This window comes from Corapipo altera, unplaced genomic scaffold (assembly GCF_003945725.1).
Source record: "Corapipo altera isolate COAL_440 unplaced genomic scaffold, ASM394572v1 44, whole genome shotgun sequence".
In the NCBI taxonomy this organism is placed as follows: domain Eukaryota; kingdom Metazoa; phylum Chordata; class Aves; order Passeriformes; family Pipridae; genus Corapipo; species Corapipo altera.
In genome coordinates this window covers 14,410,772-14,554,950 of record NW_020884880.1, presented here as the reverse complement: position 1 = coordinate 14,554,950, position 144,179 = coordinate 14,410,772, and the positions used below count along the sequence as shown (strand labels likewise).

The window sequence follows — 144,179 nt, the reverse complement described above, 5'->3', positions numbered from 1 at the left end:
TAAAACCCAGTTCTAATATAGTATTATTCTTAGTTATGCTATTACTTTACTTAGGAGCACTTTTGCTATAGAACTGTTGCTTTCCCAAAACATAGAATAGTATGTGCTAGGTACCTTAATGGAAATGTGTAGAAACTTGGCATCAGACCTGAAGCAGCAAAGACAAGCCAGATTTAATGTCATCCTTTTACAAAATATGCTTGACTGGGTATTCTGAGTAGGAAAAGGTACTGTTTCTTATGAGGCTGTGATTAGAGAAGTAGGGAATGAATATCAGAAAGATTAAAAGGATCATCTTGGTAGTAAGTTTGTTCTCCCTTAAGGAATCCTAGTTTCTTCATTTTCATCCAGCAATAGCCTGAGGTGTGTTCAAGGCAGAGGTTTGTGTAGTTGTTCCTCAGTGCTTACAGGAGGCTGTGTGACAAACTCCTTGAGAATGGGAAACTATACAACAGAGCCTTATTTCCCTTTGTCTCCTTTTTTTTCCCCTTGAGAGTCCCCAGTTCACCTCTTTCCCTCTTTATATTTGTCTACTTTTACTTCCACTGGCATGAATTATTTTTGATTTTACTGAGACTACCACAGTTAAAACAGTAGGTGCAAGGGAAATAACAGTATTTCATAGTGTAGACCTGAGCCAATTGAACTAAAACTAGCTTGAGTATGATAACTTACCAGGGAAGGTTGCAAAGTGAAATGAAATGTTCATAATTAAAAGCACTTTATGTCTCATTGCTATTATCTTCTATAGACTCTGTTTACATATATTCCTATACAATTTCCATATTTCTAGTGAAGAAAACATAATGGTGCAGCAGCGTTAACCAACAGAAAGTTTATAATAAACTCTATAACTTGTTCTTCTATGGAAAAGTGTATTTCTTTCCCATCAAGTAGCTAGTGCATTTAATAAGAGCTTTTTCAAGTAGATAAGGGGGTTTTTTGTGCTCTCTGATCCCTTTAACCTCTGCTGGAATTCAGAAAATTAAACCAGTGGTGAGTGGATCCCCCCTCTTGCAGGGTCCACACAGAGCTAACTTGAGGAAGGAATGCTAGTATATCACTCTATAACAGCAGCAAAAAGAAAGTATTATTTGCTTTGAAGATGCAGATACATTATACTGTGCAACAACTTCATAATTGCATGACGAAGCTTGTGTTTATTTGAAGGTAAGAAATGGTAGTTATTTGCTGCTTAGTCTGTTACTATAGATGGAGTGAAGTACCATATTCCAAAGATGAGGTGACGTGTGATTTGCTGGTCTTAGATTTTACAAGGTCTGTGTCAGAGGCTGAATTGAAGAGTTAATTGTCATGTAATTACATAGTAGTTGCCATGTCCTTACATGTTCAAAAGCTGTCATGTAGTTCTTTGGAGATTATTTGTGCCTTGTAAAATGTTAAAATACTAGAATGTTATGAGCAGGCATAGCATCATACCTCTCTGCAACAGAGTGATGCAAAGAGTCAGATGACTATTTAGATGAAAGATCTTAAATGCGTAACATTTACAAAAGGTGTTTATTTTGGTTTAATTTTAAGCTTCATAGAAAATCACTATGGAATTCAGTATGCATGCCTGTCTTCAGGTTTATTTTATTTCCCTGAGTTTGCATGAATGCCAGGGGATTAGGTGGCTGTTGATTTATTTAGGTCTTTCAAGCTCTTCTAGCCTTAACCCATTAAGCAAGGCTTGTGCCACACCACCAAAAATGGGAATCTGTTCAAAAGCTACTTGTGGAAAGAGGAAGAAAATATTCTGGGGACAGAGAGAAAAATTTTATATTCTGTGATACATAAACCTTCAAAGATTCCAGTACTTTGGCGGGAGAAAATGTTTTTACTTCTTTTTTATTTTTTTAAGCATCAGTCTTTTGATTTCTATTCTAGTTGGTTGTTTCAGGGATCACATTGCTATTTTCTTGAACGGTCTCATTGCCAATGGAAGAGTGTGATTTGTACAGGTTTTTTATTTTTGTAAGTTAGTTGTATCTTTAATATTGTATATTTTAAAACAGCAGTAAAAGTCTGTAAAGATTTTGGGAGTTTCCAAGAAATTTTCTCTGATCAGTGAATACTGATGAGATGAATACGTATCATGCCATGGGACGTGATAAAAATCTTCAAAAGCAGAGAGATGATTATACGAATAAGAACAGAGCAAATTCCAGTAAATGAATCTGCTTTGGCTGTACCATGTCCTTCCACATCTCAAATATGTTGTCTCTGATACTTGATCGTAGTGCAGAGATAGTTAGAATTTTAGTATATTCATCAAGTTAGAAACTTGTAAGTTAGATAAAATGTCAAATCATTGTCCTGTCTTGTGTTTTGTTAAGAATATACTGAGAGAGAAATTGTCATTTAAAACATGAGATTATTCTTTTTCTCCAAAAATTACCTGTTCATAATGCTCATGGATAACAATAATCAGATAGAAAAATTATATGCATTGCAAATTACCGATGAAAACTAATAAGGCATTAAGATATGTATCTGAGACTGTTGTACTCTATCTCATATCTGTAATTTATTACTTTAAAGTCCCTTGCATGTTATGTCAGTTGTATGTACTGCAGAACTGCAGTATCATATTTTGACTGGGTATTGATTTAGTCGTGGAGCTTTGCATCTTTACTCTGGAAGAACATCTCGCCCGCTTTATTAAAGAAAAAATTAACAAAGTTTCTGGGCTGCGCTTGTGCTGTTTTCTCAAAAAAGAGGGAAAGCTTTTTGGCTAGAGTACTGGAAGTATTATTTCTGAGAGCTAGGGTGATTAAAAACTTCGGAACTATCGATATAAGCACAAAGTTTATTAATACTTTAATCTGATTTTATATATGTGATCCAGGGAATAAAACTACTTGTCATTTATCTCAACTGAACAGTATGGAATATTTCCTATTTTACCATGTTTCTTGTATCTGAAAATAACAAACCAGAATTTAACATGGTGTAACTTTTCTGCAATTTCATAAAACTCGGTATAGTTTCATCGTTGTTTCTCAGTCACAGTACCTGTTTCTGTACAGTACTTATCTGAATCACAATACTTTATTTCACCTTCTTAACTGTTTCCTGTGATTCTCCAGTATGTTCTCATTAGGTGGCACTGAGGCAACTATTTAAAAGATTACATTTCAGATTTAAAGTGTACTTGTGCCTGGCAGTTACAATGTCATCTGTTCAAATACAGCAATCCTAACATGAACAGATTTCCAAATTCTGAGTGTCAGCCCTTAAATAGTACTTCTGATTTTGTGCTGCATGTGTTGGTCTTGAATGAATGATTCTAATGTTTTATTAGACTTGAAAAGGTGCAATTTCATAAAATAAACTTCATTTGGCTACGGAATAGTGATTACACTGTCTCGTAATCTGTGCTGTTCTTTTGAGAGTGATTGTATACAGTCTCTGCATTAGTGTTTCCTGTGTCACCGAGTCTGCTAGGCTCCAGCTTTAGCAGTTAGCTAAATTTAGAGATGAAAGAGCATAAAAGAAGGTCATCAGAGAAACAGCAACTTCAAATGTGCACACAGGCAACTTTTTTGCCTGCTTCTGACAACGTATTTAACCACTACAATGGTAAGGGAGGTTTTAGGTATGTGGGAGGATCCTGCAAGAGGCAAAATGCATAACCCTGGAAATAGACAATGAGCTAGAAGGGCTGCAGCTTGAGACTGTTAAACTGTGGGTTCTTTAGGGCAGGAACCATCTTTTTCTCTGTTTGTACAGACCTTCTAGCATAGTTTGCCATGATCACAAACACTGTCAAGATGATGATGATAATAATAATGTACTCATTATTTCACCAGGTTTTGCTCTTTCAAACAGCGAGCTAGATTTAATTCAATAACAGTAACTCAGCTGATAGCAGTAGTGTAGTAGCAGAGAAGTTTGGTCCCACACTGCTAAAATAAGTGCAACTGAGGAGCAGTCACTTAAATAAATAAATTAAAACCAAAGAAACCCCGCACCAGAAACAGGACAAAATTATTGCCAAATACAAAAAGCTGTATTTCTTTCCAGACATATACAAAGTATAAGAACTGTTTTCTAAATTGTGCTTCAGGTAGCCCTTGGGTACCTCGTTTGACTACATCAGGTAGGTTTGTGCAAACCTATCTTTTTTTTAGCTTTCAAAAGCCTAGTGGTGCAAGGATGTGGGAAGCATTAAAATATGTCAGCTGCAGAGGGAAGACATTGCGGTTCCATTTTCTGTGAATGGTAAGAATTTGATCTTTCAAATCCCACTGATTTAACACTTTCACTGTCCTCCATGGTGACAACATGAAAAACCCTGTAATCATTTCCAGAGATCTGATGGGAACTCTGCTGCTTAAATCATCACACGCGGTTGTAGAGCTCTGAGATGAGAAAGTTTTCACAGCTTTGCCTTTGACTGTGAGCTTCAGGGACTCACTAACTCATACAAAGAAGCATTCAAAGATACTACAAATTATCATGTCAGTATTTGAGACCTTTTGGAATATAAATGGCTACATAATTTTGAGATGTAAGAATAGTTGTCACAATATCTTTACTTCCCACCTGCTGTGTTAGTTGAATTCAGCGGATGGGGAATATAGTAGCATTTTCAGAGTATCATTAAATTGCCCTTTAAAATAAGAGAGAAAATAAAGCAAACATATTAAAAGGCAGATTGTCAGAGGTGTCATATAGCTTACTGGATAATATATGCCTCTGTGCAATACTCAGGAACATTTATAATTTATATCCATAAATGGGGGGACTTGCAACATGCTGGAACACATGACAGAAAAAGTAAATGAACACGAGCCTGTTCTTAAAACCATTTTTAAAACTCCAAGGATAAAAATACAGCAAAAATATTTTTAAAAAATGTTTAAATACACACAAAACTTATTTAGGCTTGCAAAAATTGTCAGGTCTCAATAAAGTTTCATCTAGTTTAGAAAAGTTAGATGGAACTCCGGCCTCCAAGTAATAGCACAGTGTGACTTACTGAAGCACCTAAAGGTAAGAGTTTGGGACCACAATCAACTTCTACTTCAGACCAGTAACTTTCAAAATCTGGAGAAAATTAATTTCAGTGCATAAGCAATGAATTGCACATGTCTTCTAAGTTGTAAAGAAGTTGTGATGGGAGAGCCCCTCAGCAGACCCTCTTTCCAAACTTCTTTTGTTCTCATTTCCCACAGCCAAGCCCATCTGGCAGTTTTGTGATACCAGGCATAACCCGTAAAAACTTCAGCTGTTTAATCTTCTTGAATAACTGAATTCTCAGTCACTGTGATCAAAGTTAGCCATTCATCCTCTGAGGATTCCAATACCCTATGCCTGCAGCCTGGCCACCAGCCCAACCAGTGTGCTTCTTGTTCTCGTGTAAAATCTGAAATCTTATGAAAATCTCACAATAACTTATACAGCAGGTGGTATCCATATTCAGTCCTCATGACTTCCCTGTGGTAAGCTTTATTGTAAGTTTTATTGCCTAATATTTTCTCTATCCATACTTCTGTTGTAATCTTTACAATCAAGAAAAAATAGAAGAATCTTGGCTTGGCTCAAAAATGCTTTGCTTTTTCTTTCCTCCCTCTCCTGGTAAAGTATCTTTGCTAAGGATTTTTGGTTCTTTTACTTGAAAAACAGCCTATGTGTATTTAAACTGCTTGTGAGGTGGAGTTCTGATATGTTTTGTCTTAAAAATGCTGAAACAAGACATTGATTTCTCCAAACCTTTTCCCGTACTAAGTGGGCCTTGAGTTAAACATCAGCTTTAAAAATGAATGGGAATAGTGTGTATTTTCAATCTCTAAAAAACAGCACATTTTGGTAAATGCACTGGACCACATATGGGTAAATAATACGCTACAAAACTATGCCCTTTTCTTTAAAAAGAAATTTAAAATTCACTACTCCCCCTAGTCAGACCACAGAAATGGCCTCAGGCCCAGGAGGTCTGTGTAGTGTGGTACTAGAACTTGTGTGTGTCCTCAGGAGGGGCCACAACTCTGGGGCAGGGTGCTCATGGACACAGGGGAAGGTGGCCCATTGTTGTGCTTGGGGAAAACGTGGGACACCCAAGGCCACACCACGCTGGTGTGTTCCCCTGTGTGTGGATCATGGGAGGGCTCATCCTTGGGCAAGGGCCGTGGGCTGCAGTGTTGATGGAAAGATGGATCAAAAGATGAAAATTAGTATTTGTTACCTTTCATGGATCTTTAAGCTTCAGAGTAAATAAAAATGGGAAAGCAATTGCTAAGCATCATTAACCATACTGGCATTGCAGTCACTGCAATGTGCTTTCCTCAGTATTTTCTTTCTATGGGATGCAAGTTTTGCATCGTAGAGTGGCTTATAAGCAGAAAAGAAAAATCTCCTTTTTCATGTTTTGACACTTTTGCTGTATGTGAATATTACGTTTTTTTAAGAAATGTTTTTATTGTTGTACATCCACAGAAAGATTGCAACAACTTCTCCATGTATCAGACATTTTGAAGTAAGCAAAAGAAAAGAGAGAGAAATAGCATCTTTAAAATTCTTGTGATGTAAGTGTTGAGTTTTTTACTTGATGGGATTAGTATGTTTGGTAGCTTGCACCAAGTAGAAAACCAACGTCTATTAAGACATGTTGGAAAGAGAAAAAATGTCTACAGTTTTTCATCTGTCTGAGCGCAGGACTCTGTTTGGCTAGTGCTTATTAAGGAGCATTTGGCCTTATTGAATAAAGGTATATGATGAATATGGCTTCTGCAGATTTTTTTTTTTAATAAAGAAAACCAGTACATGCTTTTGCATATAAAGTTTCCTATTGTTTTCTAAAATCTTTCATTCTCCGTAAATACATTTTTGGGCTGCTTCTATAAGATATGTCAAGACTTTATTTTCCCTTCTCATCATCCCCTGTCTTCATCTCTGTGCCCTGGCATGTGTATAACCTGCAGAACCATCTCATCTCCCCACCTCTGCCTACCCCAGGGTGGGGTTTATGAGAGGTCAAGTTGCAACTCATTTGGGGAAAACCACACCAAAGGATGTGAGGGTACAACAAAAATCACAGCCTGACCCAAATTAGCAAGTCACACCTTGCCAGAAAACATTCGTTTGTTCCCTGACCTTGCAAAGCCACAAACATACCAAAAGTCACAGGCTGTTGAGGAGTCAGGCCTTTTTTGAAGGGTAAGCATTCATAGGAAGCAGTCTGCATGATAGAGCGATGTACTGTTATTTGAGAATAACTTTACCTTCACAATCAGAAAAGATGAGTATAACTTTCAGCAAGTTTATGAAATGCACAGCAAAGACCTCATAACTACAGAGAAGCAGCACAAAATTCTGTCATTTCATAAGCCTTTGTCATCAGTGCACACTGTGGATGCTGACATGATCAAGATAAATACAGGCACTGGGCGCTGGTGATAAAAATACAAACTCCAATGTCTGCTGAAAAAAGGCTGATGAGGCCAAATAGAAGCATAAGGTAGGAGACAGGTGAGTTCAATAAACTGTGAAATACCACCCCTTCAGAAAGAATTATAAAAGTTTCAAGTATACTGTTTTTATATTCTCTGAGATAAAGTCACCACCTGGTTCAAAATTATTTCATTTGGAAATTTTATGTAATGCTTTACAGAAAATACAAAATGTGAAATATATACAAAACATATACAAGTAATTATTTCAGTTCATGACATTTTAAAATTCCTTCATCAAATCAGTGATTTTTGGATGGAGGGGAGCTTACCTTTAGTAAGAAATAAAATCTACATCAGACAGATTGGCCTGTGCTGCAGGATGCTCCTTGAGAACAGAGCCAGGCTTGGGAGCTTACACTCACAGCCAGGCCTCGCATTTTATGGTGCTGGCTGCTGGATGTAGAAGGATTCTGACCTGAAAACCTCAGTCCTCTAGGTGAGCAACACAGTCAGGGATAGTTCATACACTGAGGCAAACGAAGCTGGCTTTGTACATGCCCGGCCATCTGTCTGTTTGGCAGACTGGGATGCTGTATCAATATCGAAACCATTATCTGGGTGATTGGCATTCACCATATTTTGGGTGAAAGAACATTAAGTTAACCCAAGGTTATAGCAGTGTGCTGGGGAATGTCCTCCCTAACCTTACCATGCATGCAGAGCCACCGTGGGGAGAGGTAAATCCCCATTTTCAGAGCCTGCAGTTCAGAATTGTCTCTTCAATGCAGACACCCAGCCTGCTTGGATCAGACCATCCTGAATGTAAATCAGCGCACTTCTACTGATGCCTACAGCCACAGCAGCTTATTCAGATCAAGGTATGTTTCTTTTTTCCTCCAACATCTGCTGGCCTAGATAACCATGGGCATCAAAGGTTCACTGCCGGGCTTGGGGTGGCACTGCAAGCCAGCAAGTCAAGGTAATGAGAGTGGTCTCCAGAAACAAAGGCTCCAAGGGAAAACTTTTATTTTTTTCTGATAAGAGAATCTGTTAAAATTTGAGAGTTTTAGAGAGAATGACTGAGGATTAAGTCTCTTGAGAGCATTTTGCTTATCAGCTACATTGCTGTACGAGTGACTTGGGAAACCTGGATGCTGGGGAGAGCTTTCTCTCCCCTCCTGCTCCATCAGAATAGCTCCATGCTAGCAGCACTTGTTCATCTCTGCTGATGGCAAGTATGTCCTTCTGATTTAGGACACCCATAAGAAGTGACAGGTCCTTGTCCTATCCAGGTTCACTGTAAATGCTCATTGCAGACAAAGCCCCTAAGTACCCCTTGGTCTTCAAAGATACCAGGCACTGATAACACTTTGACTCACAAATCTGGTTGGTTCTGCATAAAACATCTGTGTTAAAAGCATTTTTACACCTCTGCTGTGAGCAGTTTACCACAGATCCTCCCTTTCAGCTCCTGTCTCAGCTGCTAATGGCACGAAATAACGTAGCAAAATCCAGGGAGGGCAGCAGCAGCTGGTGCTTCTTGGAAGTCATCGCCTTATTTCAGGGTAGGTCTAGAAGAGGAATCACAGGCCACCAGGTGCCTCCGCACTGGGCCAAGGACGGGACACTCGCCAGCAACCCAGTACTGAGCACTCACAGCATACGGACAGCACACACCTGGCCCTTGCCCACTTTTTCAGTCGCTGCATTGATTTGGGGGGATCCACGATCTGCTTGGCACCCATCAAGTGGCGCGCTCCCTGCCAGACATCCTCCCCATGCTCTGCTCCCCAAGCCCTCAGCATCATCTATCACTGTTCTGGGGCTATGGTGGAGGTCATGGCAAGTTTGCAAAGGCTGTTGGTGTGAATGGGCACTAAGCCTCATACGGGCTGGTGTAGTCTAGTTTTCATGTATCCACGTGTCCTCCAGTTTGGCCGCATCAGGGGAGAAAGGTTTCCCTTTTGGTTGTAATTGGATTATTGCTGAAAATGTTCATCACAGAGCTTTTCTTGGGACTTGAACTCAGCGGTGGGGTGTGGGGGGTGAGGGGGTTGGCTTTCTTCAGTCTCTCAGAGTCAGGAATGTATCAGGGCTGATTTTCTTCCTTTTAAATGTGCAGAGACCCTCCTTCTGAGGATGGGCACACTGCCTCTTCGGTGCTGCTCTGTGGCATTGGGTCACCAAATTGCCACCAAGCTGTGCTCCAGAGGGGGCAAGTGGTACCACCGGTGATGGTGGGAGAAGTCTGCATCTGAGCAGGTAGAACCAGCCCATGCACACCCTGAAACCCAACCTTTGCCGCAGCCTGTGTTACCAGCAAGCTGGGGAGCACAGCCTCCAAGTTTCTCCATGAACTGGGCTCTTCAATAAGCAGAGCATGAAGAACCCCATTGCCAAAGGTCCTCTACAGTGCAATGCATGGATCAGGCACTGCCCTGTGGACTGCAAGTGCCCTGTGGACTGCAAGTGCCCCACGGCAGAATGAATCTGCACTGACCTGAATCAGCATTAAAAATAGATCCCAAGATACAAGACTAGGGAGAGGGGAAAGGCACAGCATTAGCTCATTGCCACTGCTGACTTTTGCATTTGAATAGATTTTCTTAAACAAGTAAACAAGAACCTAACATCTGGTTAGACTTTTTAGCACCATAATTACTGTTGCATTCAGAGTTTTCCTGAATTCCCTTATTTTACATTTCACATAGTTTAATGAAAGTGGCTAAGAGATTTTGCTGAAAATGCTTGTGTAATATTGATTAGGAGGATAATTTTAGGAAGATTTGGCAACTAGAACACATTTTCTGTTTCATAAAAAATACTCCTTTTTCCAAAAAATGTTTTTTATATATATATATATATATAGTGTCTTGTGATTTTGAGACCTACCTTCTCAGCTAAAGATTGAAGATCAGTTTTTCAGACCAAAGGTGTAGGAGGCTAAAAGAAACTATCTGCACTGTGATAATAACAAGAGGAGAGTGTGAGTGCAATATGAAGGCTGTTGACTCTAGTTGCATCAAAACAAATTTACAAACAGCTCAAAGAATAAATTGAAGTACACATGAATAATAAGGGCCTTAGTCGCATTAGGGCTTAATGAATGGTTTATGAAATAGCAGCCTTGTAGTGCTGTCCTTCAGAAGTAATTCACTAGGATGGGTGTGATAGCACCTGAATTTAATTTGTCCAGTGTATAAGGCACTTAGGAAGGGAGACAGGGATATGTTACCAAACATTGCTTCAGGATTACCAATCAATTGCAGAAAGTTAGAAATTGTCCTGGAGCATCTGTGCTTTGGCATATGCAGCTTGATGTGCAGCAAATTCAGACAACATTAAAATCAAGAGCCTACACTGAGCTCAGACTTTCACGCAACTCTTGGTAGGAACAGTGCAAGAAATGGGGACTGAAAGAGAGATTCAGTTCATAACAAATGGAGGTTGCCAAGCACTTATCATTTAATTGCCTCAATGCAAGGCAAAGCACTGCCTTTTCTGCCCCAATTGGACATTTGCCCATGCTGGGGTTTTTTGGTTGATGATCTGTAACTAAGGAGCCTGAGATTCTCCAAGAACAAATACTACCATCTCTGCTGTAGTCTCTAAGGTCATTATAGAAACAGGGAACTCCCTGTGCTCCCATCCCAGCTGCATTAAGGTCCATCAGTTACCCAAGTGTCATACAGAGAATAGAGCAGACAAATAATTCTGCCTTGCTGTTGGAGAAGACTGATGTTACAACTCATCAGCAAGCTAGAATTGTGAATGCACAGCCAGTGGGCAGAGCTGCACCAAGTGGGAACAGGAGCTGGTTGCTCTTTGGTTTGGTTGTAACCTGAGGTAATCTGCAAGGGTAGAGTGGGCTCATGGGTAGGATGCTGATGTGGGGCCAGACAGGGTTGACATCTGAATGGATTAGCTGCCTAAATACCACTGAAGTGGATATTTGGATTTAATAGCTCAAGTGCTTTGCCACTTCTGAAAATACCGCCAGCAGCTTTGAAAGTCTTGTCTGAGCTGTTCTGTATGCCATTTTCCAAGCTCTGGAGAGTATAATTATAGCTCTGTCCTAATATTGCATAACGAACATATGAAAAATTATATCCTCTGCTGCTGAGGTAATGGGGAGACCCTGCTTTACTTTAGATTGATAGTTGGAGCTTGTTTATTGAATACAGCATTTCTGAGGACTATAAATTTGGAAAAGAAAGAAAAGAGTTGGCTGCAGAGGTAAGTTTAAAGGTACTGTAGATATATAATCAATATCACATACTTGTTTGTATAAATGCTGCAAAGAAAAAGCTGCAGTGGCCTGGATGCTAAGAGCATGCTGGCTACTCTCTGCTTTGATTTTCTACAGAATTTAGATTAAGGCCATGTTTGAAGCATGGCCTGGATCAAATAAGTACGTGCAATGGGAGTAATTGGATCAGACGTTGTTTGATACATTTAAATAAAGTTGCTGCTCTGACAAATCATTCTGTGACAACAGTAACTCTCAGGGCATGGAAATATTGACTGATAGATGCATGACTTCTCCTGACTTATCACTTCCCTATGTGTACTAATGCTGAAAATACAGACAGTGCCTACTCTTTGCCAATGACTGGAAAAATAATTCATGCTCTAGGTTACCTTTGTGGTTTTCAACAATAAAGGCTGGACCAGCTTTATGCTTTCATTAAGGAATAAATGCAGCACAGACAAAAAAGGGTGTTGGGTAAGTCAGCCTCTGCACTGTTACGTGCCAATTTAGCCAATATCATGTAGTGCAATCTCTCTGCAGCATGAGATAATGAAAGAATTTAGAGCAGGTTCTTTTGCTCAGAGTACATTTCAGAAAGCACATTTCCAGATCTTTGCAATTCAACCTATTCTGCAAGGAGGAAGAAGTAATTCTGTGTGCACGTGTGTTTTTTTATTTCAGGGTGTTTATTACTTTTACATAAAATTGCTGAACTTTATTTGAATTCATTAGTTCATTTGCTTTGTGGGAGAGGAAGTTTCCTGGGGGGAAAAAAAAAAAAAGAGTTTTAGAAATCTGTGCAGAACAAATATGGTATGCTTTGATGTTTGAGTCTGGAAACCAAGACTTCTCCTTTTAGAAAGTCTAAGAAAGAATACCAATGAACTCCTACATACGGGATGACTTTAAATAATCTTCTTTAGGCTGGGAAATTCTAACATTAACAGAGGACCTAGTATTTTGGGGGAGCATAAGCAAGCCTTTATGCAAGGATGAAGGGGTTTTGGACAAGGATGACCTACCCAAGATCAAAAACCAACATGTTTGCAATTGGTTTAAAACATTTTGGCAGTTGCTATATTTTAACTTGTTCCCTTTGTATATAGTGAAAACCATAATTAAAACAACAAGTAATTAGCTTGCTATGTTTATCTGGCCTTAAAGAAGATATTAGCATGGTGGTATTTGACAATCATCATAATCACAGAGAGGACTGTTCCCTCAGCTATTAACTTGCTTTATAAAGCAAATTGCTCAGCGTGCCTTTGATACAGTAAGTTTTTAGGATAGAAAGAACTTACTGCCAGATGGCTGACGCTGCCAAACTGGTCTTTTACAATGATCCTCACCTTCCAGTTGCTATGTAAAACCAGCTGCCCTTTCCTTCATGTCTGAATATCTTAGTGAGATTCCCAATGGACCTCCCAACATCCATCTTTTCTGTCTTCTAATGGTAAAAGACAAAGCACAGGGCACAAATATTACTCTGTTGGGACTGATTTAAAATTCTTTTGGGGAGTGGGGGGGATGGGGGCCTCCTCATAGTGGAGAGGAATCTTATCAGCATTGCTAAAGTTGTTCTTAGGGAAGAGAGCTATGTCCAAGAGCATCACTGGAAAGCATTCCCTAAAGATCAGAACTGGAGTTTACCTCACCTCAGATATCTCTTTTGGAGCTATAAACTAAAAATGGAATGGAAGTTAACATGCTATTTTCCCCAATTCTATCCTAATACTTTTTCATTGTTGTTATTATTGTGTTTCTTAGAAAATACCCAGTGTGATTACTAAGGCTATGAAGCCCTTGCCTTTCAGATCATAAGATAAATAACCTAGATCAGGGTAATTTTAGTGGAGAAAAAAATCACCTGCTAACAGTGTTCTTGATGACATACTGAGAAGTATGCCCTTCAGGAAGTGGGGAGATGTCATTCTTGCATGTTATCTTACTGTATTTCCTGTAAGGCTCAGCATGTTGGTTGGAGTAAACAAGGGTGCACCCAGATGGGTGCTGCAGGTTATTATGAGCTGAAATAGCAGGTAGTTCACGTTATTTGTGTACAAAGTTTCAGTTCCTTAATAACATACCAAATCTTGAAACTAGGCTTATACACTTCTGTTGTACTTGGGAAGAATGTACGTTTCTCTAGGAAGGATTTCTTAAGCAAATACAGATCTTCATGCTTTTGATTATAAATTCTGTACAGTGAATAGTTTATGTTAACCAGGATTCTCAAATAGAACCAGCAAAAATGCAAATAATGCTTCTTCCTTTTCATGAGAAAGCATCTAAGAGCATATAAATATTTTGTTAGAAGCTCCATTTCAGCTAGCAGACCTCCAGATATTAGGGCATTGAGCTGTAAATTTCACATCCTGGTTTTTCCTTAATACCATCTGAGGAAAATAATGGAATCTAGGCTTTAGTGTCTTCCCACAGATCATACACAAGACGATGGTGCCAGCAAAAAGGCTATCTCTTGCTTTGTTGTGCTGAGACTGTCACCAATTATGTGAAGCCTAAACTTCGTATTAATCTCTGAACCACGATGGCTTTATTTTCAAAGCAGCAAGCTTCATTTAAAGGCTGTATATGGCTTGAGGTTCTGGCTGCCTGAGGCTGCTGTGGTCTATAGGTCTTCTTACAGTGGCCATATCTCTGACTCCTGAATAAAATATACTACACTCACTCACTGCCCTGGCAGGAGAAACCGAGATGGAACTTTGCTTCTTCCCAACCATTGCAGCGACATCAATATTATTTTAGATATTTTTTGTAAATGCTGTGTGCTATGTTGACAAATAAGGATATTTCATTAAGACTGTCCTCAGATTACTAACTCACACAAGCCAAGGAACTGCATGTCTCACATCCTCTGCAATACACTCATTGTGGCATTGAAGAGGAGACCTGTTAAGGCTCTTTTCACCACAAAGGATTCAGATGTTGCACAGAGGAAACTGCAAACCTGTCAGTATTGTTACCTAATTCTCCATTCTTCAAATAGGAAAAAAACTTCTGAGTCTTTTCAGAAATGCAGCAATGGGACAATTCATGATTTCTATCTTCGTCTCCATTTTCAGAAGAAACCTCCCAAGTGGTTACTGCTAAGAACTTGAGTCTTCTTTTTCACTTTTAATGTGACAGAAATAATATTAATGGGTTTGAGTGTTTGTTTGCTCATTAAGCAGTCAGCAGGAGCTCACTTAATGGAGCACAAACTCGCAGTTATTACATTATCACTTAATTATTCAGCCCTGACATCACTGCATCTTCACAGCAGGCACCCGCACAACTTGGGAAAGCCTTGTACATCTTGGTGAAAATAGAGTAACAGGAGTGACTGGAGGCAGCACTGTGGCAAACTCATCCTGCCTTACTGCATATAGCCTTTTATGCAAACCAAGATTTCGGCATAGAGCATAAGCCATGGGAAGTTATTCTGAAATAGGGCTGCTACAGGGAAGAGTGATCAGTGCAAAGGAGCTGACAGTAAAAATGTCACATTGCTGTACAGTTGTACTTGCCGAGATATTTTTAGGTTGTTTAATAGGTAGAAAGGAAGAGAGAGATGGATGTTTTTGAAGTGGTAAAAAAAGTGTTCACCTAAATTTCCTGAAGTCTCAATTCTTGTGTTTGTCCACAGGTAAAACAAATTTAACACCATGAATCTGCTGTTTCTCTGTGAGTTAATTTCTAGAGTAGCCTTCCATGTAGTCCTTGGGGAGTTAACTGTTTCTGGAGTCTTTCCTAAACAAAATCTAGTCGAATGTCCAGGCAATACAAGCCAAATTGTCCCACCTCTCCACAAAGCTGTGCTACAGGGGAATGCTGTAGAGTTTTTGTTCTCATAGTGGAATTTCAATCATTATTCTTTCAAACATGCAGCATAACAAAGGCCAGGTGCCATGCAGTGTAAGAACTCAACAGAGTCTCTTTGTACAACAGATACATTGCCAAAGTCAGTCATTGTTCAGGTGGTAAAATTGGGGTGAGTCAACAGTGATCAGCTTTGCAAGGCCATGCTCCAGCTCACTATAGAAAATGTGCAAAAGCAGCAAGGAAAACAGGCAGGAATACTCCGCTCAAGGGTTTGTGGGTTTTTTCATTGTTCTGTGCAGAAGAATATGTTCTTTTAGCGCTTTCTCACAGGAAAAGAAAAATCTCTTTGGGCAGAATTTTCTTTTACAGAAATGATTGGCAGATTCACTCAGCAGCACATACCTGCAGATAAGTGATTGCTTCTAATATACAGGACCAACTTTTGCAGGAAGTCCTGGAAGCACAACTTTTGAATATCTTCAGTGTTAAGAATACAACATGACATGGGAATTTGTATTCACCACAATAAGATGAAGAGCTGTGAAATTTAGGGTGATGACCTTACAGATAATATTTGTTGGTGTGTCAGTCTGAGATTTAAAGGTGATTTTAAAGGATGATGTGTAAAGGCAGAAATGTTTTTGTTCCATTGATATTATCAAGATGCCTACCTTTGTGTTGAGCCAATGGATCAGGATTTAGGAATTTACAGTCACAGAGGGATCTCTTCAGCCCCTTCCCTTCTTTATTTACCTTTCTGTCTGTCATTTTATTGTTGTAGTTAGCAAGACAACACAACAGTCATTACAGCTGGTAAAATTCATAAAACCTTGTTTAGCAGAAATTACTAATTTTCTGTTGCCGGAAAATTGTCTGAGAAGAGGAAGCCAAGAATTAAAGGGCGAAATACAGACAAACACATGAGGCTCGAGAAAATGGCTCTGATGACTTGTGGAATGTTGAATATCACAGAAGAGCGATCCCATATCTGTAGATATGGTTTGAACTCTACCTACTTAAGAAGTTACTGCCTGGTATGATTTACTGAGTTTTTTTTATCTTTTGGCTGGTTTGAATAGACTTTAGAAATCTTTTGAGTGTCTTATACAGGCAGGAATGTATTGGAGGTACATCAGATCTCTGATATATTACTGTATAGTCTGCATATTACTTCTATGCATTCTGTACTAAGACTCATGGAATTTTCATGAGAGGAATGTCCTCTGTATGCAACACAGGAGAGGCAGCAGTTCTGGAAGAAGCTGAGCAGCAGGAGCCCTAGAGTCTGGTGCATGCAGATGGTGGGGTTATGAACTTCACACTAGTTTTCTTCTCAGAGATGCCTTCATTGCCTATTTAACCTAGATGATTGCCATTTGGGGGTAAGTACCCCCAAATAGCCAAATATAGCTAAATTCAAGTGTAAGAAACTGCAATGACAAATTAAAATCCAAGCTGGTATCATATTTATTCTTTTTGGTCCTAGGGCGTTCTACAGCCACAAAATCTTCTTAATATTGAAAGAATGACTCAAAGTCATCCTGCGATTTCTTTTCCTGTACCAACAATGTTGCAGGAAGAGTTTATAAAATTGTCCAGCCACATAGGAAAGCATGACCTTAATTCAATTATTTATTCAATAAACAATTTCTGACTTTCTGTCTATAGCTTTGTTCCAGTGGAAAATAGCTATAAACAGACAAGGATGGTGACAACTTGTACTAGTATCTGGCATCAAGACAAATCTATTTTTGAGAAAAGGAGGAGGTGCCTAATAAACCCAGGACATACTTGGGCAGTTCCTGTGGCCAGCCACACATTACCTTGAGAAGTCTGAGTAGCTGCAGCAGTAGATGGGCTTTGCCAGCTGCATACTTCTGCTCCAAGGAGGCCAGCTTTCTCAAACAGCAGGTGTTAGCTGTGCCACAGCAAGACACACAGAGGTCATGCCTGCTTGCAGGAGAACAGGAAATACTGGGCTGTCTATCTTCCCAGTGCTAGTGGTGACCAAGTCAGTTCTTAAGTAGCACCTGTGTAAATTTGCTGTGCAGCTGTCCCTGTGGCTAGTCCATGTGTGGTGAGGATTGCTGAGGTCTACATAAAGGGGTAATAGATATTGCAAACTCTACAGTCATCGGGGTGACCCAGCCAAAAGTCTTCCACAACACCTCTAAGTGTATCTACTTACCCCACAGAGAAAGTATTATTCACACATCATGGCAGCCTTCACTGGAAGAAGTTGGGAATCTGGAGTATGCCAGAAAAGGGGCCAAAGCATACCAGAGATGCAGTGCTGGGATTTTAAGTTCTTCTCCTGTTTTTTAACTGCTGCTGATGCTATTCAGAAGTTTGTATGTGTAACCAGTAGAAGGGAAAACAACTATGTGGAGAACAGTGATTAATAATGAAAGTGCAGAAGTGACACCAGGACTGGTATTTTTCTGACTTTCAAGTCTCTCACAATAAGCAGAATCACTTTGTTTTATGCTTTATTTTTGTAATGTCACTCTGCCTCCCACCTAAAAAATGAACTTTTTATTCTCCCTTAGTTTGATTTGCTCACCTCTCAATCAGAATTGTGACTTGTGACCTTTTTGAGCTGCGACCAGTTTCCTGACTATGCATTAGCCCAAGCTATTTTATGCATTATTTGAGAACATTAAGATGAAACAAATAACAGTAAGTTGATTGCAAACATAACTCTTGCAAACTCTGCCTTGCAAGTACTCTACCTTGAGAATTCATCTGCTGCTTTAACTTGATACAGAGAAAGTCCTGTCTTCATTGCTTATCCGTGTGCAAAGAGATTGCTAATTGAGCTCTTGTCATCTTTGTTGTAAATGAGACCTGCATTCTGGAGCTGTAGTCTCAAGAGGGCTATTAATCATCTTAAAGTGTCCTTTTTACTGCAAGCCAAGAGTAATGTAGATTGATTAAGAAGCAGGGGGAGAGATGTGTGAAAACAATCCATCTGACAGATGTGCCTATGGCCACTGGATTAAAAAGGAAGGAAAACTTACTTTCTCTGGATTCATATTTAGCGTTATTAAATGCTTAAAGAAAATTAATGTAGCTATCCAAGTGTTCAAATAGTAATAGTTCTCAAAAGGATGAAGTTGCCTCTAAAATACCCCTGTGAATTGAAGCAAGGACCTCCAAGAAGGTGGCATCCCCCTCCTGCAGCATGAAGAGGTGCACCCCACTCTGATTTCTCACAGCTCCTCCTTACTTTGTCACTCTAATCCGGAGAGTCTGAGGCTAACAAGGGAGTGATAATTATGTGCTGACTGCCCTTGTTAACCTTCAGTGACCTACTCCTGTCGCTGCGCCTGCAGGAATCCCCCTCCCCACAATACAGGGAAGTGACAGAGGTGCTGCTGGTGCCCCAGTGGGTGGCTGCAGTCTCACACGTGAGTGCAGCCATCTGTGCTCCCTGTTGATCTAACATACGTAAAACACAAAATTAACATGAGGAAGGCAGTCAGGGGCAGGTTAGTATAAAGCTGGAGACAGACTTTTTCTTCTCCTGATCTTTTACTCTACTGTTGTTTTACTATGATCCTTTAAAGGCTTTTTATCTGCTGCGTGTTGATGCTTCTGAACAGTGCTACTGCTGCTCTTACAGAAAACTGTAAGATGTGCCTCTTCAGGGTATTTAATTTTGATGCAGGAATCTCATATATGGCAAGTTACAGAGGTAATACTAACAGGAGTTACTGCACTGTGGTTCTCATTATCTGCACTTCTAGAGAGTCTGGGATGAATCCCACAGGAAATTTAGAAGCTGCTTTTTGAATAGTCATGGCTAGAACAGAGAAGCAAGGAGCTGCCAGCATGGCTGGTACTTCCCCTTTCAGCAGAGAGTGGACAGGATAATGTCAACCTCTTCTTTCCCATCTCTCCACCAAAGTTTGCCCTTCTGAATCCACCAGCAAAAGGCTGATATTGTTCTTTGCCCTGAGGAGGAAGAACACAGTTCAGATGACGTGCTAGGCAGAAGAGGTAAGTGCTGCAGTCTGTTCCCAGCCCTTTGTGGCATCTGTGGGGAAAGCAAAGATATTGTGTCCCTCTCCTTCATTCACCTCCAAAAATTGTTGTCATGAGCAGCTAGATCACTTTTTTTTTTAAATGCCTTTTGTGCTTTGCACAGAAACATCAAACTGAGAGGGATTATTCATTATAAGCTCATGGCTGCTTTAGCTTTCATTTCCCTTTTGCCCTGCCTGAGTTGACTGTTCATAAAAGATAGTTTTATTTCTTTAGCTTCCACTCAAGCTGGGGGGTATGGTGTATATGGACAACACGGCACAGTGCAGAGACCTTCCAGCCTTGCACCAAACAGGTGATGTCCATGGCTGGAAGCAGAGGTCTGACGTTAACGTGGTGTTGCACCACGGCTGGCTTCTCCTCTCTCAAAAGAATATCCTTGAGATTGCCAGCTGAGCAACAGCAAGCAGTCACGTTCACACTCCTTGCACAATGCAGATGTGCGGTAACTTGGGATAATTCAAACTCTTTGCTGTTCAGGTCCTGCACGGTAATGAAGTAAGCAATGTGGCAGCTTACCTTAGAGGTGTCTGAGCTAGCTGGAGAGCTGGCCTGCTCTCTGGCTCTGGTGAAAGTAAACCTGGTGGTCTTTAGAAAATGTTACATGATGCACCAATCATTTTTCATAAGCCTCTCTACTCTCTGACAGCCAATATTGTTAACACTTAACTATGCAGATCTCTTGATCAGCCTTATATAGCATAAACAAGTATGCAGGTTTGAAAGTTATTAGACATATGAGAATGGCTAATGCTGGGTTGTCTTCAGATTGCCTGAGAATGTCCTTAATTTCATCCTTCTATGACAGTCCTTTATTACAACCGTCTATAGCCTCCATCCTGCTCTCTCAGAAGAATCTGAATCATGTCTGTGTGAAGGATTGCTCTCAGTTGAAAGTTAAGATCCTACTAAACACTTTTGTGATCAGACTTTGCAAGCTATTCCCATGCTGAATTTCTTAGGTTCATGAGACTTCAGGGTTTTGAAATAAAAATCCAGATGGATCCACAGATGCACTACCTGCCACCGGTGCAGGTGGGAGGAGTTTGTAATGGTTTTTGTATAAGGATTTATCCAGCCTACTCATCTGTTTGAATTTCTTTTCAGGTTTTTATGGATTCTTTTTATTCCCTAACTATCTCTCCAATCTTTCAAAAATGTAATTAGTAAAGTTTAGCAAGTTTGCTTGCAATCTACGAGAAAGCAAATTTGAAACAAGTGACTAGTGCTTCCCTTGCTGGCTGGAATGACATGCTATATATGCATAATATTCTGCCTCTGCTGAACGTTATAGAAAAGTACTTGCATTCTACTCATGAGTTATCTTTGGAGGCATAAAACGGTTTCATTTGAGTTATATTCTTACATGGTTGGCTAAATTAACCCTAATTCACCAATCTTGTCCATACCAGCACATCTTTACTTGCTCCAAAGCAGCACCTGAATAATCTGAGCAAACTCTAAGTATCTCAGCAAGGGATGCAAAGTTACATTTCTATATTGTCACAGAAAAAGAACAGTTTTACCTTCAAACAGGGCCTCACTTCCAGGAGGATTAGTGAACGAGTCATGAGAATTAATTATGACTCTTTGTTTCTTCCCTTCATTCTAATATTCACATTTCTGTTTTTGTTAAGTGCAGGAATGCACATAGTCAACCTGGCTGTTTCTGAAAAGGAATAAAAAAGGATACGTAGAAGTGCCATCTGAAGCTGCTTTCATAACATAGCCTCTCCCACTTCACCCCAAAACCACAAATCTCTGATTTCACTCAGCCACAAGGCACAGAGAAAAGAAGAAAGATTAAAAAAATTTTGGCAGGGAATTTGAAGCAAACAGGGACCATAAAATGAATGAATAACTCAGTTAACTCTTATTTAAGCAACATTGGTAGAAGTCCTTTGAGTGACCTCCACGAAGCTTTGCTGAGGCATCCTTTTACACTCTTCTAAAAGATTAAAGTTAACTTTCATAGCTTTAAATCTCCTCTTTCATAGATGCCATATGCTATCATTCTTGATACGTATAAAAGAGAGCTGATTAGAGAGCCACCTTGAAGACCTGACTTTACTGACTCATATAGTTTTGGAGACACACAAAATTGTTGCTGGTTTCTGGGCATTTTTCCTGAAAGGGTGAATGAACTGATTAAGCTTAAACTGTCATTGGCTTTTTATTGCCCACAGAACCAGCCATTGCCTCTAGTGAGAAGACAGAGAGACAATGCTGCAGGCAGCTATTTCAGCAGTACTTTACCAAACAGATTATGCACGATCTGTCTGGCATTGAATCACTGACTTGTGTAAACACCAGATGCAAGTGAAATGCAATGTCTTAACTAAAATGCTGCGTTTTGGCCCATGAAAGCAATATATTATTAAAGTTAATGCTACTGTTACCTATATTTGGGTTATGTACCGGTATTATCCTCTCTGTTTCTCCTGGCTGTGCCAGGGGCTGCTCTCATACCCTGGTGCTGCTGGTCTACTGCCATGAAAGGGTGCTGCTGAGACCCCTGTGTGTGCCTTGCTCTTGGGGTAGGCTCAGAGGGAATGTTTCTTGATGTCTCCAGAAATCAGGTCTTGCTGTTTGATGCCCTGAAGATGGGCCTGGTCAGCAGCAACCTTCCTCTTCTCTCTCTAGTGCCTTCACATCTGTCCTTAGGGGTGTACTGACTTTAAGATCCTCAGGGAGCGGCAGACATGGGGCCTTATTCTGGCCAGAGGGAAGCTGTGGCCATGGCCTGCTGGAATGTGTAGAGGAAGAGGGGCATCCTGCAAGCATTTAAACTGTAGAGACACAGCCTGTGTGATCAGTGCCTGACACTCTGTCCTCCAATGGCTGCCAAGAAAATCTGCAAGGAGATGCAGAGAAAGGGCAGAAAGCTGTTGTCACAGCACTCTTGCCTTCCCAACTCAGTCTCCTCTACACCCCTGCTATCCCCGGGTTCAGGAGGGCCAGAATTTGTGTGTCCAGGTGAGTGCAGGACATGGGTCCATGCAGGAGAGGTCTTGCTGGGTGGTCAAAGGAGCTGGAGGTAGGTGTCCCTCCTGAAGCTGTTGCTCTGGGGCACCTTCCCGAAGCCCTCCACAAGCATGCATCTTATCAAGAAGCACACATGCAGACTGCAGACATAGTCATTCAAGGTGCTGAACTCTGAATCAGCAAAGTATTTAAGTGCTGGCTGATGAATGCGGAGTCAACAGGTCTTTGTAGGTGTTTATGGTAAACACAGTCCTGGGGATGGAGATTATATGTGTGTGTGTGTGTGTGTGTGTGTGTGTGTGTGTGTGTGTACATATATACACACAGTCTACACCCCATGAAACTTTCCATAGTCTCACAGCAATCACGTGCCTGAACCTAGAACCGCACCCGCTCTTGAAAGACCTTGCCTTGGATTTTGTTCCTGGAAGGGCAACAAAAAATTTGATTTCCTTCCTTTCCACTCTTGGAAGAACTGAGTTATGAAAATACTCCCCAGAAATCTGCAGAAGAGAATGGGAAAAGCTGTATGCAAAAGGGCAACTGGTGACAGTGGTATACTGCAGGTCTCCTGTGAGAAGGGGATTCAAGACTGTCAAGAAGAGTTGCTGGTGTGTCAGAATGGTGTGGCCAACTGGCCAACAGCATAATAAATTACTACAGTTTGCTTGACAAAAAAACGATTATATAAATATGTAGGTATATTCGAGTATGAAGGCTGGTACTACAATCATTAGGTGGTGCAGAGACTGAACTGGGAATTAGTGATAAATGATAGTCTTATGGATTTAATCACGGTCACAAAGAGACTTCTGGAAATTGAGCTAGTTCAGCATCTTATGTACTGCCTAGCCAGGGTGGAGTATCTCGTCCTGTCCAGCCTGGCTGCTTTTTCTGCTCTGTAACTATCAAAGCCAGCGATGCAGTGGGGGGCTGCTTAGTCTCCCCTTCCAGCAACCAGATGTGGCTCCTCAACCAGCAGGAAAGGAGGAAGAGTAATGCTTCATGCTCAGAGTGATGCCTGCTTCATCAACAAAGTAGTACAGCAATTGAGGACAAGGTCTGAGGTTTTCCAGTACTGTTCCACTATGAGAAAAATAATTCAATTATCTGACAAAAAAAAAATATAACTTAGAGGTATGTGGTGCTAAAATGCGTTCCTTCTCAGTAAAAACACATAGTTATGGGAAGTCATTAATCTTGCTGCAGAAGAGCTGTATTTTGATGCTTTATTAATCCAATGACAGAATGTGAGGTACCTGTTTTAAGTTCTCAGCTTTACTTAAGCCATCTGGGATCTGCACAAACCATCTGAAAAGAGGTTTGCACCACTGGTCTGTTAAATGAACTTCATTAACCTCCACTCCATAACAGTGCGTAGCTTCATGTAGCTTTCTCTTTCTATCATGCAGTTCATTGGATTACCAAATATCCAAGAAAACCAGTGTTCTCTGAGGCTGGAAATGGCCAGAAAGCATAGTTTTGGTAACAGTGTTCTTGAGTCTGCACCTTTTAAATTAATTACATGTTCCTTCTGGCCTCTTTAAGAGGGAAAGGTTTTTAACTTTCTCTTTTTATTACTGTGGCACCACGTAGTGAGGGATGAACTAGCTTTTCCATTACAAAGCACTTTTTCATTTCTCAGCATGCTGAAGCCTGGCACACAATGCTAACCCAAGATGCAGGAAGGTTTTTTAGCAGCTTAAAGCGAATTAAGCTTTCTTTGAGTTTTGAGAGCAAACAGAGTTGTTTGTTTCTGAGGGAGAAAACTGGATGGTTTTAGCCAGAGCCTGGCAAAAGCGTGTATATATAGAGCCAGGAAAGCCAGGTTGTTTTGCTGGCCCTAGATATACTCTTTCCCCTTACTCTGAAAAAGACTTTATTTTTAAAAACAGACAAGATTCCAGCAATCTTAGTTCTTTCTTTGAATAAGTTCCCTCTTCCGTTCCTGCACTGCATTTGCCTTTTTTTGTTTTCCTTATTTTCTTTGCCAGTTCAACACTGAATAGAGCCATCCCCTGGCCTAGATTTATCTGCACAGGAAATCAATCCTTTTTCCACTGCAAGCAGCTTCTTCAGGTCGCCCTTAGCACAACACTGAGAACAAGGTGATCGCAAACAACAAACATCTAATCCCTGTATGATTTCAAGGGAATATAGAGAAGGCTCGTGTTGGTCTTGCAGTAACTTTACCAAAACACAGTCCTGTCCTGAGAAACAGTGTCAATTTAATGAAGATGCAGGGCAATTATTTATGTGTTCACTTTCCTTCTTAGCTCTCCCCGAGATGTAGTTTTCATTCCCCAATGAGAGTGGGCTTTTGTCTCCTCCATCGCTGTTGATGAGAAAATGTTAATAACACTACTGGTAATATCACGTGCTTTATGGACAGTTTCCTCTGTTTTATTTGTAAAGTATTCTGAGATGCCTGAATGAGTCCAAAATACCCTCCAGCCATAAGCCGTGCTTGAGGAAAATTGACTGAGTAAACTGAAGTCATTAGAGGAAGTAAACAGTGTTAAGCAAGATATATGAATGTATAAATCTACACTGCTGCTTTGTCCATTTGGAGATCATGATGTAAGATAGATCTATGATCTCTAGTTTAATTTTGACTTAAATTGGTTGCTGACTGTGTATCAAATGCTATTTTCTGACTAAAAAAAACCAGTCCTATGTAATACATAATTTTAAATTAATGTCCATCTAGTTCCCCTTGAATCACATACAGCATCAGCAGAAGCAGGGGTTATTTTTGCTTTTATAGCACCAATACAACAGCAGAAATGTCCAGTGTGCGCTGCCATTTATATGCTGCCTCCTCCTAAAGGCAAAATCGTCTGTGCGCCTATGTGCAATGAGCATAATGAACATCCTATTAATTTAGATCCACCCTCAAAAATTAGACTAAGACAAAATCCAAATGGAAAATCATTAAAAATAAATGTCCCTTCTCTCTAAAATCAGAACATGGAAAAAGCTACCCTTCTATAAAGTTAACCCTTTTGTGTTCTTTTGAGCATGTAGCTCTCAAAATAGTCTGCCAGGGGAGTTTTCATCAGTATGTGCTTCATCCTCATTTAACAGTGGGAGGAAGCTGATATCACCCATCTGTTTCACTTTTGAGGTATAGAGCTTAGGAAGTTGATTTGCTGTGCGTAATTTGACGTGCTGAATGACAACGTCAGGAAGAGAGCTCAGGTCTTGTGTGTGCACTGCTCTGCTCTTGCTGGCAAAGATCAAAGCAGCCCCTTTCCCTTGGTGCATCTGTCACAGAGAAGTAGCTACATAAATAGCCTTGCAGCAGCACTTGTGCTCTGACTAGCACATGATTCAATCCCTCTGAAGAAAGTAATGCTGAGCACAGTTACAGTTATAGTTAGTGTAAGTGTCCCATAAGGAGAAATAATGTCCAATGCACAACTTGCAATCCTATTTTTCAGTCTCAAAGATTTTAGGCTTCAGTATCATTCTTTTGGCTCACAGTACTACATTTACTACATGAAGAACCTTTTGCAACATCACTTCTGAGTCCTGTCAGTAGTTCTTGTACCACTAAAACCATGCTGAACACACAACAGCAGCAGAAAAGTAAGTGGTGGGATTTTTTTTCCCCCTAATTTTTATGAGCGGACTTTCCTTTTGATCAAACAGAAAGACCTCAGTCGTGGCCATAGCATAGAAGTCACATTGTGCAACTGTCTCTCTTGATGGCACAGTCAGCTTTGCTTGGACACTCTCTGCTGTGTGCATCTCTAGGAGAAATTTAGCTGAATACTGCGTAGATGGTGAAAATAAGGACTTGAATAAAACCTTTGAAACCCCTATAAAGCCAGTTTCTCATTTTAATAAAAGCTGTAATTATCTTATTTTATTGCACAAAGTAACTTTCTAGCTCTACGAGCCAAGGACAGAAACTCAGTGAAGTAAAAAACACTGTAATTGTATGATACAGAGAATGAAATATATTTAGTGTCCGTATCAGTGTCAAATTCCCATTTAACAAATGAACAAGAAATGGTGGTATGTTTTTGTAGCTTTATTACCTATTGTAGTGTTAAAAATTGCAGACAGAGCAAAAAAAAAGGCCAATTTTTTGAGTCAAGGCAACTACTAGAAATTAGTTCAATAGATCAAGGCAGGAGGATTCAAATTAAAACATTTCTGAATTCATACTGAAAATTCTCCAAATTCATTTTGTCCAAATATTCTCTGCCCAATGGGATCCCTGACCACCAGTTCACTACTGACCTGGACTTTTATTTAACTTTCCTTTTTCAGTATTGGTGGCCTGTCTTTAGAGACCTTTTGCAGAGCATGGTGCACCACCCATCATATTGATGGAGCTTTTAATGAGCAGTATTAAGTGGAGATGATGGATAACTGCCTCAAACAAGCTGAGGACGATCCCCAACATCATACAAAAGCTTAAAATGCACCAAAACCAAAGGCTGACATGATAGTTCCAGCTTATTTCTTGTTGAAGCCAAGGGTTCGTTGATACTTATTGCCTCATGTGAGTTTTGTTTCCTATGTACTTCCCCAAACTGGCCAGATCCTTGTGCAACAGAGCTGGCACCTGTCCACTGAGAAGAATGGGCTCTGCAGCAAACACAGCTCTGGTGCCTGCCAGCCTGCGAACTGCTTTGGTTAAAGGATCAGGGCTGAGAAATAAAAGGACAGAAAGTAGCCATATTTGCTACAAGCAAAGAGATATTTCACACAAAACCAGTAGCTTAAGAAGACCAGCTTTTTACCAGAGAGGTCAGGCTGTGCAGGGAGGGAGACAGAGGTGTCTCTGTGGCTCCGTCCTCAGGATGCTGTGAGCCAGCAGAGGGAAGGAGCTGAGCCAAAGAAAAGAGGTTGAGACCCAGCCACAGTGAACTGCCACACCCCCTTTTCTCAGAGAAGGTAACCAGGCATCTTAACCAAGATTAAGTGCTAGAAAATCTCTCACTGGCTGCTGCAGAAACCTCCATTTACAGACACCCCCCCCAAGCCACCCAAAGGACACATGTGGGTTTGGCTGCTCCGTGGGCACAGTTCTGTCCTGGGTGCATGCAGTTGCACTGAACTTGCCCTGAGCCTGCTTAGACCAGGGACATCAGCATCTGGTCACCAAAGAGGACTGAGGGACTTCCCAGGCTGATTTGCAGGCAAAATAATGGCATTTGGGAATAGTGTTAAAAGAAAAAAAAAAAAAGAAGAAAAACCCCCACAAACCTCTCCTCCCCAAAAGAGACAAACACAAAACCCCCCCAAAACCAAACAAACACATAAAACCACAACAACAAAAATATCCCAACAAATTTTGCTTATTAAAGCTTTAAGGCTGGCAAAAATCATGATGATGAGCTTTCTCCACCTCTTCATCCAGTTACATTTATCTTTTTGTCAGGCCTTCTTGTATCCAAACAATAACAAATACACCAGCAGTTTAAAGCTCATTTCCCTAGCCTGCCTAGGAACCACTCCAAGTTCTGACATTTACCCGACCCAGAAACTGTTTTATTTTGCCAAGGTTTCTCCAGACCCCACATAACACCTTCAAAACCCCTACTTCTCAACCTGCACCATAGCTAGACAGTAGCTGCTATTCTCAAATGCAAGCTTGTCAAAGCTGAGCACAGCAGGTATTGATAAACAGCTGCTGCTCTTCTTCTCGAGCAAAGCAATGAGAAGCCGCTGAAAATTTGTTTACATGATTCTTAAAAAGCAAAGTTCTTTCTCCCCAGAAGCGTTATTGATTTAATTGAAGAACTCCCCTGGGGGGCGGGGGGTTGCCTGCAGAAAGGTTACAGCCTGTTAAGAAAAAATTATCTCCATCAATTGTCAGCTCTTTAACCTAATGATGACAATCTTGAATAGCTTTCTCTACTCTGCAAAATTACATAAAGCATTTAATTAGATTAATTAGCAAAACAGAGTTATCATAAAGAGTCTGGCTCTATATTTCAGTGCCAGAAAGGAAGGGGGGAAAATAAAAAAGGGGAAAAAAGTGTGTACATTAGTCTGAATGAAACCTGCCACTCATTAAATAGTAGCTAGTAACTGCTGTGCTTTGATGGTTGAAAATTCGTTTTGGTTGAAAATTCGTTTTCTTGTCTATCCCGAAATCTGCAAAAAAAAGCTTAAAAAGTTTCTCTTTTTTTTTTTTTTTGATGGATACTTGCAATGAATGCAACTTAGAATTGCTTGCTGCTATTTTTCCAAGAGGTAGTGTTTCAGTACAGTGAATCTATCCTTAAACTAGTAAAGAGGTGCTGTAAAGGGAGGTAGGCGAGGCAGGAGGTAGGAGGTAGGGATGGCTGTGTCAGGTTTCTCAGCATAATAGTCCTCTGCAAGCACAAGCTTTACCAATTTCTTCAGAAAAAAAGATACTTTAAAAAAAAAGAAAGAAGCACATAAATTGATAGTCTTGCCAAGCCTGAGACGTGTGAGACTCAAAGAATAATGTTTTGTGGGTTTGAAGTAGACACCAGAGTCAATGTTATGTTTCATATTTCCTGCTCAAGGAGCATCAACACTCACATGATGTTCAGCAGCAAAACCCAAGCCCTGGTCTGTGCTTTGTTTATTGAGCATAAACTCCTGTTACACACTGAAGAAGCCATCTGCTCTTACTGTGTCAATCAGATGTTTCAAAGTTGTACAACATTACTTCAACCAAATGTTTATCGTTAAAGGAGTGGTAGCCACTAAGTAAAAAGGATGGATTTGGATCCCTATTTTCATGTAGACATATTAAAAAATTGTTCAGAAACTTTCTGAACCTTTGACTTTGTTCCTAACTAAGTGTGGTAAGCTGAGAAAGTTCCCAGAACAGAAAAGTCAGAAGACGTGTAGTACTCCAAAGGAGTAAAGACAGAAACTGCACTAGCTGTGCAATCCTGAAAAAAAAGGCATAATACACTATTTATACCAGTTAATTGGGCCAGAGGGGTGTGGGGGGAGGGGGAAACAAAGGATGAGAACTTACTGAATTTCAATTAAAATTATTTTACTAAGCAAAATGTCAAGTAAGCTTAACTTCTTATTTGATGTAATTGTAACTTGATAATTTTGTACAGAAATGCTCCATGTCATGACTGATATTTTGATTTTTAACTAATTTAAACTGTATAAGATTAGTTTAATGGTATTACTATGTAGTTAATTTGACTGGAAAGACACCACCCAGAAGAAGCATTTCTAGCTGAGTACCATGTAGTGCCTGATGGTTACTTTCTTTATACTGATCTGAAAAACAATATAATTAAAGATTCCATTTACAGAGGACACATAACTAGAGTGTAACTAAAAGTGAGGTGAAAACATTTGTACAGATGGATTTGCATCATTTGACTATATGACTGCATTAAAGGGAAATTTCCTACATTTAGGAAAGAAAAAACCTGTGACTAGCAATGGGATCTCATGTGATGTATCACTAGCAGGGACTGTGTCTCTGTCATTCCTGAATATGTTTTCGTAGTGTCAACTTCAGAATTTATGCTGAGAGATCAAAAAGGATTAATAAGGAAGTCAAAAGACTGACTTGAACCACTGACAATGTACTTCAGTAAGATACTTCGATCTGATACATAATATATGTTTCATCATGATTGCACCACAGGAAAGATTTCTGATTATAATGGGATCTGTTATCTGGTGAATGAGTGAAAGCTCAAGGTAGACAAACTCAAACTAGAAATAAAGTGGAAGTTCTACCATGAGAAAATATAGCCTTTGAAAAGCATAACCTACAAAAATTATTTAATTTTTAATTTTCATAATTTCAGAGCTCTTAGGAAGGGAGTGGATTTAAAGAACTGGTGCAGGTTAAGAATCCAGATAGGAGACACTAGGTGAACTGGTGCTTATAATGTGGTGTTAGGCAGACTAAATTATCTGAAGTGGTTCAACCTAAATTACTGAATACCTCTTTTTCTCATGTATTTGCCATAAATTTTCAGCAAAATGGATCTGAAATCAATTTAAGCCTGCACAGTGGCATCCCCTCATGCTGAGGAGATGGAGCTGTGATTTTTTTCTTTCATTTTTTTGCAGAAGTACAGAGTAAGCAGTGGCTGGTGAGATTATAAATTTAGCCTTGTGGTAACTTTCAGGAAAGGAGGCAAGAGTGTTATGAATAGGGGCAGGCAAACCAACTGAGATAAATTTAGAAACAACCCCAGCCTGGACCACACAGTAATATTTACACAAAATACGTGGAGAAATTAGAATATAAATAGCTGTCAGTGGTTAAAGTCAGGATGCTTTATATGAGTAAAGTACCCCAGGGAAGACATACGATGATTATTTGCATCACAACTGACAATTTCAAAGATGGGGCCCCAGAGGTGTAGCCCAACAAAACCTTGATTTTTACTGGTGATGCTCTACTTCGAGAATTTTGGTCTACATATAGCCATTCCCAACAGCAGTGATGACACCCATCTGGCCCAGCTCTTGCTCACCTGGAGCTGAGTCCCTTATAAATAGCACATGAGATCTCTCAGCATGGAAGTGGTTTAGTTTTGTTGGAGTATCCTCAGGGAGAAAATCCATAGCTCTGCCACAGGGTAGCCATAAATAAATTGTGGTGTACCCCAGGTAACATGTTACACATAAACCACACAGAGCCTTCCTGCCAGATCCCAGGATGCCAGCACACCTGGCAGTCTCACGGACACTTAGTCATGTGTTCAGCTGGGCTCAAGACCACAGTATGGTTTGAGGTCTACAAAAACATATTCTCTCTCAAAATATTCCAGGCCAGGCCAGTCTAAGCTTAGTCTCTAAACACCCCTGAGACCTCATTTCTCCTCTCTATTCCAGGCACTAAACAACTCTTTCTCTATGTGTGATTTTCTTCCTCAGGGAAGCAATTTGGAAGTTGAGCTCAGCAAGCACAAACTTTATGCTACTTGGAAAAAGATGAAATTATACTTCTTAGAAGGGTCTTGGCCACTCTTTTCAAGACATTGCCCTTTGATTTCAGAGTTTTCCTGGGTCAGTAACAGAACAAGTAGTAAAGCCATCCCCAATGTGAGCATTTGATATGGGTCTCTGGAGACACACAGCTCTGCAATGAGCTGACTTAGACACTGAAACTAGGAAGAGGCCATACTGGATTTCACCTCAAAATGCCTCTGATGCATGTGATATGTGCCAAACCCATCACAAGGTCTGCTCATACCTGTGTGATGCTGTTATGTCTTTTGATTTATATATTAGAAGCTCCTTTAGTTAGGGCAGCCCTCTCTATCTAATGCTCCAGCAAGACTCAAAATCCTCTTCCTTCATCAGTGCTGTGCATCAACATCCTGCTTGGCAGAGCAAGCCCAAGGTAAGTACATAAGTAACAAAGACAGCCATTGCTGCAACTCTTTCAGATTCACTGCCCTTTCTATTAACAGCTCCTTGTTTGCTGAGTCCTCGCTGTCTGGCTATGTGGTCAAGGTGCAGTGCAGGATGGATGCAGTCATGGTTGATCACATTCTTACCTGAGAGCGTACAAGGCCCAGTGGAACACAGGGCACACACATGTGGTGGGCTGTTGACAACATTAAGCCTAAAACTGTTGTGTTGGTGGGGAGTGCATTTGCACCTAACATGGAGCATGTGAGAAAATAACAACTTGCAAAGTGCCTGATCCCCACCTTACTGAGTTACCAAAGGGGAAGGACCAGACCACTGTCCTGCCCTGCTCTCTGCTTGGTCACTCCGTGTGTGTGTTGGATGCAAAGGCAGCTGCTGTGCTGAGGGGGGTGAGAGGTTGGGCTGATTGCCTGCCTGCCCATTGCTGTGACATTAGATTTTGAAGCACTGCAGGGGAAATAGTTAATAAAATAAGCACACTACATTTCTCAGTCTGTTTTCACTTGTGTCAGGTTTCATCTTACAAACCCCTCATGTTGCGTCTGAAACCAGCTGGCAGTTTGAAGCTTTTGAGAACTGTTTCATAGTTGATCATCCAGTACGTGGTAATTCATCTTTGACTAGGGTTTTATATTTTTTCCCTTTAGGCCTTCCAGCTGAATTTGAATCTTAACTTTGTTTTCAGCATAAGCATCCTTCCAACTCCATATCACCTCAGCACGCTTCAAACCACTGGAAAAGTCCAAACTTTCAGCTTGTGTTTGTAGTTCAACTGACTACAACAATTTACTTGAGAAATAGCTGGCGATCTATCCTATTTTGTCATCTTCCCTGCTTCATTTGCAATGTTAGAACTCTTTCATTCTTAGAAGAGTTGTGTGTATGAGGAGAAGAACAAAGTCCTACTGATGAGACATTTAAATGCCATAAAATGTCACAACATCAGATAAGCTTCAAGATCTTAAAAAAGGATTAAATGTGCAGAGACTTTATTGGATGCTGACATGCAGTTAATAGCACTTTTGCATGCAATGACTTCACACACTGTTACTGTGCAGTTTTAAATGTCATGTAAGTGTATAAATTCCATTCAAACATAACCTTTATTATGAGGGCATCAATAACAGAGAAATCTAATTAAAGAACAAGAGGCATGGTGGAAACATAACCTTTTTCATATTGAATTGGTAAAGAATTAATAGAATTCAATGAAGGATATTGTTTCAGAGGACAACTGACAAGCACAGGGAAAACCCTACCTTTCACCGCATGGTTTAGTGGAAGTGTCTCCTCTCTCTTCAGCATCCTATCCTCTCCCTCTGTATCCTGTAGCTGCATCAAAATACAGGAAAACAGCGGCAGGAACTTTGAAATCCCCCTGTTTCTTTCAGCTCAGTTCATCTACACTGGGACACTTGCCACTTTGCCACAGTCTATTACACCCAAGCCTGTGGCTGATGAATTACAGCTCTGTCAATCCTCCTGTCTAGCAAATTGCCACTGTATGAGAAGGAACCCATTATCACTATCAGCATTACAGAACACCATGGACAATGTAATAGCAGACTATGTTTCTCTCATTCAGTGCTTACCCCAGAAAACTAGGCCATGGTGTCCTTCAAACCATAATGAGAATTACTATGGAGAGGACTGTCAATCTACATAAGAGAAGAAATGAGGCTTGACAGTTCAGAAAATTGGGGATAAGTACAGTAGCAGCACCAATTACTGCAAAAGGATTCATTTTTTTCTCCATACTCAGTCTGAAACAGCTAGAAATGACCCAGGCCATAGCTGTTGCCTAATTTTGGCAACATATTCTTATCTGTTTCCAGCTGTTGATTTTGGCTGGGAAGACTTGGAATGCGATAAAGTTCCATTTAGGCTCTGTCTCTCCCTAAACCATAGTTAAGTCTAAGCTATGAACATGCCACATCACACCGCAGATGGATGATTAGGATAGCTCTCATCCTTTTCTGTTTCTTTTACTATATTCCTATAGAATCACTATAAATATAAATATCACTATGTATAAAAATAAGAATATTTTTTATCTTGTTCTTTGCATTTCCAAACATCACTTGTTTTTATTCTGCATCGATTACTCAGGAATTATTACTCTCCCTTCCAGACTACTGGAAGATAGTACAAGCCACTTGATACGTACTGTTGACTGACAGTGAGAAGAAAGGTTCAGAAGGGACTTTTCTATTATAGGTAGCCCGTGGCAAACAGCAGAAATGTCACAGGTCTAAGCAAGAAAAATGGATTCAGAGATTCACACTGAGCTGACAAATACAATGAGGAGTTTGAAAGCAGACCTGGATGCCCCCAACTGAGTGTCTTTCACTGCTGTTGTCCCCTGCCTCTCAAATTGGCTCTCCAGCTTTATGTAGCAGCCATGCTAAGCTAAACCTCTCTTGATGTCAGGTATTTCATGGATCTTCTGCTACACAATTGGGAAATTCTTTTGGATACACAACCTGGTTTCTGAATCCCAGTACGGACTCAGTGCTACCATGTGGTTCTGAACAGGTCTGAAATCTGTGTCTTGTCCTTCCTACTGTCACTAATGCTGGAGGGGGGAGCCTTGTTTTTAACATGTTTATGGTACAATAATGCTCCTCATAAGTTGTGCATAAATGGATAAATATTGTGCATAAATACATAAGTTGTGCATAAATACATAAACCAGAAATATCTATGGAAAACAGAAGATCTTGTTTCAGTAGATAAAGTTCTCTCAAATTTTTGATGAAATAGAGATTATTTAGGGCCCTCATGCATGACATCTAATCATTCTTCATTTAGTGCAACACATTAGAACTCTGTGATTCTGTATTAATTTTAAGGCATTCTTCTTGAGCTTGCAAAGTTGGCCTCAATGGAACCTGTGGCTTTGACTACTAGCCACTATAAAGAGAAATCCTGGATGGATTTCAGTATTTTGCAGCCTTTTATTTCATTAATGTGTTTCACCATTTACCTACTTTATCTGTATTTGAAACAGTAACATTTTAATATCAAATATAGCCATTCTTATAGTGTTATAGGTACTATTACTTGCAGCACAGATCATAAGATAATTTTAATCTGGCTCTTCTAATGAATAGTCTATGAACAGAATCTGAAATGTGAGGGTCTGATTTTCAGAGAGATTTAGCACTTTGGGGAATTGCATTGACATCATTTGCATGTTATATACTTAGGCAGTTTGAAAAAGCTGCAATTCCAGCATTGCTTATTACAGTGCTATTTATTAACTATCTTTCCAGTTTGTTTCTGTACAAGAAAGTAAGTACATGACAAATACAGCACTGCTTGGAAACTGGATCAAGGTTGTCTTTTTCTATGTGGATTAGGAAAAATGTGGAGGTGATTGATTTTAGAGTGTATAGTGCTCCCATCAGTTCTCTGCATCTCTGCATCAGTACAGGTGCACGTCATCTTTTCAGGGCCCTACTCCTAGTCTCACTCTTGGTAATGTGGCTATGGTAAGGCATATCACTGATTAGCTTCAAACACTCTGTTCATATTTAATTATTGTTCTTGTAGTTTTCCTCTGGGCTTTGAGCTGTGGCAGATATTTAACGTAGGTAGAAAATACCATTTTTCTTTTGCTAGAATTCTTCTGGGGAGATGCTGTCAGAGTGCTCCATCACATCTGACGGATCATCACTTACAGAGAATTATCTCTAATACAAAATTGAGTTTTTATCTTGAACTGTCATGTCTGAGAAGTCTTGGTTGTGACACAGGGGAGTGGAAGGACCTAGATTTAGTAGCTGATTGCTCTTCCAGGATTGATTCTATCCTATCTCTTATAACCAGTTCTGTCCTTAATCTTGTAACAGCTGCCACTTCCCCCTCCTGAGCTAACACTATAGTGACCAAATTTTCAGTCCAGAATCACATGTTGTCACAGTGCTGACATCACTGGTGCTCTTCACACATTCTAGCTCTTACTGTTTGTGAGCTATTAACTGCTAAAATCATGTTGGAAAGAGTGGTGGAAAAATACTTAGCAAATCAATGCAACAATCTCCAAGCAAATAAACTTCGAATACTGATTGTGAATCAAGGTTTAAAAAAAAAAAACAAAAGGTGGTGAAGAGTAAAGTGTGTAAAGAGTATAGTTCTGTAAAACTGTGTGCCAATAAATGTAAGCACAAAATACTGTACCCTGGAGAATGATGTTCAGGAAATGCTGTTTCCAGTCCTGCTTGCTGTCTGCTCCCTGACACACACATGGGACTCTCTGAAACACAGTGACAACTATTACTCCTCTGGGAAGCTCCCCACCCATCTCCACAATTACAGATGCCTGGTCTAAGACATGATCCTTATTTCTCCATCCAAAGAAATTGTCTTTTCCCAGTAATCCTGGGAATGTATCAGAACCAGTAAAATATATAAAAAGATATTTGAAGATTTTGTTACATATTCATACTTGAAAAATTTAATTATTATTTGGCTAAGGACATATCAAAATCACAGTAGTTATCATCAGTTCTGGAATTCAGAACAGGGACAGTTGAATCCTAAGGCTTTTTCTAAGATTTCTGTGAGGGATTTTTTTGATCCATAAAATAATGTCTGAGAATAAAAGTGCTTCATGCTGTGAGCCACAGCATAAAGTCTATAGAGTATAACAAATTTTTCTTTTACTCTCTTAATAGACAGTAAAAATATTGAAACTCCCCAGGACCTGGGACCCCACACAGACATGATTAGTTTGTAATCAACTGATAGGATTTGTATTTTGTAGTTTAAAATCAACTGATAGGATTGCTATTTCAATACCCTCTTCACCAATCAGTAGCACATTTAAGAATGCCTGCTAAGTACATGCCATTGAAAAACTATGTAGGCAACAGTGCACTTTGTAAAGCAATATCTAGTGAAACCTAATGTACATGGCATTCACAGAGTGCTGCCTTCTCACGAAGCACTATTTATTTATATGTCAGTTTATTCACTCCTAGCCACCTTCTGCAGGGGTTATTTTTTTTCTGCCATTACACAGTATGTTTCTTCTGCTACTTCAAAAAGTGGTAGGTGTCACTTCCTCCCATTTATTGATGGAGGAAGCTGAGGGCCAGAGAACAAAGCCCAGGCCTTTGAGTTCCTGCGCTCTGTTTCCTGGCCCTGCTGCTTTCTTCTCCCAGACAGTCACCAATGCACAGGCCAGCGCTGCATCCAGCCGAGAAAACTCTCTGCTCCTCCACATTCATCTCCATGGAAAACAGATTACTAATAAAACATCCAAGCTCATTCAGAAAGCTCTTCTACAGACTGCAGGTGGCTTAGTGAGGCTGAATTGCTCTTGACAAACAGGAGAGGTTCATGACAGATGAATCACTATTTGGTTGTGCTACGCCCACTCCAGCTCAAGCTGCCTCCTTTCATATCACCCTCCAACACTGCCTCTCAAATGCTCTCCTCCTGATCACACATACACCCCCTCCTTCCTCTCAACTCTGGTGTGCCAAAGTGGCACTAAGGGGGAAAGTCCTAGGAGTTCAAGTGGCAAAGGTATGAAGGCCAAAGCAGCATATGCAGCTGGGCCCAAAAAGAGAAATTAAGAGTTCAGCATTTGTACGTGACCACTCTCCCAGCATCACTGTTCTCTTTGCCACGCCAGATGATATTGTAGAGGAAAGAGACGTTATCTTTTGTTCCAAAGTACCAGTAACCAATGGGAAGCATTAGGGATCCAGTAGGATGGCACTGGGACCACACCATCCTCTGGTTACCTATACTCCTGGGCTAATTTTTTTTTTTACATCCAATTTTGCTTGTCTTTCTCCTTCTCACTGCTGCATTTCAGTCCTTAAGTGCCTTTCCAACTTGGTTGACTACAATGCATGTTCCCCAAAGCCTGTGACGACTTGTTGTTGCTCTTGTATACGAAGTCCTGTTTCTAATCTTTCTGCTGAGCTTTATGCTGTCCTGTCTTTCCACAGCCACTCAGAGAACAGAGGTGATGAGTCAGGAAGGGAAGTTTAATAGCATCCAGAAACAAAAACAACTAGAAAACCTCAAGAGTTTTACTGCCTTTTTGTTACTGAGAACAAATAAGTTGCAATGAATAAAGAACATCACATGAGTTAGTTTCAAAAATTATCAGACTGATCTGTCCCACAGTTGCTTTCATAACGGAGAGCAAAAGGAATTAGGGAGTGCTAAGAACTGTGGAGGGTTTGATTTAAGTGTTTACTGGAATTCAAAAGACTGAAGGTCATTATAGGATACATGCAAATCTATTAATCTTTAAACCGAGTTGTTAAATACTCCATTTAGAAAGCTTGGTCACAGTGAGTAGGTGCGAATAGAAAAAGACAAAATTGTGGTGAAGTCCTACACCCATTACAGTCAAAAAAAGCTAGCTAGTGATTGTCACCACTTTCAGAATTTTGTTCATAGTATCAAAACCCCATGGGCTAGTCATCCTGTGGCAGCAGCACTCTGACTGTTAGCTATATAGGGATAAAATGACTTCACAGTGAAGAACATGCCATTGCAAGAGCATACTATGCCATGAATATGGCTGTATGATCCCGTCTTGCAAATAACACTCTATATTAATTTTTAACCTTCAATTAACAGAAGTGCAAACCTAGGTAGGCCAAGCCTTAATGCAAGATTATTACACTGTGCACAGGAGTTTCCTTGATATGTGCAAAAAACACTGCATATAGCAAGAAGAAATCAGCATTACTTAAAACATCCATGCAATGGAAAACTAGGAAATCAAACAAATGGAAGGGATACTCAAGTACTGCAAGAGTGAAGGATTGGTTCCTTTCAGCATATTTTATTTGATTAGCAGACCAGTGTTAAAATTTTTGGAACTCACTTCCATTTTTCATGCTGGCAACTCTGAATCATCTCTCTCTGATGCTTCAACTTCAAAACAGGAAAAAGTGAATACAGTAACCAGCCACGGAACCTTGTAAAAATATTCCTATGTTGTACAAAGTAGATGAAAAAAAGGTTGACTCATGTAGCATCTTTCACCATGCCTACTTGTGAAACTGTGCAGGGCACCATTCTAGAAGTCTTTGTAGCATCAATGTAAGAGTGTGAAGAGAAGGTAAAGAAAAAAGGACCTGAGATAAAGGGGAAATTTTGCAACACTGCACTTCAATCTCAATCCTACTGACTTGAGTGAAGACTACCATTGACAGCACAAAGTTTCATCAGTAGAGCTTTGCCCCCAGTAGAGAATGATCCCCAGCTCTGCTTTGAAGGCTTTTGCTGTTTTGGTGGCATCAACAGACTCAGAAGTGCCCCTCAGTAACTGCTGCTGGAGGAATTCCTAGAGAACAGAGTTGTCCTCTATAGTTGGTGGGTGTGTTCAGAGGATGGAAGGCACGGTCCTGGGCTCTGTGAGTAAATATCCAATGGTTGCTGTGTACCACACCACGCAAAACCAATGAGGAGCGAAGTTTAGGCAGGAAGAACACAGATGACGTTTTAGAGATGCTCCTTTTTTAAACAGGCAGTGTTCCTCCTTTTCCTCATGTTTAAAAAAAGAATTGTCTACATGGTTAATCTGTATGTGAACTTTTCCTTTCCCAAACAGCATTTTCTTTTAAATTAAGCAATATGCTGACTTAGGTCTCTACGCATACCCATACTCACTCACTGTTTATTGGAGCCAAACGAAAGCAAAAAAGGCATTCAGATAAATAGTCACTTGTATTTTGCCTCCATCCTCCATAGTTAAAAACTACGTAAACAGTTAAACTGTATTACAGTTTATTTAAAAAAATAAAGGCCTTGAAAAACTGTAAAGTCAACCTGTGAATAATGTTATTTGGAATACTTCACCGGATATTGCGTGCTTCTTTCTACATAACCTAAAATAAACATTGTAAAAAAAATGGACTGATAATATGGATGCGAAGAATGCTTTAAGAAAATACAACTGAGAAAAATATACTAATACATCTGGGTTTGAAATTATCATCACTAGGTTAACAATAGAGCCAGATACTTTGCTTGCAGGTGTTTACCCTGAACTCTTTTACATGCAACATGTAAACTCCCTGAAGGATTTTTAGCCGCACATCACCACCTTTCAGACTATCTGCTTGACTCAGCTCATTTTAAGACTTTATGGTACACACAGATTTTGACTGAGCATCAATAATGCATGAAATTGACCTCCATTTTAAGGAATCAGCACTACACTCAAATCCCAACATATTTAAATGGTCACTTAGCTAAATGGATGAATTTTAATTTTTTTAAAGCAAAACTATGTATCAATTGTTATTCTAACAAGATAGAATGGGATCAGAGTAAGCAGAGTTACATATATTGTAGAGTTGAACACACAAAATATCTCAGACCTAGTGTATGTGATACTCATTTTTCACTTAATTATTTTTTCCCTTAAAACCAAGAAAAAAAGCACCAAACTGTGTCGAATGCTTTCAGTGTTCCCTCACCTCTTTTCAGGTTGTAGTGTGCTAAAGAGAAATACATAAATGCTAAGAATACCCAAGCATTGTTTCTGATAACCTGGTTGGAGGAAGAGACTCTACAGAAATGGTTAATTTGTGATATAAATTATTTCATTCCTTAAATGCCATGCAAACAGTGGTAGGGCAGGCCTGCAAATGGAACCTTACTGGCTTTTAGGCCTCTTTGAAGCATAATGCTAATTGTGATGACATTTTTCCACAGTCTCCATCTTTCAATTAGAACTAAAAGTCAGAACTAAAATTCCAACAGCCTAGGTTTTGGGCTTTCTGATGAACTGAAACTGACTGTATATTTATGGCAAGGATGAACCTTGATGTAACACAGTTATTTTTCTGTAGATAAATCAGATTTAGCTGTGATAGATTTGGCTCCAGAAGACTAATTTCACATCAGCTCAGAATACAGTTAGCAATCGTGAGTTTCATGTTGCTTCCCATCAACTTCAGGTTCAATCAGAAGACTTCCAGCAGCAAACACAGAGAAGGACTGCCTAAAAAGCAATACCTGCAGGTGTTTACCACAGGCTAAATGTTTCATTTTGTACAACACAGAATAGAACTTGCTCCTGGCAAGATCATAATGTTAAGGCACACAATCTGTAACTAGACACTGAAAGAGCTTAGCACCTTCTAAAACTGCTCCTAACCCATACAGTTTGACATTTAAAAGTGCAGGCTCAAGATGTGACATTTACTGCGCAAACTGTTTTCATCCCATCCTGTCCCTGCTTTAATTTTATAATAACTAGAAAATAAATTAAGTCTCTAAGAATTCAGATGAAGTGCAAGTATAGCAATGTTCTTGTTCAGAGCTCTATTGACTTTTACAGGATGTTATACATATGTATATGTTCATTACAGTCTCAATGCAGAAAGAGCATCTTGAACTGGTTAAAAAAAGAAAAAAAATCCATGTAGAATGCATGTCTTGAAGACCTCTAATTAAAAAAATGCTTTTAAATAGACATCACCATCTTCCCCTTTTTTCCCCCATAACTGAACAAAAACTGCATTTTCATCTCTGTAAGATTTTGCTTGTTTTTCTTCAAATTTATTAGCTTCTGTAATTATATAGTCCATTTTATTGTTAAATCAGAAACAGGAAGAGAACACTCTAAGTTGGTATAGTCATTTTACAATGAGCATATCAGCTACAATATCTTTATCTAATGTTTTCAGAAAACCAAAACAGAACCAGCAATTGATTTATTTTTTTGACAAACCTGCTTATAGAGATATCATCTATTCTGTAAGGAAGAAAATACTCAAAAAATAAAAAAGTTAAAATTTAGTTAAAAGCTTTACTTGTTTGAGAGCAATCTCATAAAACTCTTTTTAATATGAGCACTTCACTTCACAAAATGAAAAACTATTTACATCATTTTACTTGCAATTTGGTCACATTATCTACACACATTTGCAGAAGATCTTAGGCAAAATAGGTATGTATCTTCTTCTGACATAGGCTATCAGATTGATTGCACATTTTCCTTTTACATAATGGCTCTCCAATAGTGCACTGAAGTCAGTGATCACTGTCTAATTACATTCTCATTTTCATTTATGGCTCAACAATAAAATCAATATCACCTCAAACCCAAATATCTGAGCGGCTGAATCACATATAGTGTGAAACGTGGATTCCACTTTCTTGGACCTGATTTTCAAAAGAATAGTACATCTCAATAGCACAATTAACAAATTGTGCAAAGAAAGAAACTACCTGTGCATCGAATTAGTTTGAAAATCAAGGCATCTTGTCAAATTCTGTCAACTGATTTCCTGCTAATTACATCTCATTTTAAAAATGTTCATTTCCCAATGGCACTACAATGAACTTTTCAGCACACAATTACTGAATTACAGTATCTTTTACATATATTTGTTATATTTAGGCCAATAATGTAATTTCCATGTTACATAATGTCATTGCCTTCACAAGCAGAGTTGCTACATACATTCACAGTTTCAACAGATTGTAATTAGCTTCTCCAGTTGTGCTTTAAAAATCCCAAATATTTTCCAACAGTAAGTGCAAAGCAAATGTCCTATGCAGCTACAATTGGTCACAGAGTTATAAACTCCAAAATTACGAGAAGAGCCTTCTCTCATTCTCCATTTTCATCACCTGCTTTTTCAGGTATGACCTCCAGACTTCGACGAGGCTTTGAGATTTCTGCATTTTCAGTGCCTCGCTTATTGAGTCCACACGAAAGAGTGGCATAATGGATTTGTTTCAGATTCTCCAGTGCTTCATTTTTAGCATATTTGAGAAGATCAGCTTGTCCCTGTAAGAAACAAAATGGAGTTGGAATACACAGTCGATACTAGGATTTCCTTCTTTTTGACCCTTCTGTTTGTTTTACGTTAAAATTATAGTTGCCCTTCTCAAAAAACAAACAAACAAACAAACAACAAACCAATCAACCAAAAAAAAAAACAAAATAAAGAAAAAAACCTACACAAACCAAACAGAACCCCCTCAAAATTAGAGTATTTGATGTTAGTAAGAATCAAGCTCTTTGCTTTCTCTGAAGCCCACCAGTAGCATCAACAGCACGACGGGGGTAATTTCTGCCTAACAGTTTTCAAGAAAGTAATTTATGCCATACTTTTAATCCGTGGTCACTATAAATGTTTCTGCATAAAGAAAATAAAGGTTGACCTTATACTTCAGGGAGCCATTTAAAGCTTTTCTGTTTTTTTCATTCTTAGAGATTTTTTTTTTCCTAGCAATCTGATTCATTCTGTGGTAGGATGGTAAAGGACCAATGCTTGTCAATGAATGAAATATGAAAATACAGGTTGTGAGCAACACACAAAAAGGACAGTGATGACAAAATCTTCACAGAGTTGTCTGCAGTTCAGTTGCCTGCAGTCTCCTATCACTATCCCTCTTTAGAATCATAGAATCATTTAGGTTGGAAAAGATCTTTAAGAACATCGATTCCAACCATTAACATAACACTGCCAAGTCCGCCGCTAAACCACATCCTTAAGCGCCACATCACTCTTCCTCCTTATATCAATTAAATTATAAGTAAAGTTGTAAGAGAAATTGCCCCACACTGAGGTGATTTGGCTCTGTTCTACAGTACTGCACCTCTTCGTATCCATTACAGCCCTCTGACAGCAACAGCACCGCTGGATCTGCCTACCCTGCCCATAGGCAGGGAATGAGCACGGCTGTAGCACATGGTGAGCTTACTGTGGGGCACAGGAAAGTTCAAAAATGTGCAGAAAGTCTGCATGGGCCAAAATGATTGTGCTCTGTCTGTGCTCCCAAAGGAGAACTCCACTCTTGTAAGCTCCACAGCCTACAAGAAAGTCAACAATGCTTCAAAAATACCTGAAGGGGAGAAACACACACACACAAACAAACGAACAAACAAAAATACTGGGGATTGTAGTTCCTTGAGACTGCCAGTACCTCTAATGTCCAATAAGGTATGAACACTGACTGCACCTTCTCCTGTAATTGGGATACTCTTGCCTGTCTGTCCTGTGTAAATTCTGGCTCCTGACAGATACTTCTCTTGAAGAGATGCTAATGTCTCTTCTAGAGATATGTTGGCCCTCCTTCTCTGCCAAATAAGTTTGAAATGCATCTTTACATCTTGATTTTAAAAATAAAGGAGGAGAGATAGAACGGCAGTCAAAAACATGTGTGTATTCATGGTGTGATACTTCTGATGCTTCTTTAGCAACTCAGAACATAAATACTATCCTATGAAGTACATAGAACTATGCATCTGAGGCACACAAATTGAAAACAAATAGTGCTTCCTTCAAAGAAATAATGCCCCCCCTTCCCTTACCCAAGACTATAATAGCCAAAGTCTTCTCTTCTTATCACTAGAGAGGAAAAAAATCTAGGAGTTCATCAATCCCAGCACATGCTTCAGTAATATTTTCTTCTAAAAAAAAACCAAGGCACTTTTTAAAAAAAATAACTTTTTTCCAAACTGACAAACGACTAAAAGCTAATTTAAAACACTCCAGCACTCTAAATGAGTCATATCTGGCGTGCATCTGTTTCTAGCCCAAGTTCTATTTTACATGGATTAGTAGAATATAGTTCTGGAACTTTAATCAAGTTGTTTATTATAGGCAGAGCTGCTAGCAAACAGTCTATTAATAAGGCTGCCCAAAACTTCTCAATTTAAACCCCCCTGCTTTCAGTTACTTATATGCTTGCCAAATTTGAACTACTTAAGCTGATACTTTCTATCCAGGATTCTTGCCATTAGCAGTTTTTATTATTATTTCTGTTTAGTGTTATTCTTTAACCTCATCCATATGGTTCATTCAGCTCCAAGAATAAAGACAGAAAAATGCCATCAGAACTTTTTTAACAATCTTCTGTACTTCCTTCCCTACTCTCACTTGGGGTAGGGACTTGTAATTCAAATGACTTCAAGGACACATAGTAGTGGATCCAAGTTATGAACTTTTAATGAACAAAAATCAGATTTTGAATGTGGTTAGTACAATCACTTAGGTTTCCATTTTTGATGATCCTTCATCTCTTGACACAGCACACACAGAACAATGTGGCAAGACAATACGTATTCCATTCCCACAGAATAATGAATGTGCACTAGGAAAAAAGTTGGTTTTTTCCTGGATGGCTTCTTCAAGCCACCAACACTGGGTTGCCAGCGCAGGCAGTCCAAAAGCCAGACTAGAGGAGGGGAAGGAAGAGCCTGAGACTCTGGAGAGAAGGTGGATGGAGAGAAGGAGGGGGCAAGAGTGATCTCTGGGACTGACCTGGCAAGAAGCCTAGGACTGCAGAAAGGAAAGTTGGACTGCAGTATACAAAGTAGGTACCAGATCTTGCTGAAAGAAGAGACTGTGAAACACATAGTGCAACAGCACTGAATTTGGATCTCACAGGTGTGCAGAGAAAGACTGAGACAACATTTGGGGTTAGAATACAGAAAGAAAACAGATTGACAAAATCCATCATGTTGAAAGAAGCCTAAAAATTATAGATAAGCTGAAGGACTAACAACTCAAAAAAAGTGAGAGAGCTTGGTAATGAGAATAAAAGCTGGTGACAAAGAAAAACAAACAAAAACATAGAGCAGGGAGAAGACTGCAGAATATAATCAAGTAAGGTGATGAGAAAATGAAAAGTAACGCTTATCAAGAAGGATCTCTAGCGGTGGTGAGGAGAGAGCAATATGAACTGGAAAGCAATGGGGAAAACTGACAGAAGAGAGAATTAGGCACCAACTGGGAACAGAATAGAGGAGGGAGGCGAGAAGAGGAGGAATTCAAGAGTTAGAAGGAGTGGCTGGATTTTCAGCAGGGAACTGTGAGTGCCCAGACAATACTGACCAGGGAACAAGAACTTTGTAGACAAAAGAGAATTTGGGATAAAGGGCTGTATTACTGCAGAAGAAGTGATCAGACTAAACACATTCAGCCAAGTGATATCAAGTTTAGACCAGGTGTTTGTGAAACAAACCAACTGTGTTGTCATTATCTGCTGGTATGTCTTGATCTCAAGATAAAACAAGAGCCAACCACTGCTACCAAATATGCCACAAGCTCAAGTGAGAGAGGTCTGTGCAATTGTTACGAAGTGCCTAGTTCTGTTGATATACCATCATGAAGCCATATGCTGGGGAAAGAAAACAGCATGCATCTTAAAAATTCAAGTTGTACTCGCAGTGAACACTGTAAAAAGTAATACAATACTTCTGAAAGGCAGAAAAGTTAAAAAGTCATCCAAATCTGAAAAATTTGCCTCTATGCACTTGAATGAACTCAAAGACCTTTCTTCTAGTTATGTATCAAATGTCTCTTGTCCAAGGGCTGTCAAGATCCAGTTTCAATTCTTTATATTCTATGCATCCTGATTTTCACAGTAGGTGCCATTGAGTCAAAAGGTAAGTTAATAGCAATGTCAGTTGACTACAAACTGGAACACAGCAACCTCTCAGACCTATGGACTACTCAGAGTAGTCGACTACTCACCTCAGAGTAGTAGACTACTCACCTTCTTATCAGTCCCAAGTGACTGTAGCAACTTGCTGTGATAAAATGCATATTGTAAAGTCAATAAAGAAACTTACCAACAGCTCAGACTTTATCTTAAGGGAGTACCAAAAAACCCACATTCAAAGAAACAAAGCTAGTTCGTGCAGAGAATTCAATGCTGGAATCTGGAGCAGCTGCAGAACCAAACCCATATGTTTCTCACTATGTGGTAGAGTTGTCTTTGTCAGGCTTTCATCTCAGATTAAGTCAAAAGGTAAATTAATTTAGCCCTTGTGTTGTCTGGCAAACACCCCTCAAAACTTGAATTTACTCCCAGCACTGTGGTTAACAGGTAGTTTGTGGTAATTCCCACCCGGGAGTGGGACCGACCTAGGCCTTGCACATCACAAGTACAGAGCACTCTCCTCACTGCAGCAAACGACAATCACTGCTCCCTTTCCTTCACCGTGGTTAAAATTCACTAACACAACTGAGCACTACATCACTTCAACACCATCTACTTCATGTATTGATGTTTGCAAGCTTCAGAAGGAAGAATCAAGCAGCAAGTTGGTTTTTAGGCAGACATGAAAAAGACCTTAAAAAAGATCAAAGAACAAAACTGATATTCAGTTAAAACCTTTTTATAAGCAAGAACAATAAAGGATATGGATTACTGTGAAAATCCAATTCAATATCCTTCATACCACTCTGTCCCAATATGCCTGTGTCAACTAGTCTGGTTTGATTTTTTTTAAAATCATTATTAAAAACATTTTGTTTTGGAACTTTTGGGTAAGAGGTAGTGTTTTTATATCATAGCTCCTTAAAGGTAACTAAAAACAAAACCAAAATCATTCCTATTAGTTCTCATACCTATGAAATGAGGTATGACTTCAGAGTCAATTGGATATAAGGATCGACTGGAATGTCTCAGTACAGCTATCTTTATAAGCTGTTATGTATTCACTCATGATTTTTGCTTAACTGGTTCTTCACTGGGTGTGGGAACATGAAAGTAAAACTGTAGAGACGACATTTGAAATAACTGCATGAACACCCTTTCCCCCAAAAAATCCCAAGAAACTCTATCATTAACAACTGGGCTTTAGCTCAGGTTCTGGAACCCCAAAGCTCTTATCAGGAAATCTAAGAAGCCCATACACCTTTCTCCAAGTGTTCCTCTGAGCAGTGGCTGCTTGGTACAATGGGACATTTCTTTGAGCAACCTGGTCTAGCGGAAGGTGTTCCTGCCCAGGGCAGAGGGGTTGGAACTAGATAGATGAACTTTAAAGTCCCTTCCAATCCAAGTCATTCTATGATTCTATGTTTCTATGATATACTACAGTGTTCCATGTCCAACTGACATGCTCTGAGTGCAGTTTTGAAATGAGGACATAAAGGAATTAAAACTGCCTAACTTTTAAATAAAGCTTTAGTTAGGAGTCAAAATCCCATCAGTCCAGCAACTTCAAGAGACTAGTAGCTTCAGATATTTAAATAGAACTGGGTTGTGGGAAATCCTCCAAGGACCTACAGGACTAGGCAGCAGCTATCAGAGGCTTTATGAGTGCTTCGTGGCTGCCTGAATCCACTTGGAGATTTGGTTGAAAAAATTCAGATGATTTAAAAAAAATGTAAGAAGTTGCAGTCCTGTAAGTTCCTTGAATGTTCCATTTATAAATACGTTTTTAAAAATAGTGTGTGTGCAGAACCAATGTCATTACAGAGATAACAGATGTCATGAACTGCATGCCTTGGGATTTCTTTCAAGAGAAAGTAATTTATGTTGTCTAATGTGACTTGTCTAAAAACTCATAGCCAAAAAAGAACATCTAACAAATGCCCAACTTAGGAGTCCCACTTTCATTCTGAGTACTTCCATTGAACTCTCTCTTTGTGTTTAGAACAGCACTTTTTTGCAAAGACTGATTTACAGATGCTGTTATGTTCTTCCTATGGGCATCTCAAATTCTGAGCCTATAGAGGGTTTTTCCTCAAAGTTTTGCTATGCCACACAAGTCCATAAATTTTTACAATAGGTTATTTGTAGGACTCTGCTGCAACAGCAGTTGGAGTAATTTTCTTTCTTTAACTGCGTACTTTCTGGCAGAAAATGTGATTATCTATGTTTAGAAAATATGAATGCTATCAGTCTCAGTAATAACAATAAATTACTACCAAATGATCTTGCAAACTGCATATTTGAAAGAGATGAATATTCTAACACTGTACAATCTCTAAACCTCTCAGGCAACAAAGTTCAGTAAAGCAGACTATATTTACTCTAAGTGATGTTTTGAAGTTAAACAAATCTCTATGTACATATATGGAGTGAATAAGAATGGGCATGTGTGCATATGCACATATACAAATTGGATGGAGATATTTCAGCTGAACTCAAACATACTCTACTAATAATAAACTTGGCCACATGGTTTCAAATTAAGAAAAATTAAAACCTTTAAAACAGTAACTGTAATGCATGTGCGTGCAAACACACAGATATTTAATAGCTATGTCAGGTGTTCTAAAGAATGAGTTCCCCTAGAATTAAGCTGTCAATTTTGTTATTTTATCAAACTTTCCATTGCATCAACTGTAGTCAAAATGTCCCAATTGAAAAAAAAAGATCAATAAGTATCTTGAGGGTAAAATGCAGCTTAATTGGTTTGGAAAATACATTAGCCACACCATGTGAGCATTCCATGATTCCTCTGTGAGGGAGCTGAGAATGGTGCTCATGCAGAATTATTTAGTAATGCTGTTCAGAGCCACACAGCAACTCCTGAACCATAGCCAAGAATCCATGCAAAATACTTTTCCTAACTACAAGAAGAAAAAAAAGTCCACCTAAGCACTGCACTGCCTTCAGTGTGTTGTTTGCTCAACTGTCTTGCTTGTTGGACAGCAAAATTTGGAGCCACTGAATAGAAAGGCTTTTATTTTTGTGCTATTTGAGAAGGAATTTAATCTGAAGCAAGTAGGGAATTCAACAGATAAAAGAAATTCTTCTTAAAGTGACTCAGATTGTCAGCCTCAATTTCTACTCCAAAAAATGTGGATATTCACTTTCCATACCTGTTCTTTCATAGTTTTCAGAGAACTGGAAACATGGAAGGAGTAAAACATAGATTAAAATTATGATTGCAGGTCTTTTCTCCAGAGAGAAAGAATAGTGTCTTGGAAACTGATCAACTTCTACTTAGTTATATGATACAAGAGAAGTTATGCTTGCAGCTCATAGTTAAGAGTTTGGAGTGAAAAACCTCTATGTGTCACTTCAGACACATCAGCCTCTAACTTTTTGTACATCTAAATGTGAGCAACAGCACTTAGCAGATGCCCATCTGAACTGTAATAGCTGTAAATAACTTTTAAGATGTAACAACATACCAGAAGTTTCTGTAACGCCTCCTGCTAAGTTTCAACAAGAGGCTGATTAAACATCTCACCGATTTTTTAAAACAAAATATTCATTATGGGACAGATTGTACCTTCCTATAGAAAGGATCTTAATCTCTGAGTAGAAAAAACCCCCAAGTCAATGTTAAACAGATTTTCTCAATAATCTCTTCAAAAGGAAGGCCTTCTAACTTCATAATTACGTTAATCCTAAGGACATGCACATAAGCCTTTCAGTGCTCTGAAGAGCCAGATCTACCATGTGGCTTCTCCAATTCCTGGCTAACACAGAAATCACGACTTCACATTTCAGTCGCTCACCAACTGCAAACCTCCCCTCCACCATCCCGTATGTTCTGAATGGAAAGCAGAGATGAAGCAAAGGTACTGCTGTTTCAGGGAGTATTAAAATAGATTTGCCTATCCAAGCTGGTATCTGACACCTTTGACAGAAAGGACGGGATAAGAACTTATTTTTTTGACATTAGCCCAAACCCACTGTACTGACTCCTCTCTATCTCCTCAGAAGCACAGGACTGGTACGTGACACATCCCATAATATGTCTTCAGGAAACTCCATTCTAATAAAGAAAATGTGATAGTCTGGTCCTTTACCTATAAGAAGAACCTGTATTCATATTTTCAGAATGTATTAATATCCATGCTGTAGCAAGTTTCTCCCCCTTCTCTCCTCAGCATTGGATTTGTGTACTATAACACAAGGGGGACAGAGTAACATCACGAAAAGCTTAACAATTGACACCAGTACAGAAAGATGCATAAATACATGTGTATTACTGCGCTTTTCTGAAGTAGTTCACTGTAAGAAGCGGTGATAGGGAATTGTATTTTTAAGAAGAACTAAAAATAAAAAATAATTTTCTTTATAATTAAAACAGACTTTATAGTTTAATGTAGTGATGAAATATTTGATTGAGTGGGAGAGAAGAACTCATTAGTGGATGTAAACACAAAACTTGAGTAATTGGGCTAGAAGAATAGTGTCAAGGGAATAAATTAAGGGAGGCAGTTTTGCTATCTCTATAAATTTTGTTTTACTCTGCTGAGATGAAAGACCAGCAACAAGAAACCTGAACTGTTCCACATTCTAGTTTCCTGAGGGTCTCGGGCTGAAAGCTTTTTTTTATACTTCATCATTTACTCTTTTGTCAAAATGTAAACAAATGTGCTCAACCAAATGTAAAGAGAATCTCCAGCTCATATACACTCAACTTATTCCAGACTGGATTATGAATATAATTTGTTTCTACCATTAATCACTATTCATCACTGACTGCAGTAGTAACAGCGTCCCTTTTGTTTTTCAGTAACTGCATTAACCTTAACACTCTTACTCCCTTTCAAATCACAAAACAGGTTTCTTTCCAGTCTGAGTCACTTTGCAGAAATCAATACTCATTGTTTCACTCAGGTATTCAAGATTACCAAGGATCCTGTTGGTGTTAAAAGGTTGCAAGAAGAAAATGTCAAACAAATTAAATGAAATAAACTTCCACAACAACAGAAGAGAAGAAAAATTCACATTGAGAGTCTGGTGTGTTTCAGGTTATAATAACTTAAATGACTATGGTTATAGAAGTGAATGAATCCAGCTGAACTGTGACACAGAGTAATGATCAGTAACAATATTAGAATATCAGTATTAGAATATTTTCTGTTTTGAACAGAAAAATACAGTAACTAACCAAAGGAAGACACATTACCTTTAAAATTGTAATGTTCCATGTAAAACTTTCAACTGATTTTTGCAGTTTTCTTTCTTTTAAGCCTTCTCTTGCTCCTATATTGTGCAGGTTTTCATGAAATTCCATTGCTGTGGAGAATAAAAGAGGCAAGAATATAGTATCCATTTTAATGCATTTTTGTCACAGCAATAGCAATTTGAAACTATTATGGCAAAAAGACAGTGAAAAAGCTTCAGAAATTTTACTCTTCAAGCACAAATCTATCTGATCTAGTAATGTGTAATGTTATACAACATGCCAATACACAAAAATCCCTCTAAGCCCAAAGCCACTGAAGCACCTGTTGGGTCATTGCTATACAAAGATGAAGCCCAGCAAGTATTTCCTACACGAAAACAATCTCTAAGCACAACTGAGTTTGTTGTACCATATGTAAAAACCTTTCTGTGAGTTGCTATAGGATGGAAACAGTAATTTCATTAACTACTCTATCGCAACAAATTTATTTTGTGCCCTGCTCTTTTAGGCACTAAATTTGCATCACAGTTGTCCAGTTAACAGCTTATGTGCTGAGGCCAGCCCAGAAAATAACCACCTCACGTTATACCTGAGGAGAAAAGAAATAACTGCGAAGGAGGAATGCCAAGTGAATTGTCAAGGACATTTTACGACACCGTGTAAACTACTGTGTTCAGAAAATTTGTCCCCAACAAGCTCCAAATCAAAAATTTTTGGCAAAATTCAGAGTAGCTTGATCTAAACATTGAGCAGACCAGTCAAAGCTTTAGATTTTACCCAGCACACTGCATAGATAGAAGAAAAATAATTTCTTTTCATGCTGCAGTTACAAGTCATATAAAAAATAAACTTTAAACAGTTTCCTTCATAGAGGGGTATACACAGCAACCCAACATGGACTACATCAACCCTCCTATGAAAGTCATACTTTTAATTGTGCTCTCAGGATATCTCTATCTGTAGTAACACAAAGGGTATTTCAAGGTCAAAAGTTGGCAAGTGGTTCTGACTCACAACTATGAAAGTAAAACCAAGTTATAGTTAAAGTAAGAATTGTAATTTTAACTATGTTGGTTGAGATCTACTTGCCCAGTGAGTGCATGTGCTTCAAAATGTGCTTCAATCCATGAGAAGACTGAGATTTATGGACATTAGAATTACCTCTTCTTTATAATCTCTCTAACCCACACTCATATTTCATTAAGAGATATGATTGAATGTTTTCATTGTACATTCCCTTACCTTACTCTCACATATATATATATATACACACACATTTAAAAAATATGCATAGATTCATCTGAAAGGTAAGATTGTTCTTTTTATGTTTTCTTACTATTTTGACTTTTGCTACAAGGAAAATAAATGGCAAATATTTTCCCCAAATTAAACTACTGTATCATTTTTATTTCAGTCACTTCTCTATAGCTCTGACTCTGCCTTTAAAGTCTCAAATAATGTTCCTATTATATTTCCCCAAAACAGATTTCTAAACATTCTAAACATTTCTAAAGTTCATTAATCCATCACTGTTTCCAAGTATCCATTTCCTTTTCACATCAACAATAAAAAAAACCCTCCCAATATGACCATGGAAAGATTACATTCAGATCCGTATTTACAACACTACCTTTCTAGAGCCATCATGACAATACAAATCGTCTGATTTGTACCATGAATTCTAAGACAAACTGGTAAACGTCTGGACTTCTGTACCTCATTTCCACCTTTATAATTTTTGCTTTTTAAGTCAATGGACACTAGTGATCAATAACAACCTTGACCTAAAGCCACTCAGAGAGATATTAAGAATAATGCTGAGGGGTCTCATGATCAATGTGAAATTGGTGCTTTGTAGATCTCATATTATTTTAATGTATATGAAATCCCTGGTATCATGGACATGGACACAAAGTGACCACATATTCTGTCAGCCAGAAGAGCTCCTTTTGTTCAACAAATACCTTCTGTGGTGATGCTCTCCCTTCTTTACACTCATGCTATGATACATTTCTGTTCTGCCAAAGCCATTCCACTCCAGCTAAGTATACTTGGCAGTTAGCAGGAACATCTCATCACACTTCTTCAGAAAACGAAACAAAGTCAGATCATCCTATCAGGGCACACACATGTAAACCCTCAGCAAACAGGTGTCTCCTGCTTAAATAGCACTAATCACCTCCCTATCCTCAACATCTCTTACAGACTGGCCAATTCCTCATCATCATGCTACGCTAAACCTGTCCTACTCTAAGCCCAAACATACAAGCAGGGACAAGTAGATTTGAATTTTATTTCCATTTTTATTATTAGCTCTTGCCTGATAAACTGAAATTAATTATGTCTCAGTTCTTCCATCTGTTGGAAGGAATTAATTATATTTGCTACACAATATATGGACAACTAAATTTTAGAGTATGAAAGCAGCACAGCATTTAATTGTTGACTATGTCTGTTTTGGTATTTCCCTTACTTGTTCCTGCTTGGTTTTCTCACATTTTGCCTTGGAATTATCTCAAGCAATAACTATGGCAAAGTAAAAACACAAGCATTAAGTTCCAAAATTAAGCTGCTTTCTAGAAGATAACAGAAAACAGAAAAAAAAAGGAAAGACCTTATCATTTACAGCTAAATTAATAAAATAAACTACATGTCCATATAAACTCATGTAAACATGCCTTTAAGATATGCTGGCAAAGAAAACTGAAAACTAAATGACTCTTTTTCATAAGTACACAGAATTTTCTGTCTCTTTTCAAGTAAAAATTCAGGTCTTACTCTCATTAAGACATAGTAAACAAATCACTAGCCCTCATTACTTCTAGAATTTTTAGTCCATTAGTAATTTCAAACTGCCTGAGAGCTCTTGAACGATAACAGGCATACTACTAACCTGATGTATCACCCAATACATTTCTGTACATACCATCTGCTTAATCAAAAAGCACAAATTACTCATGTTTTTCATTTAAAGTGGCAGATGTTAAGAAGGATATCATTCACAACTTTCTAAGTGATCACGAAGATTATGGGTGTTTAGATGGTATTTCCTGTGTTTTAATTTTTGCCCATTGCACAAACATATTTATCTATAATGAAGTTATTACTGATTGTTATCTTGAGCCAGAAAGCTCAATTCTAAACAGCTCTTTTGATCAGTCAACTTTACTAAAATCCTTATTTACAAAGAATCACTGAGGTAGGAAAGCACCTCTGGACATTGTTTAGTCCAACACCCCTGATCAAAAGCAGGACCACACAGAACAGGTTGCCCAGGACTGTGTTGAGTTGGCTGTTGAATATCATCAAGGATGGAGACTCCACAACTTCTCTGTGTGACCTCTTCCAGAGTTTGACCACATCAGGCCCTCACCGAGCCTTTTCTGCTCCAGGGTGAATAGTTCCAACCCTCTCAGCCTCTTCTCACAGGAACCATCTTTGTGGCCCTTGCTGGACTCTCAATTCTGTCTGTGTCTCTCATGTACAGGGAAGTGCAGATCTGTATGCAGCACTGCAGATGTAACCTCACCAGGCCCGACTAGAGGGGAAGGATCACCTTCTTCAGTCTTCTGGTCATGCACTTCCTTAGGTATATTTGACTTCTTATCCATCAGAGCACCCAGATCCTCTTCTCCGAAGCTACATTCCAGCCAGCCTCCAGCTTGTACTGGTGCATGCACAGGGTCATTCCTCTCCAGGTGCAGTACTTGGCACTTCTCTTTACTGAATCCTTTTTATGGGGTTCCTATTACTCACATAAGCAAAGTCCCTCAGAGCAGCAGCACAACCAGCTGTTGTATCGACCCTCCACAGACTTTGGTATCTTCTGTCACCTTGCTGAGGATGCATTTGACCCCATCATCCAGGTAATAAATGACTAGTTACTGCCCTTCAGATGGACTTCGTGCTCCTGATCACCATGCTTTGAGCCTGGCTGCCCAGCTAGTTTTTAGCCTCTACATATAGTCTGTCCAAGAGAATTTTACAAGAGACAGTGTTGAAAGCTTCAGTGAAGTCAAAATAAAAATCATCCACTGCTCTTCCCTTTTCCACCAAGCCAGTCACATCATTATAGAATGTTGTCAAGCTGGTTAGGTCTCATTTGCCCTTTGTAAATCCATGCTGACTCTTCCCAACCATCTTCCTGTTCTGCATGTGTTAGGAAATGGTTTCCAAGAGAATTTATTCCAGCACCTTTTCTGGACTTGAAGTGAGCCTTCTTGAATTGGTTTGACTGTGGTAACTCTACTGCTTGTGACAGTGTGATGAGGTTTCAAACATCATCATTTGATTGCCTTCCGAGTTGGAGGCACTAAGTTGGCATAAGCTGCATTCAGAAGTCTGGTCACTGCTACTCCACCATAAGTAAAGGGAAGGTAGAATGGAAGCCACACAATTTGCAAAATAAAGACTGATTCAAGTCTTCCACATTAAAAAGACCAGCTCTTCAGTGACACATTCGCCCCGACTATTAAGTCATGTAAATACACTGTAATATAGGCAACAAAACAGCAACAGCATGATTCAACAGTAGGGTTTTGAACTGAAAAAAATATTGCCAACAAATTTTCCTAACTGTAACCAGATATTTCACAGCTATCTTTCTCCCTTGCAGTACACTTATAAAGCATACTCATAAGCAATCCTCCAGTATTTCCAAATATTATTTTCCCCTTTAGTGCTGAATCTCTTTCTGATTCCCAGTGAATACTGGTTAGTCTGAATTTCATGACTGTCTCAGCTTCTCCCTCTCCCCCAATTCTGGAATGCATTAGATGGGTTTAACACTTCTTCATCCCCCCGGGAATACCTTACCATTCAAGATGCTCTTCTGAAATTTTACGAACTATTCTTTTCTCCCATTTTCAATAACTTCAAACAGCATGAGGAAAAGAAAAGTACCATAAAGCTATTCAATGCATAGCAACCCTATATCACGTGAGGAGACTAATAGAAATTTGCTTGGCTAGTCTAGCAAAAAGAAAACCAGAAGAGGAGCAATAGCTCTCTAAATACACATCAGTCAGGTAAGACCTTGGACATGAAAGGATTGTTTCAGCTAAAGGAAAATATTAGGATGAATGCCCCTCAGGAAAATTGGAATATATGTATAATTTATAACCATTATAGATGTGGTTCTGTAAGCAGCCTAGCAAAGGAGAAAATTACTCAAATCAAAAACTCATATTCATTTTAAGATACACCTTGACATGATCAATTTCCAAAAACTGTACTGGGAAGCAGACTTCAGGACTTTCCAGTCCTGCATATCCTCAGACAGCTGCATGACGACATCTTTAAATAGTATTACATGGCAGATTCTCAAACCTGCATTAATTTATGCTTAAAATATTCTGATAGAACATTTATGTCTATAAACTAAACAAGGACTACATGACAGTACAGAAAGTAAGGTGTCTTATTGCTATGACATACTTTAATAACAAAAATTTATTTCCTAAATAAAACATACAAGCCAATACCATAGTCTTGACAGGCTGACAGCAATTCTGAGCAATCACTTGTCAAAATAACTTCCAGATTATAACTTCAGCTTTGTTTAATGTCCTGGATTCTTAATATCTTATTTGTCACAAATATGTTCAGCAGATAACAAAATCTTTCATAATTTACAGCATGCATATAAGCCTATAATATGTGTGTTATTGTTTTGCCAATGCTTGAAATGCTGGAATAAAGAAGATGCATTTCTGTTGCTGCCCTGCCTATTGTTGTAGTGCCAATACTGTATCTTCATAAAAAAAAGTATTACTTCGTGATGTATCTCAAAACCAACATTGCAGATACTACTAAAAGTTACTCATCTTCAACTGTATTTAGCTTGAAAAAAACCAGCTTTTTGACTTCCTTAAAATGAAATTACTTCATAGGAAATTCACTATCCTTAATTACTAACTAGAAATGACATCTGTTGAAAGCTGGTTAGCAATTCCTCCCATTACTGGGATTTCACTATAGCTCCGAAGTCCTACACTTAAGATATTGATTAAAATGTGACATATACAGCAACATAAGTGATTCTGGTATTTTTAAAGTAATTAAGAAAGATATATTAAAAAGGAAAGTGGCCTTAAGGCACTGAGTTGTATGTATTTATGTTTTTGCCTTTTTGCTATACAATCTTTGTTGGAACACTCTGATGATAATTACACGTTTATTAAAATCAAGATGTGAAAAGAAACTGAAATATGGAAAACTGGAGTGCACGTGTGTACTGTAGGAGTTCAGGCTGTTGGAACTCTGAGATTTGTTTGCTTTTGCAAGAGTTACTCTCACAAAACCCTGGCATACAATCTCAGTTTATAAGAAAAAAATTCACGCCTTTTCTTTAACTGAGAATCGAGATAGTAGTTTTTCAAGGAAAACTAATTTTTCTTAGCAAAACAGCCAGCACAACACTTGCTAGACCATATTTTTAAAGCCAAATCTCTACTTGACATGCTCATTTATTTTCTTTGATGAAAGCTTTCTTGCCAAGAGCATGATTTACAACCTAGCTGAGACATGACTACACAGCAGGTGGGCTCCTCCTGGTATAGGATTTTTCTCTTAATAAAGAACTTTATCAATGAAATAGCACCACAGTAAAACTTTGGCAACAAATGTATTTACTGAGTAGGCCTAATATGAAATGAGTAGCAAACAAAATTTGACTATCTATATGAGATACACACTGGTAATACTCCAAGTATGAAGCACTTAACTGCGGTCAAGACAAATATATTTTATTTCACTCTTGGTAGAGCACCTTAATTTAAAAGCAAATTAAATACTTATTTATTACTCTTTTGAAAAGTAATAAAAATTAAATAAATATTAAATATTTTTAAATGAAAGGAAAATACCATACAGCTCTTGATCAGGTTACCCCATCTTGCAGGTCAATTACTATGTAGACTCACCTCAAATACTTATAAAGATTCTGTGAATAATGTGCATACACAGATTGTTCTTTACAAGAAAAAACATCCAAGTGCTTCACACATTAAAATATTTTTTTCTACACTGTGTAAGTTAAATGGTAATATAGGACAAGAAAATTCTAGAAAAGAATTTAAGCTGTATTATTTTCCACATATAAATATTAATATTTATATGTGAAGTACTTAAACATATATAAATATGTAATTTGTTTAGACAACTGCTACTCTTGGTCCCATCCTTGAAAGCTAAGGCTTAATTTTTAAATATATTTTTCTAATATTTTTGGTTCAGCTTATATTCCTTAAACACTCAGGTATTTCAGCCTCATAAACAACTTCCTTTTACAACAAAGTTTATCAGAAAAAGTGATTGGGAAAGAAGTCTGGCTACTAGATCACATGACCAAAAAATCAAATAAATCATGTTAGAGAAGCAACCAAGCTCAGTATACTTAGAAATTCTCCCACAAAGAATTAGCATGAATCTTAATAAATTAATGTTTAGAGTACCTCTGTATTATCTAAGAATCACTACTAACTGCAAAAACTGAATCTTAACAGTAACAAGGATTAGATCTTTAAATACTTCCAAGCACCTACTTTCCACCGAAGTCCCTCAAAATATTTTATGTCATAACTGGAGAACTGTAATTTCTTTGTGGATTTTAAGTGTGTTGTTCTTCAGCTTCAAGAAGGTCAAGGTATGAACTATTTGCATTCAACATATTTAGATTAATACTTGACAAAAGAATATATTAACTTAATTAGTTGTTTGGTATTTTTTAATTATTTCAACTTCTTAGGCAATGTGCACTATCTTTGTAGTAAGTGGAAATGTTCCCCAGACACAGACATCTATGTACTGCCCCTACTTAGGTGGTTAAAAAATGTTTTGGTGCCTGATACCCTGTTATTCTTTATAAGGGGCAAAGACAAATTGTATATTTGAGATAAACTTCTTATCCCAACATCCCAATTGACAATGGCATCACAGCCTGCTGAACACCATCCTCTCTGCAAGGACAAAATTAGTATTTAGTCTTTCAAGCCAGACTCATCCAGTCACATTCAATCACAATAATTCAGTTTTCAATATAAGACACTTTCTTTAATGTTGGAGAACCACTTAGGACATAAGATGTTCACCAACTTCTTTATGAACCACTGTCAGAAGAGATTCAAAGTAGTTGTAGCACCAAGTTTATTTATTCTGGTATGAAGATAAAAAGAGGACACCTGTAATATCTGGTCTTTATTTAATTACAACTTTGTTACTTCCAAGAGTTAAGTAACCAGCTCCACTTCCTCGAACACTTTCAAGACAATCCTATATAATATTAACCCTCTCAAAAACAAAGTAAACAAAAATAGCATCAACTGACAAAACACATAAACCCCACACTAACATTCTGTACTTCCAAAACAGCAACACAGAAAACCAGATCTTCACATATTAAAACAGCTGTTCTGGAAAACTGACACACAGTATTCCACCCCCAATGTACAGAAAATTTTATTCCACAAGGACATTTTTCTGTGAAGGCAGATTGTATTTCTAAATGTGGGTGAAGTTAAGCCATCACATTTATTAGAATGAACTAAGACTGTCAATAACGGGTATAAACACAGAGGTACAAGGGAGAGGATTTTTTCCTACAGACTGCTGTTTCCATCTTTTATTTATCAGCCTTGATCCTCAAGAGAGACCAGTGAAATTTTATGGAAACGTTTCTGATTTTATTTCATGTTAGAAAGCAGACTTAATCAAGACATTGATTTATGGCACATTATAATTTCTCCAGTGTTCAGATCTGGCTGAGTCCATGTTGTTTCACTGACAATAGTAATGAATCTCTTTCATTTCCACAGGAATCTAACTTCTTTCTTTACTAGTACCTTCCGCACCTGAGAAATTTGGCACCCTTTTCTTTCAAGTTGCCTGATTAACACAATTAATTTAAACCCAGAGCCATTTCCCCAACCTGTATTTAACTTGGTATTTGTTGTTATTGCTTAAAATATAAAGAGGAGGAATGTCTATCTGAAAACCCGGCTACTTTTCAGCCCTTCAGCTGTTACGAAATTTGTCTTTCAACCATGTTGATTGTAACACTTTACTACTTCTGCTTTTTCATAATTCCCATCTATGGATAGGTTGGAACTGTTGGTTGGTCTCAGCAGCTGTTGTACTAGTTTGTTCTCAGATATTGATACAGAAGACCCATGGGGGAGTAAATGGGCTCCTCATACTTTCCTCTCATTTTGGATTAGATAGTAGTTAGGATAACCATGTAGATTTTGAGCAGATCTTGGTACATAAAATGCGTGCTGTATTTGTGCACTGTAGTATACCTCTTTACATCTTAAGAGATAAAATTAATCTTGTCTCCTTAATCATTTTTGCAGGTACAAGGCAATTGCTAAAAAATATAAGCTAATATAACAGATCAATTTTGTAAATATTTCTGTACTGGGAATGGCTATTTAAAATCAAGAATTCTACTTTAGCCTCCTACAACGTTAATCTGATTTTGAGTACATAACCACAATTTCCAATAATTTTTGCTCACTGAAGTTACTGAAAGTTGAACGTGCAAATCTAGATAGCCATCCTTAATATGATCTGATCTTTTCCTGGGTTAGAATTACAGTAACAGTAGGGGAGAAAAAGACATATGAAGGAGCAAAATCAAGAGAGTAATGCAAAAGTGTTAGTAAGTTATTTGCCCTAGTAGCAGTGAGTGAGATCATTAAGAAGTATGGCAGATGTCTCCTAGGAATCATCCACCCATGTGCAATATATATCAGGTTCCCCAAAACAACAATACCATCCAAGGTATTACAGTGAGCTATGTATGAGGAGCAATACAAGAAAAACATGGTGTATGTCTGGTGTGAATAACCACAGTGAAAAAGATCTGAGCATAAAGAAAAATGACTGATCATCTATTCACTAACACTACCGAAGTTGATCTAAGTGCAATTCTTCATGCCCTCCCTACCCAGCAGAATGTGCCTTCAAGTATATTCAAGGCACAGGAGAGGAACAGAGGATTACAGAGCCAGAGAGATTATATGTGTGTGTGTGTGTGTGTGTGCGCATATCTGTATATATATCTCAGTATAATCTATGCTGTGGAGCTGTACCTGAAGGGGCTTAGTGGAGTTGTTTGAGGAGGAAAGACAAACAGAAAGAAAAAATACAGAAAAAATGGAGCAGACAGAGTAAAAAGGAAAGAAAAAAATGATGACTGAATACAGAAAGAAAGTTAAGAGATATAAATGAAGGACTGCCTTGAACATGCCCTTTATTTCCTTAGCTATCACAGAAAGCCTATTGTGTTAATAAACATTGAAAATGATGTTATGACAAATATGGAAAAAGGAGCTAAGACAACTTGATAACTGGCTTAGAAAAAATGGAGACATGGAGAAAACGAGGAAGAGCAGGTATTTCAGAAGCATGCAGGCTGGCTGAGAAAGGCCTCAAAGTGCTGTTTTAGTTATAGCAGGTGATGTTGGAGTTTACGTGATGGTGGTAAATATTGTAGATGTCTTACTTTTGACAGTGAACCTCATGAAAAATATAGTAATGGATCCAATTCTAAGATGTAACTTGATGATCAGCACATCCTACTGATGCAGTCAAACAAATTAAAAATTCTCAGTCATGAAGTCCAACGATAACGGATAAAGCATCATTCCTTCACTTCCTATTAATGAAATGATAGTTTAAATGCAGTGGTTTCTAATCAAAAGCCAAGACTTGCTGATGAGAGGTAAGACGTGGATTAACAAGTTCTGCTGAATTTGTGTAAACTCCACAGTACTCAGACCATAAACACTGCAAATTCTCTTTCGAGCTAGGTATAACTGCAGAAATACTGGGAACCTAGTCATTGCCTTTCACAGTTTAAATAAAAACTCAATTGCATGTCTATATACCCAGTCAAAAGTGCTCCTCAATATTTAATTATATCGATTTCTTTTGAGGGATTACGTAATCTGTTATAACACAGACTTTTACTTTTTCTTACATACTTTGTTTTGATGGACCTTGAGTCAAAACCCAATTTAGAAAGCAAGTAACAGGAACAAATAGTAAAAGAAACAGCTCAAGAGCTCCATAAGTGTCATTTTGCTGCAAAGCTTAAGCAGTAATGGTGGGGAAATAAAGAGTTACAGTTACTTGAATAAAATTGATTTTATTCCTTTAATTTTCAACTACCAGAAGTATCTGCAGTATTTTGGTATGGTCATCATGCTAATATTTTTCTGCATGCAGCCCAGATGTAACTTTTCCCAACAAATAATGTGTACTGTGTTTATCTTCAACAGCATCCAGAATGGCTAAATATTTCCCTTCTTGAAACTGTATCCTGTTTCTGACACTGCTGAAGGACTGCTTTGAGTACATATTAGAAAATGTACTCATTTTAGGTCTTTCACTACTTGCATCATTAAAGTCAGTCACTGTACAGATGGGATAAATAAGACAGTCCCTGCTCCAATAACTCAGAATCAAAGTACGAAGAAGAAAGGGAACAGATGGATAAAGAAAGAGTAGGGAGTACACGGCAGCAATGAAAACTATTTTGGTTAAGGTGGTAGGAGGACATGTGTCAATCTAGCTATATTTGTGGGATAATTTTAAAAACAAATTCAAAGGAAGTAGCCTGGTGGATGTTTACAGTGAGCCCGTGGGACAACATGATAGAAAGCATGACGATGGCTGACAATCTATCAGGCAGTGGAAACTCTTGCTACCAAATGAGCAAACACGAGAGAAGCAAAAGCAGCTCAGTCTTGACGCACAATGAGAAAAAAATATCAAAATTCATCTAGGGACAGACATTATCAAAACAACAGCCAGGAAAATGACGTGCATAAAGCAAAACTGTAATGGTCAAATGTCGAAAAAGGATACTGTAGCCAAGATCCCAGAAAATAAGAATCTGAACAAGAGTTCTGGTAGCACAGATGACTAGGGATGGTTATGCCTCTAAAACCACATGGAAAAAAATATGTATGTTTTTAATGAATCTGAATTACCAGCCCACATATGCTGAAATGCATATTTATGCATCACTTTAGCCATAAATTGACATTGCTAGAACTGGATACAATAACTTCATTTTCTGAATTAAAACAGAAAACTCAGAGACCATTCCCTGCAGGTATTGTCAACGCAACTTTTTCCCCTAACTCATTAATTTACCCTTACTGATGTTATATTCCACAAGATTATAGAATCATAGAATGGCTTGGGGTTGGAAGGATCATCCATATCCAAACCCTCTGCCATGGGCAGGAACACCTTCCAATAGACCAGGTTGCTCAAAGATCTTCCTGTACTGTTTCACAGTCATATCTACATTTGATTACATTCAATAATTGCCACCAGCAAACTGTGTTTGCTCATTATTTGCCTCCCATCATTTAATGAGTACTTGGAATATCACATATCCTTTCGAGCTTCCACTGCTAAACATGAAAATTGATTCCTAAGCTGTGGTTCTCTTTTAACCAGTGATGAGCACAGGCAGTATTTGAATTATAAAGTAAAAGACTGCAATGGAAGATTCAAAAGAGGAGTTGAAGATTGATGTGAGTTGGGTACAAAAGAGGCTGGGGGTAAGGTGACCCAGACATTCCAATTCTTTACTCTAGCAAAGATACAGGAGCATTTTTGGGTTTTAAGAGATTAAGGGAATGAACTGGATTATCTTCAAACTCCCTTTAGCACCTAGGTTATATTTTCCTGCAGGATCTTTAACTGGTTTAATAGCAACAAAATAAATGGCACTGCAGTCATCTTAAAGTTATGTGAATTTTTTTCTTAGTTCTGTGAAGAAGAAAAGTACAGTGGGAACCAAACCACTATTATGCTATTATTTATTTTTTCATTATTTATGTATCTAAAATGCTTTCAATAACTAATTAAGAACTTAATGTGCTGAGTTGAAATTAATGTGCTGATATGAAGAAAATAGGTAATTTTTTTATATGGTTTAAAGAATCAAAATAAGGAGAAATGTTTACAGTTAATGCTCTTAAGAGAACATTAATTCTGAATTAATTCTGAAAATAACCATCTCAATAATTGTATTTTTGCTCATTCAACAGGCCATCAACCTAACTAAAAAATAATAGTGCATTTATTTTAAAATTAGTTCTGAATTTTATAAGGCCAAAAGTCTTATTATTAAACTTAACGTCAGAAAACAGTTTAATAGAGTGAGTCTACTTTGCCTATTCAACAAACTCTCATATAAGCCTATCCATGACAACAAAAATTTACTGCTTATTGGCAGCTTCTGTATTTCTTCTTATTTTAGCAACTTTTTGGCTCTTTGAGCCATAGAACGAAAAAGCCCAAACAAGGGCATGATTTTGCTTTTTCCTTATCAAGAAACTACACAGGAAAATGTATAATCTTTTATTTGTAATTAAATAGAGCAGCATCTACTGAAATCATGAGATCAATCAGTCATAAGACACCCTTCAAAAACCATTGATATTAAAAGGTAATCTAGTTCAGCTCATTCATCTTAAAAAATGCCTTGACCCTGCAGGGCTAAAGCTGCCCTAAATAGCAGGATCTATTACATAATCCATACTTAGGCTTATGTACCATGCTGGAAGGTTCTCATTTAAATGAGATCAAAATCTCCACTATTTAGCACGGGCTTTACGACTTTAGTATTCATAAACAAAGGATTCTTGGACCCAGCTGTCCTTCATGTAAAATAACGTGGTAAGACGCAAGAAAATCAGACACATGGAATTTTACTGGAATCCATACAAGCTAGGAGAAAGCAATCTTTTCTGAAGAGCAGCAATTCTAAAATATGAAAAATGGGCAATTACCTTTTGGCTTACCTCTAACCAAGGATCTAAACTGCTTGAGATACTGGTGACGCTAAAAAAATACGGCACACCATCACCACATAAATGGGAGATGATTCAAGAAGCACACAAGTCTACCAGACAACACTTTTATGACAGCATCACATATTTTGTGTTTGGTATTGTTGCGGTTTAACCTCAGTCAGCAACTAAGTGCCACACGCTTACTCCCACTGGGTAGGATGGGGGAGAGAATTGGAAGAGTCAAAGTGAGAAAACTCATGACTTGAGATAAAGACAGTTTAACCGGTAAAGCAAAGCTACACATGCAAGCAAAGCAAAACAAGGAATTCATTCTTTGTAAGCACTGCTCAGCAATAACAAAAACATCTCAATATTATCAGCCCTGTTTTAAGCACAAATCCAAAACTAAGCCCCATACCAGGTACTAGGTACAAAAATTAACTCTATCTCAGCCAAAACCACCACAGTGTTTTAGATAAATAACTCCCATTAGATAGATCGCTCTCTTTCCTGTAATCCCCACATTTGCAGTTGTGGAAATGACTATATTGACAAGCTACTGTCCATATATGAAATGCTCATGATTTCCAAAGTCGAGCTGTAATTCTATTGATCCTTGATTTCTATGGTTTGAAATGTCCTTTTCACTCTTACTGTATTATGCATAAATTACAACAATCTCTTTTTTTTGAGTGCTTTTTGTTGTTGTTTGATTGTTGAGTTTTGGTGGGTTTGGGGGTTTTTTTGCTACAGTTGAATAAATAAACTCAATTAAAAGTTTTGGGAAATAAAGAAAAATGCAGTAAGTTCTGAATATTTTTAAAAAGCAGCTTGTACTTACCCGCTTTCTGACACTGTACTATCCTCTCATATAAGCTATCTGTATTTTCAACTAGAGTTCTGATGGTGTGAATCATCTGCAGAGAAAATAAATTAAAATATACAGGAACATCAGTAAAATTAAATTTTTACTGAAAATTTTTAATCTGTAAAAGATGCTTAAAATTAAACTCAAATCAATAGTATATTTACCATTAACATAATGAATACACTCATTTTCGTGGTCATGACAAGGTAGAGAAGTGTCCTAAATGTAGCATGAAGACATAAAACATATGATGATTTTGGGCTGGGATCTGTGAACACTGAAGCAAAACATCTACCCCATAATTCATTGTCTATCAAAGCAAGTGGAAATGATACAACCAGGTAATTCACTTTTGGTGGCTTGGGTGAGATAACTCGGATGCAAGTTTCCTCTTCTTCACTCCAACATTCAGGATGATGACCACTCACCACCCACTACTTGCTTTTTCCTAGGGATCATTCCACTGCTTTTCCAGATTTTCCAGATTTTCCCTTTTTGTGGCTTGACCTGTACATATGTATGGGACAACACTCTATGGAGGAAAACAAATCATCTGAGGCTGGTACTGGACGATAAGAAAAATAAATTATTCCTTTACTTGATCTTTCTAAACAAAAATCCTATCAGGGAAGTTCAGCTGAAGGCACAGTAATTAGGATGGAACTGTGCAGTATATATGGGAATGCAACAACTTTGCTGCACCTTACCCACTGACACCCCTGGTATCTACTCAAGCAGACAATTTTCTCACCACTAAAACAACAACTAAAATTTGACATGTTACTTATGTGGGTGTTCATGTGGAACTTACTTTTCTTAGGAGACCACAATTTGCTGTTATGAGCAGGAACATTCCATGTTATAGGGAAAAAAAAAAACCAACCAAAGTTCTCTAACACTCTTCCTCAGAGAAAAATTGCTGTAAGGGGCGTGACTATTATGGCAGTCCTTCCTCACACATATTAGAAGGACCTTTCTCCAGCTGAATGACATTGAGGCTGTTTGTCTGAACATTCCTCTAAGTGAGGCATAAATCAATTCTGAGAAGCAGGCAAGTAAGCCTCAGATTTTTGATCATGACAAGTGTGCCAGCAAGTGAGGAGGAAAAACACCTGCACAGACAAACTACTCTACAGACTTCTATAATTGTCGGCTACACAAAAATCTGGTTTTAACAAATGACAAAGCATTTAAAAATAATTCTAGTTCTGTTTCTATTATTTCAGTTTAAACCAATAAAGAAAATTATGCAAACCCTGAAATTTTTGTTTATTCTAAATATAAAAAGCATGTAAATAAGCAACTTTGGAGTATGTGGAGGTCATCACACTGGATAATTTAATTTCATCTTCACATCCTGATTAATTTGTATTTAAATTCAAAGTATCTATTTAGCCTGATTTATAGTTTGTCAGTTGATGGAGTTTGGGGTTTTTTTAAATAAATGTAAATTATAATAAATGAAGTAGAATAATTTGATCAGGTTGCTAAGCTACAAGTGAAAAACTTTATCTTACCCATTTTTAACTGGATTTTTCTTTTAATATAAATATCAATGTTCACTCAAGTAAAAACTACCTATAAATAAAATTATGCTGATTACTATTTAAGTGTAACAAATTGAAGACAACTTAAATAAGAGAATACTATATTTCACCCACATAGGGAGCACTGCAACTGACTATTTCTGATTGGTCAAGGAGAAAGCCCTATTTCACTGTGTTTCATTACCATTCCGTCTTTAAAACAGTATTCAGAAACTGAAATAAGGTCACTATAAATTTGCTTGAAAGGCAAGGATTTTACCTGTTTCAATATGTATGTCATGTACCACGTCTGCTTCTGCAATGAACTTAAATCAAGAGAACTAAAACACAGCTGATGTCAATCACAAATATACTTCCAGTAACTGACATTATTTTGCTAACTAGCTGAAAGGAAGTTGTAAAGCAATTTTTTGCTGCATTGAAAATCCCCTTGAAAAATGAAATGCAGAGCACATATGGCTCTTGGTTTTCTCAGGATGCTAATAATAAGGACTAGAGTCCTTTAACCCAAGCACCCTTTTGACTGGAGTTCATAAAAAAGAGAGACCAATAGTGCTGCCTGTTCAAGTATTTGTTCTGTAGGAACTGTAAGAAATATTGCAACATCCCTGTTTTTTCCTGACCCCATATATATTTTTCCTGACCCCATATGTATAATAACGTAATTTCTAAGTCATCTCAGTTAGGTGCTATTCCAGACACAGAACACATCTATATGCTCTGTTTCCGTCATACAATACACTCTACATGTACATCAGGTAATTCAGAAGCAGTGGAGAACAAGTTTCAGCTGATTAGAAAACTTACTCTGAGACACTGCCCTGATTTTCAGAAATAAGAGAATTCTAAAATGAATAAAAATGCTTACATTACTGCTTTTTGTTTACTTTCTGTATTGACAAAGCAAGAAAGTTGCACTAGTTCTGCAGATGAAAGGAAATGAAACTAATCGCTGTATTAGTGCTCTTTCATCACAGCAAGGCTAACATTGAAGAATGATTTATAGTAACATGCCCATTTCATATTTCACAGTTTCTGTACGGAAAGCTGCTAAATACTCTCAGATCAAAAGCAATGCCCGCTTTTCAACTTTGGAAGAAAAATGTCACTGCATTTATGTGACAAATTATTCTAATATCCATTTTTATATTACCAGGATCAGTAACAGTTACTTTCTTTATCTCAGGTCTCTAAAATACATACAAAGTTGTATTTAAGATTAGCAGCACTGCAGAGCAAAGTTGACTGAGCTAGCAATCAATTCAGGGGCTGCCTGCCACTACCATTTGATCAATATTATGGAACACCTCAATTTTCTTATGTCCTTCACTAAGAAAATAATGGAACAATATGCTGTGTGCATGAACAGATGGACCTTCTAGTCGTGCTTGATTAATAAAGTAATAGTATTAGTTCATTATAATTTTATTCTTACATTGCTCTTCACCAGGCAGTCACCTTTTAGTATGTATTCAGCTATTTGTTAAATTATTCTTATGGAATATTTGAACATACGAATGCTTTCTGGTGTTCAGGCCAAAATTATGACATCACGAAAACACTCTTGTACATATTAAGAGAGACTGAAAGACTTTCGTGAGACGCAGCATATGGAACAACTGAGTATAAATGGCTATATTTAAACAGAAAATTAGCCTAATCCAAAAGATACTGGTAGGTATGTGTATGCTTGATATAAAAGCGAAATAGAAAATGATGAGTAAGCGGCAGCTTCAGTGTGCAAAACAGTATGTCTGCAGCAGACTAAGACATGGAATTCTCAAGGCAAATGAGTTGTGGAAATTGAGGGGAAAGACAAGGTAGAACCTGCTATATACTACACTAGTCTATATTGAACAAGCCAGTCAATAACCAGGTATTTGCTAAACACAGCCAACTTTAAGAATATTATCAGTGACAAAACCATAAAGAGAAATGCAAACAAACGTAATAGGGAACAAGCAGTTACCAACTGACCATTAAAAATGTATTGCAAATTACCCATGCCTGTTCTAAGAAAAGAACAGATATTATATGAAGTTTAGTAAGCTATACTTTCTAGCAAGTCTTTCGCAATACTAATTTCCATTTCTAACCTACATTGTTTTTTTCTGGAAGTAAAGATTCCAAATATCCAAAAATATATTTGAAATACAGAATTTGTAACACCTTCTGGAATTGCTTCAATTCTCCCTTCAATTCCCACCCCACCACCACACTCCGATCTTGGTATGATCACAGAACTTGCCTGGTACCCATTTTGTACCAGACTATGTCTTTTTTTTTCCTGGTCAATGGAAAATGGGAAATGCAGAATGGTCTGTTTTATGAGACTTGAAGTCATCACATTTTTTCAGAGGCCAGGCTGACAGATTGATCTGTTCTTCAAACTCTATTTGTTAAATCATGCAAGCATTTTACCTAGTTATCAGAAAAACTGCCATAAGTTCTAACAAAAAGACAAATGTCAAGAAAGATGTAAAAAACAAATAAATTATTATTAAGAGGTTTTAGAAATAAACACTAAATGATTAGTCCAGAGCTCTCAGTGAGGACTGGAGATCTGTATTAGTATATATTGTTCCTGTCTTAAAAAGATGATGGTTAGAAATCACAATTTTTGCTTCAGACTGTACTGTACTGTTACCAGTACCATTCACCACTTACATAACACTGTCTTCAAAAACCAAATTAAAAAGTAATATACTGAAAAAAAATGTATCCCCCTTCTCAGCAAAATAGAACTCTGTCATTAAGACAGTTACAGAAAATTAAAAATAGTTACATGTCTAGACTACCCTTAGAATAATTTTTTTATGTTTCAAAGTTTAAGTCTGTTTTATAAAAGAGATAAATGCTATGAACTAATACTGTGTAGATCTATGCATGTATGTAAGCACTCACACATATGTATACATCCATATATTTGAGACCATTCATTCAATTTGAGCTAAATTTGAACAATGAAGATCAATTTCTACTAGGCTCACAAAGACAAGTCTTCTGGTAGAATATAAACCATCCTGTTTATGCCTTCAACTCAGGGAAAATATGTAGACTGAACTTAACACTAAATATTTTGAATACTATATTTAACAAAGACTACAGAGCTTGAGAAAGAAATCTTCCAAAACTCCCAGGATATATTCATTCCTCTACATGTGGAACTAGTTGATAGCACACCAACAGAGACATCAGCTGCATTTTAAAATGGAAAAACCAGTCAATGATAAACTGTGTCTGGCTGATGAAACTCAGAGAGAGAAAATACCTTCAACTGACAGAATTGCAACATCAAGGATGAATGTTATTTTTAGCAAGTAAAGCACACCACACATTTACGTCTCGAAATCTGTGAATATGTGTTGCCAATACCGTTAGGCCCACATTCCAAGAGCAAAACTGAAACTATACTTACAGTAGGTATAAACCAAATCTTCATTAAAATGGTGCTCACGTTCTACTTTCACCCAAATCTCTGCATATTAGATTTCTGAAACCACAAACTACAACATTTCTGAAAACAGTTTAGTATTCAGAGGCCAAAATGGAGCTCTTAAAAGTAGTAAGAAAAAATGTAATTTGCATTGTCCAGACATTTCATTAAGTCCAGGATAATACAAACGGTACCAACAGCAAATAGCACTTCTCAAAAAAAGGAAATCAAACATAGGCCATCCCAAACTGCTAATACATAAGCTGCTAATAGTATCTGCACCACTTCAAACCTATGTGTGGCACAGAGTTGTCTACTATTGCCCCAAGTAATAACAGTAAGGAAAGGAATTCTGGTGGGGACAGCATATAAACACTTTGACCTGAAGAACCATTATAAGTACTGGAAACTCAAACAAAATATGGTCAGTTCAATCCAATTGTATATACAATTGAATATATGTATAAACTGTTTCCAACCAGTTCAGTATTCAATGTCATTGCACCAGAAGGCATCTTTGTTGTGGCACTGGAACAAGCCAAAGAACTATTCTTAGTCCTTTCAGTGACAACTGCCGTGGTCAGCTTGCTCTGCAGCTGCATAAAGAGTTGTTTTAAACTACATGTGCTGCCTTTTATTTTCCGCTGGAGAAGAATGGTGTTATAGCAAATAAGAAACTACTGTAAAATCAGATTGTAAACTCATATTAAACCTCATAACTCCAATTGTTCCAACAGTGTGGACAGCACACAGAAAGCATTCTGAAACATCCAACTTTTAAACAGGACCACCATAAACAAGAGAAGTGGACTTCTAATAAGTAAAAAACATTCACTGCTTTCCTCTCCTCCGCCAAACCAGCCACCTCATTGAAGAATGCCAGCGGTTAGCTAAGCCTGAATTCCCCTTTGTAAACCCATGCTGACTTCTCCCAGTCTCCCTCTTGTGAGGCCACATCTGGAACCATTCATTCCAATCTGTGGCTTTCCAGTACAATAAAGATACGGACTTACTGTCCAGCACAATGCCACAAAAAGAGTTAAAGAACTGGAGCATTTATATGAGGAGAAGTTGAGAGGGCTGGACTGTTCAGCCTGGAGCAGAGAAGGCTCAGGAGGAATTCTGGGTGGTGAAACACTGGAAGAAGCTTCCCAGACAGACTGTGGAGTCTCCGTCCTCAGTGATATTCAAAAGCCAACTCAACATGGTCTTGGGCAACCTGGTCTATCAGATCCTTCTCTGAGCAAGGGGGTTGAATTAGATGATCTCCAGAGGTGCCTTCCAACCTCAATTATTCTGTGTAAATAAGGATTTTAGTTGACATATAATAAGTTGACATAAATAAGGATTTTAGTTGACATATAATTCAAATAAAGATTTAGTTGACAATAGTTAAGTTGACATCACCAGTCAAAAGGACTGAGCTTTCTGGCTCAAGAAAACAATCAATAATAACTTCATTATAGATAAAAATCAGCTATAGATTTGCACAAAAAATTAAAAGCTGCTCTATAAACAACTGATCTTTCCACTATCCAAGTACAGTCCAAAGCGCCAAGGTAAGAAATTACTACTTCTTCTGTACACACAGAGTACTCTTCACATCAAACTAAATTTCCTTCAAAGCAGTAAGGTTTTTAGTAAATATATTGTCTAAATCAGAAATTATTTCTTCAACTAAGCAAGGAAATAAATTTAGCAAAGAAACAGAGTAACTGAGGTTAGAAGAGACTTCAAGAGGTAATCTGGTCCAAACCCCCCATCTCATACAGGGCAACCTAGCATGGCTGGCTGCTCAGGACCATGTCCAAAAGGCTCTTGAGTATCTCCACAACCTCTCTGGGCAACTTGTTCCCATGCTCAGCCACTCTTACAGTCAAAAAGTGTTTCCTGATGTTCTCACAGAGCGTGCTGTTTTTAACTTCATGCCTCTTCTCCTGTCACTGGGCACCACTGAAAATAGCCTGTCTCTGCCCTCTCAGCAACCCCTCTTCAGGCATTTATACGCACTGATGAGATCCACCTCAGCCTTCTCTTCTCCAGATTGAACAGTGCCAGCTCTTCCAGCCTAGAAGAGATGCTCCATCACCTTAGTGACCCTTTGTTTGACTCTTCTGTGCATGTCCATGTTTCCATTGTACTGGGGAACTCAGCACTGGACACAGCACTGCAGATGTGAGCTCACCAGTGTTGAACAGGGCAGAAGGATCACCTCCCTCAATCTTAACATATATTATGATATAATTAGGCATTATGTTTCTCTTTAGACTTTAAACCACTGTCCTCTTACAAGAAAAATGCAGATGAAATTTCCATTATGCTTCCTGAACTCACTGGCATATTATGATATAAATGTAATGCTGTACCTAACTGACAGTGGCAGTATATCTCCATAAGTAGGAAAAACACAGGAATAGACTCATGGCTTAACTTTCTCACCCTTCCTTTCCCCTCTCACCTCTTTTTGCAATGTTTTACATTCTAGGAAACACATACATGGAAAAGGGTTTTTTGTCTTCAGAAAGAAGCACGCTGAGATTATGCCATAATACAGTACAGGAGCATAAGGGATGAAATTCCCTTAACAGAACTAATTCTTGTAGGCCCAAGAAAAAATATGACATAATCTGTTCTTAATTCTGCAGTATCCCAAAATGAATTAGATTTCCCACAGTTCAAGAAAACTTTTCAAAGGAAAAAACAGTCCACAAGTTATCCATTAAAAAGTCTTCTACTCTTTCTTAATTCCTCTTGAGTAAAGTATATGAGAAAGACTAGGTTGAAGACAGAGTAAATATAATAATCAGCAGCTCTCTTCTAAACTATGTACCCAATCCAATAGTAATTTCTCTTCGCTTTCCTGATACTCTGGTTGTTGTATCAAAATTATTTTTGTAATTTTTTAAGCTAAAGCTGACAGAATGAAAAACTATACAAAAAGTGGACAATAAAGAAGCACATATATATGAAAGAAAAATATCTTGTATCTGTATAAGAAGAAAAATCTATCATCTGTGTGAAAAAATTAGTAAGTAATGTTATGTCTGAAACTAAAACTGTCAGTAGCACAAATGTTTTCACAGAGATGTGAGTCAGAAAGACAAACAGAAGATTTGGAATTTATTGAGAGAGAAAAAGAGAACCACTATTGGAAATATGGAATACATTTAAGAGAAGTTGCTATGCATCTGACCTATTTTTAAGGTCTTCCATAAACATTCCATTGGACTACATTAGAAACAGGACAGTAAGCTACAGGAACTCCTCTTCCTAAGTAGCCATATTATTTTATGCTCTTATGAATACTGTGAGTCAGCCATTAGACATAATGGGATTAGCGAGAGGATACAAAAAGCTTCCCTGTTCATGCTCTGAACAAAAAATACAGAAATCTTGACTTCACAGAAGCATCAAGATGTCATTATCAGAGCTTTTTAATCAATGCAAAACAGCTCATACTTTACAACATTTGGCACTGGAGTCTGAGAATCCAAAATTAGACGTTTGCTTCTGCCCTTGTGGACTGAAAAGCCCAGCATAAGCTGAAGTTATCATCTGCAGTTCTGTTTTTGGAAGCATAATTACAACATTCATGACTGTTCTGTTATAAAACAGGAAAATAAAAACTGACAATAAGCAGCATAATTCTTTCTGAAGAAACTGCCCAAGCTATTCACTATATTTTCCATCAATACTTATTTTTCCATCAGTTTTTGTGACAGACAAACAACTACACAATCAGTAAATGTTTCAATTCATCTCAAAAAACAGGATCTACAATTATTATAATTTATTAAACATGGCAAAAAACATTACCTGAGCTATTTGCAATATTAAATTGTAATGAATGATGTATGTTTTCCCTTAGATCTCTTCACCACTGAACTGTATCCATTTATTACCTAAATAAAGAGTTCTACTCTGCAGAGACTTGATAATGAAAGCAAGAATACTGTAGAAAGCCAGAGGCAGTAATGGAAATAGTGAGACAGTGTGTGTAATCGCAACTGAAATGCTGCATTTATATTGTCAACTCCGAAACTTACTGTTTTAACACACATTATAACAATCTACCACTAAGACTGAGAAAGTTGTTGAAAGTCTAAGCAGCCACATCTCACACCTTGATGATCTTTGCAAATCTGGAGGCATCATTAATTCATACATCCTCAAGAGTACTTAGTTACTTTAGTTAGATCAAAGTTGTTAGAGCTATACCTACTATCTCTAATCTGCTTACTGGAAAAACATACCCTCATGCAAAAATTAACACAAGCAACTGTCTTTAACAGTTCTTTTCCTGCTAGAACATCAGGTTAAGTTCAACATTCACTTCAGCTACCAGAGAAGATCTAAGAATTTTAAAAGGCTAAAAATTTAACGGTATCTTCATTTCAATATGATCATTTGAAAAGGGACTTTGTCAAATGTTTTGGAAAATCCAACCAGACTGATCTTCTGTGTCTACATGCTTCTTGACTTCAAAGAACTCCAAGGATTAATGAGCCTTTTTATAAAAGCTGTATTGACTCTTCCCCAACATGACACGTTTCTCCATGTTTCCTCTAATTTTCTTCTTCAAAACAGTTTCTACCCATTTTCACAGTACAGATGTCAGCCTGTCTGATCTGTAATTTCATCATCTTCCCTAGAAATCTCTTAAAACACTGGCACCACACTAACAATTTTGATAGTCAGTTGCAAGTGAGAGGATACACACGATTAGCACTTTTGATACATAATTCTTGAGATCTTTCAGACCTCTTGACTGAATATCACCTCTTTCTGGTATATTATTTTCTCAGTCATTTTGCTTTTCCTGTGTAATATCTTCTACCAGCATTTCAGTTAAAGACAAATTCTCCAATGAGTCCCTCACTAAGAAGCATTTCATATGAAAATTTAATCTCCACAGGTAAATGCAAAAACTTATTTAGTGTTGTGCCTTTATCTCTTTAGCTGGGGCTTTCTTTTATATGTTGATGAACTAGTGATCTTACACACTCTTTGACAGGCTTCCTGTTTCTGGTATATTCAGAAAAGAAGTTATGTTATTTCTAAGTCTATGCAGATTATTCTTGAAATTCTTCACTGTCAGCTTTCTTATACTTCTTATTTAACATGGCAGGGTTAAATATCTATCTTGTCTTTCCTATTTGCACATGACTTCAGCTTTTTGGAAGATGCCTTCTTTTTTTCACGAGAACCTCCTCCTTTTTGTCCTCCTCAGGTCTTTTTTGATAAGTGGCACATATTTATTTCAAGTTCCCCGTGTGGTATCTTTAGAGTGTCTGATGTCTGTTCTTTTGACTACTTCTCTTATCTAACGAGGGTATTTATTTTTATGCAGATTTTTTAAAGACTGTTTCTAAGAGCAGTTATGCTCTTAAGTGTAAAAGTAAGGAATAATAGTTTTTCAATCTTCTATGCAAAGCCTACGTTATTTTCTTTATAAGCCAGATGATGCTAAGAGTTAAACGGTAATATGGAATACCCATGGAGCTTTACTGCAGAAGACATGGGTTCAAGAAGAACATTCTGATGTTCAAGAACATTCTGAACCAACCGGAAAACAAAACACAGCTATTGTGGCCTATGCCAGTCAAGTATTCCTCAGAAAAAGTACCAGATGGAAAAAATCTGGATTTTCTTCAAGTGCACAAAGCAGACAGTGGTCAGATGCTATAATGTAATTTAAAATCAAATGAGATCCAAAGATTGAGTTCTAATACAAGAGACTGGTGACCACATTGAACTCAGCCTCCTCTGATAGAGTCAGAAACTGACTATTTAGATCAAAAGGAAGTTAAAGTATTTAGATCAAATAGAGTTGAAGTAACCTATTCACTCACTCAGATTTAGGAGATAAACTGATAATTACCAGCACTAGATCCAGTATTTTTCTGGTTACCCCAGAAGTTTGCAAACTTAAAGGGCAGTCTGTGGAACAAAGGCTTCTCAACCAAGTAACTCTGGCACATTAGTAGGCTAAGATAAAGTAGAAAAGTCTTGAGCTACTTATTTTCTCAAGATACAAATCTGTAACCACAGCACAACTGTAATCCTTCTTAACTTTTTGCAAAGCAACCATAACCAAGGACATACATCAACAACAAGGTAACTAATACAGATTTTATGAGCTAAACATAAATCTAAACAGATCTGCTAATGACTCAGATCCTGGGAAAGAGGCAATGGATATACTCTTTGCTTCCTTCAGAATTATGAGCTTCAATCCAATACACCTGAAAAAGAAGTGCTCCACCAATTCATCTATATTAATATCAAGGTAAAAAAAAATTAAGATTTTGAGCAGTAGATGAACTTTTGTGAAGCAGCTGAAGTATGAGAAAACTATTAACATTTTACCAAAACCTTGACACTCAGCCCCTTTTAGCTAGTCTTTTAATAAGCCTTACCAATACCTGTCAAGTCCATAACTCCACAAGGTGTGATGTCAAACTATCTACTTCCCTATGGAACAGATACATTCAAGTTCCAAATATAGACTATCATATTTAGTTTATGTCATTGTCAAAATTTCAAACTCCATAACATGAAGTTAACTTCTACATGATTGCATATGCAGTCTGTTGTATTGAGTCAGCAGCTGAAATGAGGCAACAATAAGGCAACTGGATTTAAGCTTACTACAGAGCTACTAATCACCAATCATATGGTGTTTTCCAACTTAACACAGACCTGTTCTCAAGTCCATCCCTAAGGTATGTATACAAAACCTATTGATCTTACTTGATTTCATTTAAATCAAATACAGACCTCCTATACTGCAGTCTGCAGACAAAAAAAAAAAAAAAAAAAAAAAAAAAAAACAACAACAAAACCAAAACCACACCACCACCCCCAGAAACTGGAAAGAAAAAAAATTGAACTAGCAGCATTATCTAATTAGGATTTAATAAAATTTAATCCTAATTATTGTAGCAGCATTATCTTTTGCACATAGGTATAGTTATCTGCCTGTTTTGTGTTAGTTTTTCTCTTAGAAGTAAATGCCTGCTTCCAAAGTTCAGAAAATCTTATCGTCATCAGATGGGGCACTTCATCCTCCACTAAGGGCAGAGAGAGACAGTCTGGTTTCATTTGTATGCTTCTCTAGCATATCTTTGCAGTGCTATTATACTCATCACTGAATAATGCTGCAGACTTAGGGCAAGATAATTTTGTTTTCTCTTGCCATAGCATAACTTCTTAAGGCTTACTTACTGTTTATCTTAAAGGTTATAAGATATTAAAAAAAAACATGCAATGGTGTGGAAGAGGCACTTGCCTTAACTCCAAGCTTCAGTCTGCAGCACTGATCAGTGATGGGTGTGATGACACCAACAGAGTGCATGCTGAAGTATCACATAAAGGAAGCTGAAGTTCATGAACAAGAGGGAAAAATAAAACATTGTTAAAAAGTGAAAAGATGGTAGGGTGAAAAATATTCAGGAGCACGGAGAAGCTAAAGAAAAATACACAGCTTGAACTTCTGCCTTCCTAAAAAACTCCTTGTTATGGATTTCATTATCCTGAAAAGACACCCCAGTTCCTGTAACATGCATAAAAGTAAAAGGTTTTAACCCATGATCGCTTTGATCACTTACAGCTCCTCCACTAATACAGCAGTGCACATAGACAATTTAAGAAAGCATTATGTGTTATTTGTTTAAAGATAAAAACACCAAGTATCCAGTGATATACTAACTTTTCATTATTTGCCTCATTGTTTCTTTAAAAAATATATGCACCTGTGTTATACCAAAGATACTCTCTCCTTTCCATGTGCACCTGCAGTATTTCACTCGTTTGTAATTATTTCAGTGTAGACTGACTGTCCCACTGTAAAGGTCTTGCATCCTTTCTCATTTTACAGACCAACAGTGAGTCCTTTAAGCACTCCCAATGTAAACAAACTCTGAATCTCGGCTGAATATTGCTTTCTATGTTTATTATCAGTTCATAAAAACGAGAGTATTACTTACAAATAAGAATTAGCTGAAAACATCATGAACCTGAAACATCCACACTTTGAGAATGCCATTACGTGTGCCATTACACTGAGAGAGCACACAAGGTAATGACAGCCTATGTATTTATGGTACTAATCAAGGTTTGTTTAATACACATTTAACACCAGCTTTGTTATCAACACTATTTCATACAGGATTTGACACGCTGAAAGTACATAGTTATATAATTTTGACCTAACCTGAGGCCTAAGTCAGCAGAAAATAAGACAAGTAGGTAATCCTTACTTCAACAGTACATCTATCCTTTCCCAATTCTGGATAACAATACTCATTATTAAGCAGGATTTTACACCCACATACTAATTAATCATGACAAAAATATCCCCAAGCCAAAACAAACAATTGAGGTAAAATGTGTCATTTTGAGGGCTCATTATATGAATTTACACCAAAACCATACAACTCCCCTGTGATCTATGATAATATCAGACTCTAAACATCTGCCACTATAGCAAATACCAATATATGAACTAAATAGCTTCACAACTCTTCTCCTCAATTTGAGGAAAGTATGATACAGATGTCTCCCACTGTTTCATAATGTGTTTTCAGAAATAAGAGCATGGGAATATGGCTCCCATGGCTGACTTCATTTCACCGTACATCCGACAGATTTTAATTGCTTAAAATCTTTTGTCAAACTGAACTGAGTACTGGCAAGACCCAAATTTCACAAATTAAAATGCATCTCATTATTTCAAGTTTTATTTTATTTAAATAATCTTGAATTTACTTATCTTCAATATCATTTACAGCTAGAAGCACTATCATACTCTTTGTTTGAAACTGAGTCTTTACCTTTTAGGGAAGAGAGGATGGAAACACTTTTGCCACTAAATAAATATTTTAACACTCTTGCATATGAAAGTAAAGTATAGATTTCTGAAGTACACAAATATTCAAATTTTGTATAGCCTGTCAGATGGGGAGTGGGCTGGGGGGGGGAAATGTGAGAGACAAAGGGCAAACCAAACTCAGATTGTAAAGATTTCTGGAGTCACAAGTCACCTCTAAGTGACACTCAAAAATTTATTCCAGACTTAGAATAAGATTTTAAGTACCTGGAATAGCTTAACAATCAGTATCACCACATAAGAACTAACTGCAGGTAGAGACATTTTGGTCAAGAAGACAGAACTTCTTTACTTATGTGTTATAGGTGCAATCCCAACAACTGAGCTTGTTTGCACCCTAATTATAGTGATAACCTGTAAGCCACCACCAAGAGGATATACCACTATCTCCTTGTAACTGTGCTACCATTCCAATCAAATTCTGTTGTATTTACAGCATCATTGAACTATATAAACTCTGCTTAAATTGCTAATTATTGATGAGTGCTTTTTGGACTTTGGTATAGCACAGTTCTAAAGCTACTTTTTCTTTCAAAAACAGTTTATAAGATGTATATGAAACTGGGCTATTGGTTTCTTTTCCTCTATTTTCGTTCTTTAAATGGCAAGTGACTTGGGCCTGCCAGGTGCGGTTTCTCATTTTAGTGCACAAAATTAATGTAAAATTATCCTAGAAACATTTATTTATTATCAGATGATATATCAAATGAAAGAAAACATTAAATAAATTAATAAATAATCAATTACCCTGTGCCAGATTACTTCAGTGGAAGTAAGGAGGATGTTTCAAATCAAACTCATCTGAATCTTTTTCCACATTTCAAATTAATGCAAGGTTGATGTAAATCAGTATTTATCAGTGAATTAGTTCTTCCTTCCTCCCTTCTTGCAACATGTTTAATTTCTAGTCTCTAAAGACACAATTTAAATATTTACTAGAGTATAAGGGCTGAAGTTAACATTACAGCTTGCTTACATATGGAAAAATACCTAATCAAATGAGATCTGTAAGAGACAGAAGAGGAAAATAAAAATGCATGTGTAGCATTTTACACTTTGAGGTGCTTATAAAACTACAATACCTAAAAGCAGTGCCTGACATTTTTTTATTCCATGTTGAGTCAAAGCCAATACAAATCAAGGTCCACAAAGTGGAAAATGTAAAGTTAGCAAATTAATGTAAGACCTTTATAGATACACAAAAGGTTTCTAGTTACACCAAAACTGGTAAATTAATACATCCTTATCATGGTAAATCCTCTTGATTATAACCACTTTGCTTTCTGAAGTGTACAAACATGTGTTTGCATGCAGTATATTAATCTCTCTGGTTTACTCTGTATGAAAACCCTATCAGTTGCTGTACATTTGTGGGAATAACTTTCAAGTACTTGAAATGAAGCACGAAATACGAAGTCACAGGTTAAAATCACTTTTCAAAACAGGCACGGTACTGTATATTAGATATATTTTTTAAAAGTCTTTCAAATAGTATATAAGACAAAGAACTACTCACCATTTCATATGCTGTTACAATCTTTTTCAAGACCTCTGGAACAATCCCTTGGAGCTCCATAGTCGGATATTGATCACTGAGATTCAGTACTACCAAGGGTGTATTATCAGGCCCAACCAAGTGCATAGACACTGCCAAAATGCACTGCATAAGATTTGCTACAGGGGAGAGGCCACATAATTCTTTGAATGAAACTACTGCATTCTGCAAAAAGGAAAGAAAGAGTTTCCTTTACAGTTAAATATGAAATTTAAAGTCTCGTTCTCTCAGGATAAAATACTTTACTGTTATAGTTGAGCTATAATGTGGAATTACTACAGCTTTTCCCTGAAGAACTGTCAATTTTCCAAAGCAACCAATATTTCACATATATTTTTAAAAAATGTTAAAAATTCAAACAATTCAATACATGCCATAGGAAAAACACATCTATTTAGAACAAGTATGTCGGCTCCCTATCACTGCTAAAATTAACCATGCAAATAAACAGTTTCTAAAACCTACTGGTTAGATATTTTGAAAAATTCTATGACATTTCAAAAACATTTTTAAAATGCCACCAAGAGAAAAAAAATATTAGATGGTGAATGTCCCAATTAAGCAAAGTGAAGTGGAAGGAATTCAGCACATTTGTAACTTTAAACATACCTGAACTACAGTCCAGACGTGCTGTGGATCTGTTGGCTCCCATTTGGTGTGATTCACAAACCCAGCACTCCACTATCGATGTATTCCTATCATAGAATCACACTTAAGTAAATTTTTAAGGTACTTTAATACAAATACCAATTTTGTACCCTTCCCTAAGATTTATGAGTTATATTTTATATCCAGTATGGCAGAGTGTAAAACCATATGTTTAAACTTGGAGAAAATTTACAGTATTAGAAATACAATGTGACTCCAAGTAGCCACTGAAATTCCACGGTGCAAATATTGCCAGCACTGTACTGAATTTAGGATTTTTTTACCAATTGGGAGCTGGTGATCTATGGCAGGTCTGGAGTTTGTGTTCCTGCAGGAAACAAAAACAAAAATATGGTATATTTAAGTTACAAATGTGCTCAGTGTTCCTTTCTTTCATGTCATACCCAAGCAGGGTATCTGACAGAGATTTTAATTTTAATCAAAAGCACTTTTCATTTTGCTGGCATGGTAATACTCATTTGTGGACATGTCTCCTAGAAAGACATAACGCCAACCTTAATGCAAACAGGAATCAAATGTGAAATATTTTGCTGTCTCTTTATGAGAAAAATACTGAAGCAGACTTCAAAATATACATATGCAACATATTCATGCAAAATTATGTGAACACTAAATGCATCTAGTACAGTCACTTACAGTGTACTTTAAGTAAATGTTTAATAGCATCTAGTAAATGTTCAGGAAACAGAAACTACTTTTATTAACTGGACTACACCTTAATGACACAATAATTACATAGTTAGAAAGACAGACATTGGGAAGTCCATTCAAATGTATTTTGTTTGGGGTAAGTATTATGGGTAAGCCATTATGAAAAACAGTTTTACAGAGAGGTTAACGAGGACCAGGGAATGTATATATTCACTAACAGCAGGCAGGACAGGACCACCATATTCTACTACTACAACTCTTGCCTTTGGACTTCTCTATATGCAGAGACCATTCCTCATACTGTTAAGTAATTTAAACAAGCAACATCACATTCTGTTTAATCACTCGTGTTATACTTTTATCAGTGATTAATATGTAACAACAAGTTATGACATCAGCTTTTGTCACAGAAATGTAGGAACAAAAGGAACAGAAAAGGCTACTTGTATTCAGATTTAGAGAATCTATTAAACTCACTTTTGCACACTTTCCTTTCGTCTCTTCTTTCATCTTATACTAAAAAAAAAAAACCAACCAACTTTGCCCTTTCATAATCCAGCTTGTGGCAACATTATTTGTGCGTCAAAAAATCAAAACAATTTATAACGCAAAATTTCACTAATATAGAAATTAAACAAATCTAACATTCCCTGTTATAAGCTGACATTTATTTTAATTGAGTGATTTACTTTTTTCAGTGGTAAAACCTTAGTTACGCAGGTTACAACCTTAAATTGCACACATTACATAATCTCTTAAAGTCTCAAATATCTTCTTGATAGCATTTTGAGAGATGATATTGATACTTAGTTGATAGCACATCTTTCAAACTGACAGAATAAAATACATAGAATACCTTTTAATATCTCATGTTCAAAGAAACCACACTGTAGAGTCTGTTTTCAATTACATCATTATACTGTGCATATTGCAGTGTGCACAATAAGGAGTTTAAAGTAGCTACACAAAATTGCATGTTTTCACTGCTTTCTCAACTCAGCTCTTTCTTGAAAACTGTCCTAAAATACAGTATCCTTTACATGACAGAATTCTAGCCTTCAATAGGTTAACTACAGGTAATGTTCACCTTATATGCAGCCTGTAACATGAAACAAGTCAAAATATCATCCCTGTATTTTTTTAATTATCTGTTAGTATTGCAATTTTATGTACCAAGTGGAATGGGAGAGCTTCATAATGATGTACTTATTGCTTCTTTCATATGAAGAAAAATTAGTTTTAAAATTGTATTACTATTAAAATCTGTTTAATGTAAGATTATTCAAGAAGAAAATTTATCTGATATGTCTTTAAAATCCAGAACTAAGACTCAGACATTTTCTTTAATGAGTTTCCCCTTAACACTGCCTAAAAGCAAGAGGATTTAACAGGTCACTTCATTTGAAGTGACAGGTCACTATGCTTAATTTTACTGATCACTGCTAGTATTTCATCAGAAATTCAAAGATAGTTAAAAGCTTTATTAAATGGAACACAACTTTACAACTCAACTTTAATCTATTTCTTAAAGGGGTTATTTACTTGGAATCTTTACTGGAATCTCCAAATAATGGATCTTTTGAAGTGAGATCTCTTGGCTTCCACAGAACCAAGCACCTCAACCTGTACTTTTTCCTGAAATTGAATGTGTTTACTACACATGACCTTTAAGGTAAGACAATTTCTTCTAGAAGATGCCTTCTAATACCTTAGTGCTAAATCCATGTATTTCTAACATGTTGTTACTAGGAAGAATCATGGAAAGCAAATGGGTCTTTCTGAAAGCACTGCCTTCTATTTGTGAATAAAGAAAAAACATCAGTGAAACTATGCTAAATACACTTGGACATACAAGAAGGTCTCTAACAAACACTAAAGTCTCTTTCTTCCATCTGTTGTATTTTCCTCCCTCATTTATACTTAAGTTAATTTTTAAAAACTCAAATACTGACACACATTTTTCTAGTGTATTTCTAATATTCCTTCAAGGACATAGGACAAGTCAACATCACTGAGCTGAGTTATAACACTTGAGTCATATTTCCAGTTCACATTCAAAAAAATATACATGTGCATTCAAGGTCTCATCAGTAGACAGTTTACCTAAAAGGCTGCTCGACATAATCCATTTTTAAAGTTGTTCAGAATCAGACTCAAATAGCATAACTTACAAAATTCTTAAAAGCATATATTCTATATGCATCATAATACAAAGACACACTTATAATAACCAGTAAATTCATTATAAAACTGTACCTGCATATTTTCTCTCAAATCCGTAGCATCCCGAATAGGTTGGAGAGCATTCTTGAACACTTCATCTATTGTTTTAATCCATAATGTTCTCATAGAAGCATATTCCCTTGATTTCTTGCCCTTCCGCACAGAGAGGCCCCGCTTATGAGGTTTCCCACCACCCCTTCTATTAGTAATGGCCACGTGCACAAACAAGGAAGCATGTGCTAAAATTTCACCAGTTAAAGACTGCAGAGGAACATGCCGATAACCAGTCTGTAGACACTCAAAGGGAATAGTGTATTGCCCGATAAACTCGTCCCCAATGTAATCATCATCCAGTACTACAAAACGCACCATAGCTAGTTCTGGCAAATTTATTTGAAATTCAAAGCTTTCGTCAAAAATTGGATTATCCCCGTTCTGATGCATAGTTTTTGTCCTTTGCTCTGCACAGTCAGCAGGGATTCCATGTATTTCAACATAGACATAAGGATCCACAACATCACCTTTGGCACCTGATCCTTTGGGTTTAGGGAAGTTTTGCCCACTAATGATTTTAATATGAAGCAGCTGAGGGGAAACTCCAGGCACGGTGTCTTTTGTATTTGCGCTAAAGAAGGATACTTCTTCTCTCATGATAGCAGGACGAAGGACATAGCCACAGTTTCCATTTTGTCGAAACCAGCCAATGTTAAGGTCCATCATTAAGCCAGGTGTTTGAAAGTTCATTGCTACTATCTGACAACCACATTTCCAAAAGTCCTGGGGATTCATATTACTAGAGTCAATCCTCATAGGACTGGGGAAAACCCTCGCAAGAAAACGCTTGTTATAATTTACAAAGTCTCCTGGGTTTTCATTGGCATATTTGCTAGCAAGCACTTCATTAAAAGAGCACACTTCCCAGTACTTCTGGAGCTGAAATGAAACTTGAAACTCTTTGAACTGAACCGATTTACATATGCTTACCAACTCAGAGAGATCTTTGCAGAGCTGAAATCGTTTCCCAGTCATTGAGTTTTGCTGTTCTATCCCCTCTTTCGCCACTCTCTGTGACATTTCTGCTCCTTCATCTTCATCTGTAACATCTCCCTCTAGTCCAGAACAACTAGCAGAAAGTTTCTTTGCTTTGATCAGAATTTTCCCTTTAAGTGATTCTGGTGATGGAAGATAAGACTCTTCAATGTTTGGAGACTGTGTATGCAGTTTGTCCCCCAAAATTTTCTTCATGTGTTGTACCATCACTTTCTGCTGCTTAATAGAACAATGATTTTCTAAACATAAAATAAGAGGGTATTCCGAAGCAAAAAATGCATACTTGTTAATAATGTCAATCACACTACGGAAGACAATCTGTGATGTCATTGTATGTCCTGTGTAAATCACTGGCTCATTATCCGGACCATCCCATACATCCAGTTCAACACTTCGACAACCCATTTTTAGAGCACGAATGTAACCTGTGATGTCAGAAGGCCCTCGAAACTGATCCTCGATCAAGTATGTATTATGAGATGAATTTATAAAATAATGAGACAAGGGTTGTTTCATATCTTGACAAACTTTTTTATGCTCTGGATCAAATATGTGGCAGTCTGGTGAAGTAAGATAATTCGTAAACCCATCTATAGAAAGATAACCCTTTTCCTGGCCCTCTTTGGCTGGCTCGTATTTCTGAATAATTTCAAGGCTTATTTCTTCTGTGACCTGTGCCATACCCTGTTCTGCTTCTAAAAACATCATGAGATCCTTGGTATCTAGAAATTCTTTATTGCTTGAAAACTGAACTAACAGAAAATAGATTTCAGGTCTGGTACAAAGCTCATGAAAAACTTCAATAAACTCTTCTTTTGTTACTTCAGTACCAGTTTTTTCCCTGGATCTATGTAACTCCTTGAATTTTAGTTCAATTTTGTTAGTTTTTAAACCAGGATTTAAGTCTTTTATAAACTGTACAGCATTACATAGGGGTATATGTCCCAAATTATCTACATCTGATTCACTGAACATTTGTGAAAGCCATGAAGTCCGCATATTATCCTGAGTACTTCCTATCATATCTAGAGTATGTTTTCCATAGGAAATCAGGTACCTTAAGCCAGTAACCCAAATATTTGCAACATCTGCTGAGTTAGCAACAAGATCTAGTGACTCATAGTTTTCTCCATATATAATTGAAAATGCACAGTCTTCTGATATCTGGTCATATATTCCATTGCTGCGAAAAATATCTGTATTTTTTCCTGTTCTTACTTCTTTGATTGATTTAATATCAATCTTTGCTTTTTCAGAATCCTTTTTTGAAGGTTCCCAGCGCAGAGACTGCATATCCGCATCCAAAAGAAAGTATCGGTGATACACCCTGGAGTTGGATCGAATCTTTCTGAGCTCAGAGCCTTCAACCATCGCATTTATACAGTCGCTTGCACTGCTGATCTTCTTCTCTGTCGGCATGCTGCTAAAGGACACGGTCTTCTTCCGTTCTCGCTTTTGTTTCGTACCATCCTAGTAAACATGCAAGGGGAAGGGAAACAAAACATACATCAGTATGATTCTGCTCCACATTGAAATAGGTTTCAACTTAAAGCAGAAAGTTAATAAAGTAGTTCAATAAGGTCTGTGCAATGACCAGTAAGATAGAAATGCTTACTAGAATCATCACAATCAAAATATTAGTAACAGCTTAATATTTGTTCTTGCTTAAATAAATAATCTTCCAGAGTCTTTTTTTAAAATATTTTTATGAGCACAAAATTTAAAAAACCAAGTTTTGATTGCTAATGAAATAATGTTGTATTACTGCCTGTATGTACATTTTATTTTATGAGTAATATTCTACTTACAGAGGTAACAAGTTCTACAGCAAAGGCAGTAGGAAGTTAAGCTTTCCTCCAAGTCCTTATAGATACTTGCTGAACTTGTCAGTACAGAATATAATATTTTAATACTATTTAATGTTGACAGGGTGCATTAAAACACAATTAACTGCATAAAATCCATAGGATATGGTCCTAATCTAAGCATACAAGACATTAACAGCACTTATTATGCACAGTTCCCTTCACTGCTGCACCCATGTGTGCTCTTCCCACAGGCTGCCCACAGCACTCACACATGCATCTCACTCCTATACTAGGAAACTATCCATCGTAGTCTAAAGAAGCTGCACTGAGACACAGGGAGCAGATGTAATTCAGTGTAAATTCAGAGTTTCAGAAAATATGACAGCGACTCAAGAGGGAACTTCTGAGAGGATTAAACTGTTTCCGAAGAACCAGCATATCATTAGAAATAAACGGAATGGAAGACCTGGTCAGGAAGGGAAGCAAAAGTGATTTACCTTTGCTCTTAAAAAAATGAGATAACCCAGAGGTCTTACTTTACTAGAGAAATTTTGGGTATATAAGTCTAAAAAAAAAAAAAAAGTCATTTAGCTACCTCTATTTGTTGTTTGCATCAATTCAAACAAGTGCAAATAAATCAGTAACACATGATGAGTACAATCAATTCCATAAGAACCGAATTTAAGAAACCTGTGTGATTTCATTATTTGCATTTTCTGAGACTGAAAAGTGGTGTGGGTTTTTTGGGTTTTTTTGTCTTGATAAGCCAACTTTTAGTCTGAATTAATACTTCCATTAAATAATCTTTACATTAGATACCCTAATTAGAGCACAGCTCAAAAAATTACTTTTCCAGCTTTATTAAAAAAAACAATGTTGATATTCCCTCAAACAGTTTTCCATTTGAAGTATGTTCCAGTGCAAATCAGCATTGCTTTTATGGCAGAAAGGAAAGTGAAAGAAAAGCTTTAATGATTGCTACGCTGAACAGATGTTCAAATAAAACCCATCCATTACAAAATGCATTTACAGTTCAGGGCATATGTGCTGTATGTTTAATTTCATTAAATTAAAAATGCAGAATCCTGATTTTGTCATTTAATTTATAAGCATCCAAAAAGCCATGCATTGAACACAATGATTAATAAAGTGAGCAGACAATATTTGCTGTTCTGTGTTCGAGAAAATTAATCAACCATACAATTCTTGCACCTTTAATGACAGCAGAATTTGCTTTATGCAAGTTCTCAAGAGACCAGTATAAGTGAATAACCCTGCAGATGACTGTTTTATTTCTAACTGCAGATCAAACACCTGCAATGGATACTGCACAGGGTTGACTCTCAGAATCTCATTACATGTAATTTGGGTTGTTTTCAAACAAAATCGAATTTCCTTTTAAAAAAATCAAATGTGCTTTTTGTTGACTGAGGTTTTTGTTTCGTTTTAAACCAAGCCTCTTGTCTGGCTACCTATCTACATCTCTTAACCTGAAAAACTGGCAAGGGACAGTCCCACAGAAATGAGCAGGGATGTTCCCTTCTGGTATTTCAGGGCTTGGAATGAAGCATTTTTAAACTCCTTAATGCTCCAGATTTCTTAGTCACAGACCTAGGAGGGAAATACGTTTCTCAAACTGTTTGGTGAGAGATAGCTGACAGATAACCTTGTAACACCAAAACCATCAAGGCCTGGGAAGTATCACCTTGCCTGGCCATGATCAGAAGGAAGGTCTATGCCTTTCTGTGTGATCAGGACTGTATCTGATCCAAGGCACTGAATCGCAAAGGAAAAATAAAATCTTCCATTTCTTGATGTCATCTGATGTAAAGAGGTCCATCCCAAGGCAACCTCATTCTCAGCGTTAGTTACCAAAACACTGAATAGGAGTTTATGCATGTGGATCAGAGGAGAGCAATTCGATCCACCACCTGCAAGATTATTTGGCTTGCCTGCCAGATGAATTTGAAGCCAGTTCACAGTATTCTGCATTTCTGCAGGGTAAAGCAGTCTAGCCACTCAGTTTATTTATATAAAGCCTGCACCACAGTGTAAATGACCGTGAAGACATTCTGAGCTCCAGAACACCCTTCATAAGTTTTTGCTTGTCCAGAGATCAATGATCCGGAGTTACTAGATTGCCTGTGCAAGTCCCCATCCTGACAGAGGCATGGCAGTCATGATCAATCTGTATAAACAGAACTTAAAGAATATTTTACCAAAAACACTGGTGAGAATTATTTGCCTGTTTGAATTACCCACCTGTTTGAAAGGAAACAGGGAAGAAACTCTCACTCATAAGCTGAGAACGCAATTGCATAGGGCGCACACAAACTGTGTGAAACAAGTTGGTGAGCCTCAGTGATACAGTCTGGCACGGAGAAGGAGACAGACATATTCTGTTATATGATGTGGAAGATTTCACCCTGAAAGTGGGGTGGCATCTGTGAACTGGGTCAGGTCTCTCATGGCCTTAGGTGTGCCTTGAATCAAAAAGATTGGCCCATCAGAAAACTGTAATATATCTGAACAAACACAGGAGTGATTTTTCGGCATTCATGAGACTTACAGTGTTCTTGCTGTTCAAGATGCTCGAAGTGACAGTGACTCTACGGTGCGGATGCACAATTCTGTCCAAGGAAGCAGCTACAATTTTTGTGCTGAAACAACTTTCAGTCATTCTAGGATCTCTCATACAATGAAGAGCATGTCAATCTTCAAATTATAACATGTACTGTCATTGTAACAGGACTTCCCCTAAAGACTATCTGTGCTTCAGAAGACTCTAATCACTGAAACCAGAATGATCACCTCATCAATACATTTCATAACACTGAGTGCCACAACCAAGGTCACCTGCAAGTATTTTAGAGAAAGAGACCAGAACACACACAAAACCATTTTGAAACATTGCTCATAACCACTACGAGCAACCACACAAAGAGTATAGTTTATCCAGGAGTTCCTAGCATCAGAAAGAAAAGCATCTAGCAGTTTAAAAAAACAGAAATAATCCCAGCTGTCATTTGTGGCACTTAAGAGACAGAGACAGTTGGAGAAAACAGATTAAAAGCACAAACAGGGAAGAGTATCTCCATGATAACTTTATTCCCCTCAAGGTACCAACAAACAAATAGTTGTGTGACTAAGACAGCACTATCTACAAAACAGATTTCTGGAAACAACAGAGAATCTTGGATCAGACACTGGGAGAAATGCACATTGTCCCTGAACTGCAAAGTTTTTAATTTATGCAATTCTATGATAAAATTACTTAAAAAGCAATTTGAATAACCACTGGTACTGACAGGGACAGCAGTGGAGTTCAAACAGTGATTTGATAACTTAATAGACCAGGACGACAGAGCAAAACAATGACTAGTATAAGGTTTGTAAACATCTGCTAAAGGAAAGGAAGCAGAGAGTGAACTTTATGACCTGTAAATGTCCAAATGAATCATGCCCCAGAAGCAGTACTGCAAGAAAAACATTCAAACATGGAGTTACCGAGATGTTTAGGTACCATTTGGTCCAGTGGAATTTAGAACATTTACAGCCAGAGAGGCAGAGGCTTGTCAACTAAGTGTGGGGCTGCAACTTGAGCACAGTGCAGGCCAGTCTTTCCACCTGTCAATACAAGATGATCCTCCCACTCACTAACAGAAAGTTTGAAGGCGGATGCCTGAAATCCTGCCTCTCTCTCCATGATTAAAGCAGCCACCTGCAGCTTTGATGAGATGGTTTTGCTAATTAGGACTGGAAGATCAATGCCTCTACCTGCATTTAGCCCAATAAAGTATTCTTTGAGACAGAGGACTTTAAAAAGAATAGACAATGGTAACAAGAGGAAGTATCACAGTGACAGATTTTTAGAGCACTTGTCTGGCATCTGGGAAGTGAAAGTCCCTGATGTCACTGCTCCATAAACATTTCACTTGGTGACCCTGAATGCAAAATACACTGACAGTCCATGTAGCAGGGACCTGAACACTGAATTTTACCTTCTCAGAGGAATATCCACTTCCCCAAGTGACAGGTCCTGCTGCTACTTGCTTATGCTCTAACCGTAAAAAATTTCCACTTGCTTTTATATACCAGAGGTTAATCAAAATGTGAAAGGCAGCTCCATCCTAGTCTTGAGAGCATGTGGCTGAGCATTTGAAGAACCCCAGGTAGAAGGACTTAGAGCCCAGCCACTCCATGAGCAGGTGAGTGCTCTGCCAACCAAGCAACTCCAAGGAACGGAGCACAAAACACCCCCCACCCCCTCACAACTGCAGCACCTCACTGCAAGTTTTTTGATTGTCAATGGCTGAGCTTTGCCAACTTGTGAGAAAACTCACACACTCTGAGATAATGACGGCACACAGTCTACAGGAGCCACAGACCCAAGAATACCTACTTAATTCATCCCCAAAAGGCTCAGAAACAAGATAAATGTGAGACATTCATCCTAGCAGAGATGGCAATGCCCATACATATGTGTGGTAACAAGACTGCAAGCATGTACAGTGTCTCAAGAGCTTATAAATAAATCAATATTTTTTTGCACATAAGTTCTGAATTAAGTGACATGTTTGTGAATCTGAGTGTCGTGCCAATACTCTGAGCAATTACTGGTAAATGAGAACACAGGTCATGCCTAAGTTTGGTTAATTTTAATTTTTTTAAAATTACACCATTATTTCATGTCATATAGTGTAAAAGCTGTTTTAGATGTAATTTAATGTACATCTGTAGCCAACAGTTGCAGTACAATTCACTACTTTATGATGAGAACAGGTAGCCTAATGATCTTCATGATGAACACAGAGAGAACTACTCTTCTGACATAACTCATTGATGACTTGCTTTTATAGTGCATGTGATGCTTAAGTAGCCAATCTGAGTACAAAAACTGCCTGTCTTCATCAAATGCAATTCAGCAACAATTGCAAATCACCTAGCTTAACAACATGATATATAATAAGCCTTTTTCAGGAAGTAGTTAGTTAAAAAAAAAAAAGAAACTTTGTTTATTTAATTAAGATTCCTAAGCATTTTTCTTCAGAACCCTGCAAAACAAAAAACTTGAATTTTATATTCTTCATACCTAAGGAAGCATTCAGGTGTGTCTATGTGTAGTTAGGAAAAAAACCCCACAGATACTTAAAGTCAGTAGTTTAAAATATTCAATTTCCAAATGCATTTTGTTAGAAAATATTATAATCTCAGTAATTTGTTCTTTTCCAAGGCTTAACCTGTGGTTTTAGAGATATAAATGCAGGCATAGAGCAGCAAATTAGTTACAAATGCAACATAAATATCAAATTATCCTTATGTTTATAAGTATTTTTATCACAAAAATATTTAGGGTTTTCTTTGAAAAAAAATATCTGTAACTGAAACAGCAATAATAAACAGGATCACTAATTTTTGCAAACACACACAAAACCCCTCATATTATGTATAATTTACCGATGTACATCTGCCAACTCATTCCAGAACATAACATGCAGCATTATAAAAGAGGCTAAGCAAGTTTTTGTGTGAACAAGTCAGTAGATAAATGGAAGGAAAATAGCAGGTAACTCAAATCAGCAACGTTTCATCTTTGTTACACAAAATCTAGCTTTTCTTTCAAAAGTTACATCCAGTTAAAGGCAGACTGAGAGTCTTCTTTAGAAGAGGGTGGGCGAAAAAAGGGAGAAAGTGGAGAGAAAGAGAGAAGGTGGTCAGGAAAGGCATTTCACCATTAGGAGCCACGTCCCCAAAGACAGGAGCTCTATGTCCTCAATGCACCCTCTCTCAGCCCAGTTCTCCTGCAATCAACAACTCAGCAGAAGAATCTGCTGACAGCCACCACTCAGCCTCATTCCTCCAGCCAAGCATCTCCGTTCTCCCTAGTCAGTACCTTTTAATTTGCCATTACTAGAGGATTCTTACTAACACAGTGACCCAGATTCACTAAAAGGCACGTAACTTTGTAATGCTTTAACACAGCAGTCCAAAGCTTCCAGAGCATGTGAAAGCCAAAACAAGAAAAAAACTCTGCAAGTAATTAGCAGTTCAGTTGACAGGATCCCAAACACTTCAGAAATGGCACACGTTAAATCACACTGTGTACAATAGTTTCTGAATGGAACTGTAGCCACTGTTTAACTGGATACAGCACCAAGCAGTTCTATTTAAGACAAAGTAGAGTCCTCAACTGAAATAACAACCATTTGGGAGGAGACAAAACATCAGCTATTTGGAAAACACACAGCCTCCTACTTGTCGCGAATCACTATATTTGTGCCCAGCATTTAAATATTTCTCCAAATTGGTATTCATGACATATCTGTTGTTTGCAGAAATTTTTTAAGAGAAACTTATTTTTACAGTTTGTGGTAGGTTGACCCCAGCCCGACCCAGTTACACAGTATTATAAATAACAATGAGAAGGCAAGTAACAAATAACAATTAACAATTGTTAAATAACAAATAACAATTCTTCCTCTTTTTTTAATCTTTTTTTTTACTAAAGGAATTCTGTGCTTAAAGGAATATGGACACAGGGGCAAGTCTTAGCTCAATATTCAAACAAAAACTATCTATATTATTTCAGATGGGCAAATTGCATGGTTCATGATACAGTTAAACAAATTCTCTCTTCAAAATATTAATTTTCTGTCCTGTCTCTTCCTCCTCCTGCCCCAGCTGCATCTCCATTCTCCCCACTCCAGCTCCTCAGGCTCTCATTACCACCTGTCCGAGCACAGTAAATTAATTTTACCTCACTACCTCAGGAAACAAAAAATCTATTTTCTTCCAAATTAGTCGTGCAATTTTAGTAAGCTGAAACAATTTGCCATTTGATCAGTTAAGTATCAGAGATGGTTCAAAATAACCACTAGAAACAGGGAACAGATTAAAAATGGGGGGAAAGGAAAGAATCACTCACTTTTATCAAGAAATTAATTCAATTAAAATCAATGCAGTTGAAACTGTTCTGTTGATCTTACATGACCTGACAAGAGAGCTTTATGTCATTACGTTAGTGGTGGACTTCACAGTGCTGGGTTAACAGTTGGACTTCATAATCTTAAAGGTCTTTTCCCACACAATTCTATTAGGGAAAACAAAATCTCCCATCTTGGTCCACCTCACAGAATGTACATCAACAATTTCATAGAACATAATAAATATTATGGCAAGATATTGGTAACTGCCAACAGCATAAAATAACAGAATTAGGGTTCTCAGGTTCTTGGGCTCATTTGGTTCTGCGTTATTTCAAGAAAACAAGACACCAGAAAATTTACGAGTCTATGATATGACAGTATCACTTCGCCACTACCTATTAGACAGGGCAGTGAAAAATGGTAGCCTGTGTGTTGGCCTTGCTGCTTTTATAGCAGGCAATTTAACCCAAAGAGCAAGGAAATAACAGGATAATTTAACCCAAAGAGCAAGGAAATAACAGGATATGGTTTTGCAAATACAGTATGGACTAAGGCTCTCTTTGAAATTCTCCTGTTTATTTAGTCATTTGATCAGTTTACAAAAGTATAAAGAAACCATTATCTAATATTTTTTGTATGTTGGTGTCTTCACAGAATCACAGAATATGCCAAGTTGGAAGGGACTCCCAAAGATCGTTGACTTCAACCCTCAGTCCTGCACAGGATCACCTCCAAGAGTCACACCACGTGACCGAGAGTATCACCCAAACACTTCTTGAACACTGTCAGGCTTCCCTGGGGAGCCTGTTCCAGTGTCCAACCACACTCTAGGTGAAGAATCTTTTTCTAATATCCAACTTAAACCTCCTCTGACACAACTTCAAGCCATTCCCTCAGGTCCTGTCACTGGTCACCAGAGAAAAGAGACCAGTGCCTGCCCTCCTCTTCCCCTCATGAGGAACTCGTAACTGCAATGAGGTCTCCCCTCAGTCTCCTTTTCTCCAGGCTGAACAGACCAAGTGCCCTCAGCTGCTCCTCATACGGCTTCCCCCCAAGGCCCCTGACCATCTTCACTGCTCTCCTTTGGACTCTAACAGCTTAATGTCTTTGTTATATTGTGGTGTCCAAAACTGCACACAATATTCAAGGTGAGGCCACCTCAGTGCAGAGTAGAGCGGGACAATCCCCTCCCTCGACCGGCTGGCAATGCTTTGCCTGATGCACCCCAGGCCATGGATGACCCTCCTGGTTGCCAGGGTACTGATGACTCATAGTCAACTTGCCCTCAACCAGGACCCCCAGGCCTCTTTCCATGGCCCCGTTTTCCAGCATCTCATTCCCCAGCCTGCACAAACATGGAGAGTTGCCACATTCCAGGTGCAGAATCTGGCACTTCCCCTTGTTGACCTTCATACGGTTGGTGATTTCCCACTCCTCTAATTTGTTGAATTCTCTAATGAATTCTAAACATCCTAGGTCCTTCAGCATTCAAGTACTTCCACAGTATGTCACGGGAGAGCTTTCCCTGATCCTCTGCTACAATCCACTTCTTCCACCAAGACACCCAAGGCATCCACATGCATGATGCTGCTTGCTCTTTTCTCATTCAGCTCTTACATAAATCCACTCCATAATTTTTTCCAAAGAAAGGAAACAACTTCATATTGCTTATTCTGCTGAAAATAATAAAGGAGCTGTAACTACTTTAACTATGTTTGATGTTGACCTAAATTTTAAAAGGTCTAGAGTAACTAAGACTTCTCCATTCTGCACTTTCATGATGCTATGTTTCATGCTGTCTTCTAGCAGCAACTACTATAACTTATAGAAACACAGGTATGTTTATAAAGCTATGCACATAGCTTTATAAAGGCCAGGTTGGATGGGGCAACCTAGTCTAGTAGAAGGTATCCCTGCCCACGGCAGAGGGGTTGAAACTAGATGATCCTTAATCTCCCTTCTAATGCACACCACTCTAGGATTCTTTAATTTTATAACACAATTTTATAATATAATTATATTATACTATATACATTACAATTATATATCAATACACTATATAATATATAGCATATAATATATCTGAATATTACAATACAGTACCAAAAATTAAATACAAATACCATTGAGGCATTCTTTCATATATAATTATGTCTGCATATTTATGAAATAAAAATGAAGTGGCATTTGGTTTCAGGGGTTAATTTACAATACAGATGAGTAGGGGAAAGGGGAAAAACAGTCTGATCTCAAAAGAAAATAAATAAAAAGCATTTAAGGAAACTACCCAGCCTGCTGTGAGCACTGAGAGAGCCAAAGCCTGAGTTATGCTTGGCATGAACATAGCAGTTCTCCATCTTTCTGAGTCGGTTACAATTCGGGCTTCTGAGTAGCATTTACGATGGAGCAAAAGAGGTATCTTGTTTTTACAAACTCAATAAAAGCAAAACATGTATATCTCAGATTAAAACAACCAATATTTTAACCAAATTCATACAAACTACAATAATTATTTATGAAAACCAGCAGTTAATATGTACTGTTTAGTCTTAAACTGAGAAAACTGCACTGACAGAAAGCTGTTAAAAATTACTTGATGCCATGAAAAGAATTTCAGCCCTAGATAAGTAAGCAGAAAGTATTTCAGACTCCTAATTTCTCATGTACTTAAGAAATTATGTCTAAACTATGAAAAACAGACCATTTTAACTACTATAAACTTATGTTTATTATAACCATTTATTTTTTCAGCCATCAATTATCAGAAAAAGTAACAGTAGTTACACATGCTTTTAGCTTGAATAATGACTGATGATGACAAAGTTGGCCCTCTATATGAAGGTACTGAAGGATCTGAACACGCAAATTGGTTTAACAGGTTTCAGTGTGGCTCAGGAGTGAAGAAGGCTCTGAGTCTTCACTGCCATCCCTAAAATCAGCAAGATGCTCTTTCTGCATACACGCACATCCATTTAAGCTCTCAGCATTTTCATTTTCAGTTCCACAATAATGTTTTAAATACCCAAATGTTATAGCTATAATGCACTTTCAGGAGCATTTTAATCAAGACCTATCAACAAGATTTAATAAGCAGAATATCACAGCAATCAGTCTGAAGTTGAATATCAGATTTTTTTCAAGTATTCATAGCTGGATGTAAGTTCCACTGTTAGAAAGCACAGCATTTTTCCATTTCTTGTTAAAGTCATAAACAACAATTTGACTGAATTGGCAAAATAAGTAACACAGCTGTCAGGTTTTAAAGCAAAAATACAGCATGTGGGTGACTTCAAAATATAACAGAATAGCTGTATTTAAGATTTTTGTAATTTCAGATGCAGGTCTGCAGACAGCTGCTTCACTTCTCCAGCACTGCAGAGGAAAGATAAGTCAATGGCCTGATCAGTAAGCGGTAAAAGTGAGCACTGGCTCAAGCCCCTCTACCCTTTCCCACTCCTGTTGGTAAAGCCTTCCCAGCAGCTTTTCCAGAACTTCCCACAAATGTTAAATGTTGGTTTTGGTTTGGCTTTTTTTACCAACATTCCTACCTAGCAGGCTGAGACACTATGTTATTTGATTCACAACAAACCACCTGACAAAAACTAGCTTGTAGAGTATGCATCTTAGGATGTCATTACAGGTACGCACTCCATGAAGTTACACATATTTAAATACGAAAAAAAACAAAGGACACCTCATTCTATGCAGGCAAGATTCATATTTTTCCATGCTGCAAATGTAGCCAACAAATGAAAATAATTGTGTTTGTAATGAATCACTAATTTAGTTGGAAAGTAGAAAAGTACGTTGTCTCTACTGTGAGAAATATTATAACTACATGATAATCCCTTAACTGTCAACAACTCTTGTGCACAAAAAATAAACAGCAGATTGACCATGAATGTGTTGTATAATTTAAAGGACTGGCTTTTTCACACATCCTCACAGATCATCCCACCCAACCTCTCAGCACAAGGTTACTATTAAATCACACATTTCACTTTCACTGATGTCGTAAAATGTTCACCTCCACCTGTACTGCCAATTCATGTATTTTTCCAAATTTCAATCCAAATGTCATCTGCTCTCTTGGAAAGTTCCTAGTGTTCTTTTGTGTCCTTTCCTGTCGCTAAGTGTTTTCCAGAGAACAACATGGAAGTAAAACTATCACCCAAAGCTTATTTTATTCAAGTCAAACTTTCATGTGTAAGAGTAATAAAATGTAAAACTTTTTTTTCATTCTAAAAACTACCATTACCTCTGCCCTGAAGCTTTCTATTCATCAGCTGATTTCCTTTATTCTAGTGATTGATGAATGGTGTCTTCAGATTTGCTTCTTGACTAATGGTAACTGGACAAACAAATTTCACAAGGTAACTTCAAATAAAGAGATGGAACTTCACAAGCTGAATTGTTCTCCTTTTGTGGTTTGAGATAAGTTCCTTTTTGTCAATTAGGAGAGTGACTATTATCAACAGCCAATGCCATGAAAAGTTCATGTACAAAATTCAGTATTAAATTATGTAAAAAAGTTTGAATTTTTAAAAACCTCCTAATTCCTAAATAAATACTATCTTGCAAATTCTTCTTTGAGTTGCTACTTCAGCCTCATTATTTAGATGGCAATGATAATTAAACAGTGATAAATAGCCGCTGAATTTCAAGGAGACCAATTGTTATGAATTGGATAAAAAATACTTATTAGGTTATCACTGCTCAGTGATCACGCAGGCAGAGAATATGTGAGTGCCCAAGTACCTTTGCTAGCCACATAAGGCTGCTTCTGACTTGCTCTCCTGGTTGATTTTCAGATGTATGTAATTTACAGTTGTCAAAAAATTATGGGAAATTCTCATTCTGCATGCTACATCAATGTCCTTCTCCTCCTTAACTCTGTTCTTTAATTATTCATAACAGTTACAAGCACTTAGGAAAGAACAGTGAACTATAAATATTTAATACAAGATGCCTGTAACAGAAAGACATGAGAAAGCCTACAAAAATCAAATAGTATAAAGTATTTGTTTACCCTAAGCAAAATACTAAGCAGGGCATATGATCTTTATATTTATACAACTGTTCATAGCTTTGACAAACCAAACCTAATAAATCATCTGTATGCTTTACCAAATAATTACAACTAAACAAATAAAAATTAACAGGTATATCAGTTTTCTCTAGACTCTTAGTATTTTAAAAGGATCTATTTTGATACAAGCTTACATTGTAAAGAATGTTTAATAAGCATCACTACAGGAAATTACAGTTTGAAGATGTTAAAATATGCAAGAGTCAAGAGCAAATACACTGAAGAAAATTTCTGAATTCCCAATCACAACAGCATAATCTTAGCAAGCAGTTGCTAAGAAATTCTCAGTACAGATGAGAATTATAGCATTTGGGGTGGTAAGAAAGTATGCAAGACTTTAAAATACTGTAAAACAAGGTATACAACCCTTCTAGATATGGAGGGAGGCTATGGATATAGTGTGCACTCAAACCGCCGTATAATATGGCAGGTAAAAATAATCCTACTTTTAATTTTTAGAGCTCACTGTATTTAACATGTGGTATGGGTAATAATGAAAATATGGTAATACCATATTTTCTGTGCAGGAAAAGATTACCAGGAAAACAGGACTTCTTTTTTTTAAAACCACTATGACATACAAGAGAAATATCATCAATCTTTCATTAAAATATTCATGTACCATATCTCAATACACCATATGCAGCTTTCTAAATATCTTACATATCACAAAAACTCAAAAAAGTCACAGTGTAGAGCACAAACATAACATCCAAATCTAAAACCAATTACAGAAGTAAAACAGTTTTGTCATCTATTTTCTTCAAACTGAATTACTGTCTGCTCACTCTGAGACCAAAGGCCTCCACTGATTCTGCTCAGCAGCAAAGGGTGCTGCTACCCCTGTCCTTTGAAATGAGGTCAGTGTCCCACCACAAAGGCCCATCTGCCTAAACCAATAGGAAAAAAACGTGCGTGCCTGGAGTGGTCAAGAAAAGGCTGAAGAAAAGTTTAGATGATACTTGGAAACTATATTAATTTTCCTAATCTCAACCTTATAGCCACCTACCATGCTAACTCACAGTGATTGAATGACTTCATGGGGAGAAGTTTTGTTCTTGTTTGGTGTAGTAGAGAGACACAAACTAAAGCTGTTCCATCACAGTGAACCCCTTTGCTCTTCCAGCTTTCTACATTCTCTATTTTGTTAAAATTACTGATTTAACAAAACTTTTCAAAAACATTTTATGATTTTAATAGTTCATATTTTATTATTTTAAAATTATTTGAACATTCACCTTCAACATGGAAACCTTTGTGCAAAATATGGTTTTTTTCTCTTCCTAATACTGTTAATCAGAACTGAAAATGTATCGCAGGAACCACTTTTGTACGTACAGCATGCAGATAGCATAATCAGATGTAGAGGTGGAGAGTATATTTAGATTGTACTTAAAATTTTGGCCGTAGAGTGGACAGTAATGTAAAGAAAATCCCAGCTGTAAATGACACCAGTGTACCAGAAAAGTACTAGAATGGATACGGTTATATTTGCAAATGTGTCTTTTGGTTACTTAGCTTACCCCTCCCAGTAGTTGACTTATACCAGGAAAATAAGCCTCCTGTTAGAATCTGTGTGGTCCCTAAAAATAGAGCTGGCCCTCATGTCACCTGCACCAATAAATCTAGTAAAAAGCAGACAAGCCTTCGGTATTAATACTTACACTTGAACCCTGTAAATAAAGACAAGCATTCAAATGCCATAAAGCAATCTGAAGGAAGGACATTTTGTATATTAAATAATTCTCATAATAGTTTACCTGATACAGAGACTAAAACACTAAACCTTTAACTTTTTACAAAGCCAAAGAGATGATTAGATTTTTTTAAAAAAAGAAAAACACTGACATTAGAATTTAAAACTCTTGCCTTTTTTTTTTCTTTAAAAATAGACTGTATGTAAAACATTTCAAAAGCACATCTTTAACCAACTTTACTTGGATTTCTACAAAATATTGTAAATTTATGCTGCAACACGACTTGCTCTGTTGGACTCAACAGAACTTGAGTTTGAAATGACAGAGGAGCCAAAGGGAAGCATAAGAACTGAGGGGAAGCAGATGTGCCATTAGCAGAATAGATTTAGAAGATTTACGTTTCTGTACTAGGCCAGAGTAGAAAGAATACATCTAAAGGAAAATAATTTGCTGAATTAATTTGATGCAATGGCTAACTGAAAAGTTCACAAAAATATTAAATTATTTGAATACTGCATTTTGCATATTTGTATATTTGAATATAGAATTCATTATCTATTATCCACTTTGATTCCTGAACTAAAAATAGTTGCCTTATAATTGAAAATGCTATAAATCAGTAAATTCTCTGAGGTACAAAGTTAACTGAATACAGCGAAAGCATTTGGGCAATATTACCAGAACTGTCTTATTTGTATCTGTAGCAACTTGTTGCTGGTAAATTTTCCATGTAATTGGATTTTAACTATCAGTATAGTTCAGTAGGAAAGAACAAACAATAAGTGGTAAAATTATTTCACTGATCTTTGGTAACTTCTCATTCAATACATGCTGAATCCTTATTTCAGTAACTTGCTTTATGCTGCAGCTCTATTTCAATCCTTTGACAAAGTGTAAATTAGCTATAGAAATAGGAAAGTAACTTTTCAATAGAAAAGTGCAAAAATTTTCCAAATTTGGAAAATCAACAACAATTTGGTCCCAGCCTATTGCACCAGATTAGCATTTTTTAAGAACAATTGCAGTTGCACACATTCCATCATAAAGGATAAATTTTGGCCTCAGTAATTTATTATAGATACCCTTCATTAAAATACCCATCATCTTCTGCCAGTCCCATCCAGAACAACATTATTTCCAGAATGTTAAGGAACTCAACCTTTAGATATCTCCGTTAAATTATTTGCTCTCAAATACACCAGAAGTATCCCAGCTTACATAGAACCTTTTCCCTACCACAATATTTGCACACTTCTCACAACGGCCTTTAGTTACAATGAAAACTATTTCTTAAAAGGTTTATGAGAAGGAAGGAAATCATGGCAGAGTAAGCTTCATGATGATAAAAGTGATTGAGATAGAAGCAGGCTGTTTCCAGGGCTACCAATGAACTGTATATTATGTTTTAGATGGTTTCCTAGGAAAATAATCCTAGGGATCACATCATCTATCTCTTATGCATTCTTTCTCCTAACTTTAAAACTTACTGCTTGATTTCAAATAAATCTGTGAAAAGATCTAAAGACAACAAGGCTTTCCAAAACCAGAAAGTTGAGAACAAAAAAAAGAATCAATAAAATTCAGATTATAAACAAAACACATATCAGAGAGTTCGCACCTCCTTCGAGCCCCAAGTCAACCAAGAAGACACAATCCTACTGGAGTTCTCATGTCATTAAACCTTGTGGCAGACACAGCTAAGTTGCAAGAAAAGCAAATATACTGCTACTTTCCACAGTGTCCTGACTCTCAGAGGGGAGTGAAATTTTAGCCCAAAGAACAATTTTTTCCTTCATTTTTTCATTCTGGCTTCACTGAAATGAAACAGATATAAAACACTGAGATCTAAACATCTGAATGCTTTACTGCCTCTCACTAAGATTTCCTCAGCAGACATTACCAGCACTGCCAAGATCTCCCGAGGGCTCAGTAAGAAAAACAAAAGCTTGTTGTTTAACGTTAGCAATCAAACTCTGCTCCAAGAAGGGCAGGTGTAGAGTACCTGCCTCTTCAAAGACTATACTCTCTGCTACTACACAGACTAAGACTCCTTATCTCCTCTAAGCAAGACTTATCAGAGGCTTATCTCATCAGAGCATGACCTCATGTCTTCCCACAGAAGTTCCTGGCAATTTTGAGAGACAGAAAAGGAAAGGTTTCAGAGCAGATCTAAACCTGTGTCAAAATCCCCATTGTGGTATTTCTTTCAATGCAGGAAATTCAGGTATTGCCTGAAGTGTTTAAAACCAGCATTGTACTTACTATTCACCCCTTTTTCTACCAAAATAGCTGTAAACTGCCTCAAAACCAGCCATCCTGTTGGCCTTAGCAGATACTGACAAGTGCTGGATATACACACAATAAAGTCACAAAACTTCCTTTTACCGTCAGGCTTTTGTCTGCATTAGAACACCTGAATTAAACCATAAGATTTCAGAAATGAGTTCTCTTCAGATTGCCCTAATCTCAAATGATTTCTTTTCTTAGGAGAGATCAGAGCTTTGTAAGACTGGAGCATTCTTCTGTAGATATTGCTACTGAGGGGCAATGGGCCTTGAGCTAAAATAATACCAAAAGCCTGAGGCATGTCAGGTTTTAGCCTGCCTAGTTGTGACAGCAATGATCTAATGACCAGGTGATTATTACCTGCTTTGGTTTAGATTTTGGTGGATTGTGCAATATAACACTATATATTTTTGTAGTTGAAGGACAGTAGTAAGGAATAGATGACCTGTGTAGAATAAACAGGCTGCGACTCCATAATAAAGTACACAGCTGGGAAGATGGCAGGGGCCTTGACAATGAATGAACAGAATGATACTGGACACCCAAAGGTTTAACTGTCCATGACTGATGGCCAAAGGAATGCAACCTCGGAAAGTGGGCAAGAACATTTTTAAAGCATAAAAGGAACAAATACAGTACTGAACCCTGGGGAACACCACTTGGACCGAGTGCCAGCTGGATGTAACTCCATTCACCATCATCCTTCAGGCCTGGCCAATGATCAGCTAATTCACACATATTTCTGTGTTGTGTTAATTAGAGAGGAGAGATATCATTTGAGCAGACAGCTTACACACTAGTTAACAAAGCAAGAACCGATAAAAGCAGTGTTGAAAAGTCCTTCATGACATGTGGTACACTACACATACCACGGTTATTAATGTTGATCATAAACATTCTGAAAAACCTCAAGAGAACATCTTCTATGCTGTTTAAAATTTATGACTCACAGTCTGCATTTCTCTCAGAGTTTCTGGTTAATTTCTAAGTGATACATGAAATGTAACTCGAAGCAAGTGTGATGTTAGACACTTTGCCTTTTATAACACTACTAGGTAACTCTGGATGTCTATAAACTAGGTAAAACTAGAATATATTAAAAAAATTAAAAAGTTCAAAAATGTTATGAAATGTTGTTATTATACAGACTCAAAATTTCTGAAACAGCTATCGACTTTTGGAGCTCAATTTACAGCTGCTTCCACCAAACCTGTTGTAAGTGATCCATTTCCCTGACTCCTAGCAAAACTCAGTCACTCTTTTACGGAAGTGCTGGAAGTCAGGAATCCCTAAATGAACAGTTCAACAACCCCATCACTTGCTATGTTAACGTATGTTCAACTTTAAGCAAATCTTACAGGACTGTAATCCTTTTTTACCTCCTAACTAATTAATAGCTGGTAAAGCAACATCATACCAACAATATTATATTTCAAGACATACGAAAACATATCCAAAAATTTTCTCCTCCATTTAGCTGTTCACTGCACTTTGTATAAATGTATGGCAGCTACAGAATGATGATTCAAGTTTTGCTCCCATATGCCAGATTGAACAAATGTTATGCAGAGAAAAAAGATACATTTTATGAATGTATGCAAGTATATTATTCACTGATTTAAGACACTGGCAGCTAAAAAGAAATGTTTACACAGGCAACCTTCCCGAAATTCTATGTTGTATGGTAATAAGATTGCAATTCTGCTTGAGGTTAAAAGTAAATTACTGTATCCAAACCCAGACTCCAGGTATAAACATAACTTTATGAACAGCAAGTCTGCCATACACATCATTTTGTTGTGGACACAACTGAACAACATACACGTTAGCAATACAAGACTCTTCAAGAAAAACTGGCAGACTTCTCACAGCTTGGGATCCATCAGTGTGTGGAGAAATCATAAAAATGAGTAACTGGATGCCAACAAGTGCTAATGGTGAGACTGCACACACATCTGCTGGCTGGTTCCAGAAACAAACTGAACAGCTGAACCGAAGGCTAAACAACAGCAATTTTTTTGGATGCTTCTCATCTAAAGACTTTAACCAGTTTCAGGAAATTGTTCCAAATTCAGGCAGAAATTCTGCCTCACTATGTGAGATTCACTCGTTTTAACTGACTTTAAACTCTATCAATGCAGTCCAAAGTCTGAGGGAAATGGACAGGCTCACTTGCTGTCATCAGATGAAGAATTATAAAGAATATGAAGAATATAAAGATAAGACTAAGATTCAGGAATATGAAAGACAAGGTACTTGATTATGTATTCTTTACCTCACAATCAGCTCCCTAATACATAGCAACAGAGATGAGGAGTACTTTTGTATAGGTTTTTCTTTGATTTATCTGTATGTCGTCACAGCAGGCCAGTATTTATAACATTGGTGACCTTCTGAAGCTTGTTTGATATAGTCATAACATTCACCTGGTAATCTTTTTCCTTTATTTAAACACAGTATTTAGATAAATTACTTCTGTTAAATAATAGATAGTAATAGATAAATTGGTATTACAAACTAGTTTAAAGAATATCGTTTTGGTTCCCTTTAAAAAATAAATAGACATTTCCTTCAGGAATGGACCACTCTAACTTTACTACAAAAGTTTATCAATTGTATATGCTGTTACACCTTTTGATATTTTAATATATTGCTGGTCAATTCTTTTATTTATCATTCAATAATTGCCAGTGATGTATACATTTTTGATTTTCTTATTTTATTGAAATTACAGTAGGACTAGGAAGTCTTCATGACAGTAGTCTAAATTCTTGTTTTACTAAGGAAATTCCATTCCTTATTCAAAACAAATTCCATATGTTTTGAAACCAAGCTGTACAGCTACTAAATTTAAATGTGCGCCACACATCAAGACTTAAGTACAGATTTAGAAGTCCCACTTTGTCTTAGATGGAATAAACTAGACTGGTTTCTACAATTTCTATTTATAGCTGGTCATGAAAATCCACAAGACAAAAGAAAAAGCATTTCAGAAATCAAGATAAGTATGAGAGAACAGGTATTCTATGGCTTAGGCAATACTATTCACCTTCCAACTAAAAGCTTGTAGTAATACAGCTCACTCTTCCCCTGAACTGCATAAACAAATGCAAAGAGTCAACACTACTAAGTCACTTCCTGCTCAGGGTTCACAATTATGTGAGAGGGAGGGAAAGAAAGGGAACAAATGCTTAAAAATGAAGAGAATTATTCCGTAAAATGACGAGAAATTATATTTACCAAAACTCTGTGAAAGTATCAAACATTCAACTGGTAATACTAATCAATATGGATATTCCATATGGGGGGAAACAAATTTTATTAATTAATTTCATCATTTGTTATTTATGAATTCATTAATTTTATCAATGAATTTAATCACCATATAATCTACTTGAATACTGGAGAATTAGACACAGAGAGACTTGTTCAGCTGACTATTCCATCACTGTGTAACTGGTTTCTACTGAAGCTTTTATAAAAGAATCACTCAAGGCAATATTAGTTTTGTCTCCAGTTACAATATTGTATCTGGCAGCTTCTTCTAGAGGCCAACAGTGTGAAAGTACCTTGATCCACACCTCTTTCTTTTATATCTCATGAAGACAGAAGTCATTCTTCTAATGACCTAAATATAAGTCTTACTAAATGAACTTAATTCGTTAATTATGTCATTAAAGTAAAAGTAGAAGGCATCATCAAATAATGGCTCATCATTTGGAAGAGTGTTCATGATACCTTTTAAGGAATTTTCAAGCCACATGATTTCCAAGAGCATGAGATCTTGAACATTCTTCTTATTTTTATATTTGAGTAATCCAAACCACCTTGATATAGCAATCTTAAACATAAACATAATTACTCAATATTTTTAGACACTGCATTGGCATGTAGACTTTGAGCCACCTTTCGGGTATATTTACAGAGGCTCCTGGGACACAGTTACCAGGGCAACCTCTGAGGTCACATAAATTAATGTAAATTACAGAAGTTTCAAGAGACTCCAATTCATGTTAAAATTGCATGTACCATGCGTGAATGCAGCCCACTGCACCCCACTGAGCCAATACAGCTGCTGTAGCACTACAAGACAGCCCAAGTCCTATAGGGTGCTTCAGGGAGAATTCCTCTTAACAAAACTGATAGAGGAGGGTATGGGGAGGAAAAAAGTAATTCTCAGCTTCAACACATCTGAAGCTACATCTTGTCACATCCCCAGGTTCAACAACTGCTATAAGGCTCACGTTCAATCACATTCCTGATCTTCCCAATCATGCTCACTCCTCTCCACTATCTCTTTCAATCTTTTACAGTCCCCATCCAATGCCAGCAGTGATCCTACATAGCTCATGCAAATCCTGATTCTATCCTTTGCTTGCAGGGCGTTCAGACAGCCAAGAGACAGCACGTGTTGCAGCTCATATGGAATGACACCTGTGTGGAAAGGCTTGGCAATGCAGACCTGGTGCCTTCCCAGAAAGTCATCACTAAAACGACAGATAGTGACTATGCTTTCCCCAAGTTACTGCAATGAAGAATAAACAGTGCATCTTTTTTCCACTAGAAGAAATAAATTACATCTGAGACATCTATCCTTTAGTCTCATTTGCTAGAAATTAGCTAGTAGCAGGCAGATGCAGTAACTCACTTCCTCAGGACACTTGGCTGGAAAAAGTATCTTCTCATAGAACGACAATGTAACTTTTATAAATACAACTGGAAATCTTTGGATTAAACTCTGATATCAAGGTAATTAGTTTATTATACACCTCATTGACTTTTGGCCTTTTTTTTTTTTCCTCCTAGTTAAGTAAGGAGATGCAATCTGTTTGGATCTCTGGATCATTAAAGTGAAAACACTCAGACGGGAAACATTGTCTGAGCACTCCAGTCAGGAAGCACACACAAAAGATCTGTCTCCTGCTAGATTTATAAAAACCAGATATCTTTTACAGGTGAGAAAAAACTACAGACTTGAAAAAAACACAGTAAAAGCTGTGATGTTTTCTCATTTATCAAAAATGTTCTCATGCACATACAGTGTCACACTGCCACACAGAACCTTCTAATTTGTTTATTTTACTATAGCCACTCCTACATTTGACACTAATTCACACTATTCTCTGAAAGAATCACAGCTTTATATTTACTTAATTTACAGACCTTTTGCTAAGATTTTTAATCAGTAATATAGAAGAGTATCCGGTCTTTATTATGTCTTAGTTTTGGAAGGAGACTAGACAAGCCAGCCTGTAGTATAAAGAAAAGGCTTATTTATAGAAGATGGCATCAGTCAGTAAAAAAGCCAGTGGAGTTCTATTATCTATAAAATCTTTCAACAAAACATACTGAGATGATCAGTAAGAGTTCTAGCGTTGTCCTCCAAGCTCAAGACTACAGACAGAAGAAAGTACAGCTCTGGAACCACTTTCAAAACAGCTGACCCCCTACTCCTCTTCAGCACAGTGGTAACAGAGGAAAAACTGATCATCACACTCTCCAATAACTAATATTTAAAAAACCCCCAAACCTCACAATATATTAAAAATTAAAAACTGATATAAAAAGATTGAAGATTCTCAGAGGTTTTCCATTCATTCAACAACAAAAAAAGTAATATCCTTTAAATAAAATAAAAAGGACAAACTAGTCTGGTTTTCTTACAGATTTTTTTTTCAATATTAAAATAATCTCTTATGCAGAACTTATTTATTAGAGTTAAAAACACTTCATAGTACAGATTCAAATTTCTGAAAGAGAAAAGGACCTGTTTTTACAGTGGAACCAAGCCATGACTCTAAGGTATTACACATCCTGGGCTATACTATATGAATGTAAGAGTATAATGAAACACCAAAGATTCTACCTGGAAGGGGAGAGAAATTTAGGAGGTACATATACGTACATGTAAACACAAAAAATAAAAGAGGATAGGGAATAGCCATCTTCCAGTCTCCCATATTTCTACTTTGAAAAGAAGCACAAGGCCCTGCATCCCACCAAATTTCACCACCTATATTACGTCTCATGTACTTTCTTCAAATTACCATTAATGATATATAGATGGCCAAATGGGAATTTTATAGAATGCTTGCATACCATTTGTCACATGCAGAAGTGACAATTTCAGAGCAACAGCCTTTCAAACTTAATCAAAACACACTTCAACCTGATTTTTCAGTGCTTTACAATTAGCAAGAATTGCTCAGATCCGTAAATTACGGGCAGTTTGAGTGCATTCAGTAATTTATATACATAAGCACTGTAAAAAACAATTTTGTAGAATTTGTAGAAACAATGTTTTCTAGAAACAAATGTTTTCCTTCCAATGAAACATGTTATTTGAATTACAAGTTCACCCACAACATCTCAGGCCCGAATGATGCATAAAATATCACATGCACTAGATAAGTGGGAAATACAAAAGAATAGTTGGTATTCATTCTGAAAATTCATTCCAAAAAGGAATGAAAATTAAAACTGAATTACAAATCTTTATTTAGATTGGTCTCCAAGTATTACCCAAACATTTTCTCTCATACTTTACATCTGTACAATATATTCTCTACATTTTACAATAATGAAGATATGCAAGGTCATTCTCAGGAATAAGAGTCAGAAAACATTTCCAGGGATTTCCTCACTTCTAAATGCACAGTCAAGTGATCATAGCTACAAACTGGAAGCAGAAACTCATTTGTTGCTGCATGAAGTGACATTCCCAACATTCTCTAAGTTTTGAAATTCCCCCTCCAAGGGTGCTAGTCTTTCACATTTCAATGTAAATATTTGTAGGTACATTCAATTGCTATCAAATAAGTAGCAAATTACTCTCAAAGGAATGTCCTGTACTTTTGGAACAAACATTTTGAAAGGTATTAGCTACACATTCTGACTGGAAAGAGGGAAGGATATTTTGATCCATGTACTTCTGAAACACAGCTGTTTTCTAACATCCTCTAAAAGTGCCTGCATTTAGAAAACCATATCATATACATAGACACATATCAGTGACTGATCTGGAACTTCTCTGATATAGGTAATTTTTGAATTCCGTATGCCTACTTGAATATCACATGACCTGACAGGTTTAACCTGAAAGAATTCTGTCTGTAAAAACAGACAAAAAAAGAAAAACTAGGGATGACTAAAAATTAGCTTATCCAGTTCACATAAAACAGACAATGCCAGTGATTTGAAGATCGTGTCTGCTCTGCAACCCATACTTGCAACTGATTCTAATCCTGTAAAGTCAACATCCACAAACAAGCAGAAATTACAGCGGAATGAGAAAAAGTTCCTTGAGGTCTTCTAGGAGTTACTGCAAAGCACATGAAACAATTTTATAAAAAAAATTCCAAGCAAAAACTGAAGTTAAAAAAATTATTAGAAAAAAACGATAACTTTTTAAATAAGAACTTTTATTCCAAAATTTATGACATTTATACTCAACCCTGTCTCTAATTCCCCCAACAGAAACTTTCATAGCTTAAGCACTCTCTAACTATTAGCTGCAGAATAGCATCCAGATTCCCCTTGTTGATCTCCTTTCAAATCAAGTGTTAAAATCAAGTATTCTGGATTTGCAGTGCAGCGCAACTGAGCAGAATTTGACTCAATATTAAAATTACAGCTAGTAGAACTAGCTTGTTCCGGTCACTTTTCAGAATATCACTGGTGATCCTGTTGTTCACAGTCTCCATGGACTTCCTTATATAACTTTGTAGGAAATTGAATCTAGTATGTTTGAGTTTTATTTCATGGGTGGGGGGTTTTTTCCCTTGCAGACACTACAAAAATCTTCATAGCAAGCATTGCAACAACAGTAATCATGATGAAGGAACCCAAAATTATTCACCATTTCCTAAACACCGCTTTGTAAAATTCTACAATTCTCTAGTTTCCAATATTATAAACCAATTGCTCCTAAGAAAACAAGAAAGGGTGAAATCAATTTTTTATTAATTTAGTGATAACATGAAGTTAGAAAGCAAGTTCTTTAGTAAATAGCAAAAATGTGTTTCTTCCTCTGCTAATGCTCTTTTAGATTGCCAGGAAGATTACCACCCATCTTGCAAAAATTAGCAAGCATTTTTCATTTAAAAGTATTTGTCAAGTCCTCAACCACAAGAGCCTCTAACTACAACTCGTAAGGTCACTGATTGTACCACAAACATTAATTAATCAACCACTGCAATAAAAAAATAACAAAAAATAAATCAGTTCTTAGAACACGTATTTTAATTTTACAGCCTTTACAAAACATGTTTACTAAAATTAGCTTGGCAAAGCACTGGGCCAAAAAGAGTTTAAGTACAGTTTATTCTCTTTCCTGTTGCAGCTGTTTTAAGCATAATTAAGCTTACAAGGTTCAACTGTGGCATCAGGATTTAGAAAGGATGCAGTAGATCACAGGAATGCAAAATATATTCAAGTAGGAAACTAGTCAGTCAGGCTACAGTTACAAACTACAGTTTATGAAAAAACTTATATAGCTTCAGTAGTACAAGAGTTACATTACTATCACTTATCAACAGTCAAAAGCTCCCCTAGCAAGAAAGTAAATTCTTATAGAAGAATGTCAAGCAGGAAATTTATGACCAACTGACAACTGAAGCACAAGAGAAGTTACATAAGGTCTTGGCATTCTTTTAAAAAAAGGCTTTTTATCCTTATTGATGTAATTAACTTTCTTCCTTCAGACACAGATAAGTCTGTATTTTAAACTAACTTCCTCTAAGAACACATAACTATGTAAATACTTTAAATACTCACCTAATTGTCTGTCTTTCCCTCTCCAAGTCTTTCTCTCTTACTTATAGCTTTTAAATGTATTAGCCTATCTTAAAGAAATCTGAAGAACGAGACAGACATATCTTCACATCATTTTATTCCAGCAGTTTTCCTAAACAATGGTGTGAGGAGGGAGATGCAAAGTGAGACTCAAAAAAGTGGGCAAAATTAAGCTGCTCATCAAAACCCATCACCCAGCTGGCCTACACAGCTGCCTCTTCAAGAATGCAGCTTAACATGAGTACTCCATTGTTATTACAAAGTTCTTAGTTTCCTAAAGATATTTATCAAACATTACAATTATTACTGTAAAGCCTTATTTTTTTCAACTACCTATAAAACACCCTGTGTTCCTAACTAGAAAGATGAACAGAAGTCAAGTATTCAAGAATCTCAAGATCTGCATTGAATCAAATGTCTTAGATTCAGACCAACAGTAAACCAACTAAGAATTTCAAACAAAAGTATATTCTACCTTCATCTTCAGGTTCTCTGGACAGCAAAACTGCTGCTGACTTAGCAAACTCCTACAAATCCATTTTGGCCTGTGTCTCACCTTTAGACCCAAGGGATTACATTTCCAATTTCATCTTCTCCAAAACAGAAAAATAGCATTTAAGGACTAAAAAATCTGTGTTTTGACTGAAAAACTGTTTCATTAACACTGTGACTTCCAAGTGCCACATTTCTTTTGCTGTAGACAAGGGCTCAGGCACTCTACTCAATGAGATTTTACATAGTCTACCACTACTGATAAACACCCTACAGCTGGATTTAGGATCTTAAAGTCCTGGTATGCATAGTTAATCCACTCTGAAACTCAAGTAGTTGCAGCAGATGGTAATCAGAAATCTCTCATCAGCCCCAGAATACCCTCATGGTATATCATCCTATAAATAAAGCATATCCCCTGCCCCCTGGGCTGTAGAACTGATTATGGAACATCAGAAATTTCTCTAGATTATAGCATGTTCAGAAAGATACTATGCTGCAAAGGCTCACATCTCATAATTTTTGAGTGGAGTATTTTTATGATGAAATTAATGCAGTTTGTAAAAATGTCTGACTCATTTGAAGCTTATGCAATTGCAATTTTACACAAGAATTTCTAATTTATAAATGCAGTTTTTAAAGCATGTTTTGTCTTACTACTGCTATTATGTGCATATTTTGAGTTTTACAGAATTGCAGTCAGCTAAGAATAAAAATAATGAAAACTGATGACCTGATTTGGTTTGCAGAATAAATTAGCTGTACACATTTAAGAGCTAGTGCTACTTACTCAAGGCAGAAAATGGCACATCTGAGGTTTGATCACTGTTGATAGATAATGAGATATATTAAAACCAATTATATTCTGGTTTCTTTCCAGACATCTTCAAGAACAATTCAGCATAAGTCCCATAACAAAGAATCAGGCATCGTTACTTCTGACTTTGTTCTTATTTGGGAGGGGAGAAGGGGTAAGTTGGCTCCAAACATAATAAGTCATTATACTGACTTTTACAAGTTTCCTATTAATTTATATCTCTTCTTCTGCACATATAATGTATAGAAACCTTATTCATGTCCAGTGCATCTAAAACATAAAACCTGAACGAAAACTTGCGTCACAACACTATCAAATCCTCTCTCAACCTTACTTCCCAAATATCAAAAAGTAATTATTTCTTCCCTTAAAATATCAATTTGCAAATGAGAACATCATGTTCTGAAAATTTTGGAAAAATAAGTTATTTTTAATTACTTCCTGAATGTGGCAAAGTCAACAGTCTTTGTTACCTCTCCTGGCAACTTGTTGCAAGTTCTGGGATTTCCTCATTTGTAGGGACAAAAAAGGAACTTTGTTTTCATCTACTCTTATATGAGGTCATAAAAGTTTACCAAATAAGAACAACATTGGCATCAAAAGGTCTTGTTGACCAGGAATGTTATTTCTTGAAATGTGAAAAAAATGCAGACTCATCTTTTGGTGTATGTTTACATTTGCAAAGAAAAATTTCCTCAGACAACCAAATCCAACAGATTTGAATGCTGCAGCAGAATGCAATCCCTATCAGTACTTTACAGTCACACTAAATATTGCAGAATACTTCTGCAATACCTTATAACCAAGTGAACCCTGACATCTGAGTTAGAAATTAATTTCTATAATTTTTCTCAGAGATCTCTTCTCCCAACCCAAACTTGTCTATACAGAATGTCAACAGACTTAGCTATTCAGAAACTCCTGATTGCATCAGCAGCACAGTCGAGTACCCAGATAAACATAAGTAATTGAAGTAATAATGCTTGTTAAGCAATCAGTAGCTCACAAATTTCACTTTCAGTATTGCACCAGCTAGCTTTACTGACACAAGGGCAGCAGCCACAATTAATGTATGAAAATGTACGTTCTTTTTCTAGTGATACAGATCCTAATAATCTGATAGACAAAAAATTATTAAATACCAAGGGTTATGCAAGTCTTTCAGATACTGGGGCAATTCAGACAACTTTCAATGCCAAATGTGGAATTGTTCTGGTTGGGAGAGGAAGAAATTACTTCCTGTGACTACTGACAATCAATCAAACAAACAAACAAACAAAGTCTTCCTGCTTCTTAGTAAAGCAGTGAGAAATGTGCCTGAAACCCGTATTTTACTAAGAATGTCACAACATGGTAGAAATGGTTAGATGTTTCCCAAAATACCTTAGAATGTTAACACCAGTTAAAAAATAGTTATCAAGTCTTGATTTTTTAATGAAGCTATTTAAACAACTGTATTGTTTTGAAAGTTTTCTATTACAAATGTTATTAACAATGGTCAACACTGATTTATATTCATTATACTTGGGAACTTGAAAGTCAATTTCATACCCGTTTTTCTGTCATTACACTGTATATAACCTGTACATAACCATGCCAAATTCATGTCCTTATTACTATTACCTTGTGATATATAACTCTAGAATTTTCCACTTACAAAGTCCTCACTGAAGGAGGATATTCTATATGAGTAGCAGGAGCAGCTTTGAAAACATTGCCTTATCCACTGTCTACTTGCAGTTTTGTTTTAACCACATATACACTGAAATAAATACAAGGAAATTGATATCAGTAGAAGAAATATGTTTTTAAGTTTTACTAAATTATAAAATCTAGATAGTACACTTACATAAACATTACAAAAACAAGCTGCTAATGTCAGTGCTGCATTCTGTGCCTATCATTATTTACAACTGGTACAAGCTGCTGTTTTGTAATTAACTAATTTCTGTTAGTTAGACACTCAGACTTCTAGCTGCCATGCCATAAAATCTAAGCAAATACTAGCAGCTACTGCAAGCATACTAACTACAGAATTATCTCAGCAAATTTATTCTGCTCTTGGGTGAGAGATTACAAATGTTTGCACACATTTAGCTAATTCCTGAAGGCCAGCAGTAGGAAGAGACATACCCTCTACACTGTCCTCCAATATTTAAACAGAAGTGGACACAAAACTATGTCAGTTAAACAATTACTACAGTATGTTGTGATACTGCCTAGAGGCACAGTGAGGAAAGGCACCTGAACATAGTTGTTAGAAACTGCCAATCTCAGGGTCTACAAAAATAAATCAAGAGCCCATTGGTTTTGCTCTACAGTCTATAAACTGCTAAACATTAAGCCTAAATGTGCCATTAAAGATCAGGAATTTTATCATACACTGAGCTACCAAATCTTTCAGTATTAAATCATGTACAGGTATACCTGTCATACCCGTCATACCCTTTCACTGCTGTCAGAGCACACAGAATGAACCTCACAGAGAGAATAAGACAGCATTTGTAATTAGCAAGCCTTGAGGGTATCCCACTGGGAGTGGTAGAACCCGGGGAAAGCATAAATAAAATAAAAGAAAAATGATGCATAGAGAAGTGAGGGAAACAAGAAGATATTGTATCACTATAGTAAGTGGTGTGATGAGAGCAACCAGAGGAAAACAAGCAGCACTGGTGAAGTAGAAGGCAAAAGCCATATTAGTTTTGCATGTTTGGGGATTTTTGACTTTTTTTTTTTTTTTTTAAGAAATTAAGACTAGATTTTGTGCCAATTGAAGATTGGGAAGCAGTTCTGCTTGACCCACAAGACCATGGAACCGGAGGAAAAGGAAGCCTGAAGAAGCCTTCACATGAAAAAGAGGAGAAGAAAGAAAGGAAGTGGTGACTTCTCAGCAATGTTTCACATGGTGACTACCCTAACCTTTGGGCCATTTAATGAAACTCAATCTCAAGAAACTGTGTTCACAGGACAGAGATAATACCCTTTCCTCAGCACACAAGTCTCTTGCAAAGTAAATGCACTAGCCTTAGAATGATGCTGTGCAGGCACATTTATAAATGGCAATACAGAACTACTTTCACTCTTACTCCCTGGAATAAGGATATTAATTATTGTTAATAGTATTAATAATGATTATGCATTACTAATGATTATCATTAGTAATCAATAGTTCTGAAATCTGAATCTTAGCTCAGTAAGTCTGCAACTAAAGAAGATTGGAATTTTTTTTTTTTCTCCTTTTAGAGGTATATTTGTACTGTGACCAAGAACAGACAATATTAGGGCAGTCACTTGGCTGCCATGGCCTGCTACTGTCTCTGCAGAAGTACAGATCTTTATACAGAAAGATTCTGGAAGTGGTCATTCCATCTGTGTATTTCTGGAATCTTGTTTTTATGAGTTATATCCAAGCAACTTAAGAATCACCTATCTATTTGCAAGCTTGAGTAATTTTTCTATAATTTTACTGTTTTATTAACATATTTCTCCTGCCTAAAAATTACAAGCACTCTGATAAAAGTTCAAAGTAAATGGAAAAGTTATATTTTATTTTCAAGTCTTCAAACTATATAAACCTGCAATTTAGAGAAATGGCTTTGCTCATGCCACTTTCTTTGAAAACAAAGGACCGAAACTCATCTGCAATTTTGTTATTGTTTCTGACTACAAGTCAAACACGCAGTGCTGTTCAACTGACTTCAGAGTCTAGACAGAAGTTTCCTTCCATAGGTAAGTTTAATAAAGTGAAAGGAGAGCCAGCTACTCAGAGTCACATCTTTGGAGGCAATGCAGAAAAGCATGACAATTATCTCATTGTTAAGAATTAGCAAACTCTACCTTTCAGGTCAGATCTTATTCTGAGAACAGCACATGAAGAAATTCTCCAACACCACACAGGAAGTTAATTTTTTTCTTTTACTGGTATGACCCTTGCACTAATGTGTTTAACACTGAGCCATATAACAGCTGCTTACTTCTGCTTCAGTGAGTGCAAAGTGCAATATCAGTAAGGTTTGGCTTCTTCATTTCCACACTCCACCAAAAAAAAAAAAAAAAAAGGCCAACTGGCTGTTTAACACTTGACAACATCTCACATATCCCTTCTACCTTCATCTATTAAACATCATCTTTTTCTTAAGCTTTAAAGCATTTTTTAAAAAATGTATTTTATATTGCAGGGACTAGGAACATAGTAACAGATATCAGTACTAGAATCCAGTATTAGATTCTGCAAAGGGACTTTTTCCCACCACTATTCCCCAGTTTTTAAATGGATGCTAACTAAGAAGTATGCTCTTCCTACATTCTGCTTAACTTTGGCAAGTTTTATATGTTAAATTACAACAAGTAAGGTGTGAGCGTAAAACTGCCAAGCAAAAAAAACTATAAAAATACCCACTTCAAACTACTGTTTTTAATAGTACAATATCCTTATTCCAATATTAACAATTCTAGTACTCTTCTATTCCTAAACCTTAAAACGAGAGCAGTTTCTCCCTCTAGTTTGAAGATAGCAAGTTTAGTAGAACAAACAGGCCTTACTAAGACTAACAAACTTTATTTTAAAATGGCCAAAACAAAAAAAGCAACTATTTGGCATTTTAGCAACAGTTGATCAAAACTTCTTTGATAGCAGGTGTAAGCACAGCTACGCTTTCTCTGCAACTTCTATGTGGTGTGAAAGAAACACAGTCTGCAACTCATGCTCTGTCCTTGTACCACTACTGCAGCTCGAAAGAAAACTGGCCAGAGGATAAATCCACCACTGTCTTGGCATTGCTTCCTCCTGTTTGTAGTATTAATACTGTGCTTCTTTTTAACCTTTTCCCCCTAATGTTTCAGACAGACTATTCACAGATATTTTTGGCAGTGACAGACTCAGACGGCAAGCTCGGGAATGTATTTTTCCATCAGTAACAGTTCAGTCTACGGCTGCCTTCCCGGCTGTCTGGTTCTCAAGCCTTCTGATGACCTGTTTGCCAGCCTGTTCAGCTGCTGCATGCAAAGCTAGAACACTGCACAGTAAACCAACGCGCAGGATCAGGCAAAAGGGCTTCCCTATTCCTCCTTTCGTGTTGCACAAAACCACAAGAAGGGCCTAAGATACTAAAGGCTCTCACATACTGAGCTTTGTAACAATACAGATGTAAAATTAACACTGCCTTGTTTTGTAAAATATTCAAAGAAACATTAGTCTGAGAATGTACAATATCTATTCACATGTCAACCAAAGAGCACTTTAGCTGGAAATATTCTGATGGTTACAGAAAGTAGTAATAGATACATGCCAATTCAACTAACGCTAATTTAGCAGTTGGTGTATCTCTCATTTAATTCAAAACCATTCATGTATAAAATTGCACCTATTTGTTCCAATGTAGTTAGTTACAGGAAAACACTTCAAGTCAACCTTTGCGTTTTCTGTAAGCATATAATACTTCACTTTTTAAAAACCCTACATATAATCTGAGGAACAACTAAGAGAACAAAAAAAATCAATAGTTTTGTTTACACAAAGATAACATCTTTAAGTTTTACCTATAAGTTATAATAAGTCAACCATCTAAACCAAGCTTTTATACAAATAAAAATATACAAGAGATTTCAAGAGCAGTTAACTGAAGGTTCTGTTGTAAATACCTACACATAGAAGAAGAAGAATAGGTGATTAAAAAAATCCAGAACCGATTTCTCTAACTCCTGCTAAGCTACTGACCTGTATAATAAAGGAAATAAATCAGTCTGAAGAACGGAACAATAACTGTGATCATTTGCCTGCAATTTCTGTGTAAGAGTTCTTATGTAACACACAAAGTTCCTTTTCCCAAATATAAGTACTTTAGATTACAAGTCAGACCACTTTTCCCTTGAATTCAAGACAAGGCTTTTACAGTTCAGAAGCAATTAACTGTTTTACAATGTTATTAAAATACTAGACTTATATGTACTAGATCATTCCTAAAAACTGACATACGATTTCTGAAATTATAAGGAAGTTTTATGCACTGGGTAGATTGTGAAATGAAAAGCAGAATTGATCAAATACTCCCTTGTTACAAATGTTAAAATTAGTACTTTGAAAATCTATGAAGATTTTAGCTCTCTGGAATTGAGTGAAATTGCACCCTTTTCCAAAAGACCTGCATCTGTCTTTTTTTTCTTGTTAAGACTAGAATTACATGATAGCCTTCAGATTTTTTTTATTAACACCACTCTCTTCAACCGGCAAAGTGACAGGAAGGTGCCTGTATGATTTCAGAAGAGAGAGAAAAGGGTATTAGTAGCAGCCAAAGATATTTGAAGATAGAGCAGTTATAAAGCCAGCCTTGATGGCCTGCATGCCATGCCAGCTTTGCAATGATTCAATCTCTATAACAGATTGAGCCAAAATTTTAAATTAATGTATGTAATACTTAAAAAATTAAGTACTCTGAAGACCTGTTAAGCATTTAAAGGCTATCACTTTTCAAAGCCATACTAGCTGCACACAAGTTTTCTGATCACAAATCTATCATATTTCCTACATTCAAAGTCAAATCACAAGAAGTGGGTTATTTAAAAGACACCAGTACGTACCAATGTGAAATACACACACAAAGAAACTCCAGACCATACACACATGTATGTATTTCAGAGAAGAGACTATATAGATGTTTACTTATTTGGGAGAATTGTATTACTCTGATACCTTGGGACATGGAAAACCATGTTCTGGCTGGGATCGAGTTAATTTTCTTCACAGCAGCCTCTATGGAGCTGTGTTTTGAATTTGTGATTAAAAGGGTGGGGATCGCACACCAATGTTTTGGCTGCTGCTGGATAGTGCTTGCACAGTGTTCAGTCTCTTTTTTCACCCCCTCACTGTGGCCCCAGTCCAGCAAATGGGCTAGAGGTGGACAAGAAGCTGGGAGGGAAAAAAGCCAGAACAAAGACCCTGAATTGTCATATACATACTGTAAAACATCATGCTCAGCAATAAAACTCAGAAGAAAGGAAGGGTCTGTCTTCCAAGGTGACTTTTGCCACCTTGGTGGCTTGGGAGCCATCAAGCTGCTTGTGGGAGTGATTTCCTTAGCATCACTTGTTTTTCTTTCTTCTTTCCCTCACTTATTAAACTATCTTTATCTTGAACAAAGAGTTGTCTTGCCTTTGCTGTTCTTACTCTCTGCTCTGGCTGTGGGAGGGGCAGCAAGTAAACAGCCGTGTGGGTGCTTGACTCATTTCCAAGGTCAACCAACCCACTACACATGATAAGTTAAAGATCCTTTCCAACCCGATTTTCTGCTAAAAGGCTCAGCAGCAGCACCTTCTTAATAACAGGATTATTAATCTTAAGGGATTAATAATGCTGTCCTCATTGTGTTTAAAATACCAGTATATAGAGGAAAAAAATATGAAGAAAAAGCAGCTAGGAAAAATGCTGCAGAGCAAGTGATAAAATTGGTTAAGTACGTAACTAAGAAAACTTACCAGTTCAATTTCTTTTGGGGTTGTATTCTCATTACTTTTGATACTAAACCTGTAGACACTTCTATAAATCACAGAAAAAATTTTAGACTCTTAAGTTAGAAAGAGTCGTTTTACCCACTGTTGCCAAAGCATTTCCAAATTTTTTCTCAGTACCCCAGAAACTGCCATGTGTTTAGTCTAACCAGTCACAGTTCAGATTGTTTTTTCTACATTCTACTTCCAAATTATCTGTGGTTTCTAGTACTCTAGACAGAAAATGTGTCCAACAATCTTCTGAGGAACTATTCATTCTCCATATTTCCCTTGGGAGAAAAAGAGATTTCTCCCAAAGGTCTTGACAGAGACTGGAGTTCAAAGCCTCCAACTAGTATCAAAAGTAACAAAAGAATTCTCACTTGAAAACAAAACTACAATTCCTGGGAATCCTCCAGGCAGAAACTGTCATTATAAGCAACCAGGTTTATAGGTCATCTTCCTTAAGATTTTGGGATTTCTATTTAATTCTATGTTCTAACTTGAATCTACATTTAAAAATAAAAAATACTTTTTTTAAAAAAGCGTGGAATAATACAAGTAGTTTTTATCTTTTCTTTCTTTCAACCAGTAGTAAGTAGATGGCAGCAATAAAGCTTGAATTCGAATTAGGGGCTGTGGAAGAAATCTCTTGTAGCCTCAGGTTTTAGGGATGAACACTGAGAATTGTTATTTTTACATCTGCAGAATATTCTCCAGTTCCAAATGATTCACACTGACCTGCTAAGGACCCTTCAGATTTGACTGGATTTTATCAATTCCCATCAGTATATTACTAAACACTACAAGCAACCACAGAACAGTTTTATGTTCATTTTGATCTCTCATACGCACCACAATTTCCCATCTCTGCTGAGCAAGGAGGAGTAATTTCAGTGCCCGTGATGAGACTGCCACAGGTATCTTAACTTCAATGCAAGAACTCTGTTAAAGGATTCAAGCAGCAAGCAATTTCTGTTAACAAAAGGCCAGCTTGAACTCCTTGAAAAGAGAAAAAGGCAACAAGAATGAAGAAAATAACCTTCCTCTCTCCCACATACAGAAGTCATCAAATCATTCCAAACATTTTCAGAAATAATAAGGGTTTTTTTCTTACATGGGTAAAAGAGTTGAATGGAAGGGATGCAGAATAAATAAAAGAATATACAGCTTTTATCTCCCTAGAGAGGCTAATTCCAGGAAGAATAATTCCAAGCATATTTGCCAAAACTAGAAGCAACAGAGTGAGCACATGCTGGAAGAAGGCTTCATCCAAACCATTAAAGAACAGTGTCAGTGATTTAATTCAATACTTTTTTTTGACCTTTTAAATTTTAATAGCTGAGAAAAGCCGTGAAGGATTCAATAGCTCACAGTTTAAGATTATGAATCCTTTGTGGAAGAATCACAGTCACACTGTATAGGGACTACACTTCAATAGTGACAGAGGATAAAACAAATACGTTTAAATAATGCAGAGAAACAAAACAGAAACATGAAAGCCAAACTTTAAATGAGGATGTTGATGTGACAGATATTTCAGAAACTCCAGGTAATGAAAACTACGAGTGGGAAATTACTGCCAACACACAAGTTCATGAAGTCAAAACAACCTGTGAAAGGTGGCTTACAGTTAAATCAGATAAACTAACTCTGCCAAAACATATCAGATGATCCCTATGCACTGGGATTCCAGGTGTGGCCAATCTACTTTCACATACTGAGGAAGAAGAGGCTGAGGGACACAGCACGTTATTAACAACAGACTTCCATTTTTTCCAAGTAGACTGGATAGATGTTATGTTTAAAACAAGATTCCAATAAATCTTTTAAGCTATACATCACACATGATTACTTTATAGGAGAACAAACATGACATCAGAATACAAATCAAAAAGTGAAATAAAGAACAAGAATAATGAATGACTTCTCACCATCTCACCCTATAAAAAAAGTTAAGGAGACATCAAATTAAACTAGCAGGTAGCAGAGTCAAAATAAAGAGGAGCCAGTATCTTTTTCTTATCAGCACCTTCAAGCTACAGAACTCTGAGCCACAGCATGTTCTACAGATGCCAAAGTGCACAGGGTTCATAAAGAAATTGGGAAAAAATAATGGGTGCAAAACCTGTCCTTTAAATGTAGACACTAAATAGAGAACACCCCCTCTGACTCAGAGAATCCTCGAGCAACAGGTCTCTGAAAAATATTAGTTTAGTATTGAGGCATAATGATACATGTTAGTTCATCATTGCATTTCTCTCTGCAAAAAGCAGGGCAGTGGGAAGCAGTGAACTTCTATTATTGAAGTAAAAGCACTTCACTGCCTGTCTCCTCCTTCCTGCACACTGAGGTTTCTGAGACAATGGGGGCTGCTGTCCTTGCAGCGCGTGTCCTTGCTTCCACGCGCTGCGGAGCTTGAGAGGCTGTTACAGCACCCGGGCACCTCCCTGAGGCTTCTCAAACTCCAGAGAGCCTGCACAGCTGGATGCTTGGCTTCACAAAGCTGCCTTGCTGCAGCTCCCATCCAGCCTCCCTATGCTGGCAGCCTTGGCTGCAGCCAAGAGCTCAAGGACAAAGCAGCCCAGGAGGCAAAGGCAGCAGCAATGGCTGCACTGGCCCCAGCATGACCGTATCCCCCAGGTGACCTTGCTGTGAAGCACCTGGGTTGCCAGAGGGGCTCCAATGTCGTACTTTGGTACCTTGTCCTTCCCTGTGCTAGAATCCAGTCACAGCTTGTGGATCAGGGACAGGACAGCCTGGACATCCAGCACTGAGTTGTCTTTTTCAGTTATGAGTTCATCCTTTACAAAGCCATGGAACTCCATTTCCCGAGTTTTTTGAGCAGATTTTCCCCCATCTAGTACTTATTTAGGGGGTACACACACAAGTTTATTCTGTCCTCTTGCTCATCCTTTGCCTTGACCTTCAGCTTTGCGTTCCTTGCATGCTTCTCAGAGCCTGCACTCAAGCACTCTTCTGCATGTCCACTGGAGATAGGATGATGGGCTAGGTGCAGAAAGGCCATTCTTAACAGAAGACTTCATAAACCTTAAGAAGAGATGTGTATTTAAGAATTTGTTTATTTGTGTGTTTCGCTTTAATTTATATTCCAGTTTTTAAGTCTCTGATCCACTTCAAATTATGGAGGTTGTTGCACCACCATGCTTACCTTACAGCACACGACTGAACAGAACAGCTCATGACTGCCAGTTTAAGAGCTTCCAAAACTCATCTTTTTTTCCAACAGGAACACCAGCTAAATGGAAGCGAGTTTTACTGAGGAACTTACATACAGAGCCTTTGCAACAACTCATGAAGCTACTTTAGCTCAGGGCAAGGATCCTACCACCACCTTTGTGGATGGCCCCAAGAGAAGAGGAATATATAATCACAGAATGGCTTAAATTGGAAGGGTCCTTAAAGATCATCTAGTTCCAAGCCCTCCCCCACACACATCCACGGGCAGGGATGCCACACACTAGACCAGGCTTCTCAAAGCCCCACCCAGACTGGCCTTGAACACTTCAGGGACAGGGCATCAACAACTTCTGTGGGCAACGTGTTCCAGTGTCTCCCTACCTGCTGAGTCAAGAATTTCTTCCTAACATTTAATCTAAATCTCTCCTCTTTTACTGTAAAACCATTCCCCCTTGTAGCTCAAACACAGTTTTGAGATATTTTCCATTTCCTTTATCCTTGGCTGTATGAAAGTGTAAAGGAAAATTAAATTTAAAAGAACCAGAAAACAAGAGATGTGCAACTTCAGTATTCTGTAACTTTCCCTCTTCCCTTTAAATATCTCTCTCCTTTTATGCTCTGACCTGCTTTGTTACGTGTAAACTAGTATCATTATGGACCAGAAGCTGGTTTGGCCCATTTCAAACCCCACAGCAACACAATATTCTCTTCTTACGTACTTAATAATCTCCAAGCCACAAAACAAACCTGAAAGAGAACTACTATTTTTAATTAGTTTCAAATTAAATGAAGAATACTTTAAATATCTCTGCTTTTAAGTTTATACTGACAATTTTAAATGCAAATAGAATTCTGTTTTATTCCCACATCTGGCTCTTCCAATAAATCCTACGAATCAGGAACAAATATCATGAAAACTACAATTCTGATTCAATGATATAGTAGAGAAGAATAAAATGACTTTGTTCTTCTTATTGTTCTTAGATATCAACAGAGGTCAACTACTGGAACTCACATAACAGCAAGGCCAGGGAAGAGACCCTCCCAGTCTAACACATAAAAAGAAAAAAAACAACCAACCAACCAACCAAAAAAGGTAATGTGGACAGATTTAAGAGTGAAGGAGTTACGTGATGCCACCTTAAAAGACAGCTTTTTGCATCATTTGCTCATTTCCTCTATTTGAAAAACTGCCACATTTATTTCCAAATTATTTGTTAGAGAAGATCTTCTTAATTGCCGTTCTGCCCTTTACACTGACTTCTGAGACCTTGTTTCTCTATGATATACAAGTGAAAAACAAATGTCTCAGCCCTAATAAATTATGCAATAACTGAAGGAAAACCAATTGTGAAAAGTTGAGAATAATAACTATCTTTAGTAAAGAATCTCAAAATGATTTGGTCAAGGAATTGGAGAAAAGATGCCCATAAACTCTGGAATTTTTCAAGTTACAGCTTAAAAAGTCTTTTTTTCCCCTTAAATTCTTACATGTAAGCAAAATAGGGTTATAAAATTCTAGCAGGTGTCACCTCCTCCCAATCAGTTATTGTGACCACAGAAAGAAAATGTATAATGTGAGATAATTACATTTTTCAGTAACAGTTTGGTTCAAAGTCTCCTAGAGTTTTAGAACATTTCTTATTATGTTTTACAGTAAAAAAATTACATCAAAACAAAGATTTCCTGGAGGTAGAAAGAAATGGCTTTTCATTGCTCATTTACAACAAGTAATGACTTTGGCAAACTACAAAAACAGCAGAGATGGAAACAAAGAAGTTTCAAGGGGGACAATTTTTGCCTCACAGAACTGCAGCTAATGTAATGCACAGAATGACCACAGACAGTAGATGAAAATGTTTCTTAGCAGTAGCGTAATGGAAGACAGAGCTTCAAACATTTTATTTTCTCTGAAGTGTTGCCTCTCTCCCTTCCCTCAATGTAGCAGGTGCCAGAACATCAGTCTTATTTGTCTTCCCTACTACAAGCTTACTCTCTGGGATGACCATGACTTTTAAAAAGCAGGGTAGAAACAACAAAAGAAAAATCCATTAGACCCAAAATTTTATTCTGTCTATACTAAAAAAGAAATCTTATAAACTTAAGAACCATCATTAAAAGAATCGTATTTCCAGAAAGAGGGTTAAGAAGTGTCACATTCATTTCACCCACTGTCATGTTGCAAGAAGATGATTTGACAAGTCACAGAAGGATTTTGCTGCTGCTCAACAACTACCTCTCACAGTAAGATCTCCCAAGATACTTTACAGCAAGAAAGCCACTGGTATTCCAGAAAGAAAAAAAGAAAACACCATCACAAAATACCATTAAGTGTATCTTTCCACAATGCTATTCTGTGCTGAAATCCTCTATGAGCTACCGAAGTTGTAGGTAAAGGACTCAAAAATATTTTGCCTCATTCAGTCACATTATTCTTGTCATAAAACTCATCCTGAACTACAATCAACAATCTATTATTTTTATCACCAGTTTTCAAAACCCCCCCTGCTACTTAGCAACAAGGAACATATGCAACACCAACACTTAACATATCTCTTTCTTTTTGTTATCATATGGAATTCTACATTTTCCAAGTAACTCCTTTAAACATTGTGACTATGATTTATATCTCAGCTGTCAGTGAAATCATCGTATTTCCCCTTCATTACCAGCCCTGAAACCTGCTAGCATTCTCAAGCCTCTGGTTTCAGAAACTGTGGACTCAGATTTAAATCCCTGCCAACTTGTTGGCCTGAAATAATACAGAACTTTTTTTATCCTTTCTAGTATAACAAATTGAGAGCTTTGACATGAGGCCTCTATCTTTTTTTTCCTGAAGTTTTGTCTGTCAACAACAGCACTATAAGAATTTTTAACTGCATAATCAGCTGACTGGATGAATACCAATACAGTTTACATTGTCTTGAAAGGACTTCTAGAAGTTTGTTACCAAAGTTTTCTAAGCAAGTAAAAAGAGGAAGGTTTGTACAACTGCATTGTTAACGACTTGGGACACAAACATCTTGTTATTTTTGTCATTCATTGCTTACTGCAATGCAACTATTTAATAATCTTCTTAATCCTCAGACAAATAATTCTCTGGGGTGAACTATTAGATATTGTTCTATTCTCAGGAAGCTAATCTGATTGCTATACTTTGTATGAGTTTCCTAAAGACTAGAAATACCTTCTTGCTCTTCTGGACTCTGACACAGGTGTCCTGAAGAGCCTCACACATTATAAAAGCAAAAGAAATCAAAGATGAAATAAAATAATCCATTAACGTGAGTGTTCTACGAGAACCTTAAAATTCAGAAATCTACGACATCCAAAATACTATCAGATTGTAATACACAACCAAGATCCTTCCTATGTTAAGCTTAATATAAAATGAAATCACTTTTATTACTAAAATATTTTTCAGCTGTATGCAATGTCCATGCCATTTTATTCTGGGCAAACAAATACACAGCTGGAAGCTAGATGTGCCAAATCAGCAATGCTTTGTGTCACCAGCACCATAAAAAGACATTATAACACATTAAAAGACTTGTAACAGAACTCCCATCTCCTGCAAAGATGTTAATGGCAGCCACTTCCAACACCAAGTATCATGGCTAGCATAGCCATTCTTACACAGTTCTTCATAAAGAAGGTTTTAAATATTCAGGAAAAGGTTTTAACAGCACTGTTCCATTGCCACATAGTGACAGCGATACCATTTAAATCTTTGATGATGACAACACTAAAAATAAATAAATTACAGTCCAACTTAGTATCACAATATTGCTAAACCTTCATTATGCCACAGTGGACTTACACATTTGACTGGCACACATTTGGAATAACATTTTAGTACTGCACTGCAAAAAATTAATAAAATTGAGGGGAAAAAAAATACATAAAAGGGCACCAGAGTGAAAAATGCAAAGAAAAACTTCAATAGTGGAGCAACTAAATAAATCAAGATTCTTTAGCCCAGAAAAAAAATTATATAAAGCAAATGCAAAGAACACCTTTCAACTAATCTGTGCAAAAGAGTGTTGTTCTAACACAAGAACCAGGGGATAACAGCTGAACAAGTAAGTGGCTGCCAGGTAAAACAAGGCAACAAAAAGGACTTCTTCACAGAACTCATAGCTGAACTGCCCTAGGATGTTACAGTGGAGAAACGCTTCCAAAAGTCAAACTGGCCTTTCATAATTAACAGGGGGAAAAAAACCTTAAGGCTTAAACATAAAGACATCTTAGCTTCAGATCACTTAAAGATGGAAGCAGACGCCAGGAAAGGAGGCTTTTTTTATTCTTCCTGTTGGAGGCAACGTAATGAGCAAAATGGACTTTTTGGCCTGACCCTGGCAACCATTCTTAAATTCACAAGGACTGGCAGCTTTTGAAGACTAGGAGAAATAGATGCATCTACCCCAAGCTGTGCAGTCAGCCTTCATCATAGATAGGTTCAAGCCCCAGTCTCTGTGGGAGTTAAACGCCCTGTGAAGGATGACAGCCTTACACTAGAATCTGTCATTCCCTGTTTGCCACTCCTTTTTGAGGATTCACAAGCAGACACGAACTATTGCAGTGCTGCACAGAGCACACAGAGTTCTGCTCCAGCACTTTGCTGGAAAGAGAAGGATCTTCACCAGCTGTTACAGAAGAAAAGCAGGGTATGATCAGTCTGTTACTGCTGAAGCAAAAAGGCCAAGCTGTGTGAGGGATGGGGAGAGACCAGAGATGGAGGGAACAGGCAGGTGGACACAACAGACAAGGTGACACAAACCTGAACCAAGCTGAGTAGGATAGTGAAAAACTTATGAATTCTTCCACAGCATACTACTTCTAAATCTACAAAATACAAAAAGATAAGACTCACAGCTAGAAGCACTCAATGCCTTCGCACTCAATGCCTGATTCCAGATCAGGCCAGCCACTCGCTGAAAGAAGGACCAAGCATGAGGCACAAGGTACATGCTATTTAAGATGATGAACAAATAAAGCTGAAAAATGTCAGCCTCAAACAATGCTTGTGAAACTCATCACTGCAACTACTACAACTGGGAAGAACAAAGAGAAATTAAAGGAGAGTTGGGTTCAACAAATGAAGTACATCCAATAAGCTATATAATGCTCTTGAGGGCTCTTCAAAAGAAAGAAAAACATAAAATTACACAGACTCAAACTACTTATGTCTGCTCTAGCTTTCTCCACTATGTGGTAGTAACGTGCCATGACTAAACAGAGTACTATTTCACATAAATATTAGTCTTGAACTCTAGGACTTACACTGGAAATGCTTTTTGCAACAAACTGCTATCAACATATCTAAAAAAAAAAATTATTTAGTGACCATTCTCTGAAAACGACAAAGTACATTTCAGTTGATTCAAGGTACTTCCTGAAGCAGTTTATTTCCAACTAATACTTTCTTCCCACCTTATATAGTAAAAATGTAGGTATTTGTAAGCAAGTGAATATTGCAATGAATGTAAGTATTATTTCAGCAACTCAGACTTTTCCTACAATATTTACATGAAAGATATTCATTCTGCTTCTAATTTACTAAAGGAAAAAGAATGGTAGAGTTTAAAAAGTTGCTCTCTTGCCTTTTCCTGTACCATTTACAGGAGTCAGCTAAAATCAATAAACAACTGCCTATCGTAAAAACACCAACAATAGGAAAAAAATCTAAACAAAAGTTTTGACAGCAAGCTGAATTCCTGTCCTTTTAGTCCATATTACATTATGATAATACAAAGAATTAAGCAATTAAATTAGTTTATATATTTTAAATAAGCAGACATCTACACTTTATTTAAGGACTGTAGTTTAGAGTAAACAGCTGACAGACAATGTCAAACACTTTTGTCACCATTGACTAGATAATGAAATATACAAAGCATCCAGGATTTTCTATCATAACAGATGCTTAACAAAACCCATGCAGACCGTTCTGCTGCTGCAGAATTTCACAGTCATTCTTCCTCTCCTATCCTACACTAAAAAGGGAAGTAAAGGATGGGGATATGTTCACATACATGGATGTTAACACATCAAAACACAAAAAGGCTCTGCTTTTTTTTAGTGAAAGCAAAATAATAATGCTGGTAAGAAAGGAAAAAAGAGATAAGAAAATAGGGGGGGAAAAAAGTTAGAATCACAGAAGCTTAACCATAAAGAGATCTTGAAAATTCTGTGGAAGTGTTTTCTACCAAAAAAGCAGCAGTTCTTTTTCTTCTGCAATACTGATTATCTTATAATTGAGAGAAAATATCAAATCATTTTTACCAATTTTAGCAAAGGTATTAGGGCAGTCATGACACTAATACACATAATATCAATTATCTGCTATATATTTGTAAGGTACCCGTTTCTTAAACCAAAATAAAGCCCACAAATAAGTTTCTTTTATTATAGTAAATATTTTGTACAGTGAATGTTGAAGTCCGCCTCAAGATCTTGTTATATTTTAGTTTTCGTTTTATAAAGCTGTCAGCTGCCATTCTGAAAAAGGGTTGGTTTGTTTGTTTGTTTAAAGACACATCCTGTCTGCCTGCACTTATTTCCAGAACATGAATGTTTGGGATCTGAAAAGATCCCCGAACACGGTATACAAGCTGAAGTACTCAGGGATATTTTATTAGTTATTCCAAAGGGTCAAATGACATTAAAAGGAGTCCCAGGAGAGGCAGAAATGAATCACAGATATTTTACTTTCCCAAGGCTGCACCAGTTAACACTGTGAGCCTCGATACTGCTGATTTCCAGTCACATGCCATATTGCATTCTTCACTGTCTTGAACACTGGTGTTCTGCGAGGTCAGTGTCTAGGAGGGAACAGGTGAGTGAACTCAAGGATGTTCCTATTCAGAAGTAAGGGACAGATGAGCCTATACAGACATCTTTAGAAATTAAACTAGTTGTATACATATTAAGAGATGTACTGCAGTCAAGAGGATAGGTAACATATCCTTCCAAAGGATTGCTTCATGCATAATCTCCTTAAACAGGGAGAATTAAGTACAACAATGGCACTACCCCATGCCTAAATGGCATGCCAGATGTGAAAATCAACTGTAAAACAGTAACAATAGTCTTTATAAACCCAGTTCCAAAACAGGGAAAGAGGCCACTTACTACTTACTCTCCTTAAAGACAAACAAACCAGCCCCTTTGAAAGGACCCTTTTTTACACCAATGCTGTAATCCAGTGATAATATTATAAATTGTATTTACTATTATTTTAAAATATTTAGAAGAAACAGTATTTTCTCATAAATTATATTTCTGAACTCGATTCTGCAACATCATATTGCCCAATTTAGAGGTGGTAAAGATTATAAATAATTGATTTTTATTTTAACTATGGAGTATAGAATTTGATCTTGTATTTAAAATCCATAGTCTACAATCACTTAACAAAAAAAGAAAAAATTCATGTATCATGACAATGGAAATGAGAGCATAATTAAAACTGGATGTTTACCTGAAGGCGGAAGAGCTGACGGCATGTTAGAAGGTAAGTTAAAATCAGAAAGAACCTGACAAATTGAAGATATAATCTGAAATAATTAGAATGCTGTTAGTAGGACAAGTACAAGCTTTTAAACTCTGTGCAGATGATCGCTTTTGCCCATTGCAAAGAGGAACAATCAGCCAGCAGCGGGCATAGAAGGATCATAAACAAAAGGTGACTAAAAGACAAAGAGCATCATACTAAAATATATTAACAGTTGATCCTGGAGCAGAGGAGCGGAGCAGAGTAGACTGACCTCTTGAGGTCTCTTCCAGCCCTATTTCTTAACATTCTTCAATGCATATATGTTGCTGATTTTTCTCATATTTTCCTCTTGTCTGTGCATATTAAACATAAATTACTATACACCTTTCCTCCCCCAAAATATACCTGCTAGTCTGTTTATATTTAGATTTCTGAATTTTGAGCACAATCCCACATTGGTATGCAAAGACAAATAATTTAGAATCCATGTACTAGTATTATAATATGTATTTCAACTTAATTTGGTCCTTAAAGATTGACAACTGGCAAATTTTATCTAAGGGTTTTTCCTAATAGAGTCAATGCAACCAATACAAAAGTTGATGGCAAGATCACCCATGGACCAGCAAAGGCTGGGAAACTACACAATTAACTTGTCCTGTCAGTTTATGTTTAAATCTCTTTTAATTTTCCATGAATGCAATCAAATCATGGGAGCAATGTATTATTTGTGAGCCATGAACAGGAGACCACTGCTCTAATTCCTAGTTTAAAAATAGGGTAAACTAATAGTGGTGTCTTTGATCTGATAACAGACATAAGTAAAAAACTCATCAAGTATTCATAATGACCTTAAATGCCATTAAATAATTTTTCACCACTGAACAGACTGAACATGTTTTGTGGATAGTCTAAGGTTTCGTGGGAGTAGGGGGTGAAGGAGTCGCTATAATTCACACTAGCCAAGCTCTTTACTCAGTCAACAGAAATAGACAGATAAGCTCTTCCAGAAGAGAAGTCAGAAAAGCTAAATTCATCCAAATTAAGCTCCTGCTCCAAGTCAGCTTTTGGAAAAAATACTTTATCTTCGTGGGCTATAGTACATAAGCTAACTAAATTACATACTGAACTTGCATAAAGCGAGTATCCACATGCATACATTTCTACAAACACCTTTTTATTTTTTTTTGTGTTACATATATTCAAATAAAACTCTGATTACTGCAGTCCGCATAAACTGCTAACGCAAATAAAAATATATACCAAATGCAATGCACAACATACCCACTCAGTGGCCATCACACATCTCAGTTCAGTGTCGCTGTTAACAAGTAGTAAACTGCCTGATACCTCTGTGTAATGTATATACATGATACTCTATGCAAATACCTAAGGTTTACAGCTTTTATATCACAGAAGATATAATTTAGGATTGTTTTGGTGTTAAGTATTCTTTTAAAATATAGATTATATTTTTAAAAATTAGGAAGCCAGTACACAATCAGTAGTAGAGGACAAAGGAGAATGACTACAAATGCAGATAGGTGCTGGTCATCTTCTACAGTGTAGCTAAGAGTCCAACAAATCACAGAGACAGCATCCTCTAAAAGAAAGCTCCAGGATTCATGGAGCTGCAGTCAGCTATTCAGGTCTCTCACACTATCTGACAAACCACAGAGATGAGACAGATCTACAACAAATCAACAAGAGGAAACTAAGAAATAAACAAAAACACATCCAGAAACAGCCTCTCAGAAAAACCTACTTTGGCTGTCTGGTTGAATAGCTGTCCAAGGTCATATGTAGGGACAGCTCAACTATCACAGCCTCCTTTCCTAAATATATGCTTTTTTTTGTGCTATCAATTTTGGTGTCAATTAGCACATGTGCTCTGGGCAAAATACCTTTCACTGTTGGCACATTCACAAGCACAGATCTTCTGTTAACTAGGAATTCAGATAAGAATGTAGCATTCTGTTTCCAACAGAAAGAGCATGAGGAAACAAAATATGTGTTAGTTCTCTCCTTTTTTCTTCTCTGTGGCTGTTTTCTTTGAACTTAACATAAAGAGCCTTAGCACCTTTGGGAGTATGACTGCTCAATCAAGCTTACTTGCAAATGTGTGACAAAGTAAGAAGTTACTTGGGTATAAATGCATGCACATATAAATATATTAAAAAAATCTCCCCACAGCAATATTTGCAATATGAAAGATGACTGAAAATCAGGTAATTTCATATACTTTAAACTTCCAAAGCCAAATATGTATGATCTATTCCTGGGCCTCCAAAAAGACTTGCAAACATGCCATTGTGGCTAAGGTAATTTAGGACTGCAGAGAACCTAAATCTACTGAAAATGCTACTTTAGAGTTTGCCATGAACACAAAAGGCTTTCTGTTAAAGCCTTTAAAACAATCATAGCGGTAGAAAACACTGACTAACATTCTCCATATTTCACACTTTGTACACCTGATACAAACAGGTATACAGTATGAACTAAAGATCACAGAAGATTGAACAAGATAGTAACATAGACTGGCATTACAACAAGAAAAAAAAAGATCTTGATGTATATGCTGTATGTGACAGAAAGACACAGACATAAGCACGTTTAATTTTAAAAGCAAAGCTCTGCTGAAAATTAAACCCTTGAAGATCTATCTGCTAAATTTGGTTGCTCTCTTCTCACAGACTTTGAAACTTAGGAGTTGACAATGTTCAGCAAGTGCATGACTTTCCAAAATGAAAGCTTGACTTTATACCCAGAATAAAAAAGAGAGATACAAATTCGTTTAAGTTATCAGCCAAGAAATTTATTGGCACTGAGATCAGCACTGCTATATGAAAACAAACACCTCGGACTTTGCTTCCACACACATGTTGATAAAAACATTCCTGCTCACAGAATGCCAAAGCCACCTTTCTCCACATATTTCTCTGTACTGTCTTCCTAAATAACTGCAGTCTCTCCTAAGTGTCTCTCTTCTCATTTTATTACTGCAAACTGTCTCCTAATAAAGACATATCTGTCCTCCTGGATCTCCTCTCTGTCTAGGGTTATAGCTTTGAGAAACCATGAGGTTCTGTAAGCATTTACTGGACACCCCTGAAAGCAAGCAGCTCTGAGGAAACATACCCATACACCACAAGTCATTTGCTCCCTTAAAGATTCTCAAATGCCTACCATCTCAAAGTCTCTTTAACAGAGGCATGGCAGAACCTCACACAAAAATAAAGCAAGCTCACTGCCAACTGTCAGAACAGCTAAGAAAAGTTCACAAGATGCTTAAATCCACTTTGAACTGCAAGATGTAAACTCATTTTACAGAGTATTATAGGAAATGTTGTAGGAAATTGCATAATAGGAATCCATAGCTAGTTGCACCAAGGAAAACACTATAGAAAAACAAAACACTGACCACAAAACCCACTACATTCAAATAAGTGGCACATAAATTAGTTCACAAATCAGAAAGCTGAGAGCCTAACTCCCATGAACGCACAACATATCATCACTACCACCTCCTGAAAAATCAGAATCTCATAAAGACAGAGAGTAAGAAACAGAAAGGGAAAAAGTATAAACACAGGTATGTAGGTCCTAGCCCTCAAATTTGGTTCAAAGGCAAGCAATGAAATAGGCTATTCCATAAAAATTACTAGAAATGAAGATTACAATCTTTAATCCTTTCAACCTAAACACAGTTTATATATTAGTGAAAGGCCAAGGAAACTACTATGTATGAAGACTGTATTAGTTTTTTCCCAGTAATAGTAATCCTACCACCTCTCATCATCCTAGGTGACACTTCAAACTCATATATCATCTTGTACCAAACAAGAAAAAGACAAATTGATGAAGGCACACAAAAATAATAAAAATAGACAGAAAAAAATAGAGAGCTACCAGAAAGAGAGAGAACAGAGACTGCAAGTAAGAAAGGAAAGGGAAAAAAGGCAGCAACTGCTCTTCTCAGAGTTATGAAAATAGACGACCAATGGAAGCACAGACTGAAACCAAAATAAAATACATATCTCTGCTCCTGATTTTCATGCACAAACATGTGGTTCTATAAGAATTTAATCTGAACCGGAACTTTATTCAAATGTCAATTTTTTTGTTTGCGACTGAAAAGCCTACACAGTCAGCAGACACAACATTTAAAGTATTAGATTTTCCATAAAGGTGCATTTTACGGATCAACTAACAATGTCACGTTTTGCATGAATGATGAAATCTACACCTGCATGGAACAGACCTGTTTCCTGAGCTTACTCCGTATCTTCTTTAAGAGCAGTTTTACATTCCTGATATAAATTATTAAAACATTTTTAAAAAATATATGACATTTTACTTTTTCCTCTCTGTTTACAGACTGTAAGAGCAGGCAAGAAGCATCTTAAGGTTTACTACCTGTGCCAGATGTTCCAAAAGGTTTCATAAAGAAAACCAGACATCAGCACAACCGGATTCAAACCACCTGTGAACTGCTGAACTAAACAGGTAGAATAATATTCAGAATATATGAAGACAAGTGATTTTTCCCAGAAGTATTAACAGTCATATCTGAAATAAATATGGACCGCACAACTTTAAATGTAATGTTGTCACATTTTTCCACTCGTGATAATTATTCAAATGATAACACAAAGTTTTAGTAATCGGTTCTTGGCTGCTAAACAGATTACTGTTCACATCTGCGAAATGGTATTCATTGGTAATAACAGCAAAAAGTTGAACAATTTTTTATTCCAAAGTGCTACCGTTTCTGTAGAAACTAAGAACCTTGATTCGGGTATCCATGAAATGCAATTCAAAACCTATTTCCTTATCTCATGCTTCTTGATTTTAGTATAACATGAATCCCTAGGCCCTGCGACCTTGCCTGGTCCCCAGAGAGGCAGAAGGTTGCTGTATAATTAAATCACACACTACAAAGTAGTACAGTGGCATGATATACACTGCAAACAACACTACTGTCTTTCTTGGGCTACCACAGAGGAAACAAAGCAGTGTTAATAAGTATCAGACCTGTAAAAAAAATCACTGGCAAATCCAGCAAATATTAAGTCATTCCAAAACCAAGCTCGGCTGCCCCTTGTCCATTGTTGTAATTTCTTTAACACACACACATACACAGCACACGTACACGCCCAGCATCACTGCTCAAACAGGAAGGGTGGGTGCAGGCTGTCAACTGTGTTCCACTGCTCACTGCCCTTGCCTCCCCTTCATTTTTACAGCAAGGTTCAGGAGACAGTAACACAACTTTCGATACACTGCTAGTCTTGAAATCCCACACACTTTTCTATCATCCAATCATCAGAACAACAGAGGTAACAGGTAAAACACAGACTGTGTGAAATTTCTGTTCTAACTGTGGTGAAGAGACAAGGGGTGGACTGTGTGTGCAAACTGTCCCCTTTTGTTTGGTGTTGTGATGGTGTTGTTTTGATTTTGGTGTGGGGAATTCTTTTTTTGTTGATGTGACTGAAGTTTGTGAAGACTGTGAGATGAATATGGATTTTAATGATAATCCTTAAATACATAATTCACAGAGGCAAGAGGTGGAATGTCTTAGGTTTCCATGACAAGATTTTGGTAGCAGGGAGGCTACATGGGGGGCTTCTGTGAGAAGCTGCTAGTCTTCCCCTGTGACTGACAAAGCCAATGCCAGTCAGCTCCAGGCTGACCAAGGCTGGCCCCATTAGTGACTGTGGTAGTGCCCTGGGATAACAGATTTAGAAAGGGGGGGAGGAAGCAATAGCACTCAGAGAGAGAAGGGACAATATACAAGAGAAACAACTCTGCAGACACCAAGGTCAGTGAAGAAGGAGCAGGAGAAGGTGCTCCAAGTGCCAGAGCAGCAATTCCCCTGCAGCCCATGGTAAAGACAACAGTGAAATAGGCAGCCTGCAGCCCATGGAGATTCACAGTGGAGCAAATATGCACCTGCAGCCCGTGGAGGACCTCATGACAGAGTAGGCAGATGCCTGAAGAAGGCTGTGACCCTGTGGGAATCCCACACTGGAGCAGGTTCCCGGCAGGACCTGTGGACCCATGGAAAATGAGGAGCCCACACCAGACCAGGTGTGCTGGCAAGACTTGTGACCCTGTGGGAGAACCACACAGGAGCAGTTCACGAAGAGCTGCACCCTGTGGGAAAAACTCACGTTGGAGAAATTCGTGGAGGACTGCCTCCCATGGGAGGAACCCCACAATGCAGCAGGGGAAGAGTGTGAGGAGTCCTCCCCCTGAGGAGGAAGGAGAAGCTGAAACAACTGACCGCAACCTCCATCGCCTGTCCCCCTGCACTGCTGGAGAGTGGCAGGGTGAAAGGGGGGTGGTTTTAAAATTTGGTTTTATTTCTCATCCTACTCTGATTTGATTGGTAATACATCAATTGCCCCACATCAAGTATATTGCTGAGGGATCTCTACTAGTCCTTATCTCAACCCACAAGCCTTTCATTCCATCTTTTCTCCATCTTCTCTCCCCTGTCCAGCTGAGGGGGGAGTGATAGAGCAGCTTTGGTGGGTGTCTGGCATCCAGCCAAGGTCAGCCCATCACAGTTGATTTTGGAAGTATATAAATATCTAAGAAAACATCTAGCTTAATGTACATCTACATGATCTTGGTTAAACTCGGATCTTAAGTACTTGAAATTGTGCTTCCTTTTACAGCTAGTACAGCTATTATACCAGTGGAGGAATTTCTCTATGTTCTCTCAACCTTTTCACTGGAGTTGGGAAAGGCGACCCAAAACATCTTTCAGGAACCACAAATGCAAATAAAGAGAACAACTTCACTTGTAAAAATAACTGTATTAAAAAAACCCAATCCCATTCCTTTTTTGCCTAAGCTACATTCTACCATTGATGCTCCCCCTACTTTTCAAACTGAAACACTAGCGTTCAGAATATGGAGAGCTAAGTATAAATAAAGATGTTTCTATAGGTGAAGTACAACACAGCCTACTACTAAACGAGCTGTCACTTTTAACAAGAAGAATGTTCCCTATTCTACCTTCTCCCACCCCCAGCCCAATGAGATCCTGAATCTCTCATCACCTGCTGTATGCCTGTCACACACACAAGCCAATGGTGCCACAAAATTGCTCTGCACAGGTGCATCCCAAATAACAAGCATACTGTGCAATTCACATCTTTCCCTGCCAGGCTGGTGCCCATGTTGTCTGGTCACAATCCAGCTAGTTTCTCTCGCTTTTTGTAAGAGGAGTTAGAGCCTTCTGCTTTAATAAATCTCAAAGCACCATGTCCTCCACCCCAGGCATGGATGTATACAAAGCCATCCTCTCACTGTTGTCCACTTCTGACAAAGGAAAAATCAAGTCTCCTCACCATAGGGGGAGAGGAAAAGAAGAGAAAGAAAAAAGCCGCCTGTCCTTTCATCTAGAGCCAAGGCTCTGTGAGCTAAATCTATCGCCTGCATCTCCCTGCCCCTGTCACAGAGAAAGACCCAAGACCCCGATGGGGAGAAGCAAGAGCTCTTACCTTAATTATGCTGCTCCTCCGGGGGATGCCGGGTTTGCCTTCTCGTTGTTGACTGGTGGAAAATCCTTTCTCTTTGCTGCTGCTCTCCGGGCTTGCAGGAGGAGCTGATCCCGGCTCCTCGCCGGCTCCCGGCTGTGCACAGTCCCCGTTGGAGACCCGGCTGCCCGCACTGTCAAAGCGGGATCTCCCACCGCCGCCTCCTCCTCCTTCCCCATCTCCTGCCTTGAAGGCCACCTTCCCTTGAAGCGGCCCCGGGGAGGAGGGCAGCCCCCCGCCGCCGGTGCCGCCACCGCTGCCAAACTCCGCCATCAGCCTCCCTGGCTACGGCAGAAGCACCGCCGCTGCCCCCCTCCCCTCCTCCCGCGGCTCCTCGGCGGTGGCTCTCCTTCCGCTTTCTCTCTATTTACGATCGGGGGATTTCGAGCCAAAGTCTCTCCCCTCCGCGCATTTGGCAGCCGAGGCCGCGTAGCTCCAGGAGGGGAGGGGGGACGGACGAAACGTGTCGGTGGCGGCTCGGCGAGCACCAGTCCCGCAGCACCTGGGGAGGGAAGAGGAGACGAAACGTGACAGGCTGCCCTCGCACGAGGCGGGCGAGCGTCGCACCGCGGCGCGCTGCCCTGCGCGCACACGCGAGCGCGCGTGGGAGGAGAGGGGCTGCGCGGGGTCCCCGCCGGTCGCCCCGCGGGGCAAAGGCGCGACCCGCCGCGGGGGCACCGGGCGGGCAGCGAGAGCAGCCCTGCTGAGGGGAGAAGGGCCGGCCCGCCCCGGCCCCCGCGGGGCGGGGGAGGCTGGAGGGGACCAGAGGAACTACGCCGTTGGGGCTGCTCAGCCGGGGAAAGCGAGAGGCGCTGATGGCGGTATTTTCTCACCCTGACACAGCGACACCCACAATCCCTGAAGCGGGAGCGAAAAGAGAACTTGCAGAACAACACGCCCCAAACCCTCCGGCCCCGGCCCGGAGGGAAGCCCGTCCCACCCACGGCGGGGACGATCCGTCGCAGCCCCTCTTCGACCCCGGGCGACGGTAAGAAGCGGCGGAAGGCGAGCAGCGCCGCCGCGGCCCCGCGGGGCAGCCCCCAGTCGCCCTCAGCAACTTTTGTCCCCTCCCTCCCGCTGCCCGCCGACATCCAGCCACCCCACAGCGGCGACAGCCGGCCGGGGCAGAGACACCTCCGGACCCCGCACCGCTACTCGCGGTGCCCCCGCACCGCACCGCCCCCCTCCCGCACGCTGCGGCCCCGCTACCCACCTCGGCGGCGAGGGGAGCCCCCGGCTGCCGCCGCTGCAGTAGCCGCTTTTCCCCCTCTCCCCTCCTCCCCGCTATGGTCGCCGCCTCTGCCCGGAGCCGGATACAGAGAGAAACTGATTCATGTGGCTGCTTCCCTCGCTCTCTGCTTCTTCTGCTGCTGCTGCTGCTGCCGCCGCCGCCTTCCCCAGCCCAATGCTCGGCAACAGCGGGAAGACGCCGGCAGAGCCGAGGGGAGAAACAGTCCCGACCGCCCCCGCGAGGAAACTCTCCGGGGAAGGCAGAGCGAGCGATCGAGGCTCGCCCCCCTCCCCGGCGCCGCCAGTCACAGGGGCCGGCCCCGCGCGGATTGGGCGGCCCCGCCGCCAGCACCCCCCTGCGGCAGCTCGGGGGCGCTCCGCCGGAGGGCAGGACCCGCGCCCGCCCCTTCCCGCGCCCCGCGCTCACCGCTGGATTCCTCTGCGCGCTCCCGTCCCGCGCCTGTTGCCCGGGCTCCGGGCTGACACAAAAGAGCCCGCTCTCCGGCTCCCCGCGCCCGGCGCATCCTCCACTCCGCGCTCCTCTCCGGCCCGGGCGAAGACTCCTTCCACCCCTCTTGTCGCGGCCTCGCGCCCTTCACCCGCCCTGCCCACCCGAGGGGCCGCGGCCGCCGGGGAGCGCAGGAAGGGCGTGGGGCGGCGGCCCAACGAGCGTTCCCGCGCCCTGCCGGCAGCTCACAGCCCGCTGAGAGCCCAATTAGTGCCATTAATTAATAAAGGAACGAAGGTGATGGAATGCTGGAATATTAAAATCTTAACGGAAACTGTAACTTGAGTTACCCTGTGCCCACAACACAGCAAGCACGGCTGGAGAGCCTTCATATACCCCATTACACTAGTTTAGGTTTGCTGTGAGACAAACAGGAGGGACTTGGTGTACGAGGAATAATTCAGAGAGCTACGTGTTTATTTTTACCTCTTGACACGGCTGCATATTGCAAGAACTTGATATTTCACGATTAAGTTGAATAAAGGGAAATGAAATGCCTCCGTTGAGGCACTTTGGCCCTCTGCTTGAAATTCAGAAGTTGAGTCAGTCAGGGAGACATTGAGAGCACAGGCAAAATTGAGAATCACATAAATAGGAGTGCAAAGAGTCACACTGAGCAAAGAGACACCTAAGACAGCCCACATAAATAGGAGTGCAAAGAGTCACACTGAGCAAAGAGACACCTAAGATAGCCCACACCATCTGACCTTCAGCATTTGACTGAAGTGCTTAATGCAAGAGCTCGACTCGAATTATAGTTGAACGAAAGCACTACACTTTTCTTTTAGGTTCCCCCATTTGTCCTCTGAAGACTGCTCTGTCTGGAGCCTCGGTGCCAGAGGTCAGACACCTAGATACCCAAAATAAGGCAGTGTGCTGGTGCAGAGTATCATGGTGGAAACACTGGAGTAAAGGGTACATTTTCAGTCCTGTTCCCTGGCTCCAGGGCTTTACCATGGACTGCAGAGCAGTGTCACCATACCTTGGTGGCCCACTGCCTTGAGCTGTCTCCAAAGGGGAGGCACCTTCATCTTCTCCTTCAGAACACAAAAGGACAGCTCACTCCTCCAAAACACTGAGATCCACAAGGATGATGTCTTTTGTCTGTGTTTACTGATTAGGTCACTTGGAGCATGAGAGCCCTTATTTCAATGTCCTCTTCCTGAAGGGGTTCACATCTGTGTCCCCACTGCCATTTAAAAAGCTGCCAACTTATAGACTGTTTCTGGTGTGTTTTCCTTGGGAAGATGTGCCACGCTATAGAAAGGAAACCAAGAGACACCAGGCCAGAAAGAAGATGGAGCACAAGTGGGAATGCCACTGCAGTTTAGCAGTAATCTGCTCATGGGTGTTATTAAATAGTCATCTTGGAAGCAAGGAAAGGACCAAACAACTCACCATTGATGTGAGAGGTCTAGGAACTAAGATGCAGGAACCTACTCAGGTTTGTATCATGGAAATGCCACACCACCCCTCAAAATAAATCTCCTTCAGGTGCATAATAATCACGTATAATAAAGTGTTAATCTCTGGTCCTTGACTCACAGACAATATTCTGGACAATGGTGTTTGTTACTGCAGTGAAAAAGGACCATAAATTATGATCCAGGTTGGAAGAAAGTATGAAGCTATTTGGAGGATATTACTTAGTATCCTTTGTAGTGGGTAAACGAAGTTCAGAACCTGACACTGCTACATCACTCATATAAGGTCCCAATTTTAATCAAACTATTAACAAGGCTTAAGGTTAAATGAAAACCTAGACATTTGCAGGATTTAGGCAGTAAACACTAAGGGACATTAATATTAAACTTAAGATCTGAAAGAGCCAAAGTCTGTGTTTTCCATTAGCTGGAAATACAGTGATTTTACCATTTGCCCTTATCTGAACATCTTTTGCGTGAACATCTTGCCTTTCATTTAACTAGGAACAGTCAGCCTTAAATATTGAAGGAACGCTCAGTATTGTATCTGTATATGTGGACATCACAAACCATCCCTACAGGAGACACTTTGTTGTTAGGATCATCACTGTTTCTTCGGGAGCATGAGATTTATACGCAACAGGTACAAAATGTTATTAGAATCATTTGTCACAGAGTGTTGCCAGTAAACTGGTGAGGAAGATGTGTGCTTCTGTCATTTTGCTACTTAAGATGCACATACTAGAACACCAGTTTTAAGGCCTTTAGCAAAATTTTATCTGTTCTGTCTCAGAAAAAAAAAGATGAAAAAACCCCTCCCTTTTCAACTCTGCTTATCTGTCCAACCTGTATAAAACCAAGATAACACCACTGAAAAAGAAATCATTTAACTTTAGCCTTGGCAGTTCTGTAATGAATGATATCAAGACCTGCAGACATTGCCAGACTTTTGATTGTAAAGGTGATGATTCAATACAAAGGAATGAGTAAAACTTCTGAATCTAATCTTAAGGACACATGCCCACAAATCAATATAATACTACCAACACTATGCTTATTCTAAATACTGAAATTTAATTACTGATAAAAACATTGTGTCAGACACTAAACTAGAAAGGTTGCATCAGAAAGATGAAGGTAGCAAATAATTAATTCTTCAAATTTGAGATTTCTTCTGACGACCATTCA

At 37.9% G+C, this 144,179-nt stretch overlaps 2 protein-coding genes across 9 annotated transcripts in view; one reads left to right on the top strand and one right to left on the bottom strand.

The window, feature by feature from the left end:
• TBC1D5 (TBC1 domain family member 5) overlaps positions 1-2,684 on the top strand; it is a 288,784-nt gene extending 286,100 nt beyond the window's left edge. For all 4 annotated transcript variants that reach the window (XM_027639073.1, XM_027639070.1, XM_027639071.1 and 1 more), the window contains one exon: positions 1-2,684. This exon is cut by the window's left edge and continues 524 nt beyond it. The gene's annotated coding sequence lies outside the window, so the exon portion shown is untranslated.
• Positions 2,685-41,388: 38,704 nt separating this feature from the next.
• On the bottom strand, positions 41,389-141,133 carry PLCL2 (phospholipase C like 2). Of its 5 annotated transcripts, XM_027639480.1 has the most exons (7): positions 141,043-141,133; positions 139,794-140,331; positions 85,171-87,657; positions 81,556-81,759; positions 66,140-66,215; positions 51,482-51,591; positions 41,389-42,652 (listed from the first exon to the last, which is right to left on the bottom strand). In XM_027639480.1, the coding sequence occupies exons 2-7, from the start codon at positions 140,100-140,102 to the stop codon at positions 42,473-42,475; spliced, it is 3,366 nt and encodes a 1,121-aa protein (XP_027495281.1). In that variant the 5' UTR covers positions 140,103-140,331; positions 141,043-141,133; the 3' UTR covers positions 41,389-42,472. The 5 variants fall into 5 exon arrangements, with proteins under 5 accessions (XP_027495281.1, XP_027495284.1, XP_027495283.1 ...); XM_027639483.1 differs by lacking the exons at positions 139,794-140,331; positions 141,043-141,133 and adding an exon at positions 114,569-114,588; XM_027639482.1 differs by lacking the exons at positions 139,794-140,331; positions 141,043-141,133 and adding an exon at positions 114,534-114,583.
• Positions 141,134-144,179: the final 3,046 nt, after the last annotated feature.

What these genes read in the sequence shown, in the direction of transcription:
- PLCL2 (XM_027639480.1), bottom strand. Translation starts at nt 140,102, where the DNA reads ATGGCGGAGTTTGGCAGCGGTGGCGGCACCGGCGGCGGGGGGCTGCCC. An exon ending in ATTTGAGAGAAAATATGCAG is followed by an intron (nt 81,760 to 85,170) that starts GTACAGTTTTAT and finishes TCCTTTTTGCAG; the next exon opens with AATGCAGTAGTTTCATTCAA. An exon ending in TTGTAACAGCATATGAAATG is followed by an intron (nt 66,216 to 81,555) that starts GTGAGTAGTTCT and finishes TTTTCTCTGCAG; the next exon opens with ATGATTCACACCATCAGAAC.